Source organism: Salminus brasiliensis, chromosome 13, assembly GCF_030463535.1.
Source record: "Salminus brasiliensis chromosome 13, fSalBra1.hap2, whole genome shotgun sequence".
NCBI classification, from domain to species: domain Eukaryota; kingdom Metazoa; phylum Chordata; class Actinopteri; order Characiformes; family Bryconidae; genus Salminus; species Salminus brasiliensis.
In genome coordinates, this window is record NC_132890.1 from 18,555,299 (window position 1) to 18,699,477 (window position 144,179).

General features: G+C 39.1%; 3 protein-coding genes across 7 annotated transcripts; 1 reads left to right on the plus strand and 2 right to left on the minus strand.

Annotated features, from left to right (window-relative positions):
* The first annotated feature begins 9,452 nt into the window (after positions 1-9,452).
* Positions 9,453-11,173, plus strand: serf2a (small EDRK-rich factor 2a). The gene is made up of 3 exons (XM_072695395.1): positions 9,453-9,581; positions 10,179-10,287; positions 10,745-11,173. Exons 1-3 carry the CDS (start codon positions 9,575-9,577, stop codon positions 10,809-10,811), a joined length of 183 nt encoding a protein of 60 aa, XP_072551496.1. The 5' UTR covers positions 9,453-9,574; the 3' UTR covers positions 10,812-11,173.
* Positions 11,174-12,080: 907 nt separating this feature from the next.
* On the minus strand, positions 12,081-19,897 carry rasef2 (RAS and EF-hand domain containing 2). 3 transcript variants are annotated; one of them, XM_072695393.1, is made up of 17 exons: positions 19,340-19,897; positions 18,840-18,992; positions 17,953-18,043; positions 17,627-17,722; positions 17,391-17,468; positions 16,746-16,801; positions 15,969-16,037; positions 15,763-15,841; positions 14,619-14,689; positions 14,334-14,544; positions 14,146-14,253; positions 13,747-13,891; positions 13,562-13,643; positions 13,154-13,268; positions 12,962-13,075; positions 12,665-12,741; positions 12,081-12,540 (listed from the first exon to the last, which is right to left on the minus strand). In XM_072695393.1, the coding sequence occupies exons 1-17, from the start codon at positions 19,648-19,650 to the stop codon at positions 12,438-12,440; spliced, it is 1,959 nt and encodes a 652-aa protein (XP_072551494.1). In that variant the 5' UTR covers positions 19,651-19,897; the 3' UTR covers positions 12,081-12,437. The 3 variants fall into 3 exon arrangements, with proteins under 3 accessions (XP_072551494.1, XP_072551493.1, XP_072551495.1); XM_072695392.1 differs by having other exon boundaries at positions 16,746-16,861; XM_072695394.1 differs by having other exon boundaries at positions 16,746-16,861; positions 18,840-18,987; positions 19,340-19,414.
* Positions 19,898-26,485: 6,588 nt separating this feature from the next.
* On the minus strand, positions 26,486-101,140 carry sema4ba (sema domain, immunoglobulin domain (Ig), transmembrane domain (TM) and short cytoplasmic domain, (semaphorin) 4Ba). Of its 3 annotated transcripts, none has more exons than XM_072694609.1 (15): positions 100,985-101,140; positions 66,646-67,089; positions 50,980-51,134; positions 48,352-48,414; positions 46,646-46,744; positions 45,430-45,541; positions 43,101-43,217; positions 42,113-42,270; positions 37,624-37,805; positions 36,831-36,981; positions 32,722-32,932; positions 31,549-31,664; positions 31,129-31,286; positions 30,532-30,620; positions 26,486-30,144 (listed from the first exon to the last, which is right to left on the minus strand). In XM_072694609.1, the coding sequence occupies exons 2-15, from the start codon at positions 66,776-66,778 to the stop codon at positions 29,369-29,371; spliced, it is 2,520 nt and encodes an 839-aa protein (XP_072550710.1). In that variant the 5' UTR covers positions 66,779-67,089; positions 100,985-101,140; the 3' UTR covers positions 26,486-29,368. The 3 variants fall into 3 exon arrangements, with proteins under 3 accessions (XP_072550710.1, XP_072550712.1, XP_072550711.1); XM_072694611.1 differs by lacking the exon at positions 100,985-101,140 and adding an exon at positions 100,558-100,644; XM_072694610.1 differs by lacking the exon at positions 100,985-101,140 and adding an exon at positions 90,268-90,496.
* Positions 101,141-144,179: the final 43,039 nt, after the last annotated feature.

Genomic DNA, 144,179 nt, shown 5'->3' on the forward strand with positions numbered 1-144,179 from the left:
CAATTTTGACAAAATTCACATTGGCTGTCAAGTTTTCATTAAACAAGATGTTTAAAAATGTTATATTGTTGTCTCCAAATGAACACACTGTTTTATAATGAAGAAATATCATGCTTAAGAAGCCCAATGACTATTGTATTTATAAGTGTGTTTAAAGGATTATGAAATGTTGATTATATAAACTAGGGAAAAGTTTATATAGGGAAACTAGGGATCTGTTTTATTGTGAATATTGATTAAACAGGTATCTTTTAAAAAATGTATACATTGAAAAGTTTTCATTATGTCATGGTCAAGTCAAGTCAAGTCTTGTAATGGGCTTCAACACTTCAAGAGCATTTGAAGGATTGTGCATGATTTGGTTATCAACTGACAATATTAAACTACATACTAAAATCTTAAACATACATATTTACACTTAAAAGGTAAATGAATAATAAACACAGAACACTGACCTCACCACTGGTTAACTGAAAAAAAAATTGCAATAACACACAAATAAAACAAGACACACAAGCAAGCCAATTTAGTCAAAAGAAAAAAAGATAGAAGTAGAAGTAGAATAATGGTCAAATAAAGTGAAACAATAGAGACCTAGAGAATAGAACAGCAATTTATGAGAATGGGAGTTTGTAAAATTGGTTTAAAGTCCATGCAAGCTAAACAGTCACAGCCACAATAATGCAAAGAGGGCAGCAGAGAAGGGGAGAGCCGGGTCGGCACAGAGGAAAACAACTGGAACAGGTCATCTTAAAACATGGGGAGAGAGACAGAATTAAAAACAGAAAGGAAGAACAAAAAAGAGGGTTATGGCAAACACAGGTGAAATTACACAGAAACTGATTCAGGGGACAGGCAGTTGCAACCAGTCACAAACAGACTCGAACCAGCATCGAGCAGACAGCTCATGACATGGGAGAAGTGGAAAACAATTTGGGTTCGAGAGTATATAGAGTCTGGTTGACAAGCAGTCAAAAAGAGGCTACTACTGTTGTAAACGGTAATGTAGCCGCAGCAGAAAGAAGGCAGGATAAAGTGCACAACAGCGAAGCAAAATTATGTGCACATAAGGGGAAAAGTACTAACAAAGTAAAATACAGAATAGATACACATTCCCTTACACTATACCATACACAATGTACAATGATTATTGAACTGTATAAAATGTACAGGTTTAACATATAATCTGTGAGTTGTTTACATTACTATTTACATATAGACATTGGATAAAATGTGAATTCAAATATAGTGTGAGTGAGAAGAAAAGTATTTGGTGGGTGCAGTGAGTAAGTGCAGGGTGCACATTGTGGGTGTATGGGGTAGAGGTTTGATATCTTTTGATATCTTGTGCAAGCTAGCTTTGTGACGGATTGGACTAATACTCTGTACTACTGATTTTTGTCCTAGCACCAGTGTGTCAGGAAACAAAGCCCTGAGGGGCTTCGGTGTTGAGGGTCAGTAAGGAGGACGTGATGCTGCCCATCTATACCACCTGCCAACCAAGACTCAAGAGACAAGGGGGACACATCCTCCTCTGATCAGAACTATTTATAAATTATTGATAAAAGTCAGCAAACCACCAAGACTGTTGTACTGCTCAGGTGTGCAACATATTCTTAGTCATAGTAAAATATTAATGGTGTAGTATAACTTAATATAGTCAACGCAGTGATACTAAGAGTAACGAGAGTAATAATAGTTAATAGTGGTAATATTAATAGTTAGAGATAGAGTCCATTTAACATGGTCATTTGGCAGGTAGAAGTGGTAGGAGTGTGTGCAGCTGGTCTGGCATGGGTGGTGGGGAAGCCTGGTGGTCAGACTGGTGGGTGGCAGCTGGTCTGACGCAGGTACAGGGGACCCCAGTGGTCAGTCTTCCAGGAGGTTGGGCTGGATGAGTGGGCGACCTTTAACTCAGAGAAGGTAAAGAGACAGAGTTAGTTCTGAATGGATTTATAAAGAGCAGTGAATGTTGAGCAGTATCGAAATGTGTCTGATGACACCCGCAGGTCTGACTAACAGCCTAATTAAAAGGAGAGCCAGACACGGGAGCACCCTAAAACACTGGCGTCAATCTGCTCCCCCATCTGCAAACCTGAGTTATTGTGTGCAAGCAGCAAGACGACAGCTCAAGCATCTCAGTATGCCCTGTGTCTGTGAACCCCTGAATCTGCAACCTTTATGTAAGCTAAACTAAATGGAGTTTTCAGAGTTGGAGGCTATCAAGAAAATGATATTCCCCCTGCTGAGGCATTCTAAATTTTGGGAACAAGTAAGAACCAGCACCCTGTGATCCCTGTAAAGTAATCTTGATTCATAATATTTAAAAAGATCTCGCAGGTACTAAGGAGTGAGGTCATATAGGGCTTTGTATGTTAATTGAAGAATTTTATAGTCAATGCTAAATTTAACTGGAAGCCAACACAGTGCTGATAGAACTGGACTGCTTTGGTCAAATTTTCTAGTTTTAGTAAGGACCCTGGCTGCAGCATTTTGAACTATTTGAAGTTTATTGAGGTTCCTGCTGGAACAACCTGACAATAACACATTGCAATAATCTAGCCTTAATATAGGTAATAAAATCATGTACTAGCTTTTCTGCATCCTGTAGAGATAAGGGATTTCTTAGTTGAATTTCTAAGATGTAGAAAGGCTGTCCTAGTAATATTACCTATATGTTGCTCAAATGATAGATCTGAATATGACACCATAATTTTTAGCTGCTGGACCAGGAATAATGGAAAAATCTAAGTCTAACATTAAGTCTGATTTTTATTTCTAGTGTCTTTTGGACCTAAAAGGAGGACCTCTGTTTTGTTATTGTAAAGAAAAAGGAAGGCATATAGGTTCCTGGTGGTAAGGATGGGCAGCATCACATCAGTGCCTCTTTTACCTCAGGTGGCTGCACATGCACTGTGGAGAGTATTCTGATGGGCTGTATCACCACCTGATACGGGAACTACACCGCTCAAGAGCAGAAAGCCCTGCAGAGAGTAGTGCGCACAGCCCAGCGCATCATCAGAGACAGCTTTTATCCTCAAGTATTTAGACTGGTGAATGGCTTATGGACTGTGGACCTCATCTGTATCATCACACCTCCTCCCCATACAAACACACTCTGCACACAACACCTGAATTCACACCGATCCAGTGTCTTTTGTAAATAATGTAAACATGTGTAAATATTTAGAATTTCTATTTTGTAAATATGTGTTTGTTTTTTATATTACTGTGATTACTTGCACCCATGTTTTTCACTCACCTTTACACCTGTGTAATGTGTGACAATAAAAGTGATTTGATTTCATTTGTTATGTGACCTTCAAAGTTTTACATCCTTTACACACTCCTCAATTTTCTTTAATCTAGATTTATCATCAAGCTTGGCTGATATAGAGCTGTGTGTCATCTGCATAACAATGGAAGTTAACATCATGTCTGCTTATAACTGAGCCCAGTGGTAACATGTATAATGCAAATAATAGTGACCCTATAATAGAGCCTTGTGGAACATATCTTACTTTTGTGTAATTTGTGTACTCTTTTACCTTTACGAACTGATAGCATTCGGTTAGATATTATTTGAACCACGATAGGGCTTTTCCTGTGATTCCAACCATGTTTTCTAACCTTTCTAAGAGAATAGTTTGATCCATTGTATCAAAGGCTGCACTGAGGTCGAGTAGGGCTAATAAAAATACATTGCCTTGATCAGAGGCAAGAAGGAAATTGTTTGTAATCTTCATTAGGGCCCTCTCAGTGCTATGATGGGGTCTGAATCCAAATCATACATGCCATTCTAACTCAGGTATGAGCAGAGCTGTTTCTAATATCTTGGATATAAATGTTAAGTTGAAGATGGGTCTGTAATTAGAAAATACACTAGGATCAAGATTTGGTTTCATTTACATAAAAATGGTTCAGTCTGCTCATGTATGAATTGTAATTGCAAATCATGCACTGTGAGTTTGGAGTTAAGCACTATGTTTCACATGAAAGGAAAACACAGGCAGGAGAGAAAGAAATAAGTATTGTGGGAAACGTGGGTGTAGTGTGTGAGTGGTGGAAATAAACAAGTTAGTTTAGTCAATATTGAGTGTGACAAGATAAAGCACACAAAAGAGGTGTAGTAGGAACAGAGGCAGAATGAAGCATATGGAATGGCAGTAATAGAGAGAAAAAAAAAAAAATCACACATTAGTAACAAGGAGAAGCACACATCATAGTCCCAGGAACATGCAGGATGCACACAGCAGTAAGATAGGCAGTATGAAACAGCAAAGGAGCAGCAGTAACAGAGGCAGGATTAAGCACATAACAGAAAAACAGCAGAGGATGAAGCCCAATGGGGGAACAGTACTGACAGGGAGGCACACAGCAGAGGTGCAGCAGTAACAGAGGCAGAATAAAAAACAGAGAAACAGTAACAGGTAAGATAAAGTACAACCAAGGAACAGTACTAGGATGAAGCACGGAGCAAGAGTAAGACAAGCAGAGGCAGGATAAAGCATAGAACAGAGAAGCAGAATTAGGAAGGCCAGATGAGGCACATGAAAACAATAACAGAGAGTTTAAAAAACACACACCATAGGAGCAGCAGTAACAGAGAGTCATGATTAAGCGCACAACAGCAGCAGCAATAGAGGCAAGATGAACACAGCAGAGGAACAGCAGTAGAGAGATGGGACAAAGCCTAAAAAAATAACTGAAGTAACAGAGAATCAGGATTAATGTAAATACACAATGAAGCAAACAGATGAATTAACTATAGCAGAGAGGCAGAATGAAACACAGTGGAAAAGCAGCAGTATAACAGAGAGGCAGGATAAAGCACACAGCTCTGGAGCAGCAGTAAGAGAGGCAGGATGAGGGGTGTAACAGTACACAAGTCATGTTTTACTTCATACCACAAGGTTTGGTACAGCAGGAAACCTCCTCCCCCTAAATGCATGGTCTTTTTCGTATGAGGCAGATGTTGGTCTCTCATACAAAAAAATATTACACCAGAATGTAGCTGTTGCATCATTTAAGGTGGAACATAAAAGTAAAATTTTAGATTGATTTACCAACCAGTATACACTAATAGATTCTGCTCAATTAACATTTGAAATACTCTGACTGGTCTGAAATGTGACTGGGAGGCCAAAAAAGTTTGAATTCATGAATTACTCCAACTGACAAGAATCTGCACACTCGATGCAATTTCCTCAAAAATACATACAGTACTACCAGGTATAATTGACACTCTTACAGTAGTACACTTACTCACTAGCCTAGGTCATTTAGACAATGCTAGCACTAACTTTTAAACTTCTACAAAACAGGCTTGCTACTGAGTACCTGCAAACCATATTTCCAATTACAAACCATCATACTTTTTGCACAACTTGCTGTTCTCTAACATGGAGCTAAATTCACAACATGTGATTGATCCATGAATTGACCAATCAATTAGATTTGATATTTAAACAGTACTCTTCATCATGCTGTATACATATTGACATCATGAGACCAATACAACACCTACCAATTGATCAACAATACCACGCCATAGCAAGGCTTTATAGACAGAAATGAGCTTAGAGTGTCAGTGTCATCAGCAGGTTGCAACCAAGGTCAAAACCTTTAACATCTGTGTGGGCTGCATGCTAGACGACCTGCAAGGGTACCTGACCACACCTTGGAGATGGGAGCATTTACAATGGACCAATCTCCAACTTAACATTCGTATCTAAGATATTAGAAAAAGCTGTGGCCCAACAACTCTGCTTATACCAGAGTAAGAAAATGGTTGGAATCACAGGAACAGCCCTATCATGGTTCAAATCATATCTAACAGGATGCTATCAGTTCGTAAAGATAAAAGATTTATCTTCAAATTACACAGAAGTAAGATATGGAGTTCCACAAAGCTCAATTTTAGGACCGCTATTATTTACATTATACATGTTACCACTGGGCTCAGTTATAAGCAGACATGGGGTTAAATTCCATTTTTATGCAGATGACACAGCTCTATATATACAACCAGATTTATCATTTGTGCAACATATAGCCAATATTAGTAGGGCAGCCTTTATGCAGCTTAAGAACATTGCCAAACTAAGAAACTCCTTATCTCTACAAGATGCAGAAAAGCTAGTACACGCTTTTATTACCTCAAGGCTAGATTACTGTAATGCACTTTTGTCAGGTTGTTCCAGCAGGAACCTCAATAAACTTCAGCTGGTTCACAATGCTGCAGCCAGGGTCCTTACTAAAACTAGAAAATTTGACCATATCAGTCCAGTTCTACCAGCACTTCATTGGCTCCCAGTTAAATTCCGTATTGAATACAAAATTCTTCCATTAACATATAAAGCCCTACATGGCTTCACTCCTGAGTACTTGCGGGATCTTATTACATATTACGAACCATCAAGACTACTTAGATCTCAGGGTGCTGGCCTCTTACTCATTCCCAAAATTCAGAAAACCTCAGCAGGGGGAAGAGCCTTTTCTTATAAAGCCCCCCAACTCTGGAATAACCTTCCAGATAATGTTAGAGACTCAGGCAGAGTCTCAATCTTTAAATATAAGCTGAAAACTCATGTTTAGTTTAGCTTTTGGTAAATAATGTTTCTTAGATAAAGGCTGCAGGTCCAGGGGTTTACGGACCCAGGGAATTGTAGTACACTGAGATGCTGGAGCTGTCGTCTCGCTGCTTACACGCGATCACTCAGGTTTGTTGACGGTTTCTTCCTCCAGCTCTGAGGGAGTTTTTCCTTGCCACTGTCGCCGTTGGCTTGCTTACTGGGGGTCTTTGATCCTTCATGTCTTACGTTATTTCTTCTTTCTACTTTGTCTTTTAGTAATTACTAATTATGTAAAGCTGCTTTGTGACGACAACAGTTGTAAAAAGCGCTATACAAATAAATCTGACTTGACAAGGGACCAATGGGTCTTAGGTGTAATGTGGTGCTCACTTACAGCGGGGTTTGAACCCACCCCGCCGTGTTGGCGGGCCGGCGCGCTACTGAGTGAGCTACCACGATCACGTGACCAACGGGCCCAAGTGCAGTGTCTTAGAGCAGGCAAAACGGAAATGATAAATAAACCACTCCGGACTCGAACCCAGGCCGCCGCGTCGCGAGAACGACGCTCTGCCGCTTCACCAAGGGGAATGCGAAATAAAGGCGGGAAAACAATCAAAAAAAGACGCCAGGGGAGAGCTGGCTACCTCTTTAATACTACAGGGAAATACAACTAAGGGCAAAAAGGATCTCCCAAAAGAAACGAGAAAACTGGAAAGTTACAGGGAAGGCAGACACTCCTGCCTTCCTCTGTAAAACAAGTGTATGTGTGCAAACACGCACACACAGGCACACGCACCAGGGAAGACAGACACTCCTGCCTTCCTCTGCTACACGAGTGTATGTGTGCCACACACACACACACACACACACACACACACACACACACACACACAGTACAGACACAGGGGACAGACTCGGGAGAAACACATACTCAGCCTTCAACTCGAGAACTACACAGACACACACGACCAGAGTCAAAAGATCCAGCAGTGGGGCAACCGGATCTGTGTGCCTATATAGCCTACTGCCCAGGTGTAGGGAATTAGGCTCAATTACTGGCTGGGGTGACTCGGGGCCTCCCCCTGGTGGCGATACAGAACTGCCCTACACTTTGTACACCTTGTGGTACAGTGGCAAGCCCATACTACTTGAATAACATCATCAATCCAGTCATTATGCCTCTGCATGAACAACACTAATTTCATCTTCATGGACGACAATGCTCCAGCTCATCAAGAGTTCAAGATGTTCAAGAAACTCACTTGTTTAGTTTAGCTTTTGGCAATAAATGTGTCCCCACTTTTAGTGTGGCTGGTATAATCAGAATAGTTTCTGCTGATGCTAAGAACATTGTCAGAGGTGTAGATTGAGGCAGGCTTTAATGTTCCCTGCGGGACAAATGATCTCAAATGTCCTAACAATCCTAATATGACATGATCTAATAAATTGGTTACCATATTACCATACTAATTAAGTAGTTACCATACTCATAGTCAGGGCAGGCATAGGTCAAAACACAGGTAGGCATAGTGAAAACAAATGCTTATTCCCAAGAAACACTACAAATATTAAAAATGTATTGATAAAGTGCTGTAGTACAAACAGAGACATTGCCATGTGAGAACCAAACCAAACAGGAACGAGTTGCAGCTGAGTCAGTGATACTGTATGGTCTAGCAGTACCCACTGGAGCCAGAAGGATTCATTACACATAAAAGATTAAGGCTGCGTCCCAATTGCTTTCTACACACTAGTATACTAGCAATAGGGTATAGACTATACAGCTACTAATCTTAATAGAGCAAGTTGGTCAGGTTAGTACCCAAAATATTAACATAGTAACCCGTTTTATACTGTCAGGCAGTGATGAAGTGTTGCTATGCCCACAAGAGGCCCACAAGTTCTCAGCTGTATATAGTGCACTACTTTGTGGTTTCACCATTTTATAGTGGTGTTCAAAAACTATGTGTACACTAAATGGACATGGAATACCCATGATTCATTGCATTGTTTGTTTTGAAGATTTGCACACAGCTTCTCTGACTGCCTGTCAGATTGTTTGTGCAAAACACTCTGCTGTCGCACAGCAGTGAACATACTTGCATAATAACTTTTCAAAAGTTGTTCACTACCTTGTCAAATTCTGCTCCCTATAATAGTGCTCTATATAGTGATTCTGAATTTTCACATGTAGGGGATAGTGACAGCTTTCCTAACTGTCATTTTTTCTCATTTTTCCAGATATGAGTAGCTCCTCCTTTTCCATTTCACATTGCATTGTGAGACAACAGTGTCCGTTGTAACCACACTCAAAAACCAAACGATTTTAACACTGTCTGAAATGTAAGAAATGCAGCCCACTCAGACAGGATTCTGAGGCCTGAAGGCACTCAGTCATGTCTGAATTGATATGTAGTAATCTAGTCTTTTATTTCATTGGCTGATAAAATATAGACCTTCTATATGCAAGGCATCAAGTTTAGCAACCTCCAGTTTCAGACAAAACCTAAGTTGTATTGTGGATATTTGTGTATATTCAAATTTGACACTTTTTATCTATTACTAGTACAATTAATACCAGAATAATTTTGATTAAGTAATAATAACAGACAAAATCGCTGAACCAAATCAAATCGTACATGGAGGAAAGACATACTGTTAACTTGATTGCGAATCAATGAATTAGAGTCCAGCGGTTCACTGAAGCGAATTTAACTTCGCATTAGTAGTTGATTCAGTTGTGCCAGAAGAGCAACCTAACGGACCAATGATATTGTTTTCCAGCACATATAACGTCTAATGAGAGCAAAGGCTGTATATGACGTCAACATGCCATCCAATCACATTTCTCATTTCTTGCATATTTCTTGCTAGGGGATGTATCGTTGTCAGTCCGTAGAAGAGCTCACCAACATCAAAGCGAACGGTTCTCGGTGGGGCAAAAAGGAAAGCGGCCCTTTGGGTGAGCTTATCTAGAAACGAGAAGAAGCTTGTTGAAAATGACGAGTGAGTATGTGTGTAATCATCTAAAAAAAAGTATGGTTTTCTTTCGCTTTATTAGAGCGCTTGCGTCGATTTGTCTGCGGCCTGTTGTTTATGGGCTACGTGCTCGTCAGCTAGCTAGCTAGCTTCTGTCTGGTTGAACGTGATCCGTGATTCAAGCGAAACAAGGAATTCGAGTAATCCGAGCAGATTGAGTAAAGCGACAAGCAGCCGATCTGTAAAGGTCTTAATCTTCCATGTCTTGACATTAGTAGCTAGCACTAGCTAGCTATCTATATGATTCCAGTTTATGCAATACAAAGTACCTGATGACGTGTTCACCATGTCGCTAGCTAGCTAGCTGCTGCACGGAGACGCCCAGAGTTCACTTTAAACTGGCTGTCTGCCAGACGAGACTGTGTTAAATTTCGGGGTTTGTACCTATGAATACGTGCGATTATGTCTGAGGTGGGGTTTAAGAGCAGTGAAACCCGTTTGGACTTCAACCGTTCTGTCTTATGTAGGACTTTCTTTTGGTCTCTGTTATTAAACCACTAGCCAAATCACTTCGTATCCTAATTACATTCTCATATTTACGTTTCTTTTTTATTTTCATTTTAGGGGGAAACCAGCGTGAGCTTGCCCGCCAAAAAAATGCCAAAAAGCAAAACGACATGACCAAGGGCAAAAGAAATGAAGATGGTTTGTCTGCTGCTGCTAGGAAGCAGAGGTAACTCGCAGTAACACTAGGACGCATAGTTTACGTAACCTAAACCTACTTCAGCTACTGCTCAGCTCCGGGAACACACGAAACGAATTTCCGAACGGGTAACTTTCAATGTTGTGACTAGAAAGAGTTAAAGTGTTTCTTTCTTACCGGGTTATCTCGAAGGTCCTCGATTTTTAGGTTGGGAGCACAGTTCACTGAAATGTTAACATTACCCCCGCTTTTCAGAACTTTTGTAAAGATGTGTTCTTGGATGGAATGCATTAGACTGTCTGCTCAGGTACTGAGCTTGAGTTAAATACCATGAATGTAAACCGGTGGCTGAACAGAAAGGCTGTTCAGTGGTTCACACTGAAGTCAGCCAAGCAGAATAACACTGACATGCTGGCATCTTAAATTAATGTTTCTTTTACGTTCCTCTTACTGATTCCTTTTTTTCTTTTCCTCTTTCATTTTCTAGGGATGCAGAGATAATGCAACAGAAACAAAAAAAAGCCAATGAAAAATCAGACACAAAATCCAAGTAGCTTCAGAAGAGCCGGAAGGAACCCCTTTACACTAATATGATCCTCCAGTAAATGTTATCATTGGTGTTATTAGACTCCATTTGGATTTTTTTTTGTGCTCTAGTTTCCAGCGCACACGTTCTTGTATGCTTTGTCAGGACATTTTATATTGTATAGCTCTGGGAAGATGAATCATTTTGAATGAGAATTCGGTTCTTTGCTTCACTGCAGTGCGCAGGTCTCACTTTTCTTGATCAGTATTTACAATGTAAAAAGCAAGAATTACAGACTGCTCAGAACCACAATCTTGTATTTTTTTATACCCCATCCTCCTTCCTCACCTTAACTCAAAGTTACTGAATAAATTTTAGCTGTCAAGCTTGGATGGCTTTGTTTTTTGGTATTTCTACATACTGTAAAGTTGTCAGCTTGTGTGAGATTTGGGTCCCAGTTAATCTTCTAAAGACAAGAACTTAAAGTAGAATATGGTGCATTTCTGTTCTATATAGAGATATGAATTAAGTATTGGTATTAAGCAACATGTTTGTTAATTCAAATCCAGAGTTCAGGGTTGTTTTATATAAATAGTATAGATACATACACACATTGTCCCACCAATTGTCTGACAGGCCTCATGCAGATGAAAAATCCATTCAATACAGAATTGACAGATTAAATTAATTACATTATAAACATGAGTCAGTACTGTATAAAACACTACAAACATGTCCCATAGTTATGAAACTCAACTGACTACCACCAGCTTGCCTCCACTGTGCTGTGGCATCAGAATGCACTGGACTGTAGTGTGCACACATCTTACCCCATGTAACAAACTAGGAATGCAACATGGGATGAAAATACACACTTCTAAGCATTGATTTTACAATGTTAAAATGTAAAAAAAAAAAAAAAAAAAAAAAAAATATATTTTTTTGTTACTGAAAGTGTGATATTTACTGAATAGAAACTTCTAAACAATAATTCATTGGAGTGGAATTCTATAAATGCCATTGTTGAGACCCTGTGTTTGTATTACAGAATTAATAACTACAGATTTGGTTGACAGACAAGAATTAGTTTACGATTTGCCCTGTAATACATTTTGGCTTAATATGCAAAGGTGGACTGAGGCACAGTAAACACTCCAGGACCAGCAATTTGATCCATCTGCCTAAAGGTATTATAAGCATACCCAGTGATTTGAAATTGCAGTTGTGAAATGTTTAAGTCAAGTATGATCAAAATAGTTTATTTAAGAATCAAAATTGACAAAAAAAAAAACCCTGCTATATTTAAAATGACATAAAAACAAAACTACAATAAATACTGACCCCATCCAAAAGTGAATATGAAAGTTGATCTTTTAACATACACATCATTGAAAAAATACCTGTGTGAATTAAACCATCTAAGTGCTTAGTACGCATTAAACTTTTTTTTTTAAAGCACATCTTAATAGGTGATCAGTAAATAGCATTTAAAAAAATATATATATATATATATCTATCTTCTCCACAGGGGCCATCAATATTGTGATGAAACATCAGACAATGACATGCATTACAAAAACAGCTAATGTATATCACATACTCATGTCAATTCAGTAAATGTTCATGTACATGGCTGTGAGATGAGCAGTCACAGTTAGACTCCACAGCAGTTACTCAGCGCCTTCTTCCCACTGTTTAGACTCAGCTTAACCTGGGAGTCAGACTGCCGTCTCAGTTTGGCATTTTTCTTGACCTCCCTGTGCAAATGAAGCCAATAAAAACAGTGAAATGAGTGTGGTACAATCCAATTTTACAGACTAATTTGTTACTAGTCAATATTAGCATGCTTTTAGCATCCATTGCTTTAAGCAGAAACATTACCTTGCTAAATGCAGAACTGCCTCCACTATGTTGGTACCTTCTTTAGCACTTGTCTCACAGAACAAAGCATTGTAAGCCTGTAGTTGAAGAGAGTGATCATTAAAATTGCAGGGATTAAAAACAAAGACACAGAGAAATGTGTTTGAGAACGCATTAAAATGATGTTCAAACTGCACACATTGATGGGATGTGATCTTGTTGAACACTAGACCAGTGTTTGCATTGTTCGATATGTTGCATCAGTACCAGAAACAAACGTGAGGTTTTCAAGTATGTAGTACATGCAACTATACTCACCATTGCAAGTTTTTCTCCCTGTGCAAAACTCACACAACTTTCATCTGGCCTCTCCGATCTCAAGTCCACTTTGTTCCCAATCACACACATGGGGATATTTCGGTCTGTCGACTCCTGAGAGATACAGGACCAGGGAAATAAGGCATTAACATCAGAAGTCTAACAGACAGAAGTGTTCATGCCAAGAAATACCTGAATCTGCTCCATCCACTCTCGAACATTTAAGAAGCTGCTTTCTGAAGTGACATCATAAAGAAGTAGCACACCGTGGGCTTTGCGGAAGTAAGATCTGGCAATACTGCGAAACCTGTGCACATCACGTAAAGAAAATAAGCCACTTACTATATACTTAATATAAAATATCAAATACCATGATGCTATTAGGCAGTGGAGAAACTTACGCTCAACATCAAATACCTGGATGTTAAATTTTTATGCTTTGTACATATCAAATAGTGATGGGATGTTCAATGGACCAATGTTTGCATTGTTTAGGTAAACTGCATCAGAACCAGCAACACTAAACATATCATATAGTACATTCAGCAGCACTTTAAAACATATCTAGATAGATGGTGGAATATACAGACAAATACACACCTTTCCTGCCCAGCAGTGTCCCATATCTGAAGGTTGGTCTTTTCACCATCCACAAGCATCTTCTTCATTTGAAAATCGACCCCTAGATCAATATTTATTCCCTAGTAATTTAATCTACATGCTGATTTGGCAATTAAACACGTGCATATAATATAAATATCATGCAACACTGATTGCATACTTACCAAGTGTGGTCTGCATGTCTCCTCTGAACTCATTTAGACTAAGACGCAGTAAAAAGCTGGATTTGCCTGACCCTGCGTCTCCTGCCAGGACCAAGCGATACATTGGAAGGGACCCATCAGAGTCAAACAAATCTTCTTCAGTTTGCTAAAAAGCAGTAGGGGGAAATCATCATTCTTTTTCAAGTTGCCAGTTTATTAGGTGTCTACGCTCACTAACCAGATATATCAACTATACTGTGACTGATTCACTCATACCACTTGCCAGGTCATTACTGCAGTAGACAAGAACAAGAACAAAACAACTAGGCATAAACTGTGTGCGTGTGTAATATATATATATATATATATATATCTCCTTTATTACAAAATTTCCAAAAGACCAAATGTTACTTGTAGTACCTTTACAGGAAAAGCTGAGAGTCGACGTCTCAAAGAGGATGCTAACGAGCTTACTCTGCTGGGAGCTATAGATTCATCTCCGTTCATCTCCGATTTCAAATCTGACATCTGGAACAGAACCAGGGAATTCAATCACAATGAAAACCAACTTTATTACAAGTTAAGGAATGTTTTCAGGCAAAGTTTACCTCCATTTCAGAATGAACATAGGAATCGCTGTGATGCACAGTCTCCACAGAGTTGTGACTCTCATCGCTGTCATAATTGCTGGCCGACATCTGGTCAGTGTCGGTCTGTAAGGAAACACCACTGTCCAGATACTTATCCGCCCAGCGGGCCACCAGTGAAAACTTGTCTTTGGAGGCATCTACAGCCATTTCATCATCCTCATTAGCAAAGCTGGGAGAAACAAATGCCAGTTTAGGTACCCAGAGTAAATCTAGTATGAGAAGAAATTGTATAGCAGTAAGTACCTGCTCTGATTCATAGTACTCTGCCGAAGTGGTTTCAGTTTCCTAGAAGATTTTTCATTTTTTGGGGAAAGCTACAGAAAAGAGAGAACATAGGTGAGAGAGTACCACAGGATTAGTGTCTTAGGGTCAATCACAGGTAAATGAACACATCACAATCATAAAACCTTATTTACAAAAACATGGAGGAAGGGGGAAAAGGTGGGGGTGAACTTTAATGCATGTTAAATGTCCCAAGATTCATTATGAGTAATTATAGATTGTTTGTTGGTCCATTCACCATTAAGTGCACACAATATAGCTTTAAGGAACAAATGTCTGACACCTTCGTTGAGGAATAAACAGTACATTTACAAGCTAAAACACTAAACTACTTACAGACTAAGTCAATAACATTCACTAAATCTTGTAATAACTCATGTTAAAGTCTGGAATATTAGACAGTAAGCTGTCTGTTCTCAATGTTAACATGTAGGAGGCAAGAGAAACGGCCAGGCCTGACTGTGAAGACAGACTTTAAAGGCAGAATCATTATGGTGACAAAACTGGGTCGTGCTTGCTTTTTTTTTTTTTTTTTTTTTTTTTTTTTAACGGCAAGGCTTAAGTGATGCTCCTAATCAACAGGATGTTGGGCACCAATTGCTAATCAATGTGCAAAGACAACAATGCATTACCATGTCTGAAGGAGCTTGTTTTCTTTTAGATCATGCAGATTATTTGCAGTATAGTGTTGTGGTCAATGTTCTACTGGTAAACCCTGCGTCCAGGCATTCAATTTGTTACATGCCACCGACCTAAACATCGTTGCATACTTGTTATTCCCCTTCATGGCAATGACATTCTCAGATGGGAGTGGCCTCTCTCATCAAGATAATAGTTTGAGGAACATAAGGAGTTTAAATCTTTGCTTGGCTTCCAAATCCCCAGCTGTAATTTCATCTTTCTGTGGGATGTGCAGTAACAAGCTCAAATCCATACAAATTACAGAATGCATGTGATCTACTGTTATTACATTTGGGCCAGATATTACCTTCAGAGATCCTGAGAGTTTTTTTGTGGAATGTGGTGGACCGACAGCATATTAGACAGGTGGTCATAATGTTTTAACTCATGAATGTACTTGTAGGTCTGCAGGTCTGACTCTTACCTGCCTCTTGGAAGAACAATCCTTGGCCAAAGCAGATCGTAGCCCATCATTGCTGTCATACAACTTTCTATTCATTTCCCTGTAGTCAAGAGAGGAGATAAGTAAGCAAAACATGAAAATGCAGATATTTGATTAATAACAGCCTCATAAGCAATCATCTAAAATTACAGCACATAATTTTAAAAGAAGAAAAATAGATTACTTACTGGAGTAGTTCAATATGACCAGAGTAGGACTGATACTCAACTACCATTTTTTTAAGTTCATTACTTTCTCTAGAGGGGAGGAGAAAAAATATATATAAAAAGTAAGTCACACCAGAAGGTACTAAACATTACTGACAGTACACAACAGCCCTAGAATTAAAAGCCTGGAATTACTCTGGCATAGTAAAATAGGTTCTGTACATGAAAGTGGCTTATCACTTCCAAAGACTACACTGTAGTTTATTCTTTTCAGAAGAGGGCTGGTAAATGGGCCATTTCCAAAAGCCTAAACAGTTTTAGCATAACAGTAATACATTCTAGAACTAGTCCAAGATGGTGGCACATTTAACGCGCAGTGGGACAAAGTGGGATATTCATTTCCTGGATGGGCATCTATAACACTGGCAAACATGTATATCACCGCCAGACTGCTAGATATCAAAAAATGTGACCTTGAGTTGCTAAGTAAACCAGTCCTTATGACTTTGGCTTTGCCTGATGACACGTTAGCTTCTTTCTAGACATATGATTTTATTACTTTAAAATAAGAATTAAATAGGTTACTATTTTGGAAGATTATTAGCAAAAAATTATTAGTTCACTCAAATATTTACAGTACAGAATTCTGTTATTACCCAAATTTTGCCTTGGCTATGTCCTAAAGAAGGAAGATGATCTTAGGAGTATTAAATTGTTTCAATAAACCAGCACAGATCAGAAAACTGAAGGTTAAATACAATAAATAGATAAACACTTAATAAAATTTTTTATTCTCACCTCTCATGCTGAAGTTTCTCATCAGTATATGCATTCTTCAGTTTGTCCAATTCTACCTGCAGAACAGAGATGTTCATTTGGGCCTTCAGAAGAGAACTTCTAAGCTCATCATTCTCCTAGAGAGAGACAGAAAGACATGCCTAAATTGCATTTATTTTCAGAAATTCCATATAGCACCTCCAGTATTAGCCACATGTTGTGTGACGACAAACACACCACAGAAATGTCTTAGTCCAAGATGGCAACTACTAAATATTCTACAGACTACATTTGTGATGAAAAGCAATGTATAGGACTCATTCAAATTAAAGAACTTTCACTAGACAGAGAATCCTATTTCAAATGGTTAAAGAAAAAGAAACCTTGAGTTCAGAGGCTATATTTATTATGCATCGTTGATTATAAAGATTATTATTTAATTATAATTAAACTCTGGCAGACAGCACTTTATTAGTTTAATGTCAATTTGACTGTGCATTATGTTAACTTACTGCAACCTATTAAGCAGAGACGCTACAACAGCTAAACTAGAAGGAGGATTAAACTCCAATTATAGTCTTGATGTATAACTCAATCTGGATGAGGGGATGTGTTAAATGTCAGCTAGGTGAAGTTTCACTTTTCAGATCACTAAACTTTCCATACCTGCGACACCTCTCGAATTTGCTTTCTTAATTTGATGAGGTCTTCTCTAGGGCTGTTCAATTCTGCTTCCTCGTGATACTGAACAAAATGTGAAATCAATTTAGCTACAGAGTAAAATGTGAATATTTCAATTCAATAACTTAGTATGTTCTTGAGCAGTACTGTGCATAATGGATCCACTATACAAGAAACCCTGAAAACAAATTTCTTTATTATATTGAAGCTGTTCCAATTACCACAGTAAGCCTCTCTACTGCTGCTTGTAGGTCTGCAAGTTCATTCCCGTGTTTGATCTGGAGGATGGAAATGGTCCCCTCCATTTTCTTCTGCTCCTATATAAATAAAACCAGAGAAGATCTAATAAGTCTAATAAGAGGCCTTTACAAAACTCCAAAGTCGAACAAGCTACCAGTACTGTGAAAATCTTTTGAGCAGGGATGCAGGTAAACCATCAAGTAAAAATCAGAACACAGCCTACATTCATTTTAGTACTTTAATTTCTTGAGAAAATTAAAATTAATTCTAATTTCAAATTCAACTTAAATAAGCACTTCAGCCTCACCTCCTCACGAACCCTTTGCTCTGTGCAAGTCAGCTGCTGCTGCAAATCCTCTTCCAGCTCAGCTATCTGAGTGCTTGCTGTTTCCATAGTCCTGTTGGCGTCAGCAAGACAAACCACTGCTCATCAAATAACTCCATTACATTCCTTCTTCCTTGTGTTCTGTCTATTAGAATGCATGCTCTGAAGCATAAAAAGTATTTTTGGGGGTGGGCAGGATGCTAGTCACGTGTTTAAATTTCAAATACACAAACATAACAGAATACAAAAACCTATTATTTGTATAATTGCAGTGTAACTGGAAGACTAATTCACACACAAACCTTCCCAGATCTGCTGACTACTGAGGAATCCTGACTGTGTATTCATTAATAAAGGAACAACTTAAAAGGATTAAAATAACTTTAGGACAGGAACTACAACTGAAAAGTGTTCCCTAGTTCTGATTTTTGTTCTCCATATACTGGACCAAAAAACAAAAACAAACAAACATTAAAAACCCACAACAACGCAGAACTACACAGCCAGGCAGTATGGTATACAGTTAACCAATCACCTCCCATAGAAGCACAAACTTAGTCTCAAAAGTAGGGTAACAAAAAGCGAGACTATTCAGGCAACAACAACAAAACACAACACCAGCAAAGGTGTTCAAGTATTTCATTCATTTTCTATATCAAAATGTATTTACATTTGGAGCAAACGGATTAAATATAGTGGTTCTATAAGGTTAGGAGCAGCCACCATGTGGGACTGTATGATTACTCCATATAAAATGTCCAAGTAATATGAAACCACTTTACAACACTAGGTACACCCTATGGTGTATGATTTTCTCTCATCTTTCTCTCACATTGCATTTGACCCATCATGGCATAGCACTCTCTCACCGTCTAAGACTAGTTTCCAGTTGGTCACTCTCCATTTGATGCTCTCTGTTCTCCACCACCAGAGCTTTGATCAGATCTTCATACTGCTGCAGTAAGAGCATGTCCGATGTGGCATGGATCTGCTGATACAGTTCACTTAGAGGGTACCCTAATCTAGCAACATAAGAGAAACACAAAAAGTACCAATGAGTTACTTAAAGCAAACTTCATCATCAAGAGCTGCCCTTACAGAAAACACATTTCACATGTCAAGAACCTACAACATGATCACAAACCTGGTTACCATCATTTGAAATGTGATTAAAAGTCTAAGCTTTCAGCCAACTGAACACATTCAGTATTATTATTATTTTTGTGTGTGTGTGTGTGGGGGGGGGGGGGGAGGGGGGGGGGTACACTTAATCATATATTAAGACTATTTTGTTGTTAAGTCAGAAGAAAACTATATCCCGATGTTTAGTGATGAAGCTACCGGTGTTTGAAGGTGTTGGCGGACATACCTCCCCAAATAGTAGGCCACATCTCCGTCCATGGTATTTTCAAACTCCTCCCAGGCGCTCGCCTGACACTGACCGCTGTTCCCCAGCGAGGCCAGGTTGAGTATTTCAGACACTTCATGGAAACTCGAACAGAAATCGTTATAATTTATACACCCATCTCCATCTACGTCGAACTTGCTAAATAAAGTTCGTACGTCGCCGGCCGGAACGTTAAGCTCTCGGCAAACACTGACAAAGTCCTCATACTCGATTCTCCCCGACTTATTTCCATCACAGGCGAAAAACAACCTCCGTAGATCGGACGTGTCCATTTTTCAGAAACAAGTCGGTAAACAAGGACCTCCGAAGACGCAGGTAAACTCCTCAGAGACGTAAAACAAATGTGAGCGCACAACGCTAGTTTTTCCTTTCTTTAAAGGCTGCCTTCGACCACAAGACTAAATAAAACACCAACCTGCATTAGCTAGTTGTCATCATCAACACGTAAAAGCGCACCCATCACCAAACCTTTACAATTTGTGAGCAGGAAAAAGTGAGATTAAGTGGATGTGAAAGACTTGACTGGTCATTATTACCTCACATTAAAGTGGTTGTCGTTTACTGTGATTGGCTGCTGATGGGAGTAGGCGTATAAAGGGGCGCGGCCAACAGCAGGTAGAGCTCGTTAAAGACCGCTGAAAACAGTGGGTGCGTCAGATAAACGCAGCCTGACTACATGCAGCGATTTGCAAATCGTGCTCACACCATTTTGTCTGGAGAATAAGTTGGATATCTGATAACTGCATTACCCAACGCACTTGCTATGTTGTAGTCGGCCACCACTACCAACATATATATCTAGTCAAATAAAAACAAAATGTATGAAACCTTACTCTGTGTCCTTTAAAAAATAACAATTATTGTGTTTTTCTGCTGATATTCGCCCAATATCTAGATCTGATAAGCCATATCTGATTGTAGTAAGCTTTAATTTTGGCCAAATGTGTTTCAAAATGATTTCAAAATGATGAAAAGATTATAATAACATGCCCGAAAGCTCTCACAAGTTCAGTGCAATTCATGTTTCTTTGTTGTGTAGGCCGGTCCTTATCTATAACTACCTCTACTTTGTTGTGGAGTTGTATGTGCAGCTCCACCCTTCAAGTTACAGAAGTCTTATTCCTGATCCATTTACTCCTATATTGCTCCCAATATTGCCAACCTGCTGGAGGCCAGGTTTATGTTTTTCCTTCCCTAAAACACCTCAATCAACTTAATTAGGGCTTGATAATTACCTAATAATGTAACACATACATAGAGAACACACAAAATAAGAGTGCAGTCACTTTAAGTTATTGTAGCTGTATGAAGTTTTTTTCTCTCTCCCTGACTTAACTTTTCCAGTCATTGTGCAAATAGAGTGCTCCACCCAAGCCTTCATGGAATCGAAGTATTTACAAAAGATGCAGTCATAGTTAACTTTTTACTCTCTGAGATAACCATGCACAGGCAAACAGTAATTAGGTCAAGGAAGCTGTAACGTGCGGTTCAATGTTGGATTCAATTAGTATATCTCAGATCTCTAACTGTATCTTTGGTAGGTGAACATGAGTTTGACGAGTCTCTGGTCGGACATGGGGCACTATATGCTGTTTTTTTTTTTATTTTGTGTATTTCCTTTCTGAATAATATTTTTGTTGTATTTGTTCAATTTACGAGGACAATTGCACCCATCATTAGAAATGTTGTGGTTTAAAACCACAATGAATTTAACATACTTTTTGTTAGGACTTTTCTTAAGAACATTCACTGAATATTCATAGAATACAACATACCATAATTAAAGTTTATTGTCTAAGCAAGACTGGAATTTGAATAAATTGTGCTCTAGGACAAAGGAGGTAGGCACAAATTTCCTGTGCATATATTTTGTCATGCAGTTCAGACAACCTTTGCTGTCTGCCAGGTATCAATCTAGCTAACTTCTTCCTGTATTATGTGCTAAGATTTCCAAACATACAGTAAAAAAACAAAAATGCTCCATAGACTCTTTGTAAGGTGTACATGCTGACCCCAAACCCATTCAGCTTCTTGAGGAAATGTAACTGTTGGTTATCTTTTGCAAAAATGTCAGTATTGCCTGTAAAACTACAAAGTACATTACTTTTAATCAATTAATGCTGTAATAAAAGTCTTTAAAATAACAATGGTCATTTAGCAACTCCAATACTTGTATAATTACTTCTTCAGTTAATTGAGGTTTATGTTACATGACTTGGGGCTGTATTACAGAAACATATAATTCAGGCCAAGTTTCAATATCTCAATTTCAAACTCTACATGTTGTGCTTTTTTATTCTTATAAACAGTTCTGGTTGGTCTTTTTATTATTTTCCACCATTACTGCAGTATTTGGCAAGTTTCTATTGACATATACACACAATGATATACACAAAACACATTACTCTCACTGTAGACACTACAATTTCAGTATAAATAACTATGACTGTGAGTTAATAGTACTGATACCCGTCAGTAACTTTAAAACCTTTACCTTTACCTTTAACTGTAAAATATTTTTGTAGAATGGACTAAACATAAAAAAATAAAAATAAATTAATAATAATAATAATAATAATAATAATAATAAAAACAGTTTTTGTTTGAGCTATATCAATTTCTACCTTGATCACTTCATGTACAGGCTCTTCACAAATACACATTTTCAGCAGGAAGTGTGCATAATTCAATTATTGCAAAGTAAACAGTAATTCAATGTGTTGATGCAAAATAGTTCATTGTATTTCTTTACAGTTGTGTTGACAGGAACCAGAGGTCACAAGGTCTACCACACAAAAACATACTTGCTATAATGATAAAATGGTGGTAAATGAAATTATATGAGGAACTTACAGTGTACTGCATGTTACATAAGTGTAAAACGCTTTAGCCCACATCTTTTTAAAACTATTACAAAACAATGTATTGAGTATTCAACATGAAATGCTACAGATGTCTGGTTCCCAACACCACCACTGTTAACTTTTCTCAATCCACTGTTTTTTTTAAAATGTTACAAATTTTACATTTTACACAGATACCACAAGATGGCAGCCTTGTTTCAATGTTCAAAGGAACTCTTAACAGTCACCAGCTTGTGTCACTGTGTGGTAAAACAGACAAAATACAAAACGCAGGCACTAGGCCTGAAGCAGATGGGTCTTTTGATTCAGCCTTTGTTGAGCTTTGAATAGTAATTCTTTAAGAAAACAGAATCAGTATCTCTGGGGCACCTTAATTCGATGGGAAATTCTAAGGTATATACTCATAACGTACATTAGAAGGAACAAAAATAACATTAAGAAAAAACAACTTCACAATAAAGGAGAGGTACTAACAGTAGGTAAGACCCACCTTTGCTCTCAAAAACAGCTGATATTCTTCATGGCATGTGTAGCACCTTTTTGCAGTTTTAGAGCAGCAACATGGCTGAATACCCTAAAACCATAACACTGCTGACTGGATGCAAATGCTGGAGCTGTAATAAGACTATGGACCAGTATAACCAGGTTCATTGAGGAGGTGAAAGATGTGTAATGACATACACAGGAAACAAAGGTAAGATTGTAAATGAAACAACCAGCTTTACTGAATGACAACTATATGTATAGGTACACTGCAAAAGAAAAAACAACTAAAGCTTTTCTTAAATTGTTTCTTAATTTAGGGTGACCCTCTAAAAGGATTCAGCTGAAAGATTAATTCCTTTTTAAGTTTTCATTTGACAGTTCTTAAAGTTTAGCCATCTTTGGTTAGTGTTAGATATTTAGTTTAGATGGATTAATATTGTTTTGGGTTTATAAAATGTATAATTTCTTTTTTATTTAGTTATTTTATTTTAGTCCATTTGGCTCAAATAGAATTAGGTTTTATTTATCTTATTTTATCTGGTTTAGATATATTTCAACCATTTGTTTTACCTTAATTCAAACAAAACAGTAAAAAAAAAAAAGAAAAGAAAATAACAAGTCTTGTATTTTGTTACTTCACCGGGACTTTGAGAAGAAACAAATAAACAGTTCAACTCATGGATGGCTCGTCATCTGAACTTGGCACAAAAAGTAAGGAATTTTGTGTTTGTTAGATTATTTCTTTGTTATAACAATGCTTCTTGGAAAGCATGTTAATTCCCTTAATGCCACATTTGTAAGGAACCTGTATTTGTGGGTTGTGTCCATGAAAAATTAGCCAAAACCTCTCTGCCAATGCCAAACAGCTTTTTTTGACTTTGGTGTTTCGTGGACTGGAGACATATTGACGATTTAACAATTTATTAATTTAACAAACAGGAGACTCAGTAGCGTGTTTTGACTTTGGTGTTTCGTGGACTGGAGACATATTGACGATTTAACAATTTATTAATTTAACAAACAGGAGACTCAGTAGCGTGTGGAAGAATCATACACAGCCACAACAGCCTGGCACCTTCTCCTCATGCTGGTCACCTGCCTGGTCACACACTGCTGAGGGATGTCATCCCATTCTGCAACCAGTATTTGTCGCAAGTCAGCCAACATGGTCACTCTGGCATGAACAGCACGCCCAAGCTGATCCTACAATGGGGTTGAGGTCCGGATTGCTGGCAGGCCATTCCATCCTCTCCACTCCCAAATTCTAGAGGTAGTCTCTGTCACTAGATGCAGAATTTCAGTCTCTCTGCATTGAAATTGCCTCCAATGTTGACAAGCCTTTTTTTTTCAGTGAGAGTGATGCCACTCCACACAATCACACTGCTTCCACCAAAAGATGCTAAACATAGAAATTAACAGGCTTTTCAACAGTATACAATTTATTGCCAAGAACATTGTTACAACAAAGACATAATTTACAAAACACAATTTCCTTACATTTTGTGCTAAGTTTATTTTGCAGAAGATCTACCAGGCTCTGTCTTTTTGGTTCTGATGATCCCCACAAAAAATGACCTGTATGGTACCATTGTCTCTAGATGTCTAGTCTAGTCTAGTCTAAATGACTATAATGCTTTTCATTGTATTATTTCTCACAAGCACACTCTTTACTTAAACACAATTTACTCAACGGACTCCATGTTTTTGCTTAAAACCTAACTAAAAACAACAACATTGTAAGTATGTTTAGCATCACTGTATTCACTGAATTATCTCACTAACTTATATTATTCCATAAGTTTACATAAACATGTGTTTGACTGGCTACTTAGCAAACATGCTTAAAGTAAATCAATGATTTACTCGATCAAAATCCGATAACAAGATATTGTAACATTTCTTTATATGGTTCATGATATTATTGAGTCATGTTATTCCTGCAGATATTTCAGTAACACTTTAATGCTGCAATCCTCTCTTTCTACTACATGCCAAAGGTGTTCTATTGGATTCAGATCCAGAGACTGGAGGCTGCTAAAGGCTATGTTCATGAGAGCACTTGCAGGCTATATTTGCTTTGTGACTTGGCTCATTATCATGCTAGGTAGTCATTAAAAGATGCGTAAACTGTGGCCATGAAGTGATGCATATGCATGACCCCCCTCTCAGGAACAAGGCTTTTCTTTTTCATTTGCATTCTTTTTCATTTCTATTTTTCCAACTGCTGCTTACTAGATGTTTTTGGCTTTGTTACACCATTCTGAGTAAACTCAGAGAAATCTACAGTACTTTTCACTCAGTTAAATTGTGTTTTGTTAAATTTTTTATCATTTAGTTTTTCATTTCTGGCCCACACTAGTTTTTTTTTTTATTTGTAATCGTTTTCAACAGGTTTCACAGATTTTCTGTCCTTGAGTGTTGTTATTAAAGTCCCCATACTACACTAAATGATACACCACACATTTAGAGTCCCGACCTTCAACCCTCACTGGATTTTCATTGCAGAGAAAAACTCAATAGGAAGAAATCAGAAGAAATTATGTAAGCACCTCGTTTATCTAAGTATTTTAAAGCTGTTTATCTGGGCAGACACTTATGTTAGAAACAGTTCAAGTAGTAATTAATAAAGCCAAAAGTGTTTGTTGCAGTATGAGCCCTGCTCACTGTATCTGAAAAGTTCGGTTCCAGCATTTTACACTAGAGAATGTGTCCACCCAAAATAATGAGCAATAACTAGCATTGATAATGAGTAGTAAATATTAAACGTTTCATATTTACAGTTCACGATCGGGTGGCCCCAACTGAACTGAGGGGGATCTGAGGACTAAATACTGGGATATACTACAGGATACTCATTGTTTACAATCACCCTAAAATCTGGAGACTTTTTGTGATTGTCGGGAAGAGCAGCCTGATTATGCAGTAGTGGGGGCCACGCATAATTTGTTTGTTACTTAATTTTATTATGTTACTTTGGTAACTGTATGGACACTGCTTTTCTACTACTCCCTTCTCTCATTTTAGCTTTGAGCTTTAGCATTTTATCTTAGACCAAAACGATAAAAAAAGAAGAGTGAACCATGGGATGTGAATATTTCTGCAAAAATCATAGTCTACAAGAAACTGATGGACAGGGGCCACTGGTGGGTTTCAATGCCTTGTGAATGAAAATTCAAAGTGTTCTTTCAGAAATTGGTTGTAAAGGACCTGCGTTAACTTCTAGAAGCAATTCTTGTCTGGCAACAAAGACATTTTTTATTCACATTGCTGGTAGACCCGTATAACCCTACGTTTCAAAACACCTGCAAATTCAGCTACTTTCTTTACACCATGGCATGCCCAAATGCAATCACTCCTTTTTGCCAATCATTAACATCTGCTTTGCTATCCATTTTCCACACATCAAATCCTGTCACACACCCCGCAGGTATTTATAACCCGATCATCCTTGTACAATCAAGAGCCTGCAGATACCACCACCTTTTTGTATGGGGAGCTCTGTTTTTCAGTCCTAGTTCTAATTTATCTTTAAAAAAATAATAATGTGGGTACCTGAAAAAAACGTCCACTCAAATGTTGTTTCTTTACACTCTTTATATACTGTAACATACACACCTTATTCTCTGTCATTTACATATGAAAACAAGCTTGTTTAGTTACCATAAAGGGTCAATGAAAGATCAGTAGTTAAGTCACCCTAAACGTTGCTAATCTTGAAAGATAACTTGATGACCTTTGATTCAAGACATTAACGCGGTTCAGTGTTTTTTCTTTTATTTAAAAAATTAAAATAAAGTGCGCTTTTATGTACATTATAATAAAAACAACAGAAACAGTAGATGTACAATACAAAAAGTACAATTCACAACAGTTCTCTTCTTACATTGGCAGCAAAATTTACAAATACACCTTTACAACAAAGTTTACAAGACGTTAACTTACAAGAAGTCTGAGTGACTTGGTGCACTGTTATAAAGAAGGGAATTTGGATTAAGCATTTAAAGATTAAAGTTGTCTGTAGGTCCCGCACTGAGACAAAATAAAACATGTGGTTTTACATTGGTCTACTGCAAAAGCACTAGTCCATAATGACTATTATTGTCCCCTGTATGTCTGAAGATGATTTCTAGAAGAAACTCTGAATTTATGTAATACATATATATATATATATATATATATATATATATATATATATTAAATATAAATACATTAAAACTGTGTTGTGCTTAAAACATTACATTGATGACACAGGGAAAGAGAGAGACTGAGAGAGTGAGTGAGTGAGTGAGTGAGTGAGCAAGAAAGAGAGAGAGAGATTATTGGCTGTCCTTTAAGGACCTGGGTAGATACACTATCTACATATATATAGACATTGTCCAGTGGTGGGCTGTTGTACAGATAACCATTCATAATACAGTGTTTTTTGACATATCTGGGTGCTGCATACAAAATGCCGCAATGTGCCTTTTTAAATTAAGATGGTTTGCAATTACTGGCCAAAATAAGGCATTTGCTCCTTTTTTCTTACATGAAATTGTGACTGGTGTTGTCCATCAGAGGAGGCATGCGCATGAGGTCTGCAATACATTAATGTGACTGTGTGAATACACCAAAAAAGCCAACATTGATGAATCTCCACAACAGAACTGATGGAAACATCAAAATTAAACTTAAACTAAGGCCTGTTTTAACATTTTGTGAGAGTAAAGCAATTGCCCTTTGTTTTGCCTCCTGAACAGAAAACCCATTAAATCAACCCAAACACAAATATCGAAGAAATATACATATGTACACGTGATGAACATAATGGCTGTCCGTCAGTAGCACAGTAGCATACTTAATGCATGGCTACTTTGTCAAAACATGTTTCAAATTAGATCTCTCACTTAGAAACATCTAGACTAAAACTTAAATAAGACACTTTTTTTCTTACTCAAAAAAGAGTTTTGGAATACTTTTAAAAAATGTGTCACTACATTCCACAAAACAAATGTTTACACGCTCCTACAAGAGCAATGCCATTGAGTTTGCACATTAAAATACGCTCAAAGTGGTGCAATATAACAGCCATCTTTGGAAAAATATTAGTTCACAATGATCGTTACTGATAATGACAATCACTAAAATGACAATTTTTAAGAGATTTAGCATTAACTATACATATATTTTGCACAACATATGACGTTAATATTTTATTAATACAATATGCTGTTAATAGGCAGTTCGCTTATTATTCTCTAGCAGCCAATCTCTGGTCCAGGTTTTAAGACACACACTGCTCTAAGTTATTAGGAATACATTTATCAATATGCCCATCCAAAATAATGGTTAGACTATCCTTGGCTCATGGATGGCAAACGTGGCACTTTGTAATGAGCAAGAAAAAAAACTAAAGCACAAATGACATGTACATCTGAAGAGTGAGTACAGGATGATTCTCATGTAGCCTAAGGCAAATACATTTCCAGCAAATTAGCTGTGTGGAATAAAATGAAAGTAATTATCTTTCGCATACAAGAAGAGTACACTTCACACTTTTTTGATTTTTTTTTCGACCACTTGTGCCATATTGCAAGCCAATGGAATAGATTAAATAATTTATTGTGTAAATATTTGGCATAATAGTGGACAATTTGGTTTGGTAAACACATAAGATTATTGGCATTGATCACTTTCATTATCTGCAACTTCTCCTGCGATCAGATTCTTCACCCTTTGGGCTGGACCTGGACCACTCACTCTTACAGCACTGTTTGTATTCTCTTTTATTCTCTTATCTCATTTGCCTTTTTGGGTCCTGTTTTGTGCAGAGTCCTGGCTTTGGACTAATCTCCCTGTGCTACAGCACCTCAATCTCTTGACAGTATGTTTATGTCTGTGGGAAGCAATAGTAAAAACTGGCTTCTTGCTTAATGCTGCATCAAAGACTATGCTATGTTTCCCAACGCTAGCTTTACTAGATAGAACTACTGCTCTTTCTGCTAAAATCCCAGTGCTTTGCATAGTACAACAGTCTTGTGCTGAGGTCACGATGATTTACAACTACAGGACACACACCCACACACACACACACACACACACACACACACGTGTAATATATATATCTTCTGATCATAGGCACCTTACTTGGCAGAGTTCTCCACTGCTTTGTGGTAACTCTGAACCCATCTTTCATGGAGATGTGGCCAATATAGGGGAGAAGATCATGATCCTCTAATGGCACAACCCAAAGCAGATGGTGAGGCTGACAGGTGAAAGTCATTGCATGACCAACAATGATGCCAAAAATACATGATTAGGACGGAATGGGCAGGAACATGGCTGGCCTACTATTGGCTCAATAGTCAATAATGTTTTTAAGCAAATTCCCATATTGCCTGTTTTCATTCTGGGTGTATCTATGCATAACTATAATTCTTGTGCATGTGATGCATCCCAGAACTACGAGTGACTGTGAGGTAAACACAGACAGACATCCAAGACTGAAACGAGAGGACAAAGTGCAGAAAGTAAATCAAAGATTTTATGAAATTGTTGATGGTGGTGAGTCCTTTTCAGTATGTCCCTTTCACGATGCTGTCCGTTCCCCAGCAGTCCTTCCATACCACATTAGTTGTCTTTGTCAGTTGAAAACAGAGTCTCAGACGATGGAGTCTTTAATCTCAGAGCCCAGGCGAACTCGAGGTCGGGGGCAGGTAGGCGATATCTCCACAAGGCTCTCCTTCAGGTTCAATGGTCGCTTCTCAGACTCAGAAAAGCTCTTGCTGTTCTCAGGCGAAGAGCACTCTTGGGTGGGTGTGCTACAGAAGTAGTTGTCATGGAGTGTTTGGTAGCCCTTGTGGTCTGAGACAGAGGGTGGGATGTTGTTGCCATTCAGTGGCAAGCTCTCAGTGGGCTTTCCATGTGGCATGCGGGCCTTCTTCTGCTGCATGTTTGGACACTCGCCCTCCTTAAGTATCGACTTCATCCGGTCCCGGTTTCGGTACACCGCAAACAAGGAGAAGACCACCAAAGAAAATCCCAGCAGAGCACACACCACAATCAACTCGTTCCAGTAGGTTTTGGTTTCAGTCTGTGGGGAACGAGCCTCACCTGGCAGGATCATAGGCTCCTCTTTGGGCACCATGGGTGTGCGGGAGCGGCCAATCAGGGTGGTGCTCTCATGTTGTGGCTCCGCCTTCACACAGTAATTGGCCAAAAGTTGCCAGAAGCCCTTCTCCACCGACCAGCATTCGTAAGATTCCTCCCTGTCCACCTGGGCCACCACCACAAGCCCGCCATCAGGGCTCGGGTAGAAAAAGCGCCCAGCACTCTCGCTGTACTCCCACCGCCTCTCGGCCAGGTTAGAGCGCAGCTTACAGGGCAACACTCGAAACGTATTTGATGGAATGATAACCACCTGACAGGATGAGGCACCTAAGGGTCATTGAAAGTGAGTAATTATTAATGATTTAAATATTTTATACACTTGTATCACAGTAACATAATTGAATAGATCCTTCTAAAATAACTGAATGCGCAACTATGATTTGTTTAATATTTAGGCCTGTACTATAACAAACCTAAAGTTAATTAAGCACTTTTGTGCTTCAGTTTGGTTCTGCTATAGCTCTTCCAGACTGGCCTAAGTGAAATAAATGCCTAAACTTCTCTGGAGCAGTTACTGTATCATAAAGACAATTCAGGATTTCCTAGACATGAAATAAAGCCTTGTATTAAATAAACTGGGGAAGCACTGAAAGCACTATGATGACAAGTGCTTGAATGAACCTGTCTGTGTTGTGGAGAAGATCTGGCACTCACGTGTGGACGGAAGTCGTGCAAAGCGAGAGCTGGGAAAGGCTTTATCACACGATGCGGTGTTTGCGTCTTGTATATCTTGCAGCAATTTACTACGAAAATTAGAACAAAAAAGACCATTAGACATGACTACCAGAATAACTTACACACACACTGTCCAGTTACCAAAAGAATCCTCTATTACAGTAGTCTGCAAGATTTTTCAACAACCTAAACTTTGTCCAGAGGCTTGCCCACAGACATGTTGCATTTACCTACCACTATCAATGATCAGTTACTATTTTCAGGTATGCTAAAACTTAGTATTTAGCCTCACAAAAAGCGGTGTGTTAGCTCGACACAGCAAATCAAGTCATGTTTTGAGTTCTATTCATTTATTTTATTAAGATATTAAATTGGATTTTTGTTCATTATAAAAAATAATATAATAAAATAAATAAATACACTTTCTGTTGACAAGACAAGCATATATAACCAAAACCTATGCACCTACTTGTACGACCAATGTTATATACTGCATGTATACAGCTCTTGTATAGTCACACTTAAACTAGCAAAGGGTGTTTTCACAGAATGCTCAGAATGATGAACTCTGATAACCTTTTAGAAGGAAACTGCCGGACATCTACACACTCTCTCCCTGTCCAGCCACAGTAAGGGTCTCTGGAGAGGATACACTCTCCACAGCTCTGGTAGTTGGAGCAGTTAGCCACAGGGATCTCTACCAGTCCAGAGTAGGAAGATACAAACAACAGACCCTGAGCCAGAAGAGATGAAAAGAGTGTTGTTTAAAGCAAGTTTCACATAAGAAAGCTAGAAATATAGATTTCCATGAAGTGCTACTACAATTGTAGACAAGCAGAACAACTGATTTAATGTAATGCAGTATTCGCTAGCTAAAAAAGGTTATAAAATGGGAATAGTAAATTCTAGGCTGCCTAATATGGTAAATGCTATGAGATGGAAGAAATGTAATTATAACAGAAAAAGCCCCCTCTGGCTTGCGAAGGTGCACTTTACCTTTTCAGCATCCAACTCAATGTGCTGTACAGGCTGAGGTTTTGGGAACAGCTCCAGCTCCTCGATGATGTGCATCTTGCCCTTGGAGTTAATGGCTTTATGAATCCTGCCGTCATCTGGAAAACAGGTGACACATCAGGGGCTACTGGCCCAAAAAGTTTCAGAATAAAAGAAGGCTGATCTTAAGTATAGTTTTATGCTATAGTGACCGCAGTTGGATGGGGCATTCAAGCAATGCAGCTGCTGTACATATTTTGTAATGTATATACCATACAGTACACATCAAAAGTTTGCAAACATCTGTTCAACTTTGGACCTTTTTGTTTTTAAACAAGGTCAACAGTGTCAACAAAACAATTTGTTTACACTTGGTTATCTCTGTATATATGTTTTAATACTAGAGATGGAATGTTCAATCGGCTATGATAATTTAGCCTATCCTAAAAACTGCTCAGATAATAAAAATTGTACAAGTTGCTTAAGGATTTCCCACAGGGCATTGCAGTTCCTCATTTAATCGCTACGTGACAACCCCATTGGGATCGCTAGGTGACCTCACCCATTGACTTTTTATACCTATAATTGGATACCACTCTCTCAGTCCAGTACAGTAAGTATCAGCAGAACTAGCAAAGCTATACCACACTTTGAGCTCCACAATGCAGTTCTGCAATAGAATTCATGGACCTCGAAAGGTTAATGTAGCATCCAGCCCCGCCCTTAATCGGGATCGGCCCCAAAAACACTGATTGATCCATCTCTAACTAATAATGAAACCAACCTAAAAGCTAATCTAAAACAGAACCATACAATAAAATGACAAAAATATTGTTTATCATAATTATTTCTGGGACAATAAATCCCCCAAGAATAGTTATCCAAGACATCTCCATCCAAGACTGTCTGGTAAAATGCCTAATCAGTTATTCTGAGGCAGGTACCTGTCTTTACCTGTCTGGCAACATCTATTTGATATTTTTTCAGTGCCACGTATTTGTTTGCAAAAACTGCTATACTAAGGAATAAACAGCAGTATTTGGGTAGTAGAACTGTTTAGTTTATTTCTTAGAAGTAGTGTCACAACAGTCAGCACCAGTTGTGGCATTTATTTTTTATTGGACTGTACCATGTTCACTATAACATGTTTACTTTGCTATGGACCTATGGCCTCACCTGTCCCGATGAAAAGCACACTGTAGGCCTTATGAACAGCCTGGACCTGGTGCACAGCAATCTGTGTGTAGCGTACACTGCGTTTGAGCAACAGAGGCTGGCTGCGGATCATGCTGTCCATCAGGAAATGATCCTTCACAAAGTTTAGCACTTTGTCAGGCATGTGCAGTGAGGAGGAGATGCCCTGAGCCCGTGCTGCATTAGTAATACACTGCAGAGAAAAAAAGAGGGCAAGAAAAGGTTAACATTGGCTGAGGTGGCAATTCCCTCACATGTATATAAACATAGGGATGTAACATAATGACATTATCTGTATGAGCATAAGCACAGTGCTCAAAACAAGACAACCATATACACCATTTGTGACATTTTTGTGACACAGATGGAATTTGCCGAGCCCAAGTATCGAACCCACAACCCTGTCATCAATAGCCCAGAACTCTAACCACTAAGCCATCACTGCCCATGTCTCTATTTAGCTTCGAACCACGTGACATATATACAAATGAAAAGTTTTTTTTTTGTTAGAACCCTAATAACAAGTTCCTTTTAGCAAGCAGAACATGTTAAGTAGCAGTGTCTTTTTAATTTAACATTGTTGAATTTAATTGAAATTTTATCCTACTACCTAATTTGGAAGGCTAATTACCTAATAGCAGTTTAGGTGTACTCCCCCTATTAACAGCAATGTCCACAACACTAGGGAGAGGGTAAAGACTAGCTCTCCACTGACACGTGTAGCCAGCCACCCCTTTTTAGAACTGCTGGTAATGCTAGGCAGCCAGCGTGTCCAAGAGAAAACTTCGATACAACAGCTAACAGACCGACATCACACAGGGAGTCATGTAGGAAGGACAAGCCCACATGACCCCTGAGAGAGCAAGGCCAATTGTGGACTCTGGCTGCAGATGGCTAGCAGCATGACCCAGGATATAATTGTTCTTCTAAAATCCAAAATACTTCAAAAATGCTTTAATTCAATGTGTGTGTGTGTGTGTGAGCACACTGCAATCAGAGTCTGCATCAGTGTAAATAGTTCCATACATATGCTGAATATCCACACACAATCTCTCTCTCTCTCTCTCTCTCTCTCTCTCTCTCACAAACAAACAAACAAACAAACAAACAAACATGCCCCAGTGTTCCAGCCTATTGCTTTTTAAGCAACATGTTTATCATAAATATATACACACATGCCATTAGTCTTAATTTTAAACACTGCCACAGATGCTCCTCTTCAGTGTGTAATAGAAAGCCAGGAAATGAGTGTGGAGGAGAACAGTGATAAGCATCAGAGCTAGTGCTTCGCAGGCTGACTGTGCCAGTACTGCCACATATATCAACCCCAGCACTGATGTCCTAAACACACTTAAGTAGAGACTAAAGAGCTGCCTGGTGTTCTGATGAGCTAAACATATGCTCAGTCTAGACAAAGTCTGAGGGCCAAGTTTAAGACTGGTGTTCAGAAGAGAACTTAACTTAGAATTTATTATTAGGGGTCCAAGCAACAGGGTGCCCTATTGCTTTTGTTAGGGTTTTCTTCTTTTCCGTTCAACAGCTAAAAGTCCCTCCCGCTATAAGGTCCATAAAACTTTGGTGGAACTGCATTGCTTGGTGGTGCTATAACAAACAGAAAACTGTTACGCAACCAAAGCTTGTCTGATTGACATGAAAATTTGCATTGCACTACAATGTGCTGTCCTGGATCAGTATCTAAAAGTCTAATCATATTCGGTCATATTCAGTCATAGTCTAAAAAACATGGCAGCCAATCAGATTTCAGCATTAAGCATTCAGCCTTTACAGATATCGACCACTGGGGTGCGCTGCTCATATTTAAACTAAAATATCTCACTTTGCTTAGATGACAGACAAACCTTTTGGCACCTACTAATGCACCAGTAAGCATGACAACTTTGTCAATGCAAGTTGTTTACTAATAATTCCTAATAATGCCAAATATGCCAAACTAATAATGCCAAATATGATGTATGATTCACCACTGCGATGCGCTACAGTTTAAATAGATACATAAATTAAGTAGTATAAACACCATATTTTTACTTTAAGTACTTTTGCCATTTCAAGATACATACATATGGCATTGCCAGTACATCTATTTTTCACACAATATCACATTTGAATTTATACAGTAAATATCAGCATTGCTAAATGTCCCTGCATAGTCAGCTACAAAACCCCTCCCAACGTTTTTGCAGCCAAGTCTATTCTATTCTATTGGCAATATTAACAGGGACTGAACAAGCCGTGGGTGGGCATTTGCACATCTGTGTAAGCAATGGGTGCAACTTACAGTACCTGAATAAATTTATTAGAAGGAGCTTCCACAAACATTTGGACATATAGCACTTCTGGGTCATCATCTATAGCTCCACACATCCCCCAACTTCACATTCCTGCAGACCTGAAGGTCCCCTAATGAAAATGTATCCCCCACACGGACTGCTTAAAAATACCAGAATAATTTAAATGCTGAATTTACACAAACTACTAATAATGTGGCTTCTGTCTTAACATGCTCCTTAACTAATGCAAATTGCCTTTTTCCTTTTTTTATTTTAGATTTTGTTTTATTATTTATTTCATTACTTTTAAAATTCTTAATGACTCATCACCTGGCCATGTACACTGATCAGCCATAACATTAATTCCACAGGTAAAGTGAAAAACATTGATTATCTACAATGGCATCTGTTGAGGTGACGTGTTAAATACAGGACACATGGGCATAAGAATCTCAGCCACTCTGACAAGCAAACGCAAACTGTGATAAATGACAGGGTCAGAGCATCTCCAAAACATCAGAAGGGTCTTGTGGGCTTCTGGTATGCAATAGGCAGTACCTACCAAAAAGCTTCAAAAAAGGAACCACCTGTGAACTGGTGACAGGGTCATGGGCACCAACGGGTATCTGACTGATGTGATACATGAAGGCCCCACCTCACAACTTGAAGGATCTGCTGCTAACATCTTGGACTAATGTTATAGCTGATAGGTGTATATGACTGTATATAACAGTATATGTTCTTGTGCATCATCTGTTTTTGTGCTCCAAAGCTCTGGAGCTGGAAAGCAGCTCAAGTAGCTCAGCTACTTTTTATTCTATTTATTGTAATTTTGGAGTGTTTCTATTGGTCCATTCATCATGACATTTTTACACAATGCAAAAAACAATTGCCAGATTATGAAATATATAATAAAAGATATATAAAAGAGAAAAACTAGAAATACAAGAATTTTTATGTGACAGCAGCAATATGATACAGTGCAAAGGTTGTAGGTACAAACACTTTAAATTAGAACCTTATCAGTATTTATTTGCCCAGTAAAACACTAATAGTAGAATAAATATCATGACTTTACTTTGCTGGTCCATTATAGATGCTCAATTAATATTCAACTGACATTGAGTAAATCTGCATTAAATACATATTTATAAGTCAAGTCAAAGTTGAATGTAGATGACTGCCTAGTGAATGTAACCTTGCACCTAACCCTAACCTTACACAAGGGTAATGCAATGTATGTATCAACCATAAAACCTAACTCTAACCTTAACCTAAACCTTAAATCTAACCCTAAACTTAACCCTAAGGGGTAAAGATGTAGGGTTATGAAAGACAATTATTTACATTTAGCGCTCAGCTGCATTTAAGAGACATTAGCTGAATGTTAGATGAATGGCAAGTGAGCATATACGAGGCATCTACAATCGACAAATATCCAAGTAAAGTCGTGTCTAAAATATAATAAATACAATACATAGTGCTTTTATGTAGATTACATGTGTTCATTTAAGCATTTCCTCACAAAAAGGCACAGTAATCATTAGTTCCCAATGATCCAACCAAGTGTACCTAATCAGTATTTCTTTTAGTTAAATCAGGTGTGCTGCTGCTGGTGGTGGACTTTAAGCTACTTATGAGTATGGAAGCTTTACTATAAATAAAGGTGTATTTTTATTGTTAATTATATTAATCATGAATTGTATTAAAAAGGTTCAGGATTGTATAGTTATTACACAACAGTAAGGAGATACAGGTAAATGAATTGAATGTCATTTTTGACAGATTGGGAGAAAAACGTACCGCTCCAGGTCTGGGCTCTGGTATAGGGTGGTTGTAAGTGTACCACTGCTGAGTCTCCCTGTTAATCTCCCGATAACGACCATTAAATGCTTCCTCGACCTGGTCCATGGTGAAGGCGCACACTGCCGAGCTGCCAGAAGCACTTTTGTACCTGTGAAAACACCCGCAATCACAGACAAAAGCAAAACACACATTATTATTGAGACTAATGTGACACCCCCTTTTCAGAAGTTATTCTTTGTGCTGAACACTCCTACTAAACACACAGCTTTACTCTTTCACACCTTGGAAACACTGGACAACACATTTGCTTCAGTCCTCAGCTGCAGAGGACATTAAACTAATTTTACAAATCATTATACTTAACACAGCCTATACATAACAGTGAACTATGCATTTCTGTTTCATTCTCTGTATGTTTGCTTTCATTTTGAGTCAGATCTGCTTTCTTAGACTGCTCTGCAACGTTTGTGACCTGTACGTCAAACACACTCAATCCATAACAACCACCAAACACAGACAAGCAGCTATAGGTCAACAACAGCTTGATAGAACAGTTCGATGAACTGAGGACTATGTTTTGAAAAGCTTTGTTTAAATAGGACCTTTTTTGTGTCCTACTACATTAACACAAAATTTACTGAAACAACATTAATGGCATATACTAAACATGACCATTCAAATAATGTGCACCAAAAATTACTTCTATGGTGCAAAAGAAACCTATAGAATGACTCTGGAAATCTCTGTTCAAATAGTAGATCTATTGTCTCGTATGCCACCAGTTTCCTACCATTGAGAAGTGAAAACCCCATAGAACACAGTGCTCTTCCAGTCCTCTTTGCTGGGGGTCAGGACAAACATGTCCTGAATGATATTAAAAGGGAAGCCATCATCAGGCAGAGAGCACAGGAGCTGGGCTTTCAGAAATGTGGTCCACTTCTTCTGCAAGACTCGCTCTCCTCCTTTATCACCCTGCAGTTACACACACAGAAACAGAAAAAAGAAGCCATTTAATGAGAACACCTCGATATACATACCTACTGTGTCCCTACTACTGGATAGGTAAACAAGGGCTGATAAAAAGATGAAGAAAGAATAATCCTTCAAAATGCACTTGTATGTGTAGTGTACTTTTATCAAATGATATAACCTGGCACTGGAATGCAAGAACAAAAAGGTCAAAATATTGGTTCCACTAGTGAAATTATTTGTTTTTGTTTTGCTTTCCAGCCCTGCTTCATTTTCCATCTGATTCCCTTAAATTTGATCTGTAGCTACTAAATATTTCAGCAGAGCTGTCTAGCATGTAGATCCACAAAGCTACAAGATATGCCAAAATTAAGGAAAGCAGATAGGACCAGAAGCCACTGTATATACAAAGACCTACTGTCCACCATTGATTCACTAAGGGGAGACAGGTTCACTAACAGAAGCGCTCCAATGCAGATCCAAACAGTCAGTAGTGTTTTTTATTTTCATGCTATTCTAAAATAATTTTTGCAGGTCTCCCCACCATGACCAGTTCTCCACAGTGACTGAGTGGCTGATGAGCTGCTTGCACCACTGTGTGCCATGCATTAGGATTGAGCTTGCTGGTACAGAGCATTCCTTCTATGAATTGTCTTGGACTTGCTATATGTAATCCCTGTTCTTGACCAAACCAGTATCAAATACAGTTTTAAAAGATGCACCGATACCAATGTGCACTGGCTTGTACTCAAGCAGCTCAAAGCTAGTCTTAGTCTTGAAGTTGTCTTAGACGCAACAAATATGGTTTAGACTACAGCCCTAGGGGACATAGAATGAGAAGAGAAGGCCTACAATCTACATAAATAGAATGAAATTACACCAGACCTTTGCATTTGAACACAGCTTTTTTTCGAGTCCATCCTGTTTTTATTATCGTCGGAGAAAATGTTGCTGAACTGAGCCAATGCAGTACTGATGCTCTAGTAACACACAAGTTTCTGAGGCAATTATTTGCTTTGCTAACTCGACCAGCGTCCCCCAGCCCACACTCCCTCAGCCTTAGCTTGTTATCGTTGAATACCTAAGCGTGGAGAACTCTAACTGTTCCCCCCTGAATGCCCCTTAAAAGTTAACTCTCCAAGATGCGCTTTTACTTTAAAAAAAAAACAAGGCCAAAAACTGTGTCGGCACAGTCTTCTGAGTCAAGGCAGAAATGAAAAATACTGCTATGCCTTGTCAAAAATATACATTTTCAAGACACTGCTTTTTTGTATGAGTGGAACAGAGAGTGAGAGAGAGAGAGAGAGAGAGAGAGAGAGAGAGAGAGAAAGAAAAAATAAGAAAAAAAAAAAAAAAAAATATATATATATATATATATATATATATATTATTATTATTATTATATAAAATATATAAATATACAAAATAAGAAAGGAAGAAAGGAAGCACAGGTAACAGAGCTGCACCACAAATTGAACAAATATATTTTTCGCTTTCGGGAGCAGCTGTGTATTATTCCAGAGTATGTCTGGTTCCAGCAGAACTTTTAAGCTAAACACCTGAACAAACAAGAATAAAACAGCTTATTAAAAATGGGAGGGAGAGAAAGAGGGAGAGAAAGCAAGAAGAAAAGAGACGAAATGGAAGACATACAAGTGACGCTCTGTTACATCAAATAGGAACAGGAGAAGAAAAAAATAGTATTGATCATTTTCTCTTATGCCACTTCCAAAATGAGCCACACTCTCATTATAGTTTTTTGTAATTCAGTATTGTGACTAATGCCCTGGCCTTAAAGAACAAAACATTCCATTAGAAGAGTACAGCGTTTTTTACAGAGAACAAACAAACTGCACTAACAATTTAAACTTGGACTGTTGCACAGCTCTGGCTTCCCAAATGCAGAGCTCTTGGCACCACCCACTGCAACACAGCAGTCATGCACTTCACCACCACACTAATATGGGATATAGAGATATGCCAACACAGAAGCTCGCTACATTTGCTAATTTCATTCATATTGATACAATCAGAAGTTGAAGTAGTCTGATCCTTAAGTTAAGATCCAAAATGCCTGGAAGGTAAATTAGGCAGTGGAAACGAGGACAATTAAATTACAAGCAATGGCCAGTTCAGTCATCCTATGATCACTTGGATTATTGTCAGCTCTACACATGAGCAGGACAGATCTGGTCAATTCAGCCGTGTGCTGCTGCACTCCTTTTGGACTGTGCAGAATAAATGGTCTGTAAAACATCCCCCTAAGGGTGGAATTGACTGTTGCCCTCCTTCTTGTGAAAAAGAGTACTATGAAAAAAAAAAGTACTGTGCGGTACAGTCTCAAACCAGAGTGCCCAGAGAACAGAGTCCTTGTCCGTTTGTACATGTCAGAAACAGTATCTAGGTTGCATATTGTACGAATTGGCACCATTAAATAACCTGACTGGAGACACTGTTTCAACTGCTCATCAACAAGATTGTCAACCTCTCAGTCAAGCTATGAATCTACAGCCTCTGCTTTCACCATTGAATACCTGTGTGTCGATAACACTCTAACAGTTCCCCTCTGAATTCCCTGTAAAAAAACCCACTTTAACATCCACTTGCATTTACCTGGATTTCTGACAGTGGTACACAAGTGAGACTGATTTGGCCCATTTGGCCATTTAAACATGTATTACTGTTCTCCATGTGGTCTGTGCAGAAAGATCGAAGGTGTCACAGATTGTATATATTGAAAGTTGGCTTATAGCACAAATTGGCATCAGGACACCTTGTATGAAACATCTGACTACAAACAGCGGTTTCCCTTGTAAGTAGTAGCTTTTCTTTCTTTCATCTGCCACCATCATCAACCAGGAACATCGACCTCTTGCTCAAGCAATGGATCTACTGCCCTGGTTTATTTATTGCTGCTCTGCTTCTCACAGCACGAATGAAAAGTGTGACAAAATATAACAGAAGGCAGTTGGCATAAAACAAATAGAATCACACTCAATGGCCTCTCTTCCACTGAAGGCCGAATGGTTCTGAGCACGCAGGGTAACCGTTCCAGTGGCTTTTCCACACACACACACACACACGGCATAGAGCGCTTACAAACCAAGCTGTGGCGGTAGATTCATGCAGGGCCTCGTCCAACATTGCATTAGCACGCCGGCTACCGGCCAACTTTACCATAGCATTAACACGCTGGTGACAAGTCTCTTCCAAAATCACTACCGTGGCGTTAGCATTTCTCACTTCTTACTGTTTTTGTTACTGTGACTGATATATGTTAATGAACTGGATAATGACTGTTCCACATACAGATTTAAATAACTGGTGTATTTCCATGCTGGAATCAAGCCGTGTTCATAAGCTTCCAATCCTTAAATCCATATAACAATCATCCCCACATTTATCTACAGAATGCTGACAGCATCCCTGCAGGACTACTCCTTACGTCTTGTCCCAGTGTGATCAGAAGCTTTCTGATTTAGTGCTGTGAAAACTGCAGCTGGAAGGCATGTTGGAAGAGACTGTCATAGCACAGGTATGCTTATTAGTTAAACAGGAATCTGCATTATGTCATATGTAGTGTGCATTTTCTTGGTTTACACATTCATAACTTTTTAATATTGCTGGTGATTTAAAGTGGATACTCACAGTCTGTGTGCACAAAGCTCAACCATGGCCCTTAACAAATGAGTCTGGACCAGAAATTTCATTTATTTCATAGTATGTGCAAACACACATTCTGTGCACCAATTAAGGATTTCTTTTATTTAAAAAATCTTTTGAAATCTTTTACATCTACAAAATGTTAATGTTACCTGTTACCATCACAGACTGCTACTGATCACTCTGATCCTCCTAGTACACAGCATATCCACTAGTTCAGGGACTGTATGCATTTACTCTGGAACTCCCTCTACTGTACATAAGCAGTACACTGTACTCTCTACCTGAATATTAAGCTACTAAATGAGATAATGTTTACAAACACCAGACCTAGGCTACCTTAACATACTTTACCTGAAAATACTACACTCTGACACAAGCACCCAGTGATCACTGGACTACATATTCATTAAATGTGATTCAGGCCCAGAAAGCAAAACTTAGTTTGCAACTTAAATCACACCTCTGCAAACATTACACATGCACATACTTGTATTTTTGTTAGCTGCATTTATTCGCTGTATTTTAACACTGTTGAGAGGGGTGGAACTCAGCAAGAGTGTCAGAGAGAGAGCGTGTGAGTGTGTGTAAACTCTCAGGCTGGAGGGGAAAAACACACACACTGTTTCCATCGAAGCATTCCTCACCTTACACACACGAGCAATACGTGATACAATGGTGTTATCGAAGAAATCAAACTCCTTCCCTGCTTCACTGAAGAAGAAGTAAATCTTATCATCGTCACCCACCACATTGCCTTTAGGCAGGCTCTCCTGGATGTAGGCAGAGCCCACAAATGCTGGATCTGCAGAGAAAACAAAGCCAACAAATCCATCCTATCAACAGGTGTTAAACTGTGCCATCATCAAATGCATGTCTGATGTTTACAATTTTGTTCATGTAGTCTCAAATAACTGTAAAGTATCTACAAGGGCAATATCATTCATGTAGATATCTGCAGATACTGATCCTTTACATAAACATTAACGAAAAAAACTACAAATTAAATCTACTCAGTCTATTATTGCAGAAAAATATGAAATACATACATTCTTAGAGGGGTAGAAGTGCAGTAAAACTAACCCATCAATGACATCAAACGTAAGTTCAAAACATAAGTCATTTGTCCAATTGTCAATAATTATTTTTAAGCATATAATTATTACATATAATTATTTTATATGTGCTCATATCAATATCTATATATATCCATCCTGCTTGATGGTATTTTAGCAGTGTATTATGTTTTTACAAACATGAATAGAGTACTGCTTATGCTGCCTACTCAATGTATTAGCCCAACCTCCACCCAGCACTACTGCAGAGGAAATGACATGATGTCATATTGTTAATGTGCTGTATGTAGGTGAACTTTAAAGGTGGGTACTATCTTTATTTAAATATATATGTTTAAAAAATGTATTCCTTATTATCGTTTACAGACTATGTGCCAGTGGTTAGGCATGTCATGTATTTTCCAATCAATATGCCTTGCCATAATTTAACTTAACATTCTTACTATAGTAGGCAGTGAAGCAAATTATTATATATCTTACTTATAGGAAGTGGTGCTCTAAAGAAGGGAATGGGGTGATATGAGGACGCTGAGCAGTACCAGAGACCTTTGACTCTTACCTTGAAGCCAGTTTAATGAGTTCTCTGTCTTTAAGGCAGTGCCCTGGCCAAGGCTTTTATAAATGATGGGTTCGTTCCCTTGGAAGTTACTAACGGTGCCAGTATACAGCTCCCCATCTGCAGACAAACCAGATGGATTTTCACAGTTTCAGATGGATGCACATACAATGGAAGGCACTGGCATCTATTACTGTGGGCCAATTTTTAGCACAGAGCATGACTACACACAAAAAAGTCACAAACATGTATTTTCAATGGACTAAAAGATTTTGACCAGTAATTGGTTAATGATATATCATCCACCAACAGTCAAATCATCACACACTTGCCTAAAACTGCAAAAAGTGTAACATACTATATGAACTATATGTACTATGTGAACTATATGTCCAAATTCAAAGAGATGACTTCAAGATGACTGCTGCTACTAGTACTATGGCATACAGTCTCAAACCCACATTTGCAACACTTTGTGAGATTATTTAATTAATTAAAGAAAGTATTTGAGTATTACCTGTTAGCTACATTACCCTTTGTATCTCCACTTAAAGCAATGTTTCTCAACCCTGGTCCTGGAGACACCCTGCCTCAGTGCTTAGTGCCTGTGATTCAACTTTCAACTTTTTCTCCCTTTCAGACATGCAGAGGGTGTGTTTAAGCAGGGAGTCCACTGAAATGTGCAGGGTGTCTCTAGGACCAGGGTTGAAAAAACACTCGAACTATGAGAAAACCTTATGTAGCATATCTACTTTAAAATGAAAGCTTCAAAATCATTGTGATGCTCCATTAATGTGTAATATGAGAAGAATAGCAACTAGAATAGAATAACAAGAATAACAATTTGTTACATACATAGTAATACACAGTACATCTAGCTGTGAAATGTAACTGTCCACTTACATAAAAAACAAGATGGAATATATAAAATAACATAAGCAAAGAAGATAAAGCTTTGTCAAATACAATAACCTAAATTAAGCACAAATGGGAAAAAATAGGAATAGCAATACATACACTAAATTTACACAAAATTGCTTCCCTGGCCACAACAGAGAGAACAGTTTGTTGCTTGCATGCCTCTACGATCTCCGAGGCCTTGGTCCAGCAACACTTGCTGGAGATGCTCTGCAGGACAGGAACCTCGGTCAGGACACAACCTTGGGGGCTCTAGTTCTGAGGGTGTGGGTGGGTAAGATATGTCTGCCTACCCACACTGCTTGTGGTCTGTCTGTCAGTAAGTCTGTCAACAAACTGCATTTTCATGTAATTTATGTGCCATTCCAGTGTCCATGTGAGTCAGTCTTGTGTGGAGCACATGTGTATCTGTAGAGTGGTTCTGACAGTGGTGATGAAGTCTCTGACCAGGTTTTCAAAGCATATCACCATAACTGATTTGAGGGCTACTGGGTAATAGTCATTTAGGCTGGCTGGCTTGGGTTTCTTTGGAACAGGGATGATGAGGGAAGCACATTGGAACGATTCCCAGCATTAAAGTATTAAAAATGTTTACAAATACCGGAGCAAGTTAAAAAGCACAGACTTTGAGGACACGACCACTGATGACGCCTGGTCCTTTCGCTCACTTAAAAGCTTTTCACACCGCTGTCTCTATGATGATGAACAGGCGCTGTCCTCTTACAAGCTCCGTGCATGCGCCGTCGGCCACGCTGTTAGTATTGCAAGCCCTGTTAGAGTCACCAGTACAGCCGTCTGTAACCTCAAAGTGTGCATAGAAGTTGTCTCATACGCCAAAGATGTGTCTGCACTTACTAGCAGGGAAGATGAGCTTTTTTAGTCTGTTATCGTCTGCAACCTTACACTGCCAGGGTTCTAGAGCAACTCTGCTGGAACAGTGATTTCATTCTTACATAGTAGTGAGCTATTGAAGCTCATACAGTCTGGTATCTTGTAGCAGGATATAGAGCCTGAAAATAATGGTTGGTGTAAACTGCTGAGAAAGGTAGAACGGGTGAAACTTGACACTCCACCTCCCTTCAACTTCCCTGACTCCTATTCATGTGGTAAACTGAGATGAACTGACTGGATGATGTGATCTGTTACCGTTGGACTAAGCCATGATTCAGAGAAACAGAGGAGGTTCATCAAGCTTGAGATCATCAAGCTTTATCCAGACACTGGATGTTGGCTAGCAGGATTACACTTCCTGACTGTAGGGGAGCCCAAGAGCAAGAAATACCAATTCATAATGCTGCTTTAAAACTAAGAACCAAAAGTGTCAGTTCTGGCTGACCAGTCTGTTGCTTTAATATGTTAAACGAGCCCTGCAAAAAGCATCAAAGTCTTCTATTTATTCTAATCGTGCACCTACCAGCCATGATGCCAGTAGACTTGTACTCTGGGTTAAAAGGGCAGCGGCTGCGTCCATCCTCTGTCACAATCTCCCCTGTTCCGCTGCGTACCAGAGAGAAATTCACTGTGTTCTGAGAAAACACAAACACAAACACAAACACACACACACACACACACTTCACTTAGAGAGAAAGTTTTGTGTATAGTGGCCACCTACACCAAAACACACAGTCCCGAGTGAGGTGTTTAAACAGGGCGTGATGTTACGGAGATAAATTGGGAGAGTCAGAAGGACAAAGAGGAGAACCAGCTCAAGGCTACAGAATGCTCCTATGAACGTTCCGCCTGTGTGGGCCAAGGATTCCGATAAGGGGTTTGGAGGAGGGATAGAGGATCCTAGTTTGGAATGCATAGCTGCGCCAGGACATCATGATGCTCTGCAGTCACGCTGGCTTTCTCTGGCTTAGCTGTGTTGAGGCAGCACAGATGCTGATGTCTTTATAGGGGCATGCAGAGACTGTCACAAAGCTTCTTCAAGCAGGAGTGTCGTTCCAGTAAATTATGCGATGGTAACTACAAAACTGACTGTCAGGAAAGGGAATCCTATCTGCTTGATCAGTCAAGACATTTTTTTGATCTGGAGTTATTACCCTAATGAAGCCAACATATACTGGATGTTTATATCTCACCAGTTAGCACTGTGCAAATTGAATGGCTAAATAATCAACACTTCCTTCCTTAAGTGTGTTAAGTAATCGTAAACTCAAACTCAAATTAGCAAATTCTAATACACAGTTACCCTGTCTATTATAACATACAAAAATGAATTAATTGGCCTGTGCAAATGTTTGGGTACCTTACAGAGCCAGGACTTTTTTAGAATGTCCAAAAGAATGCTTTTGTCCTGGTCTGTCTTTATAGTACCCATAAGCTGTTAAACTCTACCTAAACTATGTGCTTCATACACTTCATTACAGAAAACATTTTTTGAAGGCCTCATGAAATAATAAAAGCTCTTCTTTAGAATGTAGGCTGTGTTCAGCACTGCAGGTGCAGCGTTACAGAAGATTGTTGCTCAATTCGACATCATTCGCCCTACGAAGGAGGGAAGATTTTGATTGACTGAGTAAATTACATGAATAATTCATTGCTCCCCTGCTGCCTGCTAAAAGCACAGAGGAGCAGAGACGAAAGCCTGCTGTAGGCAGCTGAGAAAAAAATAAATGCACACTTACAATGTATGCGCAGATCGGGCTGAAGGCATACGTCCCACACACGTACAGATGAGTTGCATTCACACGCAGCAAAATCTTGATGTAATTGAAACAGTCTGTCTGATGGAGTGACATAAAGGGCATGGTTCAGCTTTCTATAAAAGTATATGAATAAATCAGTAATAAATCGGTTTAGAGGTTACTAAAGCTGTTCTTTAAAAATTCACCCACTCTAATAATCATCTGCTCTTATTGAAACAAACTAGAACAGCCTGGAAGAGCCTTTTCGCAGCACTGTGCCATCTGTCTAATGTGGCACCTATTACACTCATCAAGATCTAAATCTCTTTCCAAGCCTCGCTCTCCATGCAAATCAATCAGGCACCAAATTGAGCAAGCTGTTTATTAATCTAATAACAGCCTTCTCACAATGTCAAGCTTCTGGGGGACTTACAATGCAGAGGTGGCAGAGCAGTGAGACCAAATGAAAATGGAATAACCTGACCCTGTGCAACAAATTCTATTTTTAGCACTTACACACATGGACAAAATTGTTGGTACCCCTCAGTTAATGAAAGAAAAATCCACAATGTTCACAGAAATAACTTGATTCTGAAAAAAGTAATAATAAATAAAAATTCTACACAATTTTACAAATGAAAATCCAACATTGATTTTGAACCAAGCTTCGACAGAATTATTTTAAAAAATAAACCCAACAAACAGGCCTGGGCAGAAATGATGCTACCCTTAACTTAATATTTTGTTGCACAACCTTTTAAGGCAATCACTGCAATCAAACAAAGATGCTCAATAGGATTTAGGTCAGGGCTCATAGAAGGCCACTTCAGAATAGCCCAATGTTTTCCTCTTAGCCATTCTTGGGTGTTTTTAGCTGTGGGTTATCATCCTGTTGCAAGACCCATGACCTGAGACTGAGACCAAGCTTTTGACACAGGGTAGCACATTTCTCTCTTGAATCCCTTGATAGTCATGAGATTTCATTGTACCCTGCACAGATTCAAGACACCCTGTGTGTTCTTTTTTTGATATGCTTCATTTTTCCGTCTGTGAACATAGAGCTGACGTGCCTTGGCAAAAAGTTAAAATTTTGTCTCATCTGTCCATAGGACATTCTCCCAGAAGCTTTTGGGCTTGTCAACATGTAGTTTGGCAAATTCCAGTCTGGCTTTTTTATGATTTGTTTTTAACAATGGTGTCCTCCTTGGTTGTCTCCCATGAAGTCCACTTTAGCTCAAACAACGACAGATGGTGCGATCTGACACTGATGTTCCTTGAGCTTGAAGTTCATCTTTAATCTCTTTAGATGTTTTTCTGGGCTCTTTTGTTACCATTCGTATTATCTGTCTCTTTGATTTGTCACATTATTTTCAGGGGTACCATCATTTCTGTCCAGGCCTGTCATAAGTTTTTTTTTAAAAATTCTGTTGAAGCATGGTTCAAAATCAATGTCAGATTTTCATTTGTTCATTTTCATAGAATTACTTTTGTCAGATTTCACTTTTTGACTTTTTTGACTTCTGACTTGTTCTTTGACTTGTTATTTCTGTGACCATTGTGGGTTTTTCTTTCATTAACCGAGGGTACCAAGAATTTTGTCCACGTGTGTATGTGGCATTTTGGCCATGTTTAAAACAGCATGTACTTCTAAGAATGACATGAGCTATGAATGACTGTTGATTTAGTGTGTGAGGTCATTTACTCACTTGCAAGTTTTTGCCTTTGAAGCTGCACTCGCCACGTTTCTCTTCTGGCGTGCTCCATGTGAACTGCAAAATTGTTCAAAAAAAGTCAATTTAATTATTAAATGCATGTTTTCACAAGCCATTCCTATACATCTAGTCATACTGCACTTATACTACCATTCAAACATTTAAAATAAATGCTTTCAATAACATAAAACCAATGTAGTTCCAAATAAATACATTAAACAATTCAATAAAGCTGGTCTAGACCACATTTACAGTTTTTAAATAATTAAAAGCTGTTGTAAAAAGTAATTAAGAAATATAAAAAACTGTTTCGTTTGTACTTGTGATTTAATACATACATTATTTCACAGTTTATTACCTAGATGTTTAAAATGAATAGCAAACATGTGAGTGCATAGTCAATGACACATTTTTAATGTTATGTCTGTAAAGACTGAGCTCTGCACTTGATGTTTGCTAATGTTATATGTAAACCACTCTAGCTGAAGTCAGTTAATATTAGATGTTAAATACTGCAGCTTAAGTCCAGAAACAGTGCAAATATGTTTTTACCACATTGGCACTAAGGAGTCAAAAACCTTATGCAGAAGACAAGGAGTCCTCATCACTTACCAACACTGTACTTTTGGTGTATAGTTAGTATTTGTATCATTAGTGTTAGTGTATTACATTATTATTATTCTTTTAAAACAAACTCAAAGCCATTCTTTCAAAACATACCAATTTTCACACTAAATAGCATATAACAGCCATCAGAACTGCATTAGTTAATGTAAGTAAAGTATAGAAGTGTGTGATTTCTCTTTGAGCTGCTAATCTGTTGTGATACTAAATGTTTTTGTCTGAAAAGTAAGCAGTTACTTGAATATCAAAATGAATTGCTTTTCTTTTCAAAATAATCTACAACCTGCCATAATAGTATAAAACTATTAAATAATTTTAGACAAGCCAAGGACAAAATAATAAACAGTAGTTTCTACAGCAGTATCTTCATCTTTATCAGTATGGAGGAGGTGAGGTGGAGGGGGTTAGGCCATTTATGTAGGACTATGTTGTTATACAGTTGTTGTCATGCAAAAACCTTGTATCTCCAAACTTTACAGAAAACAAAAACATCAATGGAAGTCAAGATAGTAATTTCAGAACATTTCTACTGGTCTATTCATCATGGGATTTTGACAAAATATGAAAAATGCCAGATTCACATCATGTCACAAAGTGAAAGAAGGGCATAAAAGTATTTCTATGTGACAGCAACAATATGCATTTAGTGGTATAAAATACCACTTAAAAAATCTAGGAGGATGTAGGATCCTATTCTTCTCTTGCTTTAACAGCTTCTTAAACTATGTGAACTCAGTGCTCTCAGACAAAAAGTGAATATGCAGGCAGAAAAGGGCTTGACTGAATGACTAAAGGCACACACATTTCCAGATGCCCTCTGATGGAAATAGCAGATCTTTCCACGTCACACTAGCACACTGCCTATACGGTTAACGACACTGCTTTGGTAATACTGGCAGTTGTGTCAGTAAGTGAATATTAATGCCCTCATCATGGTGATCAAAAACAGAGACCTAAACCTAAGTTATACCCCACCAGCTAGCATTGTGCAAACAGCATTCTCATGGTGCATTCGCCTGAAACTACATTCACTACGAGTCCATTCATAGGATTTTTAGGGAAAGGTCTCACCAATTAAAAAGTTGTTCATGTAAGTATGGAAATTAAACTTATTTCTAATATTTTAATGAATGTTGACATAACACATTTTTCTGCTAATGTTGAATGCAAGTTGTCAATACCAAACACCTTGCAAAAAATGGCACAGGAAACATTTTTCTGGGAAAAATAGCACATTTACACATAAATTGTGTTGTGACTTCCCTCACATCTTTTAAAACAAACTCAAGGCCATTCTCTCATACCATACACATTTTCACACTAAATAGCATATAACAATCATCAGAACTGCATTTTTATGCATTTTGTTTTTATTGCTTGTAATTTGCAAAGAATGTCAATAGAAACAGCTAGAGATATGAATCTCGAATATACTTTTACAGGGACTATATCAGTTTTGGTAAAAATGAGAAGATAATAGTATGTCAATTATAATTGTAATTGTAAACTACACAAGTAAGTGCATATGAGTATACTTAACAGGTCAATGTGGATTGAGATGAGTGTGTGAAGATTCAAGCATATAATTAATAATAATACTATTAGTACAGCCTTCGTACAATTTGTATTATTTGTTTGCTACATTAGCCTCATGGCTTCATTGCAGGAGCCAGTTAATTACATTTAAACTTTTGGGAAAACTGTGTAAATATACAGTAGTATAGATATCTAAAACAAATAATTCATTACCAGCTATTTGTTTTAAATAGACCGTCTAATACTTATTATTGACTCAGGACACGCTGACACAGAAACACATATTCTAGGGCCTACTCTTTTCTGGAATGGCAAAGTAGAGGTGACTATTGGGCAAACAAACAATACATCTAAACACAGAAGTACATATACTGTATGTATACATACATGCATGTGCATATGCTCATACTAAACACTCTGCAAACAGGAATGCACACACAAACAACCGACAGGCACACTCACATTGCGCTGCAGTTGTGGTCTGCTGATATCACTGAGGTTAAGGGCAAAGAGAACCTCTCGGGCCCCAACGTAAAGTGTGCTGTCTTCCAGGAGCAGAGAGGTGTAATTGAAGACTCCTTCAGCTGAAAACCTCTTGGCCAACCTCTCCTTTGCATCTGAAATGGCAGATAGGGAGGGGGGGCAGACATTGTGAGGGGGAGGGAAGAAAGGTTCAAAAAGATGAGATGAGATTGCAATGGAGACATGGAACAATTACAATGTGCTAGATGCAAAGAAAGAGTAGCATTTTCAGCTGAATAAGAGGCAAGACCAAGATTGTAACACTTCCAGGACATGTCAAATCTTAACTTAAAGTCTCTGAGGTCCACTTACTAAGTTTGTGTTTTTATGTAACATAAACAGAATACATTTTTATATTCTAACCTTACTTTATGCCTTAGAATTGATTGGGTTGCTTTTGTTACTGTGTCTTTAATTCTGGTGTATATATTAACCTCTGTTCTAACTGGTTGTCCTTTATTGTGCTTCATTCAAAACGCAAAAAGAAATCCAGCCTGAAACACTTGTTACTAGAGCTGTTTGTTTCCAGAAACTGGAAGTTGACTCCATTTTAATGTAATGAAAATTAATTCAGTTGATTCCAAGAGTTGCCTCCACACCATTTTCTTGAATTCCAGGAATCAAGACAGAAAATAAGATCTGGCAAAAAGGAAAAGTGTAATATTATAGACTAATCGGGACCAATATTTTAATGGACTGACAGTTCTAGTCAAGATCCTTTGTTTATACCACTGTTCTAGTAGAGTGCCCTCTAAACCCCCTCTAGATGCAAGATTTGCCATTTTTATTATGGACAGTTAAAAATTACAAATGCATAATATTCCATTTTCTATATTTCTGTATTGCACTTCTTAATTATCTCTGTATATTGCATCACACACACACACACACACACACACAACACTAGATTCTCAGTACTTAACAACTTAAAAAAAGTGTTTCATCAAGTGCCTCACGTATTTGCCTGTTTTTTATCTGTCTTATATGTCTTTTATCTGCTGCTGCACTCAGCACTAATATAAGATGCTGAGTACAATGTAAGGTTTACAAGGTATGGTTGTTTGTGTGCGTGTAAGACCATGTGTACTATTTTACTACAGTTAATGCTGTCAGGTACTGTGCAGGGTGAGCGCCTATAACCAAAATCAATATATCAGCATATAAGTGCAATAAAGCTTGATTCTGATTCTGAATTAGTTCATTTATATAGGCAAATTATTATTATTTATAGGCAAATTATGAAGCTAAAAGTAAAAGGCTCGTCCTAGTTAAAGTATCACAGTCTAGCCAAACTCTACCTCTTTAGCCACACTACTTTTCATTTATACATTTTATTGTTTCCACTATGTCCAACATATAATCGAGCAAATTTTGTGATGTGTGTGATGTATAACACCACATTTTCCAGAAAGTTTTGGAGCTGACTCTCCATAATGCATTAAAGAACGCATATACAACCTGTTGTGAACTGTCTATGTCTGTTAAAATGAACAACTATGTGTGTAGTCGCACAAATCTCAGAGATAGAAGTATAGCTTTTAATCAAAGCCGCTATTGCTATATCATTAGACAGACACAGGGCTGTTTCTCTGTTTCCATGACAACCACATCTCCCACGTTCCACTAGGGGAGCTCCATCACCCAAGAAGCTGAAAGAAGACTTGCGGGTGAAGTGCTTTCTCCAGAAAACGTATTTTAGGTGCCATACTTTTTATAACCTCAGAAGCAGCTGCTTGGAAATTCTGTGGTATATCAGTCAGCGTACAGTACTTTATATGTTTATATTTCGCTTTGCACCCACTCTCTGTAAAATCTCATTGCCCTTCAAGCTGACAAAGATGACCAATTTTCTTATGCTGCACCAACAGTTTTTCAAAGCATTACTAGTCCTTGCCTGCATGGTTTTTGGCATGTTTCCCTCCCAATACTAACATTGCTAATAATGAATACAATGCCTGCTAGCATCATGGTAAATAGAGCTTTGTCTTCAAATAACACATAACTAACAACTTTCTCTCAACTGGTATAATTCTCCCTTATTCTCATTGTAAAAACTGTTAGCAATAACATACTTCTGTCTCCATGTCTCAAACCTTCTGGACACACTACAAACTGAGTTTCCAATCAAAAGCCAGTGCAGTTCACAGAAAGCTACACACATGGACAAAATTGCTGGTACCCCTCGGTTAATGAAAGAAAAACCCACAATTGTCACAGAAATAACTTGACAAAAGTAATAATAAATAAAAATTCTATGAAAATGAACAAATGGAAATCCGACATTGATTTTGAACCATGCTTCAACAGAATGTTTTTAAAAAGTAAACCCATTAAACAGGCCTGGACAAAAATGATGGTACCCCTGAAAATAATGTGACCAAAGGGACATGTTAAATCAAGGTGTGTCCACTAATTAGCATCACAGGTGTCTACAATCTTGTAATCAGTCAGTGGGCCTTTATATAGGGCTACAGGTAGTCACTGTGCTGTTTGGTGACGGCACTGTGCTGTTTGGTGAAATAAAAATTCTATGAAAATGAACAAATGGAAATCCGACATTGATTTTGAACCATGCTTCAACAGAATGTTTTTAAAAAGTAAACTCATTAAACAGGCCTGGACAAAAATGATGGTACCCCTGAAAATAATGTGACCAAAGGGACATGTTAAATCAAGGTGTGTCCACTAATTAGCATCACAGGTGTCTACAATCTTGTAATCAGTCAGTGGGCCTTTATATAGGGCTACAGGTAGTCACTGTGCTGTTTGGTGACACAGTGACTACCTGTAGTACCACACTCAACAAGGCCCAGAGGAAGCGAAGGAAAGAGTTGTTTCAGATTCCAGAAAGAAAATTATTGTAATGTGGTGCTCACTTACAGCAGGGTTTGAACCCAGGCCGCCGTGTTGGTGGGCCGGCGCACTACTGAGTGAGCTACCACGATCACGTGACCAATGGGCCCAAGTGCAGAGTCTTTAATCTTAGAGCAGGCAAAACGGAAATGATAAATAAACCACTTGGGACTCGAACCCAGGCCGCCGCGTCGCGAGAACGACGCTCTGCCGCTTCGCCAAAGCAACAGTTATCAAAGCGGCCAACAAATGAAATGTAAAGGGGTGGATTTAATAAACAAGGACACGTCGCGTCTAACGTGAAATAAAAGCGGGAAACAAACAAACAAAGGACGCCAGGGGAGAGCTGGCTACCTCTTTAACACTAGAGGGAAATACAACTAAGGGCAAAACTCCTGCCTTCCTCTGTAAAACAAGTGTATGTGTGCAAACATGCGCACACACACACACAGGCACACACAGGCACACACAGGCACACACAGGCACACACAGGCACACACACCAGGGAAGACAGACACTCCTGCCTTATTCTGCTACACAAGTGTATGTGTGCTACACGCACACACACACAGACACACACACTGCACAGACACAGGGAGACAGACTCGGGAGAAACACATGAAGGGGAGTGACACTCAGTCTTCAACTCGAGACTACTGACTGACACACAGACACACACACCACCAGAGTCAAAAGAACCAGCAGTGGGGCAACTGGATCTGTGTGCCTATATAGCCTACTGCCCAGGTGTAGGAAATTGGGCTCAATTACTGGCTGGGGTGACTCGGGGCCTCCCCCTGGTAGCAGGAGGAGGCCTTGCCCTAGAGCCACCCCTTACAATTACAGACAAGCATGTTAAAGGAAAAGTTTATAAGACCATCTCCAAGCAGCTTGATGTTATTGTGACTACAGTTGCACATTTTATTCAGAAATGTAAGATCCATGGGACTATAGCCAACCTCCCTGGACGTGGCTGCAGGAGGTAAATTGATGACAAATCAAAGAGACAGATAATACGAATGAGCCCAGAAAAACATCTAAAGAGATTAAAGGTGCTTCAAGCTCAAGGAACATCAGTGTCAGATCGCATCTGTTGTTGTTTGAGCCAAAGTGGACTTCATGGGAGACGACCAAGGAGGACACCACTGTTGAAAACAAATCATAAAAAAATTCTGCTTCTGTCCTATGGACAGATGAGACAAAAACTGAACTTTTGCCAAGGCACATCAGCTCTATGTTCACAGACGGAAAAATAAAGCATATCAAGAACAACACTGACCCTACTGTGAAACATGGAGGAGGCTCTGTTATGTTCTGGGCCTGCTTTGCTGCATCTGGCACAGGGTGTCAGGGCACAATGAAATCTCAAGACTCTCAAGGGATTTTAGAGAGAAATGCGCTGCCAAGTGTCAGAAAGCTTCTCAGAAAGCCAGTCACAGTCACAGGTCATGGGTCTTGCAACAGGATAATGACCCAACACATGCCCAAAAACACCCAAGAATAGCTAAGAGGAAAACATTGGACAATTCTGAAGTGGCCTTCTATGAGCCCTGACCTAAATCCTATTAAACATCTTTGGAAGGAGCTAAAACATGCTGTCTGGAAAAGGCACCCTTCAAACCTGAGACAACTGAAGCAGTTTGCTCATGGGGAGTGGGCCAAAATACCTGCTGAGAGGTGCAGAAGTCTCATTGACAGTTACAGGAATCATTTGATTGCAGTGTGATTGCCTCAAAAGGTTGTGCAACAAAATATTAAGTTAAGGGTCCCATCATTTCTGTCCAGGCCTGTTTCATGAGTTAATTTTTTTAAATAATTCTGTTGAAGCATGATTGAAAAGCAATGTCTGACTTTCATTGGTTAATTTTCATAACATTTTTATTTATTATTACTTTTGTCAGATTCAAGTTATTTCTGTGACCATTTGACCGTTGTTGTTTTTTTCATTAACCGAGGGGTACCATCAATCTTGTCCACGTGTGTATATGGACCCTGCAGCATTTGCTGTCAAAACATCTATCCCTGATCAATCAGTCTAATTGTTCTGAAGTGTATTATTCATGCAGCGCGGTTCATCAACTCAACAGACACAGGAGATGCCATCCGCTCAGTGTAATTCTGTTCTCCTAGCTCTGGCCTTATCATGCATATGTGTTAGGTACCTTCTGCTAAGCACCATAGAAATAAAGACAATTTCTATGGGTATGAATTTCACATGGGGCGGAAAAGTGATGTGCTTGGTGTAAACAGCTATGCACATTCTTCGCTTGTCCTCAGAGCAAGGATCGCCAAGGTGGGAAAAGGGTGGGGGAGAAGCAGAAGATCTGTGAGCGCTGACTTCAGAATACCTGGGAGAGATTGCAGTAATACTAGGGCATCATCCCTCTGCCAGGAGGCCTTTTTATTGCTAAACCCAGTATGCTTAACCACAGGAGGGTCTAGGCTACTGGGTTATTTCACTCTTTCACTTGCTCGCTCGCTCTCTCTCTTTCTCTCTCTCCTGAAGGAAATGGCAAACCCGCTCAGCGCTGGCAGCACTCTCCACTCTGAGCTTCAGGGAAATTTAACGGTGATTTAGCAAGGCAAAGACAAACAGCATGGCAGAAAGCAAAAACAGGGGCTTTGGACGGATTTGCACTGAAAGGAGCGGCGTGGCCAATTATTCTCCAGAGTCGCGTCACCGCGCTTCTCCTCTCCCCCTGCAGCTCTTACAATGAGGCGAGTAATTGGGCTCTATTAAGGGAAACTCACAGGCCCACGCAAGTGCAAAAGCTTTTCCTTTTTTATTTTTTCCTTTCTGCCTTCCTTACATTACACACACTATAATTGTTATTTCAGTATCAGGCTGGCACCAAAATCAAAGGATTGTACTAACAGGACATTTGCTAACTTAGAATATCACATAGCAGTGCTCCTGCAAATATACAGTTGTTGTCATAATAAAACCTTATACATCTCTGAAAAGGTAACAACAGGTAACAGGATACTTTTCTGTAACAGTAGTTTTAGACCACGTCTGCTGGCCCCTGCTTCACACTGCCCTTTGATATAATGTGAATAGCACCTGCTGTATTAAAATGGTGTAAAAAGAATATAGAGAAACTGTTTTTGATATGACATGGAAGATAAATAACATGTGCATGGTTAAACATGCATAAAGCTTTAATTACAAATCAATAAATAAATCACATGTATTAGCTAAAACCATGAATCATATGCCGTGAACACAACTGCTATAGATTAAGCTTCAAGGCATTTGGCTAATTAAAACATGCAGATGCAACACTGCATGTGAATGCCTGCTCCAAAACATCTGCCCAATTGCAGCACTATTAAACAAAGCCCAGCCACTTTTTTGTAAAAAAAACAAAAAAAGAATGAAAGAAATTAGGATTTAAAGCTATAGACAGAACGTGGTTAAACAGGCTGGTTAGTGTTTTGGGTCTGTAAATACAAAGAATTTAAAATTCTAGCAAAGTAACAAACCACAGCCACTAAAAAAAGAAGAATTTGTTTGTTTACTGTGCCATGTACAAACTATGCAGCCTTGTTGCAGTTTCAGCAGTCGAAAATCAGGGTTTTATATACTCTGTACAATACAATTGTGCAGCTAAAAGCATTAGGTGAAATTTAATACCAGATGTTCTGGAATAGATTGTAAAACTCCAGCAATCAAAACCAGTTCTGCAGAAACACAAGAATTTAAAAGCCTTTTGTGTGGTGAGGCTGGAGCAATATCATACTCGAGACACCCTCTGCCTCTGGCCTTAACTATTTCAAAAACTCTTCTCAAAGAATTACAGTATTTAAATTTACCATCCAAAACCCAGTTTACATAATCAGTCCTTTATTAAGTTATTAAGTAAATCAGGTGAGCTGTTGGCTGAACTGAACAAATCCACAGTTTCACAAAAAAAAGTCAGCAATCTTCTAATAGTATTCTAGCCTTTCAATATTTTTACTGATAAAAAAAAACACATTCTTGTTCTGAGATACAGTTTTAAACAACCTTCTTGCATGGCTGACACCCTAAGAACAAGCAACCAACAACAAAATCAGAACATTACCACTATAAACAGTGTAGCTGTCTATACCAGCTGCGAACAGCAGGGTGGTATGTGGTACATTGTTTTTGATGTTTCGATTTTTGAAGCTTTGCAGCTTGTTGATGTTCCACCACAACAAACACTGCCTTTCATTAACACTGTTAAACTAGTCACAAATGCATGAGGAATCATGAAAAGAAGATAAGAGAGGTGTTATTTCATATGCTAAAAGATTTGAAGTCAGGACATTTGTGTCCAGTGTTATTATTGTTAGAAGGATTGAGCTCGCCTCCCCAAGGGGGATTCAATGACGGCCGAACGTGGATTTCATGCCCTGTCTGAGGAAAAACCTTTTTGACCTGCTGGTAAGCGAAAGCACAGGAGATGGGGGATGTTGATTAGGAGGCAAGGGGGTATAGTTTCTATGCAGTAAAGAGGCACAACATGTCACTGGTTTGTTTCTTAAGCACAATTCCCTTTTTCTCTCCTTTTCTCTCCCTCCCTTTCCCTTTCTGTTTGTCCTGCTCTCTCTCTGTCCTGCTCTAGGGATTTCAAAGCCCCCTTCAGGATCGTCTTAATCAAGTCTTTGGCGATGAAGTGGGACTACTCAATACAAATCAGATTTACATCCAAACATTAATCCTGCCAGTTCCTAAATAAAGTGTAAACAATACATTCTGCTATCTTTAGAACATATTTACAGGACAAATGGTGTCACAAAGTTAGCAATTATCATTGATTATTTACAGAAATATTAGCATTTGTCACCTACATACACTGACATGAATGCTCAATGAAAACAATTCTAAAATGAAAACAATTCTAGACAACTTGGCATGGTGAGCACTGGACAATCATGTGTTTAGGTGGACCAGTGGGCCCAACCCATGCCATGAGACTACACCCCATACCAGTATGGAACCACCACCAGCCTGCAGAGTGTCTTGTTGACAACCAATGGTCCACGGCATCATGGGGTCTAAGCCATACACAAAGGATCAGCCCAAAATAATGGGTACTGTGACTCATCAGATCACGCCACATGTTGTTAGTCCTTAAGGGTTCAATTCTAGCCAGACACTGCTGGTCATGATCATTAAGCACCTATAGGCTGCCATTGCGCCATCTACTATGGTTGGTAATGCCTTCTATGACGTAGTTCTGGGATACACATGACAGTAGACTTAGGAATGTTAAATGTCTGCACAACTTAATTATATAATATCCCGTCTATCTGGCACCCACCACCATATCTTGCTCAAACTCAATAATTCACGCTGCCTTGCAATGACCATACTGGCCAGTGTTTAAACTCACTCTCAAAAGAATATCTAACAACTTATACAGGAGGGTGTTCCCAAGCCATCCCCTGTGGTAACACCTCATGATCAACTAACAAACTGTTATGTATCTACAAGTATCAAATTATTATATGTATACTTTATTGCCCACTCCTTGATTTTACATCTCTCTGTCATTCACCTTCTGCAATACCACTGTTAATTACTAGTTAGAAAACCCTGCCTTATGCAATAGCATAATTGAATAATCATAATCAATAATTTAATAATTAAAATCCTATGTTACCAAATCATAGATTAAAATGTCCTTTGTAACATTACATTTCCAAGCTGAAACAAATCTGTCAATAGTGAGCATAGAGGGCAGCAGCAGCACAAAAAGCAACCTTAGTTTCCTTCAGTTTTTCCTCTGATGCTGTTGTCTAGCCAAGCTCTGGCACCTGTCTGTTTCACAGTAAAGCTAAAAACAACATTTATTGGGCCAGTGTCAGTCAGTATTGACCGTAAACTAGACATCTTGATCAGCCATTCTCAGGGTTCTCACTTACATGACAATCTTCAGATTCACCAACAAACAGAGGCAGTTTTTGAGGGACAAAAAAGTAAACAAGCATTTCCTTTACTACACCACACCATCACAAACACACAAAGCATCAACCTCAAGGCACCTGGAAACTATATGAGATCATTATTGCCATTATGCAATTTTGGGCCCTAATCTTTTTTCCCCCAGTTAGAGCCACTGCAGAAATGGATTGCCATATCTTCCACCCTCCCCTCACAAATCCATTTAAAGAGAAATTAATTATGTGGGCTTTTAGGGAACCAAACTAGTTCTTTTTTTTTGCCAAAATAGTGTATCATTTAAAAGAACTATTTATATTATAACTACAAATTGCTCATTAAGCTCTTCTGATTTATCAGATAGCAAGCAACTTACAATCTCAAGTAGAATCTCACAGTTGCTATTACTGTGAGATTGTTGTAATAGCAACTGTGTTTACAATGCTATTACTGTCAATAAAAATATGAACCTAGTCAAAATATTACCTGACTTTAGATAGTCCTTTGGTCCAAATGTGTGTTTTCAGTAGTGCTGAGTGTCAGGTTTTTAGAAATCATCTGGACATATGCTGTACATGCGATGGAGGCATGAACAGTGCATGCAGGGGGTGTGGTCTCAATAGCCCTTCAGATTACTGTGGGTTATATGACAATTAATGACCAACCAGATTTTATTTTATGCAAAAAAAAAAAAAAAAAAAAAAAAAAAAAATATATATATATATATATATATATATATATATATATATATATATATATATATATATATATACACATATACGTATATTCAAATGTTCATCGCATTCGGAAATATAATGCACATTTGAACTGAAATATTATATATACGCTATTCAAAGCTACTTCTGTAGCTCTCTAGTCAAACAGTATGGCTACCCAATACACAGAAGAGCATGGTACTTGTCCATTTTAGTCCATCAATGTTCCCTCACTGCAATACCCAACATTCATTACAGCAATGCATTATACAAAGGTTCACTAAAGCTGATACTAATCCATTAAAATATGCCTAAATCAGTTCTGGTACCAATCTTTTCATACATTTTTTTGCTGTTATTGGCATACTCCACCCCATGTAATCACTAGTCATCAAAACCTATAGCAGAATAATAGAACAAAAGTTTAAGCTAGAAACTACATAAAAATGCAAGGATCCTTCTTTTCATCCACCTGCATGTCTCAGTGCTGCCACTCCTTGTCTCAAAAGAAGATAAAACTAATACGTTTTCATTTTGTCTGATCAAATAATCAATAATAATAGAAGCAAATAGTTAAAGTGCATGTATACTTCACCAAGGTTGGTAATGTAGGGTGGGCAACTAGTCCAGAGCAGATAGCAGTATCAGATTTAAATATTGACATTTAGGCTTTCTACAATTTTTACATGGTACCATTCCTTTTACTTAAGCACCTGTTTTCTCTTTTTATACCCTCTATTTACATATACCCAAAGACATGATGCCCATAAAACTGGCAAATAAACAAGATTGCAAAAATGAATGAAGACTGCTGTGCATAATTATATGTTCATCTTATAAAGAAATTGAAAAAAAACCCAATACTTTAAGTTTAAGCAATTGATGTGTGTATGTAATATCCTACTTAACGTAAACCTTAAACGTATTACTCATAACTGTTTCTGGGAAAAATAGCATTGGCAATACACTGTTTTCTCTGATCTCATAAGCTTAATGCAATTTATTTAAATTATCAGTCAATTATCAGGCTTTTCATGAGCTCTAGTAGACTGAATAACACTGGCTTAACTCATTGTGAGGATTAGGTGAGGCTGTTCTGGGATGAAATCATACATTTCTAGGTATGTCTATGGGCACATCCTTAGGCAAGGAGAGAAGTAATGGCTTGACACTATGGGAATGTACCCAAGGACATGCTAAAACACACACATGCAGACACACACACCACTTAGAGAGCTTGAGAAATGAGTATCAGGGTATTAGAGTCTTGGGGTGTTTCTTTTTCTTTTTTGGCAAAAGTGCCAGGTATGATTTGTGAACAACGCTCCATTTCATTCACCAATCCAACTCCGCTCATGTAGGGACCAGAGTGAACATTACAGCAACGGCACTGCACCAGCAAAATCTCAAAGTTATGACCTTTAGCTTTAATCGTCTAGCATATCAAATCTACTGCCGAACATTTATAAAACAGTCTGACACAGAATTCCAAAAACATGCTGTCGCTACCTCTGGTTAACAAAAAAGTGCTGCCAAATAGGTAAACAAGAGAGATTTCTTTCTCCTCATATTGCGATGTTGTATGTGATGCAGCTGTTCTAATTCATCCCTCTATTCAGGAATGGATTACTTTTCACTTTACTCTTTACACTGCTGGCTGCCTTCCAGAGTCTGCATGTACAGTATGCCTTTAAGCGGCTGCAGGCCTTGTCAGAGCATGCCTGCATACCTCAAGCCAAATCCCTCCAAGATACGCCCACTGCAAAGACCCGAACAACATGTCACGCACACCATTCTTAGAGTATTGTATGCTGTGCAGAGCGATTCATGTTCTAGTACTTTTTCCAAATCAACTCCGCTATTAATATTAGGAGTGTAAAACTGTTGTCAACCAAATAAGCTGAATAACATTCAATAAGTATGCAGTTAAACAAAAACAATATTGGCCGATTTTTTTCAAACATAAAAATCTTTAAAAATTAAGTATATTGTTTTGCCTTTTGCTGCTGGGTCAGCTGTCTTCGATTTTGATATACTGAAGACATTTTAACTTTAGTAAATATTGTATAAATATAGTAAATATTTCATAAAACAATCACAAAAATATATTTTAGTATATTTACAGAATAAGTCACATAAATGCAAGTAGTATAAAGTAATTTGTGTGATGAAGTGTATCCATTCTGGCAGCAATAAAATGAGGCAACAGTTAGCAGTGAACTGACAAAGAAATCTAAAGAATCTAAATCTAGTAGCCACCCCCATTTCAGTCACTTATGCTGAGATTTCTTATCCCATGCAAGCTGGTCATTGGTTTTACAGATTTCCTGTAGTAATATTCCATTACTCCGCCTCCCTATGTAAACAGCTCTATGGATACCTGGCTACAGTTACTACACAGACAGAAGTATTAACAAAGAGTATTATAAAACTTAAAAGTACACTAAAACACAACATCTGACACCACTGTCAATTGGATTTACCTTCACCATGCTAAATCAGGAGGCATCAAACAGGTCAAGGACAGAAAAGTATAAACAGGTTGTGTGTAGGCATCTCTACATAAATAGGAGTAGGTGCTTTTAACACATGTAAGGCATCTCCGCTGTCACCTCAGCCTTACTGAAGCTGTGTAGGGCACAAGCTGGTGTGTAACTTCATTGGCCTCTTTTAAAACAGACATCTAGTGAACTGAGCCATGTGGCAGTGCAAGTGTACAACAGAGGGAGGAACAAAAGGGAAGAGGCAGCACAGTAGTTTATCCTCAGTAAATCCCTGATCCCTTGTGATAGGCACATAATGAAAAACAGACTAGTGTTCACTCCTAGTGACACATTCACACATCTCCCCATTCATTATTCATGCAAGATTACTCTCTATGTTAAGGGGTTGGTGGTGGTCGATGGGGTGCTCAGAGAGAGGAAAAAGTGCTGGGTTAGAGGAGTAGTATATCCACAGCATACACAGCACAGCAGTGGTTCTCAAACCAACCATCAGGGCCTCAAGACTGACAATTGTTTTATCTGTAACTCCCAGGAACGGTCATGTATATGTACCAGTGTTCTTAATGGCTTGGATCAGGTGTGTTGAGAATCCCTGGTACATAGGCATAGCCAGTCAAGAGTATGTCTGTGGGCATGCTTGCATGCCATGGCCTGATGAATACGAATAATCCAACCACTAAAGGAGATTTGTGGACAGTATTGAAGAATATGGGCAGAGGGCAGAGAAAAGACACAGACTGACATAATATTGCAGAGCTGTCGATGTCGAGAGCATCAGGGCCACTCCAGAACCAGTAACCACACAGATAAACAAACAGGGGCTTAACTTCACAAACTACTTCAAGGAAGTAGAACTTTAAGGAACACTTTTATGAATAACCAAAGCCTATTATGTAGCAATTGAACCCACCCATTACAGTAAAGTTTTCAGGCAAACACCCAAACACCCGACTGAGAAAAAAGAAATGAATAAGGAGGATTCCTTGTGCAGGATTCATTTTACTTAGACAATGTGAAAAAACAGGAGGTGTGTTTGTATGTTTATGCAATATGCATTTATTGATGACAGAAGGAATTTGTTCAGGGTCAAGTATTGTAGAGCATATACTTTTAAGAGACTACACTATAAGAGATTACAACGAAAACATGTGCAGAAGTACAGAGAAGAGTATAGGAGAGTTGAGAAAATATTTATGATGCACGTGATTGTGAAATGCTCTATCAGAGCTGTTCTTTGTGTGAAAAATGGCAGGTAAGAAAATACATTTACATTTAGATTCATGGCTTAATTATTTAGCTGATGCTCTTATCCAGAGCGACTTACAAGGTTACTTTTATTACAGAGGAGGGCCAATGTAGTGTTAGGAGTCTTGCCCAGGGACTCTTATTGGTGTAGCGCAGTATAGTCACCCAGACTGGGAATTGAACCCTGGTCTCCAATGTGGAGTGGTAGCTCACTGGCAGGTAGAGGTGTAATCTGTTGTGCTACTATCTCCACCTCCTTCTGCTTTCTCTTTCCTATTTCAATCTGTGAGATGAATAGTATTTAATATAGTATGGAACCCACAGTATAGATTCACTGATAAAAACAAATCTGGGACAACAGGCCATGCTAAAACCAATTTTGGTGTTTGCCTTTTAGATACTCCTTTTAGTCCTGGGCTAGGCTTAGTCTGTATTCCAGAAGCCAGCTATAAATGTCTAACTTTGCTCTCATTGACAAAGGCATTTGCTTTTTTCAAAGAACACAAGTAACCTCACCCGCAAATGCCATTTACACTGCCTTCTTAATAAAAACCATTAGCACTCTGCTAACAGGACACTAACAGGACAAACATTGCTATAGCTGCATGTGTTTACAAGCACAATTTCTCATTGTTCTAAATGAGTCAGGTTACAATCCTCTAGCTCCACTAATAAATGTCTCTGACCAGCCAGGACCTGACTGAACCCACCCTTAAGAACTCTCATCAATGAGAAGGAATTAGACAGGCTTTACTGTGACTGTGGCCTGGAACTGGTGCAACACAGGGCTCAAAATTAATAGGCCAGGAGAAGTGAAAGGGGTAGGAATCTATACACAGCTAGGCAGTTCTTTATTTTTGCAACCTGTCTCATAAACCTGTTTGTAATTGAGAAAGAAAAGGAGGAGAAAACATGCTTTCCACCTCCACACAGGCCTCCTCCAAAAAGGAAAGGCTTCTTCTTTTTCATCATCATCTCAGTGTCACTGTTTATCAAAAAAGGCAGAAGTTTGAAAAAGTCTAGATAAGCATACATTACACCCCTCTCAAATCTGCTAGTAGTCCAACTAAGAGAGGTCAGCCTCACACCAGGCTTTATTTATAGCCCAACAACAGCCGGCGGAACAGGGAGCCAGAGCTTTTACAGGCTTTTCAGTAAATGAATCATCAACACATGCAGGTCAACAAGAAAGACACTGCCACTGAGTAAACATAGCTTCCCATCTATCTCTTCTGATATCCACTGTTGGTAGAAACACTCTTTACTGATCTAGGAACAGGTTTAATTAAAAATGTGAATTCTGTGAATGTCATAACCAGGTCTAGAAACAACGTTAGAAGAAAGACACAGTTGATTAATTAACTGTGTAGCCACAAATCTCTCTTTCCCTCATTGTTTGAAAAAAAAGAAACTAGCATCATATTCTTTAATCATATTTCCTGAATTAAAGATTTTGTGGCACTGCAAACCCTGTTTCAGCCTAAAAAAAGTGATGGGTGCAGTGGTCTATTAGTGCCCATCAGTGGCCCTTTAAAGGGATGGTCACTGCTCTCTTCCGTTTTTCTCTCATTGCATGTGCATTTGTTCCATGTGACAGCACAAAATACTGAGATTAGATTATTACCTTATAATATTATATATTATTATAAAGAACCTACTCTGATTTACGTAAGCTGATCATAAACACTGACAGTTTAACACTGAGAAAAAAAAAACTTTCATCACACATATTGCTGCCAATGTTGCCAATAAGACAGAGAAAAGAGAGTATTTTAGAGTTACAGTTTATTTATTTTGGTAAATTATGTAATTATGGACCAAATAGTTTTTTTAAAGAGATGTTTTAAACTACTATTTCTTGACTTTTTTGTATTTTGCAAACTATATATGAAGCACATATGTAGGTATGAAACTATTTTCTTGCATTAATAAAGCTACTCACTGTATTTTGCATGATGTTCGCTTCTGTTGCAGAAATGTCACAGCCATGCCTTCATGCACTATATGTAGCTAGGAGCTCCCTGGGTTCAAAAACACCCAGAATTTGCTTACAGTGATTTTTTACAATATCACATGCTTTTATGCTTTTTTCATAATTTTCCTACACAAAACCTGGTCTTATATCAGTTATGAAGTTGCATTTCGATTTATCTGCATAGACGTATTAGTAAATAATGTGATTTTTGCCAAAGCTGACGAATATGCTTAACTTAACATTCAAGCCAAATTACATATTAGTCAGGCTCTAGCTGTCAAAAATCTTAGCATAGATATCAAAAGACCTTTGCCTCACTGCTTTAAAAAGCATGCACATCTCACACAAATTGCAGACATCTGTGGTCATTCAATGTGCTTATGTGTGTAGAGTTATGCTTACCATATGGAAAGCTTAGTCGTGGCGTAACATCATCCTCCACTCTTTGTGCTGATGTGGCCAGGAGGAAGAGGAGGACGAGGAGTAAAAAGGAACAGGCTGGGAAAAAGAGCCACGCCATGCTAGTTGTCCGCATGCTGCTTTTTAGAGATCTCACTACCTTCGGTAACTCTCAGGAGCTTATGGAATGCATGAAGAATGTCTCTTCTTATTTTCCAATCCCCAGTTTAAATCTCCCAGTAAAACCTCACACTTTTCTGAGCGACAGAGAAGTGTGTGTTGTGATGATGGATGCTGTGTTGCTGTGTTGGATGGATTTCTGACTCTTAAGATGATCTGAATTTCACAACAGCATCCTTCCACAAACTGATGAGTCTCCCTGGATGGACAGTCCACTTCAATCAGCCTCCATGTGTTCAGAGCACCGCACCAGTATTCTCAGAAGCTCTGCAATGAGGACACAAGGCAGAAGTCAGGTTAGTCATGCCCTGAAGGCACGAAGGGGCTATTTATCATCCCTTAGGCCTGCCCCTCGAATCAAGTGCTCTTGGGCAACACAAAGAAAATGATCAACCCACAACACAAGATTTGGCAATAAGCATGTGCACTCTTGCTGCACTTTGTTTGGCATATGCAATACGATGCATGCAGTATTAGTTTCGCAAGCATCTGCTGGCTTCTAAATGGTGTGAATACCCCATGTGCAGCAAAACCACCACCACATCTGAGGTTTTTGAAATATCTGATCTAGATATATCTGATCTAGAAACACATCTGTTATTCACATTCACATCCTTTAGATAGTTCAGTGCAGGAAGACATCCAAGATCAGATGTTTTTTCTCTGAAAGTGATAGACACATTTGGACACTGAGATCTGAGGTTCACAGGAGTAAAGCATTTGGAGTCAAGTATCTACTACCTATGTGTCCAACTAAATGCGATTCAACTGTAAACTACCCCCATGTTATTTTAAATTCATGAATGAGCACCAACAGATAAGAGCCGCTCATCAGTGCATTTTCACTTTCTAGCTAGTAAGGATAGGTTACATGCGAGTGATTAGGCCTGTTTTGTTTGTGTTTGAGTGCATGTGTGCACATTTCTGACAGGATTTGTGGCAGGTAGTAAAGCCTGTTTCCTGAAACTGCCAGTTCCTAGCAAGTTTACACCTGAGTTAATATGAAATGTATGCCATTGTTCTTTTGCAGATCCTCTTGCAGCAAATACCACTGCCCGTATCACACTGCCATCTCCTTGACTGCCTAAAATAGAATTCTCTTATTTATTCTATAATTCCATAACATATTCAAGGGGTTTGACCACAAAGTAAATTCAATGGATTGCAAATAGTTCAAAGAGTGTAGCACTGGATATGTGTTATGCAGTTACAGGTTGGAACCCAATCCTGTCCTCATCCCATAACATCAGCAGTGTAATGCTTAAGTACTTTGCATTACAGTTTTGAGTCTATGAGTCTAGCTTTAAAAGTGTAACCATAAGACTAATCTAATTCCGCCCATTTGAGGTTAGAGATTTAATCTTCATCATTCAAAGGCTAATGGGGTGATTGCTTTTACGAACTGCCAACAATGAACTACTAATAAATAGTGTGGTCTTTAAGTCACTGTGCTGACGAATAGTTCTATGGTCGCCTTATTGTATTGTGTTTAGCAATGTCTAAGCTTGGAGGTATCTTTTGAATTATTAGTCTATTCTAACTAGCTAAGGCTTTTCTTGGGTAAATAGCAAAGCACTTTGTAAGTCGCTCTGGATAAGAGTGTCTGCTAAATGCCATAAATGTAATGTAATGTAATGTGCTGTCAACACTGCAGTTGGGGCACATTCTTAAATATACTTCCACTTTCTGAAAACAAATTTGTAATATGATAAAATGATCAAATAATGCAAGAAGTTAGACATTTTTGATGATAAAGTGAACCTTACATTTCCATACACTTGATACTGCTAGTCTACCTGTATAGATACCTAATAAGTAATAAGTAAGCTTTAGCTAGATAGCACAAAGCCATAAAATCATATTTATTTTTTCTTTTGGACTGCTCATGTGGACTGAGTGTCAAACTGAACTTTGTCGGTTTAATACAGACACCTCCAAAACACAGAACATTCTATTAGAGAGTATGCGTCCAAATAATGTGTTAAACAGGTTACTTGGTCTCCTGAAGCAGTTCAACAATGAAATTGTTAATTTACAAATTGTTTTAACTGGTTTCTTCCTCCAGTTCTGAGGGAGTTTTTTCTTGCCACTGTCGCCTTTCTCTTACTCACTGGGGATCTTAGGTTTTCATGTCTTCTTAGGTTGTTGATTTCTTGTCTTTTTACTAATTACTGTTTGTGTAAAGCTGTTGTAAAAAGCATGATACAAATTAATTTGATTTTATTTGATTTGATTCAACAGGCAAAGCAAGAGAAAATAACAGGTTTACCTTCTCATTATACCTGAATGTTTAATGTGCTCAGTGTTCCTGTCTTTCCTGTCTGTTTCCTGTCTCTTGTTTTCTTTGCCACAGACACCCAGGCTTTGTTTACAAAAGCTGAATTAGAGATGACAGATATATTAACATCAGAGAAGCCCTGTAGGTCAAATTGTTACATGAGTTATTATATATTTATGACATCCAAGTTTCTGTGAAAGTGTGAAAGAGCTCAAAGAGTGCCTAGTGGGGGTAGTTTTACCATCAAAGAAAGTGAAAGAACAGGAAAGCACATCTCCATAATACAATCTAATAAAGAACATAATCTGTTCGGTTTAGCTTCTGTATCCATACATATATAGACATATTGGTGTGACATCCCTGTTGACCAATGCTGATACATTACCATTAATTTAGTGAACAGAAGAATACAGTAGGTTTGTGACAGAACTACTGGAGATGGGGAGGAGGGAGGAAATGTTATACTGTATTTTAACTTATTTAGGAGATCAGAGAAAATGTTAAGACAACTGGACAAATACATTTACCAAGACTTGGACCATCAAGATGGATGGTGGTGGAAAAGCAAAAGCTTTGTCCTTGATTTGTGTTTACACATTCTACTCCATTTCATTGAAGCTTTAGGTGTTTTAGGTTGGGTTAATTTGGTGACTGGTGGAACAGGACAAGCCTTGCTTTAAGGAATCTGTATGGTAACTGCTAGACTTCAGAGCGGATGATGCGAGCCCCTATCACAAGCAGTCTGGCGGCACTTGCATGTAATCCATCTGACATGGTCTGCTCATGGTCTCAGATCAAGTTAGAGCAGTCAGAGAGTCATAAATCAACTATGCTTTTGAAAGTCATCCTCTGAACTGCTCAAACAATCTGTTTCAGTCATATAGAAACTCCTGGGTCACAAAGAGAAACTCACTCTCCAATGCTCACGTCTGTGAACCTTGGAGTAATCAAAGCCCACATCATGTGCACTTACACAACTGGCAAGTCTCAACCACATTTAAACATCACCCACAGCAAATGAAAACGTAAATCAAATGTTCCCATGTATGGCTATATTGCCCCACAATCAAAAGAGATAGCATCTGGGTGTAGTTCCACTGTGTATGGAAAATGACAGCGCTAAATGTACCTTCTAGTCTGCTGTAAATATAGCAGCAGCCTTACTCCAGCAACAGGTGTCCCGACTCTTAGATTTGGCATCAAGGATAATATTGGGCACAGCGAAAAAAGGGAATAGGGGGCAGTAGTAGGCAGTAGTGGGCAGTGGTGGCTCAGCGGTTAGAGCTCCGGGATATCGATAACAGGGTTGTGGGTTCGATTCCCGGGCTCGGCAAGCTGCCACTGTTGGGCCCTTGAGCAAGGCCCTTTACCCTCTCTGCTCCCCGGGCGCTGGAGTTGGCTGCCCACCGCTCTGGGTGTGTGTGTGTGTACTCACTGCCCCTAACACATGTGTGTGTGTGAGTGTGTGTTCACTACCAGATGGGTTAAATGCGGAGGACACATTTCGCTGTACAGTCCACAGTGTACAGTGACAAATACGTGCACCTTTTTACATCTCTTTCCTCAAGTCTGACACATTTTTAATAACGGATAACTAACAGTTTCCCAGCAAGCACATCATCCAGGGGCCAAGCAACTGTAAATACAGATAGTGGGACACCTGTGTTTTAACACCTAAGGGTATGCCTAGGAGTATGCCTAGCATGAGTATAAAAGGACAGTTTTTCATAAAAAGTAGACTCCAGTAAAGTAGTTTCAGATGTTTGTGTGTGTGTGTGAGAGAGAGTGTGTGTGTGTGTGTGAGAGAGAGAGAGAGAGAGAAAGAGAGAGAGAGAATGTGTCATCCATCAGGACATAGAGGACTGTGAAAGACCCAATTGTATACGTGGGGTGGATAAATGACTTATTGTGGTTTAAAAGTTCTGGTGATAAAAAGTATCTGCCAGAAAAGTTAGCACTCACTAAGATACCTGCATACCTGCGCATTGGAATTTCAACAGCTGAATGTTACTCATCAGGGATCTTTGACCATTTTAGCAGCTCATCAGTGATTCCACTTAGCACTGCAATTCCGCTTTTTGTGCTTTGCTTTATGAAAACTAGGATTCAGTTCAACCTGGTGCCTTCTTCCGTCCTCTTCTTCTCTACTCTGCTTCCCAGGCCCAGCTTAGAGTAATTAATGGCCCACTCCTTTCTGGGCGATCCAGCTAGTCCTAATTATATTCATATGCTTCTTCAAAGACCTTAATTGCCTAATTAAAATATTATTAAATAGCCCAATCAAAATGGAAAGACTTCATGTACCAAGGCATGAAAAAACAGCTTTGCAACTAGAAAAAAATCCATATGACCATGATGGACATTCAATGTAAGAGAACATTTAAAGATGAGTTATTAAATAAAATATAATTATAATGAAATTTACTGATGGAAAGCTGTAAAATATTACCGTGAAACAACATAAGATATTCACCACTATCTCCCTAGCCCAAAATGGCTTAAACAGGAGGAGACCTTAGATGTGTAAACACTTTAAATAGACTTGGCTTTATTCCCTTTTTCTTTGTTAGAAAAAACAATTCTATAGTAGGCATGGAAGCCAGCGGATAGAAGGTAGAGTAGACTCATAGGATTACAAAAAAAACAAACTGATACCTCTGTTTCAGGATCGGAGTGGCTTTTTAGCACACATTTAGGCCTGTTTTAGGTAGTTAACAGATTTACAAAAAAACAGATTCCGTAATTTAAAGTAATACTAGTTCTAATAATGTGGCCAACAGCAAATAAAAAAATTTCTGATGGGCTTAATGCTTTTAATTATGTCTGTAGCATTCCTTGTACCAAGAGTAAAACTGCTAACCTAATTTTAGGACTGAACCCTGACACTATGAGTGTGTATGTGAGCACAAGCCTTAGAGGCAGAACACAGCAGGTATATTTTATTGACATTATTTATCAGAACATAAATCAGTTTTCCTTTCGTTTCACAGGAAACGTGATTGGAAGGTCCCATTTGAAATACATCTAGCTAGGTCTGTCAATTTTTTCAAAGAGCACAAAACTAAATGCGTCTTAGACCGTGGGAAATCTGCATTTGCCATGAATATGTGAATAACATCCAACATACAATCAGTTGTTTAACTCTACAAATTCTGTATAAAAACACAAGCTACAATATACTTGACTATGAATATATACAGTATGTTACAGGCATTGATTGTTTGATAAACAATATACAAACACCTACACAAACCTGTAGTAGTTCAGAAGATGTTTTAAATGTTTCTTTGAAGAGAATGGGTCTAACAGGTCTCCAAGCTACCAGAAGTGTTATTATATGCAATTCTCTTTACAGATTCCTGCATCTTAATCCACAGAACTGTATGTTTATTCTCTGAACAATGAGTGCCCTTCCTCCCCTGGGATAACAGGCATAAAACGATTATGCAGAAGTAATAAAATAATGCAAACTAATGTTCTGATTTGTTATTCACACTGCAGAGGACTTAATTACAGTTTGCACCTGTGTGTGTGATGTTTGGACAACAGAATATAAAGGAATGAGTGATTGTAAAATGCAATAAAGCATGTATCTTTACCACTTGTGGAGGCTAATTATATATAATCCTACAATTGTTGAAACTGCAACTTCTGTTTTGTTTCTTCCCCATTTAATTTTAATTAAAATGTTCCCTTTCTCTTTTTCTCCTCTTCTCTTTTCTAAAAATTCTGCTGAAGTCAGTGTCAAATGACTATGTGAAGTAGCTTCATAATAGTGTCAGATCTTGGGGGTCTGTGCTTAAGAAACCGAACTATCATTAGTTCCTCAGTGACACTTTAATTTGGTAGATTTTTCTGTGGGACTGAATTAAGTTTCACCACAGACAAACAAAATTTCATCTCTTGATCTGTTTTTTTTATATCTCTGTTCTTCTACATGAAACCCAACAGCCCCTGTGCCTTCTGGAAGTATATCTTCTTTCTCTCTTCTCTCTCTTTCTTCAGAATCGCCTCAGCTTTCCACATTAGATCTCTCCTTGTAACTAATAGCACTATGAAAAGGTCAATGCCTCCCCTCTTCAAGAGACCCCCAAGATTCACCTCCCATTACTACTGTTACATGCCATGTGAAGCAACTAAAACGGCATGAGCAATTACCATTTCATCTGGATTTTAAAAGCAGTACTAATTTTTGAGATAAGTGATTGTGGGGCACCACTTTCCTTCCTTTATCGATGGGCCCTTGGTACTGCTCTTTTTCCTTTATCCCAATGGGACGAACTTGGAGTCTAAGATAAGATAAGATAAGATAAGATAAGATAGTCCTTTATTAGTCCCGCAGTGGGGAAATTCACAGTGTACAGCAGAAAGGGATAGCAGGACACTCAGTTACAAAAATTTAGATAAATAATTCATTTACACTATATACACACAATATAGATAAGAATTAAAAAAGCAATAAACAATATTATTTACAGTAAAAGACTCTTAATTGCACATGGGGGTGGGATATTGCACATAGTATTCCCTGAACATGAACATGTGTGTGTAGTTAAGTGTGTGTGTATATATTATAATTATCCATCTAATTATACATCTGCTATTAAAGTTCTGACAGAGGAAGTACAGAGCCAGTAGTCAATTCCAGTCCATTGCCTTGCTGTGTGTAGAGAAGCCATAGAGAGGTGACTTATTACAATGGCTACCAGTGGGCCACTTTCTGCTCAACATCCTGAAGGAAACATGAAATTGACAAGGACAAACATATCTGGAAGGATGCCAGTGGGCAGAGTCATTCTAAAGAAGTACCATTCTTGACAGGCTATGAAACAAACAATTAAATTATTTTAAAACACCTGCTTTAAAACAAGTGGACAAATGGATCTTTTCTTTCACAATTCCAGTCATTGTCATCTAATAAAACAATGAAAAATTAAGTTATAACCAAAGTTATTATGAAAGTCTGATTTTGAGCAGGTTCGACTGGAAATTGCTCACACTCTCTGTTTCTCATACATCAATGATGGATTCTACTTATAGTAGAACCATAGCTTTTCAAAATAACAAGCCTTGCAACAGATCTACTCCAACAAACGTACATACTTAAAATGCACAAAAAGAAGGAAGTTGTGCTGTGAATTCCACAATCCCACAATTCCAAAGTTGGCTTATCTTATCTAAAGAATAAGTCATGGCTCTATATCAAACAATTAGACAGGTGTGACACAGGTGAAGCGAGCTGGGCTGAAAGTAGGTCAGCTTTGCCACTTTGCTCCCATTTCTAAATGTTTTTAATTGTTTACTGTAATCTCGATATCGTGGCTTGGATGTATTTGTAGTGCAGGGCAATATTGACCTGATAGACATAATGCTGATAAAGCTTTACAATCAAGGCAGCCCCATGCTGTCTCCGGTTCCTGTTATGCCTGAGCCACTGACATGATTAAAATGAACATGCTCTTAGTGGCAAGCACCTTATTCCATCTAGTATTTCCATGACCTTGTCCTCTCTAATACCAAAAACGATACATTGAAAAGCCTTCTCTTGTTTGTTTGGGGTCTTTTTTGTTCCAGGTTTTCACACAATCAGAAGTTATCTCATTGGGTTCTAATTTCATGAATAGATTTAGAATAGAATAGAAGTGCCAACATCTCATGAAATTAGTTTATGCCAGTGGTCTCTTTCTATATCATTAGTCATGGCCCACATTCCTCAATTTCATAAAAAAAAAGAACAAAGATTTGTGTGCAACTGTTGTTTATTCATGCTGGGTTTTTATAATAACCATCAACCGTTAGGGTAAATGTACCTAATAAATGCATATACCCATTAAGTACACTACCATTTTTAAGCTCAAATTATTTAAAGAAAAAACAGTGTATTATCTTACTTGATATTTTAAATGCTGTGTTTGTCTACGTATTTCCTGTAATTTTAAGCCATAAATGTATAATACGATATGGCTATCCACGTGTTCACATATGCCTGGTGGACATTTTGAAAGCTGCGTGAAAACTTTTTACCCAAAGACAAATCCTATAAACTGATTTTTTTTTACTTTTAATTTGGGTATCACAACTATTTGTAAACTTTAGAGACTGGTGTTTCAAAGTGTGCATAGTATGGCTTGGATCTTGGATGTGGAAAATAGTTCAGAGTTAAATATATAGCACAGCTGCTACAGTACATAGTTAGAATACCAGTCAAAGATTCTGTGCTACACCAATATATACAGAATGATAGTGTACTCTTCTTAGAAATGCTGTTGGGATGAAATGCACGCAAACTCTTTAGACAGGCCAAATACAAATGGTGTAAAGAGATTGCACTTTTGAATCCTCTACCTTCCTATTCGAATGTGCCAGCGGTAGTTTGCTCATTCTTAGGCCCAGGGAGAATGGAGTAACCCAGGCAATGGCATCTCAGCCATTCCTGTGATCCTGGTAGTCCCTTTCTTGTTGGATGCTTTAAGTAAAACTGTGCTGATATTCATATCCAAGACAACAGGCTGGGACCTCAGAGGGCTGTCAACCCCAAAATTAATCAGGCCAACATGGGTCATGTCAGTCAATGTGACAGCCAGCCAACCTCTTCTGCTAAAAAATACCCAATTCAAGTCTTGTGTAAGGAAGCAAATCAATTAGCTATTACTTTGCCAAAAAGCATAAGCTGTACAAAGATGTTTCACAAAATATCAGACCATCCGCTTTCCAAGATGTTTGAAAATGTGAAATGGTCATATTGATCCTCAAGGCAAGATGAATTTGAAGGCTGGCTGCGTGCCTATTTCATCAGCCAGGCTCAAAGCAGGGATTTGCAGCATATCATATGGCATTTCTCTGCAAGACTGGCTGCGTAGGACTGATCTCAATTCAGTAGTGTTGCTTCAGACAACAGCGATCAGCTTAAGTTGAAACCTAAGAATTACACGTCCATTGAGTCTTTTGTGGAACAATAAGTTCCATGCTGATACCCTTCCACTCTGAAGAATAAAAACCCTTAAAGAGAACATTAATTTACAAACTGGATTCCAAAAAAGTTGGGGCACTAAACAAATTGTGAATAAAAACTGAATGCAATGATGTGGAGATGGCAAATGTCAATATTTTATTCGTAATAGAACATAGATGACAGATCAAAAGTTTAATCTGAGTAAATGTAACATTTTAAAGGAGAAATATGTTGATTTAAAATTTCATGGCATCAACAAATCCCAAAAAAGATGGTAGCAATAAGTGGCTGGAAAAAGGAAATTGAGCATATAACGAACAGCTGGAAGACCAATTAACACTAATTAGGTCAATTGACAACATGATTGGGTATAAAAAGAGCTTCTCAGAGTGTCAGTGTCTCTCTGAAGCCAAGATGGTAAGAGGATCACCAATTCCACCATTGTTGCGCAGAAAGATAATACCAGAATGGTGTTACCCAGCGTAAAATAGCAAAGACTTTAAAGTTATCACCATCAACCGTGCTTAACATCATCAAAAGATTCAGAGAATCTGGAACAATCGCTGTGTGTAAGGGTCAAGGCCGTAAAACTCTACTGGATGCTCGTGATCTCCGGGCCCTTAAACGTCACTGCACCTCAAACAGGAATGCCACTGTCAAGGAAATAACAGAATGGGCTCAGGAATACTTCCAGAAATCATTGTCAGTGAACACAATCCACTGTGCCATCCGCCGTTGCCAGCTGAAACTCTACAGTGCAAAGAGGAAGCCATTTCTAAGCAAGCTCCACAAGCTCAGACGTTTGCACTGGGGCAGGGGTCTTTTAAAATGGAGTGTGGCAAAATGGAAGACTGTTCTGTGGTCAAATGAGTCACGATTTGAAGTTCTTTATGGAACACTGGGACGCCATGTCATCCGGACCAGAGAGGACAAGGATAACCCAAGTTGTTATCAACGCTCTGTTCAGAAGCCTGCATCACTGATGGTATGGGGTTGCATGAGTGCTTGTGGCATGGGCAGCTTGCATGTCTGGAAAGGCACCATTAATGCAGAGAACTATGTTCAGGTTCTAGAACAACATATGCTCCCATCTAGACGTCATCTCTTTCAGGGAAGACCCTGCTTTTTTCAACAAGATAATGCCAGACCACATTCTGCAGCAATCACAACATCATGGCTACGTAGGAGAAGGATCCGGGTACTGAAATGGCCAGCCTGCAGTCCAGATCTTTCACCTATAGAGAACATTTGCCGCATCATAAAGAGGAAGGTGCGACAAAGAAGGCCCAAGACGATTGAACAGTTAGAGGCCTGTATTAGACATGAATGGGAAAGCATTCCTATTTCTAAACTTGAGAAACTGGTCTCCTCTGTACCCAGACGTCTGTTGAGTGTGTAAGAAGAAGGGGGGATGCCACACAGTGGTAAAAGATAAGATAAGATAGTCCTTTATTAGTCCCGCAGTGGGGAAATTCTCAGGCCTTGTCCCAACTTTTTTGGGATTTGTTGACGCCATGAAATTTTGAATTAACAAATTTCTCCTTTAAAATGTAATTTAAAAATTTACTCAGATTAAACTTTTGATCTGTCATGTATGTTCTATTACGAATAAAATATCGACATTTGCCATCTCCACATCATTGCATTCAGTTTTTATTCACAATTTGTTTAGTGTCCCAACTTTTTTGGAATCCGGTTTGTACATCTTTAAATGGAGGAGAGATTTCCACGTTAACCCTACCAGCATTTTGAGCTCTGGCCTTGAGTTTTGTCCATCAGCTACAGTGGTGTTTAAGAGACACCAACCCACCCACCCATCTTAAATCGTGTTTAGAGAAATGAAATAAGGCAGCCCAGTCTTGTCTACACAGCACCCTTAGGCTCAGTCCATGCAGGTGGGGACTGATGGCATGGAAAGATGGGCCTGAAATGATGTGTTAAAGGCAAGCCAAACCGTTGCCAGCATGCCATTAAGTACCTGAAGCAGACTTGTCCTTGGCTTTGACCTGATTTCTCCAGAATCAACAATGAGATCTTTGCAGGTAACAGGACCTAACAAGTTTGAAGTGGGATTGTGCAGAATTAAAGATAAGTCAGGAAAACCGGCAAGACCACTTTTTTGGTTTGTGTCCAGTCAAAGACTTCTCCTCTTTTAGTGAACACAGAACACAAAAGCAAAGTGAAAATCTCACAGCAATCCATACACAAAAGTGCTGTGTTTTTCAGCTGCCAAATGCAGAACAGCGTAAACACACTTCGATATGGTGCGTGTTAGACTTGAACATGCAGCACAAGGGGGACTGCGGTGGTTGATACACAGAAGGAGATGTTTTTAAGTTTAAAATGGAATACTATGGAAATTCTCAGTGTACAAAATGATGGTTAATGGGATTCAGAAAATATACCTGTTAATTAGAAAAAAAGCTGCCTTGAGAGAAATTCACTGCCTATTTACACACACATACTATTTAACTGAATGAAGAATGTGTAATGTCTGTAGTACCTTTCAGAGTAAACTACCAGGCATGATAATGGCGAATTTGTCCCTGGCCAGGATGTAGAACCATCCCATAGAAAAACTGAAAACGAAGCCAGCTGCACTACAAGGAAGCTGACAGGAAGAAAACAGGGGCAGATGCCCTGAGCCTTCAGGTCTAAAAACATCACAAAAATGATACATTTCAATATATAATTCAGTCTGTACTTTTACCCTCCCTGTCCACCCATTGGATGCAAATATTTGTGGCAACTATCTGTATTACATTTAGCACAAGATTCTAGAAGTCTGCTGCGAATTTCAGACGTATTGTTCTAGTTGGTTTCATCTGTCCTTTTTGCTGTTTTATGTATCTTATTTTTTTATACTATACTTTTTTTTATACTTTATTCAAGCTAGGCTACTATATGCTGAAATGTTGGGGATATTAGGACAGAGAGAGATATAGATAGCTTCCTCTTCATGGGGACAGTGGTGATCGTTAGAGCCCCAGGGTATTGGTGGGTCATGCCCCCACCATATCCATATGCCAAAGATGTTTACAAATTTTGCGATTTAATAAATAAAAGATGTTGGCATGGTTAGTGAAACTGTCAATGAAAGAGTGGAAGGGGCCAATTGGGTCATAAGAGGAACACACTCAATTGTTAGAAATGAGGCTAGGATGTCATTATAAAAAGGGAGAACTGGAGAGATTTGTAATACTTTCTGAAAAAAAGAAGAAAAGAAAAAAATATGGTTCAGAAAGATGAGAGATATAAGAGTCTTACTACAAGACAAAGTCAGAAAACTGACATTAAGCTAAATGAAGAGATCCAAAGAAGTGTATGCTCTTGTAAATGAGCAATAAAACTGATAAAAACAGATTTTTTCGGATTAGTAAAAAATAATAAAAGGCAAATATGAGAGTTATTTTTGCTTTTTAGTTAGAAATTATTTTGTGTTACTGTTTCATTTTTATTAGTGACTTTTATTTTGACAGTCTGTTAGTTTGTAATAGTGACTCTTATTTTGGTAGCGGTTAAGTGACGTTACCTTCTTTCTTGTCTGCTCCATTATTCTGAAGTTGAATTAATTTCTCCTTGTATTAAATGTGTCGCCTTAAATGTGTGGCTGTGCTGGATGTGTTGCCTTATGGCTCTTAAAAAATAAAGTATTATTTATTAACTGGGAAATGTCTGAAAGGTGTTTATGAAAAGCATTTTAACATTAATTTGCAAACTGGGTTTCAGAATATAGTTTTGGAATAAAGGAAGCAAACTGAATTTAACATTTTTAAACTGTGCTGATGGATTTGCTTCAGCTTGTTGTAGACCTTTCCAGCATATTTAGTTATTATTATCATTATTATTATTATTCAGTTGTCTCACAATCTGCTACTTATTGATAAATACTTTTACTGTTCTATTGTTCTACATACAGTATCAACAAATATTATGCCTGTAGCTCTCATAAAGCAGATACAGTGGGGAAAAAACGTATTTAGTCAGTCACCAATTGTGCAAGTTCTCCCACTTAAAAAAATGAGAGAGGCCTGTAATTGACATCATAGGTAGACCTCAACTATGAGAGACAAAATGAGAAAAAAATTCACATTCAAAAAAAAAAAAAATCACATTGTCTGATTTTTAAAGAATTTATTTGCAAATGATGGTGGAAAATAAGTATTTGGTGACCTACAAACAAGCAAGATTTCTGGCTGTCACAGACCTGTAACTTCTTCTTTAAGAGGCTTCTCTGTCCTCCACTCATTACCTGTATTAATGGCACATGTTTGAACTTGTTAACAGTATAAAAGACACCTGCCCACAACCTCAAACAGTCACACTCCAAACTCCACTATGGTGAAGACCAAAGAGCTATGGAAGGACACCAGAAACAAATTTGGAGACCTGCACCAGGCTGGGAAGATTGAATCTGCAATAGGCAAGCAGCTTGGTGTGAAGAAATCTACTGTGGGAGCAATAATCAGAAAATGGGAGACCTACAAGACCACTGCTAATCTCCCTCGATCAGGGGCTCCACACAAGATCTCAGATCTCTCTCATCTTTTTAAGTTGGAGAACTTGCACAATTGGTGACTAACTAAATACTTTTTCCCCACTGTATTTAGTGCAGAAATAGTGCAGAAGAAAGAAAGATAGACAGACAGACAATCCTGGATTCCTCCGCTACATAAATACAACTCCCAGTTTCAAACACGCACCTCCCCTGCCTTCCTCTCTGGCTTTCTTTTCCTCCCACTGCTATCAGCAGGCTTTCCTAAACACAGTCACAGGAATGAAGCACATTCTTCTTCTCACACACACTGTCATGGTTTGTATATGCTCTAAATCACAATCCTCTCAATACTAAACCTGGGCCTGTTTGCTTAGTTCAGGGGTAAGAGGAAAATAAAACGGCAAGAGTACGAAAGGCTGTGTGTTTTGAAAACAGCAGTTGTGTGCAAGATGTCAGAGCAGACTGAGCTAAATGCATCAGGGTCAGTGGATCCATGTAGTTAGTAAAGGGCACAACCTGAAATGCTCAGACATCTCAAATGTATGTGTGTGTGTGTCTGCTTGTGAGCATGTGTGTTTTAAACGGCTGTAGCTAAGCCACAAGCAATGTCCGATGAACGATGAACTAGCTGTGCTTCTGGATCCATGTGAATCCAGTATCAGACCATATCTCACAGCAACATTTGAACATTCAATATAATAAAAACTGTAATACTTCCTTGACATAAATCTCCATCATAAAATGCAAAACAAGTCTAAGTAATTGGTGGTTGAGGTGGGCATAATTCAGCAAAGCACTGACTCAGGGAAGTGCATAGCTCATGGCCCCTGTGAAGAGTTGTGTAGTGTAGTGGTGATTAGAATAAGGGAGAAGAGAATGCACTGGGCCCTACGTGTAACCCCAAGTATTAGGTACATGATTTGTGTTAACTTTTCCTGTAGTATTTCACAACTCTACAAGTTTAAAATAATCTAGAACTTGATGCTTATCATACATTTTGGAGGGGCTTCTAAAGAGCCCCTGATGCTGTGCAATGCAGTTCTCCTTCATCTGAATTTCAGTACAGTTTGTTGATTTTCCTGCTCAAACAAAACTGTAATTTGCTGGGGGTTTTGGTATGTTACAGAAGAAAGTTCTTAGCTCGAGTAGTTTCCTTTTTTGTACTAAAACATTAGATGCAGGCTTGACATGTAAGATGTATGTGGTTGGTGTAGAGAGTAACAACACCTGGCAGACTAGGGTATGATTCCCCGGTCAAGTCCTTGGAAAAGATTCGTAATGCTTCATAATCAAACCTGTGTAACATGATTTAAAGTTGTTCTGGATCAGAGCATCACACACCTGCAGTAAATGCAGTAATGCACACTGCTGAAATAAAGCCTTCAAATACTCCATGGTTCCTACAGGTTTAATATTAGATTGACCAACAATTCTGTTTTACTATTCATTTGTTGTTCCTCGTCATTTTCTATCCACTGTAATGAATTACAGAATCCCTTGTATAAGCTCAAATAAGAAACTGAGTGCGTCATGTATCAAAGCCGCAGGCCTCTTCTGATGTCAGCAGTCTTCAAGCACTCCTTCCCCCTCTTTCACAGGGTCCCACAAGCCCTCAAACACAACAGGCCAATCCTGGGCTTTGGCCAAATTCCAGCTGCAAAGCAAGTTCCCACATGACGCCACTGAGAGAGCTGAGCAGACTGGGAACACAGAGGAGGCCTCTGACGTCCCAAGAAAACGCATGTTTACCAAGTTCCCAGCACTGAGCACACACAGCCTGCCCCTACCCCACCCCCTCAGGCCTCTGAGGCTGACCCATGTACTCTGAAGGCCAAGGCAAGCGCTAAGACCCACCCAAAGTTTCCTTTTAAGACCCTTTATTCCCATCATTATGTCTCCTGAGCTGTGATCATGAGTTACGGTCTTATGCTGCATTCCAGTGTTTAGCAGAAGGTTGCTTATACCAGATGGTACACTAGTAAATACAGTTTTGCTTTGTCAGAAGATATGGCCACTAAGCTTGAAGATCTGTAGGACAAGCAAAACAATGAAATTTGTTGACATTGAATTATCTACAAAAACTGAAAAATGTCAAATAAAATTTGTAATGGTCAGCTAAACATTAAAATATATAACTAAAACATGACTAAAAACATTCAGAAAAGGTCAAATGTTGCGGTATTTGTCACATCTTGTTAACTTGTGTACTGTTTAGAATCCTTAGTTTCCTGCTTGTAAATACCATTTCATTGACCATTTGAAAGCAGTTTAAAGTGTTACAAATGGCATTTCACAGTTTCTGACACCACTCAAACGCTTCAATAATAGCAGATGCTACTTGTTATTTTATTTTGCAGTAATATTTATCAGAACATGGTCAGGGATTCAGGGTTTTTTTTTGGCAAATATCAGCCACAATGAGAATGCTAAAAAGAAGAATGAATTCAGATTATGAGTGTGATATTTTGCTAAAGACTAAATGCTCTTTACAGCACTGCACTGATTTTGTAAACTGATGTGATCTGCAGTGTAGTGTTACACTCTACAAAGAGTAAATCTAAGAGAAATTCAGGCTCGTGTCAGCATTTGCACTGTCCAGCCTAGAGTTTAGAGCAGTGCAATGTCACTCTGTGCAGTGAACTTACAAAGCAAACATGACTTGGGAGGTTGTGGTCACGTCAGCCTTATGTACGGGAGACAGATAGTAATCATAGCTGTCAGCAGTTAACGACGTGAGCTCTGTGTAGTGTGTTGATCCAATGAGAGGGTGTTGCAATACAGAGCAAAGTTAAAGCTCTTGCCTGAGGGAACAACGGAGCAGCAAATGGCCTTAGCTTATTTACATTCCTGGATCTTTATAACCAGCACTAATAGTGACTTAATTTTCTGATCCAATTTTCTCTCATTGTCAACACAAGGACCACATTAACAGAAGTGATGGGCTGGGAAAAAAAAAAACTCCAGGAAAATGGAGACTGGAAGGGGAAAACTAGGATCTAACAATCGGGGAGATTCATGCAGTGTAAAGATGGTAATCAGAAATAAACTAAGCCTGCTTTGTACCCCAATTAAGTCAATGAAGTGCAAAAGTTGGGAACATAAACACATAGGTTCCTGCTTCAATATGTGTATTCTGCCTTCTAAATATACACACCCAATACACCACTATTTATACACAAACTATTGTATACACAAACACTTTCTAGCATTATATTTTTATATACACACATGGACAAAATTGTTGGTACCCCTTAGTTAATGAAAGAAAAACCCACAATGGTCACAGAAATAACTTGAATCTGACAGAAGTAATAATAAATAAAAATGTTATGAAAATTAATTAAGTCAGACATCGCTTTTCAACCATGATTCAACAGAATTATTTAAAAAAATAAACAGGCCTGGACAGAAATGATGGTACCCTTAATATTTTGTTGCACAACCTTTTGAGGCAATCACTACAATCAAACGATTCCTGTAAACTGTCAATGAGACTTCTGCACCTCTCAGCAGGTATTTTAGCCCACTCCTCATGAGCAAACTCCTTAGGTTTGAAGTCTTTAGGTTTGAACATTAGATGCAGGCTTGACATGTAAGATGTATGTGGTTGGTGTAGAGAGTAACAACACCTGGCAGACTAGGGTATGATTCCCCGGTCAAGAAAAGTCCTTGGGAAAGATTCGTAATGCTTCATTATCAAACCTGTGTAACATGATTTAAATGTAAGTTTAGCCCACTCCTCATGAGCAAACTCCAGTTGTTTTAGGTTTGAAGGGTGTCTTTTCCAGACGGCATTCCAGACGGCATTCCTTCCAAAGATGTTCAATAGGATTTAGGTCAGTGCTCATAGAAGGCCACTTCAGAATTGTCCAATGTTTTCTTCTTAGCCATTCTTGGGTGCTTTTAGCTGTGTGTTTTGGGTCATTATCCTGTTGCAAGACCCATTACTTGCAACTGAGAATAAGCACATTTCTCTCTAGAATCCCTTGATAGTCTTGAGATTTCATTGTACCCTGCACAGATACAAGACACCCTGTGCCAGATGCAGCAAAGCAGCCCCAGAACATAACATAACTATAACTATTAAAAACAACAACAACAGCAACATCTCCAAAAAGTGAAGCCACCACAGGTCTAGTGTCTCTATGGGAAGGTTGCAGTGTGATGCGTAGCACCACTCATTCCTATATGTGTCAATGATGAAACAGACAATTTTTAATCTCAGCTAAGCTGTCTTCCATCTCCAACGTCTAATTCCAACAGTTAGTATTTGGTTCGTCTGAGCAGCAAACAGAGAAAACAGCAATGAGCTCCAGAGATGTAATTTGATAGAAATTTAAATACAATGTTTTTGAATTCACAATAAGATATAATGAGAATGTTTTTTTTTTCCTGCTGTACGTTTATCGTTGTGTTTGTCACGTTGTACAACCCAACCCTTGTAGCTTGCGGATTTAACTGGACCGTAGTAGCTTCGGTTTATCTCTGTGGCAAACAGAGCAGAGTTGTGGAATCGAATCATGTTTTCTAAATCGCTTTGTGATCAAATGTTCTCTCTTGTCTTGTTAGTCTCTTTGTAAGCCTGTAAGATCTGTCATCATCTGAAGCATAAATAAAATGTCTCCAGCTAAAACTATTTAAGCTCTGGACAGAAGTAATTTTCAAAATACATATCGCACACCTCTATGTCTAACCAAATAAGTAGGATTGTGGTTGCAAATTATACAAGATGACTGAGGATTTTGGCTTAGCTTTTATAGAATGGAAGGAAATGGAACCATGTTTTCCATGTTTTTAGTCATTTTTGCCCCACAGCAGTATATTTTGTGCAAAGTTCTACAGGGATTCTAAGGGAAAGCAGGAAAAATCCATGCTGCTTATTTGAATAGTTTCTTCTTGACAAAAAATAAGACAGCAAGACTGGCAAAGCAGAACATTTTTGTCACATACTGTTAATCAGAACAATCATAGAAATTATGAACATGTGCATCTCAGTTAAATAATGTATGAGGGCAGCACAAGTTAAAGCTGTAAAGTTTGAACACTGCCTGTAAGACTGTCCTAGTAATGTCCTGAGTGTAAAAAGATTTGAAAGTAAAAAGGGCTGGCTCTAAGATTATGTGGCCATGGTGGGAGAGTATTGTGCACAATAGGGATCAGCTGCAGCCAAAGCCATACACTATTGACAGAACAGGCACCATCTTTTACCAACCAGCCAAACCTTTTCTGACAGCCTCATGCAGGCCAAAGCATTGTTGGGGCTCCTGTACCAACAATGCTATTGCCAAATGTTGTTTTTGCGGATTAAGCCCAGGGAAAACACATGAGCAAAGCTGTGAGCACACTGAAACTGCACTCTCTATTTCAAACTCTCATCCTTCGGCCTCCTTCGATTCTCTGCTCTTCCATGCCACACTAACCTCTCCTTTTCTCACCCCAAGGGAAGACACCAGTAATCTCTATTCAGGTCTGTTTTCCTCATTCCCTCTTGGGAAACTCTGTTGCATCAATATTAGCATTTGGTACAGGTTCTAATAGCTCACTGACGTCTGACTTGAATGCTCATTGATATCAAGCTGTCTCAAGCTGTCTAAATACAAACTACCAGTAAAACATTAAGAGCATGTTTACACCTGGCATTAACATGCATTTTGTATATGGGCAGCAAATTTTTCTCTAGAATCCCTTGATAGTCTTGAGATTTTATCAGATTCAAGACACCCTGTGCCAGATGCAGCAAAGCAGAGACTCCTCCATGTTTCACAGTAGGGACAGTATAGTTCTTAATATACTTCTTTTTTCCGTCGGTGGACATAAAACTGATGTGCCTTGGCAAAAGGTTCCATTTTTGTCATCATCTGTGCATAGGACATTCTCCCAGAAACTTGGAACTTGTCAACATGTAGTTTGGCAAATTCCAGTCTGGCTTTTTTATGATTTGTTTTCAACAATGGTGTCCTCCTTGGTCATCTCCCATGAAGTCCACTTTGGCTCAAACAACAACACTGATGTTCCTTGAGCTTGAAGTTCACCTTTAATCTCTTTAGAAGTTTTTTGGGCTCTTTTGTTCCAATTCATATTATCCATCTCTTTGATTTGTCATTTTGTCAATTGTCCTCCTGCGGCCACGTCCAGGGAAGTTGGCTACAGTTAAGTTTCTGAATAGTATGAGCAACTGGAACATTAAGCTGCTTGGAGATGGTCTTATAACCTTTACCTTTAACATGCTTGTCTATAATTTTGTTTCTAATCTCTTGAAACAACTCTTTCCTTCGCTTCCTCTGGTCCTTGTTGAGTGTGGGACACGCCATGTCACCAAACAGCACAGTGACTACCTGTAGCTCTATATATAAAGCCCCACTGACTGATTACAAGACACCTGTGATGCTAAATAGTGAACACACCTTGATTTAACATGTCCCTTTGGTCACATTATTTTCAGGGGTACCATCATTTCTGTCCAGGCCTGTTTAATTAGTTTACTTTTTAAAATAAATCTGTTGACGCATAGTTGAAAAGCAATGTCAGATTTTCATTTGTTCATTTTCATAGAAATTTTTTTATTATTACTTTTGTCAGATTCAAGTTATTTCTGTGACCATTGGGGTTTTTTCTTTTATTGACCGAGGGGTACCAACAATTTTGTCCATGTGTGTATTTCAGCTTGCCAGGTGTAAACAGGCTATGTTCACACAGCAGGTAAAGTGGCCCAAAACCAATTTTCTTACAAAATCCAATGTTTTTTAGGTTATATTCTGTAACCTATATCTGACATATGTCTGAACATATGTGTGTCTGAAACTCCTAAACTGATGTGCATGTGCAAAAATAGCTGCATGATAGCTGGGCTTATCACCGAGAATGCGTTCGAGCTCGTCTTTAGAAATGTCTTTATGGAGCAGTATGGAGAGATTTGTGCCTTTTATTTTTGTTTAGGAGAGAGACAGAGACATTACATTCTGTTAGAAATATTTATGAGGTCTGTTACCTCACTGTCCTGCCACTGAAAACCTCCCTCACAGCTGTCATCCATTTTCCCTTTCCGTTCAGCGAATTGCGCTGCCATGTATCAGATATGTATCGGATTTCAATACTACAAATGAAAGTGGCCCAAATTGGACAGAAAATGTCAGATTCAATGTGTTTTTGCCATTCATACTGCCACACAGATAACATATCTGTGTGATGACACTTCTATTCTGTAACAGCACTATCTCACTCTTTTGTTTAATTTTCCTATCTTCTAAATATCTTTTAATTATTAATTTTATTATATTTGTAATGTGTCTTGAATAAATTTCTTTTTTTGCTTTTGCTGTTCTTATGTCTTTTCCCCTTGTTTATGTAAAGCATAAATTTGCCTTGAATTGTTACTCCTGAATTGCTGAATATGACAAAAAAGATCAGGGATCTTTTACCTGTGTGAATTTAGTCATGTGTCTTGAAATATATTTTCTTGGATATCATAATTAAAGTTGAAAAGGAAGGAAACAAGAAAATACTCTTCATACCAAAAAACTTCAAGTGTCCTGTTTACTGAAAAGGGGTGCCGATGAATCGCATGCATGCATATTCACAAGCCTGATATTATATACATGCAGATGTCTAAAGTAATTAAATACATTCTCATTTACATATACTTAATTAAAATCCTGGATTTGACTTCAGATTAAAGTGATAATTTGTTCTCTTCTATTGAGGTATACCGTCAGAAGTTCCAAAAGTTTGGACACCATGTTAAAATAAATACATACAGGAAACTTAAATATGCTACAAATGTCAAATACAGCATTTTTTTTTTATTTTGCTGTATTAAGCATATTGCAAAACAAAACACATACATGTGATATGTACAAACATGTTACATGTTAAATTCAGCAAATAAACAGCTTGAGAATTCTTTGTGGTAGTTTCATTTCATTTAGAAAATCAACATATTTGAATATGTAATTTGACCAGGGGTGCCTATCCTTCTGTAAAGTAACAAAGAAATCTTCCTCTAATTCAAGTATATTTTAGGTATTTGTGTAAGTAAGTCATATTTTTATGTTTAACTTCATTCTTTTCGGTTGGGTGTGACTCATTCAGTTATTCACTTATGTTCTTATCTTCCTGATCAGGGTCACAAAGTGTCCAGAGCCTACCTGCGCAAAGTAGTAATACGCCCTCAACAGGGTGCCAGTACATAGCAAGGTACTTCACAAATCCACTCACACCTATGAGCAATTTAGCATGGCCAAATCACATTCCAGGTGGAATAAAAAAGTGAAGCACCCAGAGAAAACTTACACAGACACTGGGAAAACATGCTAAACTCCTCACAGACAGTGACCGAAGTGATCAAACTCACAAGCCCAGACCCCTGGAGCTGTGCCGCCTTTGCCAACCCCTGAAATTTTATTTTAGACCAAAACTATTTAAATAAGAAAGTAACAGCACTTATCTCATATACTGAGGAATACTCAAAGTCCTAAAAAGTTTTACTATAGCCCTATAGGGACTTTTTTTAAATCTCAGACGTTTTATGACTCTTATGACTCTGCATTTTTTTCACTTTTTTTGGAATAACAATACTTTTATTTGTGTATGAGTTTAGGCTGCTTTCCCTCCTATATTCTGCCAACAGACACAAACACACATACTGTAGAGGCATCCTGCGGTGGCTTAACCCCCTGCACCCTGACACTAGTATGTCTGCAGACAACATGGCTGCTTGAAGAAAAGCAAGATCAACAGTGGTTTAAAAACAAAAAATTTCTGTCCCCGTTTTTTCCCCTCGTTTGCAAAGCCACACTGTCCCCCACGAGTTCATGGAAAGTTCCTCAGTGTTCAAAGTGATGTGAAGTGCACTGGCTGCCACATTAGCTCCTGTCTACTGGCTCAGGCCCCAGTCAGAGGGGGAGCTCTGTGTGTGTGTGTGTGTGTGTGAGAGAGAGAGAGAGAGAGAGAGAAATAGCTCAGGGAGCAAAAGGCAGCTCAGTCTTTGCAGTAAAACCACCTCTTTACCATCGACAAGCCAGCGTAAACTCCAACACACCCTGGTAAACTGCTACGTTCTCACATAAAACATTGAGCAATCGCAGTAGTCCCACAGGCCCCCTGACCCACATATGCATATTCCAAATGTATTACAAATATGCTACTACCTATATGTAATAAGAAGCATCTATGCCTAAATCTAAATCTAACCCTCAACATGACTCTCTACAGGCACTTTTACCGAGGATGAATTATTATTTAGGGGGAAAAGTATATAAAAAAACAAAGTCCAGATATTATAGGTTTCCCCCTGGTTTTCTTAGGTTTTTCTACAAAGTCGTGGCATTTTTGTTGTGAAAATGTACAAAAACAAACACAGACACAAGCGCACACACTCAAATAGGAGACATTCTTGCCTACTGCCCTGTGAATTCTATCACCTTGCAGATAAGATTTTGAGTTGGAGGGACTGTCTCCTATCAGAGCGACCCCCCTCCTCCCCCTCCTCCTCCCCCTCCTCCCTCCTCCAGTCTTAGAGAGAGATGTAATAACAAACCCCCGGAGCCGGAGCAATGCCACTTACCCGACACGTCGTAACAGGGGAGGGACATGATTGTAAGACCCTCCCTCGCCTTTTTACACACTAAGCAAACACTTCGGAGCACATGATCAACCATTAACAGCTTCCAGTTAATGAAGCACCAGAGTAGCAGGTCTGTAGCAATTCTGAGTACTTACTCTCTTCCAGGCAGCTTTCCAGCGCATTCGTCACAGCAGAAGAGGGAGAGGACAAAAAATGACCAAACAAAAATCCTTTTTTACGATGGAATCAATCTGGAAAAACCTTATGAATTCCGGCAAGACTTCAGTATTATCCAGGATTTACGAAGCCGTGTTCCAAAGTAGCGTACGCTCAAGTTGTACTCTCAAACGCAGTATGTGTAAGGGAGAGCGGAGTGTGTATCTGACACGCTGGTGTAGCATAGCCTGCCTCTGCCGTAACCCCAGCCCCTCCTCTCACCGCTGACAGAAAAGGGGGAGGGGTGGAAGAAATTGACGGAGGGCAGTAGAGTTACTAGAGGTTTGGTCTTAATACCGTGGTTCACTGCTAACTCCGCGGGCAGAAGGCCAAGAACAGTAATCAAGTAAAGAAGGTAAAAATAAGATTTCAAATTAAGTTTTTAAAACACAGTGTTTTGTTAAAATACCTTTAAAATACAGCAAAAAATATATATAATATAAAATATGTTCTGGCAGGTAGGGTCAAGGTAACTTTCTGGCAAGCCAAATGAAACATTCTTACAAACCAACTAATATAATATACTACTTTTAGTAATGATGTAATTATGCAATTGAATAATTAATTAGTTACATGAAGAATAACATTAGATTAGGTTTACAAACTGAGATCATAAAATTATGCATTTTCAGGAGCGGTCTTAGGTGGTTTCAGTGAGCTATGAGCGCAAATGAATAATGGTGCAGTGAACACACTATTAAGCAAACATGCCCAGAGCAGTGTGCAGTCATCACTATGGCGACCAGGGAGCAGAGAGGGTTAAAGGGTTTGCTCCCGGGCACAAGTGACAGTGTATCGAGCCTGGGTATCAAACTCACAACCCTGTCATCAATAGTCCTATTAATGCTACTACTGAGCCACAACTGCCCACACCACTCAATCGCCGCTCAATAAGGAGACACCACCACAGTGAGTCCCAGAGTCATGGCATATAAATATAAATCTGCCAAGCAAAAAGCTACTAAGAACTAGAGCTGGGTCTTTGATGCTGGGTCCTTCACGTTTGTGTCCTTGACGCTTTGCTGCTCTGTGGACGCCAACCACCCTTCATTGGTCCTTCTATAAGACCAATTCACCAATTGCTGAAAACACATAGTCCCAACTCTATGGTCACAGCTTGCACTTGGCTTATAATGAAGCAGCATAAATGAATGTTATCCCTGGGTGAGTGACAAGCGCCTTTCTGATGTATCACTTTCTGAGCTACAGGATCACTTTCAGTCAGAGCCTGGAGTGAGCTTGAATGCCCGAAACCCTGCTTGCCTTTTGTACAGGGTGATTAAAAGAAAAATAGCACCAAGGATGTTTTATCTTAATTGAATGGAGCCCACTTCAATAGTGCACACAGAGAGCATGTTCGCAGTTTGGAATCCCTTCTCTGAAAATAGTGTGGCTAATTATGAAGGGCAATGCTAAGCAGGCAGATGGAATGGGCTTCTTAGGGGTGTCAGGCTCTGGAATTCTACTCTAGCCATTGCTGAAAAACGAGGGCAAGTCGAAGATGCCACCAAGTCATGTAACTCGTAGGGCTGGGCGATATGGTAGTACTATACCACAATATCACAATATTTAAAAACATTTTCACAATACACAATATTTATAACAATAGATTTAACCACAGACGAAATATCTTAAGAAAAGAAAGCATATTGTGTATCATGATAATAGAATTCATCACAATGCAAATAAAGCATCGCCATATTGCTTAGCCTTATGACTCAGCAGAGACTCACACCAGCCCCAATTTACCTCAAAGAAAGTTACATAAAGTAACAGGCACACAATACATTCTCCATTAAAAAGAAACAGGACAAGAAAGTGTGAAAAAGAAAATGTGAAATCACAGCGGAGAACTAATATTTTAGACATTGAAAAAGAAACAGTCTAAAGCATTCATTATAATAACAGTATTTATGCAACTCCAGTCTATGTAATAATGCCAGTTACCACAAAGCTGGATGCTGTTCTTTGTGCTGCGGAGATATGCATAATCTTCCTGAAACAAGAGTAAAATGTAACTTGTAAATGATGTTTTACACAACCTCTTAATCTCATGCTAGGTGAAGCCAAAAGCTAGTTTAAATAAGTAAAATTTTAAAATTAAGGGCTACTGTAGTTCTACCACAAATATCAATGTCAATTTTATGATTGTGCTAATAGAAAATGCAGTAAACTGCCATTAACATACCCCTGCATTTCTCTAATATAACTTCTGCATTTACTTTTCTCTACAGCTCGTCAAATAAAAGCCATAAAACTGAACTATAAAGAATATCTGTAAATATTAAGAACTTAAGCAAAAATACTTAATACAAATGTGCTGCCAGCTGTTTTTTGTTCTCTATTTTCACTCTTCCGTATAGTCAGTCACTCAAAAATATTTCTGCATATAGAATACTAAAACAATAACATAAAATGAAGCTAATTTCAATTCAGTTTTCTCTGAGGGACTCCAAGAAGCTCTTAGTTTTTCACAAACCCTGCAGGAGCAACTGGTCAATTTATACAAATGAATTACCAGCACTGCTAAAAATGACAGCATGAAAGTGCCAAGACTGCTTATATCACACATTAGCCAAGGTCTCATTACAAATCTCAATACTCGCTGGCCAGACTGTGCAGAGCAATACCCCCCCCCCCAACCCCAACACACTCTGTTTTGATCTCCAAACTATTACTCTAGAATTACAACACAATGAAACACAACCCTCACACATCTACTGCTGTTCATTTCAACAACCACATTTTACCCCAGTACAATCTGAGTCTCTTAATGCTGAGTATTAGTTAATAATGAGCCGATCTTTGTGTTTATATAAATAGTACAGCCACACAGTTTGTGCTGCTAATTAAAACTGAAGAATATAATATAATATTAATATCTTATAATCCAGTCTGACAGACCTCCCTGAACATTCAGCTCCTAGTTCCTTTAAAACACAGTCAAGTCACTTCACATGTGTGTGTGTGGTTGTACACACTCTGGAGTGATATCTTGTGACTACTGACTCAAAAACAGCATGTATTAAGCTGACATAATTTTAGGTTTAGCGGGTATTTTCTTTTTTACTATATAATAAAACTCATATGTAGGTCCACTGGTCAATGGCTTTATTTGTGTTCTAGACCTTGTTCCATGAACAACATATTGAAAGTACGATCTTGCTGATGAATGTAATGAATGTATGTAAATTACTATATTACTAAGTGGCATAATCCAATTAAAAACAACAAATTACCATTACCCTTTTTTATAATGTGTCTGTATTCTTATTATGCAGTTACTTGTATTCCGGGCAGAGGTGGTAAGAAGAGGTAAGTAACAAAGTACAAATACTGTTACTGTACTAAAGTTGGTTTTTAAGGTATCTTTACATTACTGTTTTTTCCTGTTATGTAATATGTTTCACTTTTTACTCACTACATTTTCAAAACAAACTCATAACTTCAAATGTTTTATTTAATTGCGCTATTAAGAAGGTAGCTAATTAATCTCTAATCAGCTAATTAACTCAAAACATCTGTAAAGGCCTTTAAATGGTCTCTCAGTCTAGTTCTGTTGGCTACACAATCATGGGGAAGACTGCCGACTTGACAGTTGTCCAAAAGACAACCATTGACATCTTGCACAAGGAGGGCAAGACACAAAAGGTCATTGCTAAAGAGGCTGGCTGTTCACAGAGCTCTGTGTCCAAGCACATTAATAGAGAGGCGAAAGGAAGGAAAAGATGTGGTAGAAAAAAGTGTGCAAGCAATAGTGATAAACACACCCTGGAGAGGATTGTGAAACAAAACCCATTCAAAAATGTGGGGGAGATTCACAAAGAGTGGACTGCAGCTGGTGTCAGTGCTTCAAGAACCACCACGCACATGTATGCAAGACATTGTTTCAGCTGTCGCATTCCTTGTGTCAAGAGACAGAGTCAGAAGCGTCTCGCCTGGGCCAAAGACAAAAAGGACTGGACTGATGCTGAGTGGTCCAAAGTTATATTCTCTGATGAAATAAAATTAGTCAGTAAATTTTGCATTTCATTTGGAAATCAAGGTCCCAGAGTCTGTAGGAAGAGAGGAGATGCACAGAATCCATGTTGCTTGTTGTTCAGTGTAAAGTTTCCACAGTCAGCGATGGTTTGGGGTACCATGTCATCTGCTGGTGTTGGTCCACTGTGTTTTCTGAGGTCCAAGGTCAACGCAGCCGTCTACCAGGAAGTTTTAGAGCACTTCATGCTTCCTGCTGCTGACCAACTTAATGGAGATGCAGATTTCATTTTCCAATAGGACTTGGCACCTGCACACAGTGCCAAAGCCACCAGTACCTGGTTTAAGGACCATGTTATCCCTGTTCTTAATTGGCCAGCAAACTTGCCTGACCTTAACCTCATAGAAAATCTATGGGGTATTGTAAAGAAGAAGATGCAATACGCCCAACAATGCAGAAGAGCTGAGGGCCACTATCAGAGCAACCTGGGCTCTCATAACACCTGAGCAGTGCCACAGACTGATCGACTCCATGCCACGCCGCATTGCTGCAGTAATCCAGGCTATAGGAGCCCCATCTAAGTATTAAGTGCTGTACATGCTCATACTTTTCATGTTCATACTTTTCATTTGGCCAACATTTCTAAAAATCCTTTTTTTGTATTGGTCTTAAGTAATATTCTAATTTTCTGAGATACTAAATTTGGGGTTTTATTAGTCCGTTTTTTTTGTCAGTTATAACCATCAACATTAAAAGAAACAAACACTTGAAATATATCAATCTGTGCTTAATGAATGAATATAATATACAAACCGGATTCCAAAAAAGTTGGGACACTAAACAAATTGTGAATAAAAACTGAATGCAATGATGTGGAGATGGCATATGTCAATATTTTATTCGTAATAGAACATAGATGACAGATCAAAAGTTTAATCTGAGTAAATGTAACATTTTATAGGAGAAATATGTTGATTAAAAATTTCATGGCGTCAACAGATCCCAAAAAAGTTGGGACAAGGCCATTTTTACCACTGTGTGGCATCCCCCCTTCTTCTTACACACTCAACAGACGTCTGGGTACAGAGGAGACCAGTTTCTCAAGTTTAGAAATAGGAATGCTCTCCCATTCATGTCTAATACAGGCCTCTAACTGTTCAATCGTCTTGGGCCTTCTTTGTCGCACCTTCCTCTTTATGATGCGCCAAATGTTCTCTATAGGTGAAAGATCTGGACTGCAGGCTGGCCATTTCAGTACCCGGATCCTTCTCCTACGTAGCCATGATGTTGTGATTGCTGCAGAATGTGGTCTGTTGAAAAAAGCAGGGTCTTCCCTGAAAGAGATGACGTCTAGATGGGAGCATATGTTGTTCTAGAACCTGAACATAGTTCTCTGCATTAATGGTGCCTTTCCAGACATGCAAGCTGCCCATGCCACAAGCACTCATGCAACCCCATACCATCAGTGATGCAGGCTTCTGAACGGAGCGTTGATAACTTGGGTTATCCTTGTCCTCTCTGGTCCGGATGACATGGCGTCCCAGTGTTCCATAAAGAACTTCAAATCGTGACTCATCTGACCACAGAACAGTCTTCCATTTTGCCACACTCCATTTTAAAAGACCCCTGGCCCAGTGCAAACGTCTGAGCTTGTGGAGCTTGCTTAGAAATGGCTTCCTCTTTGCACTGTAGAGTTTCAGCTGGCAACGGTGGATGGCCTGTTATTTCCTTGCCAGTGGCATTCCTGTTTCAGGTGCAGTGACGTTTAAGGGCCCGGAGATCACGAGCATCCAGTAGAGTTTTACGGCCTTGACCCTTACGCACAGCGATTGTTCCAGATTCTCTGAATCTTTTGATGATGTCAAGCACGGTTGATGATGATAACTTAAAAGTCTTTGCTATTTTACGCTGGGTAACACCATTCTGGTATTGCTGCACTCTTTCTGCGCAACAATGGTGGAATTGGTGATCCTCTTACCATCCATCTTGGCTTCAGAGAGACACTGACACTCTGAGAAGCTCTTTTTATACCCAATCATGTTGTCAATTGACCTAATTAGTGTTAATTGGTCTTCCAGCTGTTTGTTATATGCACAATTTCCTTTTTCCAGCCACTTATTGCTACTTGTCCCAACTTTTTTGGGATTTGTTGACGCCATGAAATTTTGAATCAACATATTTCTCCTTTAAAATGTTACATTTACTCAGATTAAACTTTTGATCTGTCATCTATGTTCTATTACGAATAAAATATTGACATTTGCCATCTCCACATCATTGCATTCAGTTTTTATTCACAATTTGTTTAGTGTCCCAACTTTTTTGGAATCCGGTTTGTACAAGTTTCACTTTTTGAGCTTCTGCAAAGTCTTGCTAGTGGGCATGAGTAGTGATTTTGCTTGCAATGTAGCAAAGGGTAAGTCAATGTAATATGAACATTCGGTACAAATCAAGCAGGTTGTGGCAAAAGTAAAGACCTAATGTATTGTTTGACGTAACATGTATATTGATAATTCACCCAAGGACTTTTGAAATTATGTAGTAAGAGTTTAGTCCCCTATATTTTAGTCCCCTAAATGTACAAAACTGTCACTTGGATTTGTTTGGTGTAGTGGTGTAAATCAAGAGGCTACTTCCATCTCTGTCATTTATATTGAGATTTTTTGTCTATAATCAGTCATTAACATTACAAATGCCCTGTGCTAAAATTACATTACCTCACCTCCCCATGTAAAACCAATCCCATCTGAATAGGGCAACACTGTATTTAAGCACAAGGATATGAGAAGTGTAGGTGAAAAACTGTATTCAATTTTTTTTAGCTCAAATACACATTACTCTTACTAAAATATACATATTTTGTATGTTTATTATCTTTCATTTATTTTTAATATAAACATATACAAATACATATGAGCTAACCATTTCAGCTCTTTGACAGCACTTCTATGTATATTTACACCTGATTGATATGATTTTGCTGCATGTCCAGAATGATTGTTGAATCATTGATCATGTCATCTGTTCTCACATGCATTTTTCTGTTAAAGCATTACTATTGGTATTTTTTCATTTTATTATTTACATTGTTTTTTATTATTGCTAATTATACATTTTCATTGTTCTTTTCATTACTCTATTACCTTTTTACTTTTGATTAATATTAATTATTAGATTTTATGTCTTTTATTTTAATGTTGTTTAAGCATACTCTTGATTTTGTTTCTGTATAATTAACATTTTTAGATAATTTATATGATCATTTTTTGACTTCTTTGACTATCTGAGTATTTTGAAATTTGACATTTATTTTACATTACATTTATTTGTAAATACCAAAACCTAGAAGCAAGTTAGCATATTTATTGCATAAATATGTGGATTTACATGCATGAGACTTCTCCTTTGCATAGGACCTTCATTTGGCCTTGCTGTTTGCTGAGGGACACGGGATCCTACTGTAATTTCCCCTGTGACAGTGATGCCTTCCACCCTGATGCCCTGAACGACTTCTATGCACGGTTTGAGGCACAAAACAACACGTTGGTGAGAAAGATCACGCCCAAGCCGGACGAGCAGGTGTTGTGCCTGACTACAGTGGATGTGAGGAAAACTTTGCGCAGAGTCAACCCACGGAAAGCTGCAGGACCAGACAACATCCCCGGCAGAGTGCTCAGAGAGTGTGCAGACCAGTTGACAGATGTTCTCACGGACATCTTCAACGTCTCCCTGTGCAGCTCCACTTTCCCAACGTGCCTCAAGACCACCACCATCGTCCCCGTGCCGAAGAAGTCCACGGTGTCCTGCCTCAATGACTACCGTCCCGTTGCTCTCACGCCCATCATCATGAAGTGCTTCGAGAGGCTAGTCATGAGGAACATCATGACCCAACTGCCCTCTTCATAGGACCCCCTGCAATTTGCATATCTTCCCAACCACTCCACGGACGATGCCATCACCACCACCCACAACAGCATTCAACACCATCATCCCACAGAATCTCACCAGGAAGTTAAGCTTGCTGGGCCTCAACACCCTTCTCTGAAACTGGATCCTGGACTGTCTGACGGGGAGGCCCCAGGGACAGCATCTCCAGCACCATCACAATGAACACTGGGGCACCCCAGGGCAGTGTACTGAGTCCTCTGCTGTTCACCCTGCTGACTCATGACTGTGTTGCGAAACACAGTTCTAACAGCATCATAGTTCGCCGAAAACAAGACACGACCACTCTCCGCTCAACATCAACGGCTCCTCTGTGGAGATCGTTAAGAGCACCAAGTTCCTTGGTGTCCACTTAGCGGAGAACCTCATCTGGTCCCTGAACACCAGCTCTACAGCCAAGAAAGCCCAGCAGCGTCTCTCTTTCCTCCGGAAGCTGAGAAAGGCCCGTTTCCCTCCACCCATCCTCACCCTCTTCTATAGAGGGACCATAGAGAGCATCCTGAGCAGCTGCATCACTGCCTGTGATTGTGAGTGATTGTGTGTGTGTGTGTGTGTGTGTGTGTGTTAGCTTTGCCATTTCCAAAGTTCTCATTGTGGAAGTCCAGTATTTACAGTTACCATCCAATGCCTAGTTTTTTCGAATCTGAACAAATCGCTACTCAGAGAATTTGACAACCATGTGATCTTCCAAATTATTCTTTCATACAACACATCAATAACATTATTTAAAACATTTTTTAAACTAGATTTACATTTTGTTGTATCTATATTTTACAGACATGTCCCATGAAAGTATTTTTGTATTAATTAATGGCTCCATCAATAATGGCAAGTTTCACAGGTCTTGAGGCCTTTAATCAGCACACTATCACTGGTATGTTTAACTGTTGGTATGATGCTCTTTCTGCGGAATACTAGATGTAAACATAGAAGAAATGAACAAAAACTTTATTAGCACTGTATGTGAAATGCATATTTGTTTGCTTGCCCAAAATTGTAGTGGGACATGAAACAAATGAAACCTTATTCTTTTTATGTGAAATACTATTTGACATATAAATAATAACTATTTGTTAATATAAACAATGAAAAAAGTAGATCAAAGACAATGCTGCTTTTCTTCTTTTGCTTTGGTATTACTTGCTTAAATTCAACTCAAGTTAGACTAAGAGAGTCAGTGAGAATAGGAAAACATTGCACAAACTGCAAAGCGCATTACATGAGCGTATTCTTTGAGGCCCTCAAGTCCATGCCCATTTAATATCTTCCCTATTGTGTTGGTTCCCTGAAGGTCACATTGACAGGAGCTTGCTCTTTATCTTATTAGACAGACTAATTAGTTTGCCCCTTTAGAGTTCAGCTTTCTGCATATAAGATAATATGATATAATAAAACAGTGGTACCTACAAACATAGGGCACGGCACCTCCAGGAGTCAACCACTGATATCCAAGAAGGGTAAACATAACCTCCACCCACTGCAATACTATTCACTAACCTCTGAGAAGTTCACATGGTTTCACTCCACCAGTCACAGCAAGGAACTTTAGGTCCGCACATTCAAAATGTATCCCCACAACATGAGCCATTTCCATTTTCCTTTTCCATTATAATCTGATTATAAAATCTGGCATGAGCCATAGTAAATTTACATGTAACAATTCTAAAATTATTATCAAATAATAAGCTCACCTAGAGAATGCACACTACAGGGTGCTTATTTGAGGTGATCTATTTTACAAAAAAATTGCTACACTGGGTACAGGAATTCTCCTCCCATGCAAAAAGAGAGAAATCCTCTACATAAATTAGTAATGGCCACGTCCATGTATACAGCAGAGCAGACATTAAATATTTACACTGCAACAGACAAATTATGACAGACCTTACAGAGAACTACCACAGACAAAAAAGGAACTAGAATTAAACTGGATGCTGGGGACTGTAATGGTGTGAGCAATTACAGGCTGCAAAGTATGTACCTATTTAAAATGGGCCAATAAATGATCTGAAGCTCCAATATTGACCAGTACAAAGACAAAAAAAGCAGAAACGCATATTTTGGGGGTAAGGCATGTCCTTACCGAGGAGCATTGTCCATGCACACACAACAGCTGTACCCCCCCCCCCCCCCCCCCCCCCCCCCCCCCCCACACACACACACACCCAACAAGGGAAATCAATCTGCCACCTTCAGCAAACGACACAAACCACATTGCAAGCAAAAATCAGGATACGTCAGTAGCACACGTTTTACAAGTTTATTGATTAATAAAATCAGCAAAGACATAAAAGGAAGGTCTTACTAGTAAGCTGTTTTAACGATGGATTAATTTAGGGAATCACATTTTCTGAAGCATCATGTTTCTTGCTGACTTGCTGAACCAGCAATGAGCCAGCACAGGAATCCATCCTTTGCTAACCATGGTAACAAACACCCTGCTAAAGACAGCTCGCCGGCAAAATAAAAAGAGAGAGAGACAGCCACAGGCAACCCAAATTTCTCCTGCCACTGTGGTATTAGCAGTGCAGTAGCAGTTTTTTAGGCTTTGCACCGGGACCCCTAGACCTTAACTCCTGCCTTGTTCTTTTACCCACCCCACCCACTCCAAAACAATCCCTTTCTCTCTCTCTCTCTCTCTCTCTCTCTCTCTCTCTCTCTCTCTCTCTGTGTCTCTCTCTCTCTCTCTGGCTATCCGCAACATGTCTTTTGTTTCGTGCAGGAACAATTACCTTAACAGATCAGCAAATAACGAACAGCGGGGTCTCTCCTGCTCTGTCACGAAAGAGAGGAAGAAGAACAGCAAGCTCTGCAGGGATCCCCCAGAGACGCCCAGGGCTGCGGCTAACACAGCACAGCCCAGCGCTTGCACAGACGCCAGCCGCTACGAGCAGTAGCAGTAGCAGGAGATGGGAGGGGTAGGGACAGAGGGGAGAGAGAAAGAGAGAGACAGAGAGAGAGGAAGGTATAGCAAAAGATGTGTCTCGGGGGGGGGGGGGGGGGGGGGGGTCAGCCATGAACATTACATCATTGCTCTGCGCTCCTAAGAAGGTTGGGCTGGGGAGCGGGAGAAGGAGGCACTCCCCTTTTACACCTTCCATCTCATACAGCTCCAGCAGACCGTAAAGCCTGACAGAAAGCACCTTGGACCGTCAATCACGCAATGTTGAGATGCACAGTAATGCAAAATTACTGCAGATTACTGCAGATGTGGTGTCATCTTATTTACCTTTGCAGGTTCACATCCTTGATGATGATGCAGTCAGTAATCAGTGATGACAGATGTCAACAATGTGGCTCAAAAAAGCTGTAGTATTATGATATATATTCTGAATTTATACAATGTTTAGTGGAAAGAGATGGAGGGCAGTGCCTTGTTTTTTGTTTTGTTGGCCAATTTATCATTTTGGGTTCTGACTGAATTCTTAACCATGTTCTTTCTGAATGATTTTAAATGGGTTGTGTTTCATTTGTGAGAATCATTTAACAAAAATAAAGAGAAATACAATTGTCTCCAGCAGGCACACCTCACTACTGTATGTATTTCAGGAAAGCTCTAAAGCATTCACATTTCTCTATATCTTCTCCTTATAGCCTCACATTGATCCACAACAGGAGCATGGCCACCATAGAACTAAATCGATACATGTGCAAAACGGGGGTGGGGCTGAAATGAAAGATGCAGGTATGAGCTAAGAAATTATTCTCTTATTATCTCTCTGGTCTCTCTGTAGGCATGGATTGTTCTTATCATATTTACATTCTCCCTTTACTTTAAACAGGTGTCATAATGAGATACAAACATTGCCATTCTAGTGAGTAATCCTATTACATGCAGATGTCAAGAAAATAAAACACAAGTGTGTTTTTCTATGTTGTTATTAGCAGACCTAGCTCATGAGTTCGAGAGATTATGATTTATTTGTGCAAATTTAACACTTTGCAAGAAGCCACTGATTAATGGTTAGTAAAAATCTACAAAACAAATAGAGTATTTCTGTTTTGTATGATGCCAAAGACATGACTTTTCCCAGTAGTGACAACTCTTGGTCAATCAGAATCTGTAGAAGCGTTCACAGCCCTTTTGTTGCACAGCTCTTACAGTAGTATTTAGAAATCAATATACATTACTGCCAAGAATGAGACACTCTAAGTCCACTCTATTTTTTATACCCTCACTTGATGGAAAATCTCAAATGGTGGTCCTCTACAGTACATTCAAATAGAAGTATTAAGTTTGGTTTACAATACTTAATAAAAAATAAAAGTGAAAAAGAACTCACCTTTATTAGAATCTCATTTGGCATGCATGTAAGCGTAAACTGGTGTACAGTTAGAAAGATGCAATCTGTATTAGTCATTATCAGTTTTTGCCTGATGAACCACTTCCAACACAATGGTGACAATAATGTCATAACACTTATTACTGTGCTACTACCATGTCAGTGTCACAATTGTATGTTTACAAAGTGGCCAAAACTTCAGAAAATGGACCTTCCTATCACTTTAAGACAATGTTTTGATGACTTCAATCTTTAATTTCCCTGTTCAAATGTATAATGATTTTGTACTAAGCATTCACAAGCACAAACCAACTATGAGTACATAATCTTGTTTGTGTTTTTTTAACAGTCAACCATTATGTGACTGTTCACATAAATTGCACATCTGCCCTTCACCACACCAAACCAGCAAAGAACAGCATTGTGTGTGTACGCCGAAGTATTAGGATATAAAAGTGGCCTTGTCTTTTCCAAAGGGTTTTAATAAGTATGACCATGGCGGGACGGGTTTACTCTCTGCACCCTTGCTGTCTTTGGGTGCCAATGAATGACATTCCGAACATGTCTCGTAGGTTGGCTGGAATGCAGAGAAGTTGCCCTGTTGTCTGCTCTGTCCAAGAACTCCTGTCCAAAGCTCCAGGCAAGAGAGACGCTTCATGAACACAAACACCACTCCACAAGAGACTGACTCCCCTTCACATAGATTCATCATGCTAAAATGACTGTGTGGGGAAGTAGCCTATATATATATAGTATATATATATATATATATATATATATATATATATATATATATATATATATATATTTGGCTGCAGTGTAGAACTACTGAATTTCTTAGTGTGTTGTGCAATGCAGTGCACTAATGTTCTTGTGAAGTTTTATTTTAAGAAGAACTGCAATGCACTGAAATGTGTCCATAAACTCCAATACTGCTCAACATTCTCTGCTCTCTATAAACTGATACTGCTCAACATTCTCTGCTCTCCATTAATCCATTTTGAACTTACTCTGTCTCTTTACCTTCCTTGAGTAAATGGCCGTCCACTCATCCGCACCGACCTGTTAGAAGGCTGACCACTGGGATCCCCTCTACCTATATCAGACCAGCCGCCTTCCACCAGTGCTACCTGTCTAATGACCATGTTAAAATCTTAATGGACTCCTATATCAGCACACCTGAGCAGTAAAACAGTCTTGGTGGTTTGGAGGCTATATTCAATAATTTATAAGTTGTTCCGACCAGAAGAGGATGGGTCCCCCCTGTGAGTATTGGTCCGTCCCAAGGTTTCTTCCTCCAGCTCTGAGAGAGTTTTTCCCTACAGCTGTCACCTTTGGCTTAATCACTGGGGGTCTCAGGTTTTCATGTCTTAGGTTGTTGATTTCTTGTCTTTTTACTAATTACTGATTGTGTAAAGCTGCTTTGTGATACCAGTTGTAAAAAAGTGCTATACAAATAAATTTGATTTAATTTGACAAGTGTTTAAGCACGCTACACCAATTAAAAATGTAAATGCTGTTTGAGGTAAAACTGCACTTCAAATCACTTTAAGTGTAGAACGAACAGACTGAGGAACAGCTTCATTCCGGAAGCTGTAAGACTTTTAAACGCCACTTAGTGGAACCACTGCAACGACACTTTGACGACACTAGTCACTTTAAATACACTCTGCTGCTACCTTCTCCATTTACTGATGCTCTTCTCTCTGTATTTTATTTTCATTTTTACATATATTTTTATATATTTATGTATATTTTATTTATTTAAGTACTGCTGTCTGGGTAAAACTGGGTCCCTGGGTACCACAATTTCGTTCCACCCCATGTACCACATGTGATGCGAATGACAATAAAGTCTCCTTGAATCCTTGAATCCTTGAATCCTTCCTCAACTCCTAGATTTTGAGAAAGATTTTGGAAGCATGTCCTCCCCATATTCATTCCCAAAACCTAGGTGTCATTTTGCAGCAAGGATAGTTTACTATATACAGTTACATAATCAGGATAAACAGTAACTGTAATCCGTTACAGTTACAGTGAAGTGTTTCAGAGGCGGCCAGGACCTTCGGCGGGGGGACTGTCGGGGCTAGGGCAGAGGTGGATGGGGCCGCTGGGGCTAGGGCAGATAACCTGGGAGCCAGCACCGGGGCAGAAACAGGGCAGTGCAGGGGGGCTGGGTGCAGACCCTGGAGCCAGGCACGGAAGGAGGGGGCAGTCTAAGGGCACATCTGGCCCTGGGATTACCCGCTATGTCAGGTAATTCCAGACGGGTGTGACAAATATGAAATTTCAGTAATTAAAAACTAGATTACAGTATGTCTGTCCCAATGTTCTGGTCAACTCTGTTACCTCTGATATAAAACTGCATAAAAACTGAAAACAGTGTTAATAAAAAAAACATGTGATCTGTACCCAGTGAAGATGTCACACTCTTTGGCTGGAAACATATGGAAGGCAGTGTCAACCTTCTCTCAAATTTTATTATATAAAATATTGAGGAAAAATCAACAGTATATTGATTACTGGTCAAATCATTTACTGCAATATTGAATGAATATCCCATTCAGTTTTTATTCAACAGTAATGAATTCTGTTTTTAGACATGCTGTGTGGATTCAACACATCACAAGCAGCACGTGAAAAACACAGACTCTGGAACACTGCTACACCCCCTTTCAGGGAGTACAAAGCCCTATAGGCAGAAACTCAAATGGGAGCCGCCCACCATCAGTGTGGTTAATCGCTGGTCAGACCAATCAGACTTTATGCTCCAGGACTGTTTTAATTATGTAGACTGGGAGATGTTTCGTGATTTGTCAAACAACATTGTTGAGTATACAGACTCAGTCACCAGATTTATTTGGCAGTGCATAGAGAATGTTATGCCCACAATGACTATTCGCATTAACCCTAATCAGAAGCCATGGGTCAGCTGTGAAGTTCACACAGTCCTAAACACACTCAGTGCTGCTTTTAGATCCGGAAATGCGGAGCAGCATAAAACAGCCAGCCACACTCTCCCCAAGACCATAAAAGCAGCCAAACGTTAGTACAGAGCCAAAGTGGAAGCACAGTTTAGCTCCACCAACAGCACAAGCATGTGGCAGGGGTTAAACCCAATCACAGACTATAAGGGGAGCTCCATGGTAAACACCAGTACCACGCTTCCAGGCAAGCTGAACTCCTTTTGTGCAGGTTTCGAAGCAAACCATGCTGCGCCCTTGGAGAAAGTACAATACACCGCTGAGTCTTACCCACCCTCTGTCTCCGAAGCTGATGTGCACAGATCCTTTAAGCACATCAACACCCGTAATCTTGCTTACCCAGACAGCATACCTGGCAGAGCACTTAAAGATTGCACCAGTCAGCTAGCTGGAGTCTTTGCAGACATCTTCAACATATCTCTCTCTCTCTCTATTGTGCCAGTTTGCTTCAAACTGCCCACTATTGTCCCAGCATTGCTTAAATGACTGTTGCCCGGTTGCTTTAACCCCCATCATAAGCAAGTGCTTTGAGAGGCTGGTTAGAGACCTCATCTGCTCCTCACTACCTGCCACCCTGGATCCATTGCCACTTGCATACAGTGTATCACAAAAGTAAGTACACCCTTCACATTTCTGCAGATCTTTTCATGGGACAAAACTGACAAAATGACACTTTGACAAAATGAAAGTGTGCAGCTTATAAAACAGTGTAAATGTATTCTTCCCTCAAAATAACTCAACATACAGCCATTAATGTCTAAACCACCTGCAACAAAAGTGAGTACACCCCTAAGAAACTACAGCCTTAAATGTCCAAATTGAGCACTGCTTGTCATTTTCCCTCCAAAATGTCATGTCACTCATTAGTGTTACTAGGCCTCAGGTGTGCATAGGGAGCAGGTGAGTTCAATTTTGTAGTACAGCTCTCAAACTCTCTCATACTGGTCACTGAAAGTTCCAACATGGCACCTCATGGCAGAGAACTCTCTGAGGATCTTAAAAGACGAATTGTTGCACTACATGAAGATGGCCAAGGCTACAAGAAGATTGCCAACACCCTGAAACTGAGCTGCAGCACAGTGGCCAAGATCATCCAGCATTTTAAAATAGCAGGGTCCATTCAGAACAGACCTCACGTTGGTCATCCAATGAATCTGAGTGCACATGCTCAGCGTCACATCCAAATGCTGTCTTTGAAAGATAGGCGCAGAAGTGCTGTCAGCATTGCTGCAGAGATTGAAGAGGTGGGGGTCTGAGCCTGTCAGTGCTCAGACCATACGGCGCACACTACATCAAACTGGTCTGCATGGCTGTCACCTCAGAAGCAAGCCTCTTCTGAAATCTGTACACAAGAAAGCCCGCAGACATGTCAACAAAGACATGGATTACTGGAACCTATGGTCTGATGAGACCAAGATTAATTTGTTTGGTTCAGATGGTCTCAAGCATGTGTGGCGGCAATTAGGTGAGGAGTACAAAGATAAGTGTGTCATGCCTACATTCAAGCATGGTGGTGACATTGTCTGGGGCTGCATGAGTGCAGCAAGTGTTGGGGAGTTACATTTCATTGAGGGACACATGAACTCCAATACGTACTGTGAAATACTAAAGCAGAGCATGATCCCCTCCCTCCAGAAACTGGGTCTCAGGGCAGTGTTCCAGCATGATAATGACCCCAAACACACCTCTAAGATGACCACTGCTTTATTGATGAGGCTGAGGGTAAAGGTGATGGACTGGCCAAGCATGTCTCCAGACCTAAATCCAATAGAACATCTTTGGGGCATCCTCAAGCGGAAGGTGGAGGAGCGCAAAGTCTTGAATATCCGCCAGCCCTGTGATGTCATCATGGAGGAGTGGAAAAGCATTCCAGTGGCAACCTGTGAAGGTAAACTCCATGCCCAGGAGAGTTAAGGCAGTTCTGGAAAATAATGGTGGCCACACAAAATATTGACACTTCAGGAACTTTCACTAAGGGGTGTACTCACTTTTGTTGCCAGTGGTTTAGACATTAATGGCTGTATATTGAGTTATTTTGAGGGTAGAATAAATTTACACTGTTATATAAGCTGCACACAGACTACTTTTCATTGTGTCAAATTGTCATTTTGTCAGTGTTGTGACATGACAAACTTGATTTGATCTAGTTAGTTAGGTTAGTACATGGCACAAAAATTTAACTCTGTTAAGGGGTTAAAAGTTTGAATGATTTAACAATAACATATGTTGTTATGTAACATACGATGAGTGAAATTTTTGTACCCATAAGTTTAGATTGGGCCTTGAGTTGCTATCTGCACTTCCATACATCAAGTTCCAGACCAATGGTATAATTGCATAATATGCAAAAATGTTTAGCAAAGAAAATATAATTCCTATACAGGCTTGACATATGGTGCTGACCTATTACATTTAGCTGCACCAGCAGCCAGGCTGTCTTGACTAGAGACCACTTTATTAATTAGAGGGGGAGAAAGGTCATGTACTGACCTCTGTGCTCATTAAACAGGTTAAACCAGCTAATCTGTCAAGCAAAATGTGCGTGTGTAACCTCCACACTAGTCTTGAGGTTGAGCTCTGCTTGAAGGTGCTGTTATCTCTTCTCATTAAGCCAGATTCAACATCAGGACAAGCTGCAATGCCACACATGAAACACAGCCGGAGACATTTTGTTGTTCAGAACTGTTAAGCAAAACACAGACAAAATGTGTTGTCCCAGCAAGAAAAATAAAAAAAAGATCAGGTTCTTTAAACAATGATAAAGTTATTTAGCATGTTTTGACTTTGTATAATGCTCTTTCTGTTTACAAAGAAAGCAACCATATGTGCAGCCTACCAGCAGCCTCAAAAAGCAATGAAAGACAATTCCCATTTTCATGCTAGTAAATGAAAACAACCTTAATACATTTTACAAATCTCAACAGACAGAGCTACTTTGGATGCAACTACAGCATGTTGTCTTTACAGTTGAAATCACAGCCAGTGTATAAACATGGTCAAATTAAGGCACATCTTTCTCAGTTGGCCACATCTTCATGAACTCCAAATTATCCAACATCACAAAACTATTCCTCAAATACTGATACCGTCAGCATTTAATTTCCAACCCCACCAAATCACATTTCCTTAATATGGATAAAAGGACTTATGTGGCATTTTTCACAATAAACAGTTCCTCACAGAGCATTTGGAGGGATATAAAAGTTCTGCAGATAGGAGCTCACTGTTGGCCATTCTTTAGTCATAGATAACTCAGCCTAGAATTAAAGCTAAATTATGGCCGGCTTTCAACATGAAGTGTCTATCTATCTAAAGTCAACAGTTATGTTGGGTTCCCAGAATTGGACAAATCACAGAGCAAATTTCATGATGATCAAAAGGCAGAGGACTTATTACAGTCTTGTGCAAGTTAATGGAGGGGTTGATACTATTCCAAATCAATTTTTTTAGAACAACTGATTTTATGTAAACAACATTACTTTCCTCTTACCTCAGATGTAAATATGTTTGGTGTTCAATTTTTGCACCTTTAGTTTACCAGTGAAGCTATAAAATGAATGAAGCTCACAAATAGTAGAAGTCAATAGTATCCTAAATCGCCAAAAACTCACTTAAACCAAATCCAATTCATTAAGGGTGCTCCGTCACAGTGGTTTAAGGCACAGTGTAACTTCCTGTGAACAAGAAATTATCTATTTGGGTAAGTGAGAAATTGTAAGTGTAAATTTACCTTTTTCACCCAACTATTACTTTAATCTGAATCATATGAAACAAACGACAATATTGTACCAGCATTCAAACTAATCAAATCTTAGAATCAAATATAAAGAAATGTCACAGGTAATACCATCTGTAAACTGACCTCCAACCCTTTAACAAAATCAAGCTTCAGTGCCTGCTGAAAGATTTCTCTTCATCATTTACATGTACGGAAATGGCTGCCTCTAATGCCTCTATAGTGCTTAACAAAAAAGTAATCTCACCAAAAGCTTTGATAACTGTTTCATGGCGTGCAAAGCTCACACTAATTGGACATGTCAGAGCATTTCTCCAGTCAAGTCAGGGACCCATGCTATGCATTTTTCTGTAATGGACTAATACGAGTACTCCGTGCTGCTCTTAAGGTTAATCATAAATTTAAATTAAACATAAATTTACAGTAAAAATCTACTCATGTCTTTACTTGCAATGCCCACATTGTTATATCATTCTATTTGCCTTATCTGGAGTATTTAACAAGTTGTTTTTCTTGGGCACTGAGCCTAGCTTTGTACTGCACTGTAATTCTGCACTGTCCTGTGCACTAGTCAGATATGTGGGTAATTGGCCAAGACACCATTGGTGTTTTTGCTTAGGAGCTGTTGGTATTATGCAAATTCCATTCCTAAAACCATCAAATTCTGACACAGATGTGGGCAAATGTGTCACATTGCAAAACGCAGTAGAAGCAGCCACCTGAATCTTTGCACCCAGCTTGTTGGGCATTTAAAACATGGCACTAAGGTGCTTTACATGTTGGCTTGGGTCTCCACCTCATCTCAAGCACTGATGTGCTTATTACTTTTGAATATTTTAATATAAGGTTAACCATATATAAATCATATCTAAGTAGAAACCAATAAACAGATTCTCTGATATAAACAGATTATCTGATCTTGGACTTATGAAAGGTATTCCAAGAGAAACAGCAGGGTACAGCACCACCAGAATGCATCAACCTAAAGGAGTCTTATCGACGTTGCTCTCTTCAAAGTGACGGCTGCAGACATGAACACAGGATTATCTGGATATCCTAAATCACTGTATCAGAGGGAAAAGGTGAAGTAATAAAAGTTAAATATGTAATAAGAATTTGATTTGCAACTTATGTAACTTTTGTTACACTCAAGCAAATAACAGTAAGCTCAGGTATAATGCACTCAAGGAAAACTATCAAAAAGGAAAAGTAGCACATATACAATCAAATAAAATCACACTTATTCGTATAGCGATTTTTAGAACTGGTGTTGTCACAAAGCAGCTTTATAGAATCAGTAATCTGTAAGAGGACAAAAGATGAACAGCAAAAAGACAGACAAATCTAAGATCAGTAGTTCAGCAGCAGTAGTTCAACAAGCTATGGCTGCTGAGCTGCAGAGACTGACCACCATTTCACTCCTACCTGTCCTGCCACCTCTTCTCTCCTCCCCCACCTCCATCCCCTTGTTCCCCTTTATTTTCCTTTCACTGCAGTGTACTGTTCCATGTTACCATGGCAACATGCCGGTTATGTTCTGCTATCCATTCAGCTGGTGTTTTGGTGCCCCAGAGGGCGGACACACATGGCTTGTCATCCCGTTTGCCGCATGGAGAAGCATAAACACGCGCACACACAATTGAACTCTTCCACCAGAACAGGTACCAGCTCTTTTGGTGTTTGTTGATTCTTAGGAGCACCCATAATTAATCAAATATATCTTAAAGAAGACTTAAAAAACAACCATTGTTTCTATACACCTAGTTCCCTAACATGCCTAATAATCCTGCATTATAAACCTCAAGCTGTAATGCAAAGCAACAACCATGCTGCATGCTCTAATTGAGAATGCTGGTTGCCATGGGAACATATTAAAAAGCTAGAAAGGGGTGACAGGGAAAACACCTTGCTAAAGCTTGGATTCTCCCAGCTGACACAGACATGCCGCTGGTAATTGACACAGCCATCATACCTAAATTGCAATATCGTGCTGCTTCTCCTTCAGATGACTTGCTCACATTTTCTGCATTATTTAATTCAATTTAAATTGATTTGTATAGCAGCTTTACAAGAATCCAGTAATAGAACAATAGATTAACAAATCAACATAAAAAAGAAAAAATCATGGTAAACAAGCCAAATGCGATGGTGGCAAGGAAACACTCCCTCAGAGCTCAAGGTAGAAATCTTGGGAGGAACAAACACTCACAAGGGGAGCCCATCCTCCTCTGGCCAAAATTACTTGAGTACTTGTTACTAAATTATTGTAAGTCACCGTACCACTAAATAAGCCTGTTCTTCTGCTCAGGTATGCTAATATAATCATAATATAGTATAACTAATATAATCATAACAGGGAATGGTAATAATAATGAAAGTTAAGGCAGGTAGCAGTAGCTAGTTTTAATTGGATTAATGGAGTAGAAAGAATGTGAACATTATCAGAGTGTGGCTAACAACTCTCTTTGACTCTTTAGCAACCTAATTAAAAGGTAAGTAGTAAAGGGCAATACAGACATGGGTGCACCCTAAAACACTGGCATTCTTCCAGTCCATTGTCCACAAACCTGTGAACATTATATTCCAAAGTTGGTGAGCTTTTTCCCCTGCTAAAGACCTCTGAATTCTGGAAACTAGTAAGAAACCAGCACCCTGTGACCTCAGTAATCGTGGCGGTGCATAACAGAAAATGAGAACTTGCAAGTACTCAGGAGCAAGGCTCTGTAGGGTTTTTTCTACATCAATTTTATACATCAGTTATAATCAATACAAATGCAGAGCGGTTTGCTATGTTTGAAAAGGTGCATAATATAAACACATGACATAAGGCAACATAACATGTACCCTCTGCTAAACACATGTAAAAGAAACAAAGCAGTACAAAAATAACTAGAGCAAAATGTACTAGAGCTAAATACACAAAGTAAAATTGTTTAATAAACATATTAGGGAAATTCAAACATCAGACTTTTTGCCAAAGCAATAACAAATTCTGATGAAAAAGATCAAAAGTCTGATGTTTGAATTTCCCTAATATATTAGGGATATATACACACCTTTTTAAGTCTAGTCTAAGTCTAGTTGTAGTTATCCTTAGGAAGACTAACAAGACATTTACACTACTTATAAAACTGTTGCCATGCTAAGCAGACTAACTATATTTTCCTTTATATCAGAAAAATATTCAAAAAGTGCAAATAGGTGTTATATTTCCAATGATTATGGGAGAAAAGAAGTATACAAATCACATTTAATGATTATGGTATGGTGTTCAATTATAAACACTTAACAAGTAATAATAAATAACAAGTGATTTCTTCATTGAACAAATATGGCACTTAAAACATGTTGCAATTGCCTTCTTCAAATCTCTCCAAAGATTTTCTAAGGGCTTTAAATCAGGCGATTGTGGCAACCAGAATCCTTCAGGACTACTTCTAAAACCAACCCTTGGTAAACTCTGAGATATGCTTGGGATCATTGTCCTGTTGGAAAGTCCAGGTTTAGGCTAGGAATGGCATCCTAGGATTTCCTGATAATTGATTGAATCCATTTTGCCCTACACTGAAGGTTTCCAGTGCCAGAGGAAGCACATCAGCCCCGTAAAATCAAAAGGCCAACACCATTTTTCTATATAGGATGTTCATTTCAGTTTATGCTTCATTCTTTCTCCACCAGTTATATATTGCTGATCCATAAGCCTGAAAGGTTTCAGTTGTGCTTCATCAGACTGTCAAAACTTCTATGGCTTATGTGTATGTTTTTAAGCAAATTGGAGTCGACCTTTCTTCTGCTTTTGGATCAGTAGAGGTGTAAAGGTATGAAGACCTTCCGTGTCTAGTATGCATCTTACTATGCAAAATTAAACCTCAGTGCCTGCTGCCACCAAATCTTGCTGCAGGTCTTTTGTGGTCATTTAAGAGTTTTTGACCACCTGCCTTCTCAGGAATCTGGTGGGAGCCGGTGATAGCTTCCTCTTTCTGCCACATTCAGGTAGTGTTGCCAGCGTTCCTTTAACTTTAAACTTGCAAACTATGCTTCTAACTGTATCTCTAGGAATATTCACTGTCTTTGTTATCTTTTTGTATATTTTTCCTTGTTTGTTCAAGGCAACAAGCTCTTCTCTGAACTTATTGCACTCTTACCTTGTCATGTTTCTAACAAGCAATCAGACGTCACAGTCAACAAACTCCTAGCAAGTTCAGGTGTTCAATGTTTTTCTTCAAGCACACCTTTTGCAACTAATGAAGTCCATGCTACCTGATTTGCAAATGTGTGCTTTTCTGAAGGATTGTATTTGTAGGGGATTAAATAATTCTAAAACAGCAGTCATTAAAAGTGGCATTTTGTGTTAAATTTGGAGAAACCACTTGTTATATTAGTTGTGCTAAGCTATTTAAATTGATCTTGTTTGATCAGTCAGTTGCAAAGAGCTAAACGTTTGAAGGTGTGATTGGACTTTTACTGATTATTTACATTTACTACAACTATTATTATTATTATTATTATTATTATTATTAATGCTCTCCTGCTCAGTACTGTGAAGCTGGCGTTCGAGGCATCACTGTCTCCGTGTTTAGCTTACTTTTTCACTTTCTACCACATATTTACTGCGTCTTACGCATACTAACTGCGTTTAGATTGTGTTTACAGTCTATTCCCACAGGTATATCAAAAACAAACTACGTTTATTTTGGTGCCCAAATCAACTGCATGCGGTAAGTCCCTGCTTTATTATGGATGTTGCTGGGCTTTTTGAGTGTACGAAGTGTGGTATGTTTAGTCTAGACCCTTTTTTCACCACTAGTGATAATGATCGTGTTTGTACTAAATGTGAGCTAGTTAGCTCATTGGTGGTCAAAGTGGACCAGTTAGAGGTGTGCATCATAATTGGTTAAAGTTCGAAGGCAAGCCTGTTTTTTTTTTTTGTAGGAATGGCGTCCAACCCCACGCGGGAGGGTGCTTTCACGCAGCATAGCGCATAGTCTGCTAGTCGGCAGAGTAGTGTAAAAGGCTGCTAGCAATCCAGAGCGCATAGCACATAGTCTGCAGAGTAGTATAAAAGGCTCCTGACAATCCAGAGCCGGGACCAGACCGCAGACAGGCTAAACAGACCGTATGCGAGCAGCTTTAAGGCGTCACCCAGGTTTTACCGTATTAAGACTGTGTCTGTGCCCCGAATTAGACCCAAACATGGAATATCTAAATCAGCTCGTTTTAATAATTTAATTTGTGTTAAATTCTCTCCTTCAAATGATAAAAGCAGCCCCTCTTCCACTTTTGCTTTGCAACTACTTTTCTTCCATAGTGCTGCTTTCTGTTGAAAAAAAGAAGTGTTTAGGCAACTTCAAACACAAACAAAAGATTAACATAAACTTGATCTGAACATTTTCAATCAAATTTTGTTTTGTTTGCATTAGAAAAATATACTCAAAAGGTATGGTTGTAAAACATGTAATAACTGCAAGAAGAAATAACATCTATCCATCACTTCTTCCTAGTCAGGATCGCAGTGGGTTTGGAGCCTACTCTGAAATATTGGGTGCAAGGTACAAATACCCCTGAACAAGGCACCAGTCCATTGCAGGGTCAAATAATTAAATACTAACATATAATGCAAACAGTGCTTAATTTTGCAACTAACCTTGACTTAGGGTCAGTTTCTGGTGTGGCTGGGGGTTTTGGAGTTACTGTGGCTGGTGCTGCCCTTAACTGTGCTCTATGCCTTGCCTGTCTTTCTCGCCATCTTTTTCTTTCTTGACGTTTCCCCTGAGAGATCCCCTATTCGTTTTCTTTTATTCTGTTCAATGTCTCTCCTGTATTTCTCTTGCGTTTTTGCCAGGTAAGCAGCCCTATGTTCTGGATCTGCATCTCTGCACTGCCTATGCAGCCTCTGTCTCTCTGCTGCACTCTGTCTGGCCATACCTGTGAGCAGGCAGCATCTACCGCCAGCCGCCAGCAGGGGGCCCGGCTAGCAAAGTAGGAAAGCTGGTGGGGTTGGAGCAAAGAACTCCAAGCCCCAGAATTCCCAGCGGTAATCAACGCTGACCAGAAGAGAAGAGAAAAGCATTTGAGTTGTTGTCTTTAGTTTGTTTTCCCGCTGTTTTCTGTGTTTCTTATGATAAGTGTTTATACTGCCACCTCTCACAGCTGTGGTGGCACAGTCGAAATACACTGGGCTCCCATTACCAGGGTTGGTAGTTCAAGCCCAACAGTCACTAAGCACACGCCATAAGAGGTAGTTTCATTTCATCATAATAAAACAAATTCTGACTGCACTTGAGTCCAAACCCCACACCATACACATCTATGATAAAATATAACATAAGAGTCCTGATGACACCAATGACCAAAATCTTTGTGACAAATATTTTTAAAACCAAATACATATTTTTTTATGTAGTATGATGTTAATAATCTATATTGTAAATCGATCTGTTTTATGAAATCTCAAAAGTCAAACCTTTTAAAATATTTCTTTACACTAAAATGTGTTCAAAATTGGTTATGTGACAAGCTATTTTACATATCAAGCGACTTTGGATTTGGACATGATTTAAAAAAGGGAAATCAAAGAAATCATACAAAAAATGTGGTTTTAATCTTTGGATCACTGTGGAAATATATATATACTGACTCCTGGGGTTGTTGCCTAATGTTTTGAAATATTTTTTTTAAGCCCTCCAACCTTTGTGACATTGTTTCCCACCACAAATAGAGAATGATCTACATAGCCATAAATTATCAGGCAGAGGTGGAGTATGCATAATCTACCAGAATAAATTTTATATTGTTCAAAAACACATTGATATTCATTTTGAAAAAGCAAACAGTCATTAACAAAAGGCGTTTGCATCAATCTTAGATTCTGTCAGCATTATCCAAAACGTAACTGGACCCACACATTATTAGTTCTGATATTTATTATTACATTATTAGATTTAGTCCTGACCCTGGGTGTTAGCATTGATAATCTAAATTTTCTACCTCAAAGCTCAGTAATATAAGACCATTATCTAATCGCCTATGAGCTACATCCCCCGCCACTGTCTACAGCATGCAATGACAGTCTCTCAGCTCCACAGTTTACTAAAAAACCTCCCAGACCTATCGACCTTAGCTTACACTCCGTCAAACCAAACAGAGCTAGATAGTTTAACAAACGGTCTAGAAAACACCCTTAGATTAACAAAGGGTGGCACCGCTTAAATGTAAAATGACAAGGCAAGAAAGGCTTGCACCGTGGTACGGTGATCAAACGCGCACACTTAAAACAAACAGTGCATAGAACGTAAATGGCAGACGACAAAACTAGGTGTTCCACTCTGCCTGGAAGGACAGCCTTAGTCAATATAGAAAGGCCCTCGTTAAAGCTCACTCAGCATATTTGGCCTCACTGATCCAGAATAACATACAATCCCAGAGTACTTTTTAGTGAGATTTCTAAACATACTAAAAGCCAGGCAGATACTCAACCCCAGATTCCAACTTCTTTGACCAGTAATATTTATATGGTTTGTTTAAATTGACCAGTAATGTTTATGTTTATATTTGTTTCAGTCGTGTGTGTTGGTGTGGCCTTTTTGGTAGTTTAAGTGCTTGTTTGCTTTTCCAGTTCGGCCTGTTTAAGTTATTTGTTGTATTGTTTGTTTGGTTTGTTATGTTCCATTTTCTGGTATTAAATATAATCCTGCAAGTATGTCCGCCTCTTACTTGTGACAAACAGTGACATTTTCGAACATAACTTAGTTGTAGAACAAGGGCTGGAAGCCGTCTACCCACTTCTACACAATTCTCAGCAAATTGTACAACCTGTACACTTGACCCAATTCCCTCAAAAATACTAAAATAAATACTCCCAATTATCAGACCTCTTTTAACAATAGTAAATTCATTCCTTAGCTTAGGGCATGTACCCAAAGCCCTTAAATTAGCAGTCATAAAACCTTTAATCCAGAAACCAAATCCTGATCCTAGTCCAATGTCTAATCACAGAGCCATCTCCAACTTAACATTTATATCCAAGATATCCAACAACTCTGCTTATACCTGAGTAAGAATGACATATATGAGAAATTCCAATCTGGATTCAGACCCCATCATAGCACTGAGACAGCCCTAGTAAAGATTACAAACAATCTCCTTTTTGCCTCTGATCAAGGCTGTGTCTTTATTAGCCCTACTCGGGCTTAGTGCAGCCTTTTATACAATAGATCACACTATTCTACTAGATGATTAGAGAAAATGGTTGGAATCACAGGAACAGCCCTATCGTGGTTCAAATCATATCAAACAAAAGATAAAATAATTACCTTCAAATTATACAAAAGTAAGATATGTAGTTCTGCAAGACTCTTTTAGGACCGCTATTATTCACATTATACATGTAACCACTGGGCTCAGTTATAAGCAGACATGGTGTTAATTTCCATTGTGATGCAGATGACACACAGCTCTATATACCAGCCAAATATTTGATTAAAGAAAATCGAGGACTGTGTAAAGGATATAAAACTCTGGATGTCACATAACTTCTTAACAGTAACAAAACCAAGGTTCTTTTTTTAGGTCCAAAAGACACTAGAAATAAACTGAGACTTCATGTTAGACTTGACTGATTCTTCTATTATTCCTGGTCTAGAAGCTAAATATCTTGGTGTCTTTATGCATCTTAGGAACATCGCCAAACTAAAAATTCCTTCTCTACAGAATACAGAAAAGCTAGTACATACTTTTATTACCTCAAGACTAGATTACTGTAAAGCACTTTTGTCAGGTTGTTCCAGCAGGAACCTCAAACTTAAACTAGTTCAAAATGCTGCAGCCAGGGTCCTTAATCTAAATCTAGAACATTTATAAATTCCATATTGATTACAAAATTACTACATATGAACCATCAAGAATACTTAGATCTCAGGGTGTTGGCTTCTTAATAGTTCCCAAAATTCAGAAAACCTCAGCAGGGGGAAGAGCCTTTTCTTATAAAGCCCCCTAACTCTGGAATAACCTTCCAGACAATGTTCAGGACTCAGACAGTCTCGATCTTTAAATCTAGGCTGAAAACTCTTTCCTTCTATGAGTAAATGGTCTCCCAGCCCTGCCTGCTGGAAGACTGCCGCTGAGGCCCCCTCTACCTGCGTCAGACCAGCTGCCACCTACCAGCGTGACCAGCAGGCAAATAGGCATTTGCTTCAACATGCTGTTTCTGCAAAGAACAGAGCTTTGTTTGTTCCCCAACCATTAGCAAATGTGATGCACATGCAAGTACAAGATGCACACTGAAGTCCCCCAGTGTCTCACTCTCAGCTCCAAGTTCAGGCATGGGAGCAGGCACATGTGTTTGTAGCACTTCAAGAGAAACAGCAATTACACAGGGCTCACATATTAGACACCACCTCTCCCTTGCCATTAGTTGTGCAACCAGGACAACAAAAACAGGCCCAATGTGCACAGATTCATACTCTCAACCAGCTGCTGGCAAACCTACACAACATGGAAGTACCCCCACCCCTCTCAAACAGTGATTTTGACAAAATACCAGTGAATGAATTTCCATTTCCACTACTTTTGAAGTCTAGAGTTATTTAAAGTACTTTTGTAGTTTGACTTCACATAATTATTTAAATAGTTGATGTAAATGAATAAATAAGGTTGATGTTACACTACCTGTCAGTGTGTAGCTTAGAATCAGAGGCTGATGTAAACACAGGCTTTTATTTAAAAAAAAAAAAATCAAACAAAACAGAACAGAGATACAAACAAGAAAACAAACCAAACACTGGGACTAACAAAAGAAACCAACAGAAACTGAACAGAACAAAACAAAATCAGGCCACATTAAACCCACCATAAACTGCCATGAACACATACCAACATGATCACACAAGACCAGACAAAGGAAGGCTGAAACAAAGGGGTACTTATACTCTTCTATTAACATATAAGGCCCCACATGGCCTCGCTCCTGAGTACCTGCAGGATCTTATTGTATATTACGAACCATCAAGACTACTTAGATCTCAGGGTGCTGGCCTCTTACTCGTTCCCAAAATTCAGAAAACCTCAGCAGGGGGAAGAGCCTTTTCTTATAAAGCCCCCCAACTCTGGAATAACCTTCCAGATAATGTTCGGGACTGATAAGGGCTGCAGGTCCAGGGGTTCGCGGACCCAGGGAATTGTAGTACACTGAGATGCTGGAGCTGTCGTCTCGCTGCTTACACGCGATCACTCAGGTTTGTTGACGGTGGAGCAGATAGATGCTGGTGTTCTCAGGGTGCGCCTGTGTCCGTGTTACCTTCTGCCTCTCTCCTTTTAATTATGCTGTGATAATCAGACCTGCCAGAGTCGTCAGACATACCCTGATGGTGATGCTCAACATTCTCTGGCCTCCATAGAATTCCTTTTAGAAGTAACTTTTCTCTTTTTACCTTCTTCGAGTAAATGGCCACCCAGCCCAACCTGCTGGAAGATTGCCCGCTGAGGTCCCCTCTACCTGCGTCTAACCAGCTGCCACCTACCAGTCCGGCCAGCGGTTCCCCCCAACCTGCCACCACCCATGGCTCACCCGCCTGCCGCTGCTGCCTGTTTGGTGGCCGTGAAATAAACTGGTCTAGACGCTAAATATCTCGGTGTCTTTATGCATCGTAGGAACATCGCCAAACTAAAAATTCCTTCTCTACAGGATACAGAAAAGCTAGTACATACTTTTATTACCTCAAGACTAGATTACTGTAAAGCACTTTTGCCAGGTTGGTTTGTCAGGTTTGTCAGGGTCCCCCCCAACCCGCCACCACCCATGGCTCACCCGCCTGCCGCTGCTGCCTGTTTGGTGGCCGTGCTGAAACCTAGATGGACTCGTGGCTGTCTGACACTATTAATATCACCACTATTAACTTTCTGTTGTATCTGCTTTGGTAATTTTTATCATTAATGTTTAAATAGTCTGGCCAGAGGAGGATGGGTCCCCCTTGTGAGTCTTGGTTCCTCCCAAGGTTTCTTCCTCCAGCTCTGAGGGAGTTTTTTCTTGCCATTGTCGCCGTTGGCTTGCTCACGGGGGTCTTTGATCCTTTATGTTATTTCTTCTTTCTTCTCTGTCTCTGTCCTTTATTAAGTACTAATTATGTAAAGCTGCTTTGTGACGACAACAGTTGTGAAAAGCGCTATACAAATAAATTTTACTTGACTTATACAGAGACTAACAAGGGACACATAAGAAACACCTGGGACTAACAAGGGGGTGTGGCTAGAGAGGAGGCACAGGTGGGAACACTAATGAACAGGAGGGGCTTGAATTGACAAGACACAAACGGAGCCATGTGCCTGAAAGCGCATGGTGACACAAAACAGAGGCAGACATGACACTACCAATGGCCCTTTACGTTTCACAAACGTAACCATGTTCATGTTCAATTTTCCATGTTCATGTTAAAGTTTTGTAATCATTTTATAATCAAAATATTCTATGTTTTTATTCTGTAAAAAAAAAGCTTTACAAATAAATGTAGCCATTTTTACAAGGGATGAACAAAGATGTTGAGAGACACAGGTGCTACAATATTGTGTTAGACAGTCTGGCTGGATTTTTTCTTACCTAGACAGATGCAATAAAACAGCAATGATCTATCATCAGTTTACTGAACAAAAACCCAAGTTCATATTCCATTGCAAGTAATAAAAACATAACTCAGTGAAACAATTGAATTCAACGTTTTATACAAAATTTGTGTAGACATTTAGCTAGCCTGGCCCTCCAGCAACTGAAAACAGTATAGTATCAGCTGATTGTGAGGATTCTGTGGAAGCTCAAACGAAGCATCGGAATACTAAATCTAAAACAAATAGTAACATAATGTAAACATTATGTGGTAAATATTAAACATTAAGTAAAAATGTAAAAAGTTTTAGTTAAATGTCCTAAATGTCCAACATGGTAACTTAAAATGGAAAGGAAAAAAATGATTAATGTAACAATTTTAGTCCACTACTTTTGGACCACTCCTATTGATCCGTTCAACATGAAATGTTCAAACTATATAAAGGGCAGCTGGCTTTTAAATGGTGTTAATAATATAAACCAATAACATCTATCTATCTCTCTCTCTCTCTCTCTCTCTCTATATATATATATATATATATATATATATATATATATAGGTTTCCATGCATGTTACTGGCATGAAATGACTGATTGGGGACAGGCACAAATGTGTGTCCTGTCTGTTTGCTTTTGGCTAGAATTCTCTGACCAGTACCTAATAATACACTGACCAGAGCTCACAGCCACCAGCCTCCACCATGATACAGGCTTCTCTCTCACTAAACATAGCCTGGCATGCCATACAGAAGAAAGTGGGGAAGGCTTGCTCATGGACCTCTTTCAAAGACTCAAGGATTTAGGACAACTGCTTGCATTTCAGAAGTAAAAACATGGACAGAATGGCTGTGCAGCAACTGTTTTAATCCCTCAGTATATATTGGCCAACAACAGAGGGAAGCTATTGACTGGAGTACAAAAACACAAAAAAAACAAAATAACAAATCATGTCTGATTTACTGCTGGATATGGGAACATCATTAAAATATAATTCTGTACTTGTAATTGGGTATAGTTTTAATTACTTTTCTTACTTTAAACTTTACATTCATACAAATCTGCTAAATTGTACAAAACACACTAAAAAATTATACTAACTATTTTGTTAGTCTGTCAACGGATTATTGTCCAGATGAATATGAAAAAGTAAAAAATATAAGGAAGGGGGAAATATAATTAAAGAAACAGAAACAATAGAAAATAATCTCTCTAAAAGAAGCTATGTTTGTTAAGCAACAATATATATATTTAGCAATTCTACCTTAAAATAACAGCTTCAAGATTACTTTGACAGAATGTGGGCTACTGCACTATGTGACTTTGGTAAGGCATGTCATATTAGTCATATTTGTGTAAACTCTGGTAATATTCCAACCACATCAGTCCACATGCTTCTTTCACTTCTCATGCCGGATGCACCTTTATAGCCACTGATCAAAACATTCCCAAAAAGTTTTATTTCATCACCCCACAGAAGTTTGGGATTCTGTTTTATGGAGCAATGAAGCAAAACTGTAACTTGGCCTATGGATCAGCGTTATGTCTGAAGGAAGAATTTGGTGGGATTTAAAGAAGGTGGTTGCAGCATGCAAGCTCAAGAATATAAATAAACTGGAAGCCACTGCCCATGAGGAAAAGGATAAGATTCCTCAGGAAACGTTACCAGAAACTGGTGTCTGGCTATGCATCAGGTTTGCAGCAGGTCATAACAGCAAAGGATGTACTAAAGGATGTGCTACAGACACTTGCCATGAAGGGTTTGAATAATTTTGAGATTGCAGTAGTCACTGACAGTGGAATTTTGTGTTAAATCTGGAGAAAGCATTTAGATTACTTTTCATTAGTTGTTTGGAGCTATTCACATTGGTCTTGTTTGATTTTATTTTGGTTTAAATTTTGCTTGTAAATCTATCATTTAATATAGGGGCTGAATAATTTTGATTGCAATTGCATAAATAAAAAATAAAATAAACATAATTAGCAAGATTCACTATTTATTAGTCACTGAGATCTACTGAGACGTTTGCAGAAAATAAATGCAATGCTGTGTAAGAATCATACTTTCAGTTCATCATTCATCTGTTGACTGCAAAGCAGTAGCGTGATATTATAGTAGTAAACATAATAAAATAATCTTTATAATCGTCATAATTACAATCTGTTTTCTATGTTTTGTATTGCCTATCCATTTCATTCATTGGTGTACATGAGTTATCTGTTATCTGTTATAATCTGTTATGGTATGACTAACACACAACAATGGTCTGCCGTCCTTCTGTCCAAGGGTTCATGTAAAAAGTGTTGGGGAATGTTCTTAATAAATCCTGTTTGGTGTATCGTTACACACAGTACAGGGGATTATTTTACACTTTTTGAAGAGGCAATACCATAAGACACCGCCAAACTCATTATGAGTCAACTTCAGGTCATGGATACCTTAAAACAAGTCATAGAGATCAAGCATATCATTTTTCAAAGTACAGAGCGCTTTGTATGAAAGGTCAGAAAGACTTAGGAGACCCCCATAGCATTGAAGAACAAGAAAGAGAGTGAGAGAAAGAGAGGGAAGGGAAAAGGCTATATCACAACAAATAAGCTAGCTGCATTCCAATAGATCATAACCTAACCTAACTAAGGTTAGGTAAAAAAAAAGACACAGATAGGCAGATTTATAAAATACACTGCCAGAATATAACATTGTGTTAAGAGCCAACAACACTGCAGTAGCCCATTTACTTATTTACAAACAGGAATTACTATCATATCACTACCACACGTTTTCTCATTTGCATGAGACACTAGTAATTCGTAAGAATATCCCTCTGCAAAAAAATATCTCCAGAGACTGATAATACATTTCCCCATTGAAAGCAGTTGTGGATTAAATTATCTTTACTATATTGTTTTGAAACACATTTGGTGACACACGAAAGTCCTGATGCACATACAGACTCAGCTGATTAACCAAACTATTTAAAGGCTATTGTTCATCTGATTGGGTTTAGCATAAAAGCCAACATCGCAACTGTAGTTAAAAATCAAATCACAGGCCCATATAAGGACTTCCTGGTTGTTTGAGTTCATTCCGGTTCATTTATGTTCATTCATTGTTCATGTGTTGCGCATGGAACTGGGAGCTTTAAGAAGCTCCAAGTCTCCTTGACTTGCTGTGATTCCCCATGCGCTGGTGGTCAAGGGTTATCTTAGTCAGATTCTAGAGGCAAGCTGGTTACGTTTGCTTCCTGCTCATGCGCCTAGGCGACCCCGGTTTTAGGCAGTCGCTGTTTACTCAGGTTTGGCTTGCCTCATTGTCTAGTCAGGCAGCTGGCTCTCCGGCTACAGAGCGCAGGCTTGTGGCTTTAGGTTCAGACCCCTTTTCTGTTAGCACCTGCTTTGTGTTTGTTACGTTTAATAAACATTTTTGCCATGACACCAACAACATCTATTCTTTCCATTTTTATTATTAAATATGAAAACACAATCACATTTGTATTAATATTTGCCCTCAAATAAGTTAGATCCTCAATGTGTGCCAGCACTCAATATTAAAGGTTAATAAAAAGCCATAGTAGATGATATATGGCTGAAATTTAAACAGGCAAATGCTAAAGTTCTATTACCTCACCTAACTAAAGTAGCATAGTCCTTTTTTTTTTACCTTGAACACAGTGAGGTTCAGGAAGGGTAGTAAACTTCCAATACCCAGTGTGTGTGTGTGTCAGCTAAAACGTGGAGTATATCTGCACTATCATTCCTACACAGTCTGGGTAGTATAGGCCCGCTTAGCTCTATATCTGCTATTATGTTATGCTAAATGGCATTGTGTACTGTGTCTGCTACTCTGTGTACAGTAATGAAAAAAAGTTAAGCTGTTCAGCATGTTCCTTTGTACAACCTTAAACATGACTATTATTCAATGACTATAGAAGAAAGTTCAGTGTCTAATTCATGTTACCTCAACATTACTAACAGTATCAAGTATCATTATCTACATCAGTATCAAGTATCATTACTGAAAGTGTTTACTTGTATTATACTTTTACTCAATCACATTTCCAAGAGAATTTTTACTGCTTAAATTTTCATTGTTACCTACAAAAAAAGTCAGGTTTCTACATATTTTTACATTACATTACAGCTTTCATACCAATGGTTAATAAGGGCTGGTGCATGCCTACTATGGACGATAGACCAAGGTGGCAAAATGTAAACAACACAGCCAGTCTGTGTGGAGATGAAAACGCACATTGACTGTCCATTGGCTGCCTTTCAGGACCTAAAACATGGATAGACAACAGTTACGAGTCGTACTCTGCTACAGCCCCAATTAGTTTTTAAAACTGTAACTTTGTATGGAGTTGACTGGACTGGAGTCAGAAATTAATGACCTCATGAAGCAATTACATAATGGAAAAAAGGAAAAGCATTTTTTATTTGAACATCGGCTTAAAATATTTGCCATCTACTATGGTAGCTAATTGCGACAGCCCTAAATCTGATTTGGTATTGTGTTCTGTGGAGTAAAATATTCCAGGCTTATGAATTAATGGTATGTCTGGAAGAGGACGCATATGCAGAAAAGAGCACCTTGCACTGGAAACCTCCAGTGTGTAGAGGGCAAGAGAGATTTAATCAAAGGTTAGGAAATCATACGAGAAACAAAAACAACAAAAGCATGCTCTACTAAGTAGTAAAGACATTTGTCATGATGGGGTTAAATAATAATTCAAAAACTTTAGAAGTGTCATTTTGTGTTGAAATTCGACTCAGACGCCATCAAGGTGGAGGTAGGGTACTGGTATGGGCTGGTATCATCAAAGATGAACTTGGGGGACCTTTTCGATTTGAGGATGGAGTGAAGCTCAACTCCCAGACTTACTGCCAGTTTCTGGAATACACCTTCAAGCAGTGGTACAGAAAGAAGTCGGTATCGTTCAAGAAAAACATGATTTTCATGCAGGACAGTGCTCCATCACATGCATCTAAATACTCCACAGCGTGGCTGGCCAGTAAAAAATGACGTGGCCCCCTTGTTCACCTGATCTAAACCCCTTAGAGAACCTGTGGTCCCTCATGAAATGTGAGATCTACAGGGAGGGAAAACGGTACACCTCTCTGAACAGTGTCTGGGAGGCTGTGGTGTCTGCTGCACGCAATGTTGATCGTAAACAGATCAAGCAACTGACAGAATCTATGGATGAAAGGTTTTGAGCGTCATCATAAAGAAAGGTGTCTATATTGGTCACTGATTTGTTTTTGTTTTTGTTTTTGAATGTCAAATGTTTATTTCTACATTTTGTTATATTGGTTTACCTGGTGAAAATAAACAAGTGAGATGGGTATATATTTGTTTTTTATTAAGTTGCCTCTTTTGGGTGATTGAGTCTTTTGGGTGATTGAGAACATAGTTGTTCAATAATAAAAAGAATCCTCTCAAATACAACTTGCCTAATAATTCTGCACACACTGTACACACATGCACAAGTGTATGAAATTGTTACAACTTAGCACTTATCCAGAGAAAACTGTAGATAGGTCAACTGCATAGAAGGTAACAGAATGAGAAAGTCAACATCACTAACATGCTAGTAATGGTAATGCAATACTTGTGCATCTCAAAAAATGTGACTAGAATAATTAACATAAAAGACTAGACAGTTGTTAGTTGACAAGTCAATTTAAGAACTTTGACTGAGGCTGATGTCAGTGCATCAAGAGTCACCACACATAAACCTCCAGGTAAGGGGCTACAATTGCCACATTCCTAATATTAAGCCAGGCTGGTAACAGAGACAAATAAAAAAAAATACAGTCCACCTTTGAATTAAATTGTGCACAAAACTGGGCAAACCAGGCTTGGCACACTGCTAACGACACTATGTAACTCTGGTAAGATATGTATGTATTGTATTTTCCTTTCAGTTTGAAAGACAAGCATTATGCAAGTTATCACATTAGAAACAACAGCTGCAAAGACACAGAGTGACTGAGTAACTTGTAATGTGAAGTGCTTTTGATGGATAAGTGCATGTGTGAAAATTAAGCCTTCACACATGCTCTCTGATCCAGGCCTGCATCTGCGTCTAATGGTCAAAACCCACATAACACTCTCTTCAAGTTTCATCTTTACATTTCACAAGAAGAGTTTATTTGAATAGGTTTGCTTTGACAATTAAGGGCTCAACCTGGTTCGATTAAAGTGTGATATTCTGGAGGGAATCTATGACCTTCCACCCCTCTGTTAATTTAGCGTTTAAACTCTCTTCAAGCTCCCACCCAATCCATCTCTTGCTTACACAGCATAACTATCTTTTACTGGATTTTGAAGAGGCTCTATTCAAAGGGCCACATGCATATGTACTAACATTCTGTTTACATTGCTGTCTGTTATTACAGCTGGATGGCCAATTGGGACATTAAACAGGAACACATCCCGCAAGTGCAGGGTGTGTACCACCATTACTATTGCTTCAGCATCAGCATTCAGTTAATAAAAAAAAAAAAAATGGGTGAGCACACAGGAACTAGCTCATCTGGCTCAACTGAGCTTGACCCGCCCTGTCCGTCCAGCAGTAACATCGTTCATCATGAGTCAGTGGGAACCTTCTAGTGTGTTCAGGACATGCAGTGATCCAGTGCCTTGAAAAACACATGGCTCTCAATATAATCAGAGGGAAATTACAATAAATTCTATTCTAATAAAATCTATTTAGGACCACAGTAGTGTTTGAAACAGATGGTTCCCAAGGTATAAACAAAGATATAATAATGAAGAGGATACTCCAGCCTCCAAGTAAGTCAGGCAGAGTATTGGCAGATCATGCAGAAAATGCTAAATCAGATATTGGATGAAAATAACAGAATAACTTTAGTCTAATCCTGTAACAAATCTTGCTTTAAGTATCATGCACTCACTTTGTGTCACATTAGCTGTGTACTTTAAGCATGATAGCCCACTTATAGATGTCTATCTAATAGTCTGATGTCAAGAGGAATTTGTACATATGTGACTGAAAGACCATTTCAGGATTTACAAGTAAGAATTACTGACACAACACATGCAGAAATCAAATAATTTTGATTTAACAGATTGTTAGAAAGCAACCAGTGAAATGTTATTACCTGAACACACGCAACATAAACTTTTACTTAGAACACCTAAACCTAATTCTAGGTTAAACCTAAACCTTAAGGGTACTCTTACCTTAACCTTAACCATAACCCAAACTTAACCAAACCTTATCCTAACCCTAAACATAATAGTAATATTATATGGGGGCAGTGGTGGCTCAGCGGTTGGAGCGCCGGGCTATCGATAACAGGGTTGTGGGTTCTGCTCCCCGGGCACTGGAGTTGGCTGCCCACCGCTCTGGGTGTGTGTGTACTCACTGCCCCTAGTTCACTAGTGTGTGTGTGTGTGTGTGTGTGTGTGTGTGTGTGTGTGTGTGTGTGTGTTCACTACCACAGATGGGTTAAATGCGGAGGACACATTTTGCTGTACAGTGTACACTGTACAGTGACAAATACATGCACCTTTAATATAATGTAAAAAATCTTACAGTTTAAGCAGAAGTTTCCATTAGGATGTGATGGGTTTTGTGTAATTGGCAAAACAGCACCACCAGTGGAAAGGAGCTCCTTGTGAATCATAAAATATGTACAAAATATCAGACGGGAGATTCTTGTGAATTGTCTTTGTGCAAGTGTAATGAATTCCTTGGGGTGCACTTTAGTGGTATGCATAGGAATTTTAGAAGATCTTGTATCTAGTCGCTCTTTTTTAATGTTTAGTAATCTCAGATCACTACTGACAATCAGGATTTCAATATCAACTGATTAATAAGGTTACTGGAAGTTCATAAGGTTAATAAAAAATATTTAAATTATTTTAGAGTGAATAATAATAAGAGTAAAGTAGAGTCCAAGATAACTACATTGTGGTTAAAAATAAAAGCACAATATACAAATAGATGTTAGATTTCTAAAGGTAATGTTTCTTAGGTGGAAGGTTAATGTTTTGATTGACAACTAGGTATGGAAGAAAGCATTTTTAAGACGATAACCATTTTTAAACTGATATTAAAAATATTTTGTCAAGCTATTGATAATTTGCCTCTTAGATAAAAGGTGCAGATCTGGGGATTCATGGACAAAGATTTTTGGTTAATTGAGATGTTGGTGCTGTTATCCAGACACTCTCACGGTATCACTTTGTTTGTTGACAGTGGGGCAGAGGGGCTGGATGTCGCAGGAAATTCTCATATCTACTCTTCCTATCTTTCTGAGTCACTGTCTGCTCTATTTTATCTTACATAGCTCCATTCCAAAGCCTAGGCTGTAGAAGAGGTAGGCCACATTTCTTGGCCGCTACGTAATATAAGGTTTTGCTAAAGTGAAGGACCCTTCATATACTGCCCTTCATAACTGATATATCTCAGCCCTTGGTTACCCAGTTCTTTGTGCACATATGACATGTGAAAAAAAGTGTCTAATAGAGTTCAGGTGGACAGGTTGTACGCTTGCTTACCTGATGTTTACCTGACACTCTTTACTTATCTGCCAAACCAAATTAGGTCTTAAAGACATAAAGAACTGGATGAATCACAACTTTCTTTTGCTTTATCCAGAAAAAAACATACTTACTTGTCTTACTTTTTGATCCAAATACAGATAAATCCAAAAATGCAAACACTGCTGTAAATGGATTTTCAGTCATACCCAGTAGCACTGTAAAAAAACTAGGAGTTGTTTTTGACTCTGTTGACACTTGTGTTACATAGTTAAAACAGTCTTTTTCCTAATATTGCCAAACTGCGTAATGTACTCTCCTTACATGACTCAGAGAAGCTGGTGCATGCATTCATAACTTCAAGATTGGATTACTGTAATGCCCTTCTGGTTGGAAGTTCACGTACATAATTTAAAAAACTCCAACTAATTCAAATTGCAGCTGCTGGATAGGGCTGGACACAGATTTTCACAGATTTTCTGAATCAAAAACCTACATTTTTGTTCAAGCTTTTGAAAAAAATCCATCAATGCACTATACTTTTATCCTTACTTTTATACTAACACGTTTGGGCTGTACTGCTCTCTGTTCATCTGCTTACAGGTTCCTGATCAGTACTGCAGTTTCTCTAAACTGTCTTGCTCTGAGGCCTTGCATTGATCCATACACACCTCACTGCATGACTATTCTTCTGACTTATTATCTGCATTGATTTTATTAAATCACTCATCTTTTCATCTTGTATGGCTTAATTTTCTTTTATTAATTCAGGTTTGTTTTATTGGTTTTATTCCTGTTATTGTTATTATCCAATGTCAACCTTAGGAGGATGTTTTCCCTTTTTGAGTCTTGAGTCCTCTAAAGATTTCTTCCTCTTGACCCAAAACAGTTTTCCCTTGCCACTGTTGCCACTAGCTTGCTCAAAAGAGGCTTAAAGTGCATGTATTTGACCTGGATCTCTGTAAAGTGGGGCAGTGGTGGCTCAGCGGTTAGAGCGCCGGGATATCAATAACAGAGTTGTGGGTTCGATTCCCGGGCTCGGCAAGCTGCCACTGTTGGGCCCTTGAGCAAGGCCCTTTACCCTCTCTGCTCCCCGGGCGCTGGAGTTGGCTGCCCACCGCTCTGGGTGTGTGTCTGTACTCACTGCCCCTAACACGTGTGAGTGTGTGTTCACTACCAGATGGGTTAAATGCGGAGGACACATTTCGCTGTACAGTGTACAGTGACAAATACGTGCACCTTTACCTTTACCTTTAAAGTTTTGTGATAACATTTGTTGTGAAAATCTCTATATAGATACATTTAAATTGAATTGAACTGAAAGAGATTTGTCAGTGCGGTTCACCACATTTAACAGTTCACAGAAATAATTTAGAAAAAATTGGGAAATTTAAATCTGTTTATAGAACAAAAGCTAAATTTCACACAAACCAAAGCTCACAGATTCAGAATCACTAACAGAAATGTACAATTAGCTGCCCAATGAGAAACTGTGCGTTTAAAAAACATTACATTAGAATTTTGAAGCAATGAGAGTTTTTAAAATGTAAAGAGTAAAAAGTACTATTTTTTATGTGACATATAGGGAGTGTTAAGTGACAGAAATGCAATCTAATAGGAGTCAGTTGTGTTTTAAAATATGCATTGTGCAAGCTATTGGAGTGCATCAGAGTTTTAAAAGAAATTGCCTGAACAATGTATGGGAAAGCACTGCTTAAGAAACTTGTGTGAGGGATAAGAAAGCAGCTAAGTAATTAATAAAACTTTGATGACACCACATCAAGCACAGGGATCCGCCAATACACTCACACAACGTCAATCCATGCCTGAAGACCTTGCAGAAAATTCCACTAATCTATGTCTTTTCTATGTCTATCTGTAAACACTAACAGCAGCTGCTGTAAAACTGTTGGATTCTTGAATCTTATGGATGTACATGAGCTGTATTGCCTGTTTTACACTTTAACTAGGTACCAGAATTCAGCAGCAATAGTAAAAATATCTGAAAGAAACAAAATAGGCTTCTAGCCAAAGCTTGCGAAAAAAAGACATTTTAGAATGTATCAGATTACAATCAAAGTGAATCAACAATGGTGAGGGGACTACCACAATACTCTGGCAGGTAACTTTATAGGAGTCAAGTCAGGTTCTGCCTAAATGTAATGTGCCATTTTGCTTTATCAAACATCTCTGGTTGAGACATCAAAGACAATGCATGCTTTCCGGGCCCTAGCACCTCCAAAGATGAATCAGTGGGCTGATGTAAACCAATGTCAGTATGGAATAACTAAGAGCAAGAGACAGTGAATTTTGCTGTTAAATTGTGTTAAAGCAGCATATATAATTGATCAATTCCAGGCTTAACTGGTCCACTTATAAGTAAAATAATTTGTGTGATTGTGTGATTTGATGTGATTAACAGTACTCTGCTAACTAAGTTGCATACTTTATTGAATAGTATAATTCATTTTATTTTTCATCACTGGAACAGAAGAGCTGGTGTAGTCTACTGACACCAGAAAAAGGGAGGCAGAAAAGAATACTGTTAAATTGTAGCAAACAGTTCCTAGACATTGTGGTTTTAGTGTGGAGGTTGATAACCTAGGCACACTTGGTAGGGCATGAGGCCAGTGGTGGCACACCTCAGGGAGTTTTGGGCCATCTCTGCCCAGACTAAATACTCTAATACTGTACTCTAAATACTCTAATACTCTACTCTAATACAGACTAAATATTCAAAAGTGAGGCTCACACTCCCGCCCCAGATGCTCACAGAAGGCCCCCAGACCCCGCCAGACTGCCTCGGTCAGACACAATGTCTTCCGGGATTACGAAGAACACGGTCGACCAGGGCTTGGGCGGTTTGCATGGCAGTGGGCAAGGACAGGAATGGGAGAAAGTGTACGCCTCTGGAGAACCACTCCACATTCGTCATTATCACCGTCTGCCCTCCAGACGACAAAGTCCATTATGAGATGCAACCAGGGACGATCGGGCACAGGAAGGGCATGAGCTTTCTAGCAGGGAGTGCCTTGGGGGTCTTACATGGGGCACATACACTACGTGAGGCCACCATGGATATCTGCAAGCATGCTCTCCCACCAGTATTTCGGGGAGAGGAGGTGGAACGTGCAGGTCCCACCTGGGTGGCCAGAAGACGGGGAGGAATGGGCCCAGGCAATGAGACGTTTACGGAGGGACTCAGGGACGTACATACAGTTAGATGGGCACAGGAAAGGTATGGCGGTTTGAGCTATGGCTTGAGCTATCTCTGTGTCTATATCCCAAGGGATGGCGTGAACAGACACGGTTGAGGGAAGAATGGGCTCAGGTGAGGTCTCTCTGCTCTCCCCCTCTTGGTGGACACGAGACAAGGCATCCGCCTTGGTGTTTCGTGAATCAGGTCGGTACATTATGGCAAATCGAAAACAGGCAAAGAGGGACCACCTAGCCTGATGTGGGTTCAAGATCTTAGCGTGACATACGTGGCATGGTGTACCCTTGAGCTAAGGCTTCCGTGATGTAGTCCACCATCGACTGTTCTTTCTCACGGGTGAGGGTGTAGACCCGCAACTTAGGCAGGGTGTAATTGTCTACTAAGTCTATGGCACAATCATATGGGCGATGGGGAGGTAATCTAGTGGCCTGAGTCTTGCTAAAAACGTCCTGAAAATCACTATACTTCAGGGGCAATGACTCTAGAGACTCTGGTTCATGGCTTTGTACCGACGTGGACGCGAGCAGGACCTTGGCAACATAAAAAACGGAGGAGACCAGGAGACCAGGACATCTCCCTATCCGGCCAGGAGATATGGGGGTTATGCCTTGTGAGCCATGGGACACAGAGGATGATGGCATGGTTGGAGACTGGGAGGATCAGGAAGACTGCTCCTGCCAGCTGGTTGTGAGCCGTACAGGTCCCATGGGCTGGCCGTCCCTTGAGCGAACTTGACACCAACCCTTTGGTTGGTATACTCCCCACGCTCTCCTTAGACTTAAGCAGACAGTCTCCAAGGGCGAAGTCCGTAGTCACATCAGAAGTGTTCAGAGTGTCCGCAGTAGAAACACAAATTCTCCTCTGCCATTCGTCAGGTGAGATATGGGTGGTGCCCAAGTCTATGGGTTCCACGGAGGAAGGACACGATGATGGGGTGCTCGTGGCCGAGCAGGGGAGACAAGAGACAGAAGAATGACTTTGGTTAGAGGGAGAAGCTAGTGATCTGGACTGCTGTTTGGTCCTAGATAGGGTCTAGACCGGGCGACTGAGGAATTGGTCCAGTCGAATAGCTAGAGAGATGAGCTGATCTAAATTCAGCTTATCATCATGGCAAGCCAACTCCTTTTGCAGGCGGGGGCTCAATCCATTGCGGAATAAAGCAATCAGAGCTGCCTGATTCCACCCACTACCTGCAGCCAGAGTACGAAACTCCAGCTAGTAGTGGGCGACTGAATGAGGGCCCTGCTCCAGCCTGAGTAGGACGTCCCCCTTGGACAGCCCTTCCTTAGGGTGTTGGAAGACAGCGGAATTCCGTGAAGGATTTGCTTTGGAGCTCCTCCCAGGTAGCAGTGGCCCAAATCCAGAGCTTTACTTGTGAGACAGGATACCACAAAGACCATCTTGGCCTTGTCAGTGCCAGCAACCTGGTTACTAAAAACACTGAGCACTGAGGTAGGAATCTCCCTTTACAGAGATTGTAATCCTTTTCTGGATTGCCTAAATACGCATCCGGTTTACTCACCGAATACATGCCTAGGGGCATGGTGAAAGGGCTAGAGATGGTAGGGGGCCTAAATGAAGCCTCTACCAGCTTTGTGAGCTCCTGTATGCCCTGTATGCCACCCACTAGTTTGGCGACCTGATGCATGTTCACCTGCCTGTGGCTGTGCCAGGTGGCCAACAGTCTCTGACACGCTTTGCAGCATTTGCTGGTGCTGCCCCAAAAACTGGGTGCGCACAGCCTGGTTCAGGGCATCCATCATTGTTACTTCTAAAATCAAGGCTATTAAAAATGTGTCATGCTTTTATTGGAGTTTTATAACCCTCTAGCCCATGCCTGGCATTAGGCAAGTAGCCAATACGTTCATTTTTATGTGCTCCAGAGAGTCCTATTCTATTGACAACACTTCTTTACAGGGAATAGACAATATGCACATCTGTGTCAGCAATGTGGGCAAAGTAGCTAAATACATTCATTCAGAGGGACTGTGTACAAACATTTGCATATACATTCTCCTACTTTCTAAATATCTCAAGATCATTAGTTCAAACAATTGTACATAAGAGTAGACTTTGCCATGGTCTTGACTCAGGCACAAACAGCTGGGAGGAAACTGATTAAGTCAGTAACAATCCCATAACCATAGTACAAGCCTGCCATTAGCTAGAAGCAGTTAAACATGTATCTTAAATCATTGGTTAGACAGTTACATTTTGTATACAATTCTGTGTTACTACAGACCAATGACCCTAAACACACATCAAAGGTGGTTGTGGAATGGATAAAGCAGGTCAACAAGGTTTTTGAATAGCCTTTCGAATGTTCTGACATCAAACATGCAGACTGTGCTTAAAAGTCAGGTCCATGCCAAGAAACCAAAAAATGTAATTAACTTTACCAAAACTCTACTCAAGCGTTTTTACACAAGCGTGTACATTCCTCCGGCGCTAAAAGAAGCTCCTCATATCCTCACATCTGGATAGTGCTGAAAAAAAGGAAATTATGGTGGTGGTGATTTTCTCTTCCTTTTAGACTATGACAGGGTTCAGTGGGGCTCAAAAGAAAGCAGAGGGTGATGTGTGTGATTTTTGGTCGGTTAAGGATGTGTGCGGATCATTCGGCTCATCAAAGAGGCCTTTTCCGGTTAACAGGATTTGACACAGGGGACAGGGTTTCTTTGTCTCCATTTTTGCAGGACACAGCTTCATTGCCTTGCTTAAACACACCAATGAGAAAAATAAAAGTGTGCTATGAGCCTATAATGCAGGGTGTGAGCCTGGTGCACTGAACAACAACAAGAAAAGCCACAAGGGGAAAACACAACTGATTCAAGCTATTTTTCCAAAAGCCCCACCCAAGAGCTGAAGTGTTCATAACACAAAACACATGAACACAGTTACAACACAGACTTAGTAACTTCATGAAATGTCTGTTTGGAAATGTTTGGATTAAATAAATGTATAGCTAATTTTGTTCCACTGTCTTTTTACCTGTCACCCACAGTGTAGAAAAAAACAAAGGCCTCATGGTTTGAACTTCCTTTCCAGAAATCTCAGGTGTATCTACACTTTCATAACAGATGAGAGAGAGAGCCAAGTCATTTCTTCATTGGTGGAACTGAGAGTAGTTTGTTTAATAATGTATTAGAATGTATAAGTATTAGAAATAGCTCTCTCTTCCACTCTCCCCAAAACATTCACTGGAGTTTATTGATGAAGAGATCTATTCATGGTGTATATAATATGGCACATTTAGACAAAAGGAAAATGCACACAACGGCACAGTTTTCAGCCTGAACCATGACTACTTACCGTATTACAGAAACACTCTAACTCTGAGGAACAGACCCTGTACCACTGTTACGCCGATGACACTCAACTCATTCTTTCTTTCCCACCTTCTTGACACACTTTATTTCACAGATTATATATTGACCTTTACATTATAACAATGTATGTATAGTGCAAGTTTACATACATATATTATGTGTTTTTATTTTGTGTACAGTCATGTGTATAGTCAAGTTTGGACTCCCTATGAAAATATTTGTCTTTTTTATATATTTGAACATATGGACATTTGAACAATATTGAGAGATTGAGAACGAAAAATATACAACTGAAAAATTTAGAACGAAAAATATACAACTGAAGAAATGTCTTTTAAAAATATTAAGTAAAATGTAATGGATAGAAATGCATTTTCTTCAGAGGAAATAGCAAGGACACGCTATGCCCTAATAGCTGTTATATCCCCCTGGAAAATAGTATTGACAGAAATAACCTTATAAAGAATTCATAGTGAGTGCTAAAACGGACAGCTTGTCAAGACCTGTTGCCGCAAAGTGACCTCAAACCATGAATTATCCACCCCCATGCATCACAGTTGGTATGGGTTCATGCGCTTAAATGCTTGTTTGGTTTGTACCAAACATGCATTGTTTCTGTGCCCAAATAATTCAGCTTTGGATCCATCTGTCCAAAGCACACTGTTCCATTAGTTATGGTCTTTGGCAAAAAAAGTTTTTTGCTTCAAGTTTGCAGCAAGAGTTTCCTCTTTGCATACCTCCAACTGAGATCAAATTTGTGCAGTCTCCTTTTGATTGTAGCTGCTGTACTTTGATATTAATCAAAATCTCTTCCCATACATCTACAACTTTTTCTTCTGAAGAGCTTAGAGAGCTCTTTGGATCTGGTAATGGTGATACCACTCACTTCAACAAAAAGAGCAAACCAAACTAAAATTTAAATTTGAGGTTTAAATAAGACAGGCTTCTCTAAAATACTTTTTAAATGTGTTCTAATTATTTGCAGCTGATGTGCTGCACCTGATTCAAAATTTTAGGGTTTTTTAAGTAGCAATAAATGTTATTGTTGTCCTATCCTTTTCCTTACAAGAAAACTGCATTTTTATCATCATTATTATTATTATTATTATAAGCAAAATTTTACTAAGGATACTACTGTGAGGGACTATGCACATAAGTTTTTCACTCACCTTTACACCTGTGTTAGTGTGATGGGGCAATAAGCATGATTTCATTTCATTTCATGGTTGACCTTAATTCAGTAGTTTAGTTAAATAATTTGAAATGTAAAATTGATTTGGTTTTGTAATATGCATTGATCTTCACTTTGGACAATGAAACCACACTATTTACATGAGCTGGTGTAGTTAGACTATCAGTCAGACTAATATGCAATCATTAGTGTGTATGTAAGAAAAATTCAGTGCACGAGAAAATATACAGTCTGGGAATTGAATTGTATCCTCCAAGCCACAGGTTCCTTAACATGATAATCTCTTAATCGCAATCTCTTAAGTGCTGGAGAGTGTCATCATAATGATGAACAGCCTATTGAGAATGCTTTCACAAGATAACTATGAGCCACTTCTTTAAAAGGTCTTTCTAAGACAACATAGTTTCTACTGTCAACAGAAAGTCTTGAAGTTCAATGATGGACGACTCTTGTTTGCAGTGGCTGGAACGATTGCAGAGTAGATTTACTCAGCTATATTTAATTTTAACACTGATTATATCAATAAATTACATGTTGCCATTAAGACAAACCATTTTGCCATAATTACATTCTCGTATATAACCAGTTATACAGATGGTTCCATTCCAAGTATGCTTATGTCTAGTTTAAGTCACAATGTCCATTTGAGACACAAGGCATACACCTGTAAATGTCTCTCATTTACTTTCATTGATTGATTTCATTGTCAGTGCCCAAATGTGCAACATGTTGTACAGTTGAAAAGACTTTAAAGAAGCAGATTTCCATATACTAATGAACCATGTTATGTTCCTTTTAAAAGCCTGATGAAATTATAATGTAGATTATTAGGGAATCAGCTATTGACAACAGTTTTATTTAAAGGGGGTTGTAATGACAAATTAGTAGCAGTAGTCATCTGCCTGTCTCATTTGAAGAATATCGTGAGTCAATTTCCCTCAATGTATCATTAGTCTCTTTGCCCTCTTTCTGGCTCTCTTTCCCTTACCTTACTATGAGGACAAGCATTGACATTCTAGGGGGGTGTCTTGGCAGCTAACAGGATTTGTTGCAGATGGCAATTAATACAGTGTGCTATTATGTTATTCATTTAAAGTTGATCAATGATTCAGCATTCTCTTTTAGTTTCCCTGAACCAGTTGCAAAAAGTGTGACTGTTTTAATTCATTACATGTAAACTGACCATGTCAATATTTTCAGTAATGAAACATTGGAACATTACATCTGACTGAAATGTTAAATCTAAACATTATCCTACATAATTGTAAAAGAATGTAGTTTATTCTCAAGTTGTCTGTATTTAATATAATGCAATATGTGATGCAGAGGACAAAAGCACACTGCTCTGTGCATGCTATGCTCTCTCAGGCAGTCAGGTGGCTTTTTTTTTTAGAGATTATTTTGCCATTAGTCAAGTCAAGGCTTGTATATACTTGAAGTTTGAGCATAACTACAGCAGACTAAACAGTCTGTGAGGGGTTAAATAGTGTTTATTTGTGAAGCAGGTTTTTCTCATATTAGAGATAGTACTACCAGAAGTCTCAGGTTTTGTTGTTTCCTGCCCTGGAATTGTCAGAAGAATTAACTCCTGCACTGAAACTGGTTACAGTTGTGACAAATGCCAGGGTCCACATTTCATCCAGTCATCCACATCATAATAAAAATGAGTTAGTTTTCTGTATCTCTGTATTTCACAAATGAAGCATGCTCGAAAAGCAGGCCCTCAGGATTATCCATCTCCTCTACATGTATGCACACATTCTTATGCATTTACACACATGCTAAAAATACTTTCAGAACATGCATGAAGTCATGTTGTTACACCCCTGTGAATGACATGTTTGGTTGATACTGAATTATAGCCATATGCCTTCTTCATAATTTGGATTTTGGACAGAAGTGAGATACTGTAATGACATCAAAAGGAATCCATATTGTTTAAATAAAAAACAGGCTTAAGCACTTTTAAATTACAGACAGCGTACTAGCAAGGGGTCAGTATCAACATCGCATTAGAAAAAGAAAATGTGGTTTTGTTTTATCTGTACTTCAGCATTGCTCAATGATGAATTAACCAACTGTTTTGCCCCTGATGCAAGGAAGAAGCTAAAATAGATATGCCACAGGTGTGCAAGGAGAATCAAGAACCAACAGAAATCCGGCACAGGAGAATGCAGCCATCCAGGCGTAATGACAAACCCCCACTCTCACAGAGAGGTGCAGGTAGTGCTGCAGTCTTTGAGGCTCTTCTGTTTCCTTTGCTCAGCCACAAAGGGCCTTTTCACGGTGCACACTGCCCGACACACTGGCCAGCTGGCCTGCCGGAGACTGACCTTTAACGTGAAAAACCTGACAAGCTCACAGCTGCAGGGGGATGTTAGAGATGCCAAGACTTAATGAGCTAAGCCTTGATTTACTTGCCAAAGCTGCATGATGCTACTGTTTCAACAAAGCAACAACACATGAACCTCGGAGGATATCCACAGTCAGTCATGTTCTTGGGGAGAAGAGAGAAGTGCACAGTTAACTTCATTTTCAGTAAATGCCACATTATGAGAAAGTAGTCAAGTCAAGTCAAGTCAAGTGGGTTTTATTGTCATTTCAACTACATACAGAGTACACAGTGAAACGAAACAACATTCCTCCAGGACCATGGTGCAACATAGACAGTGCATACAAAACACAAGTGCAACACAAACAAGTGCGGACAGACAACACAACACAGTACAGACAGAGAATAATAAATAATTGCCGGTAGTGTGCAAATTCTGCAGTGTATAATAAATATTACACCAGTCCAGTGAGGAAGTAAAGTTATTAGTGCAAATGCTTTGTGCAAAAAAAAATGCTTCCCATTTTATCTGGGGTAAATGGTTGGAAAGAGAGAGAGAGAGAGTGTGCATGTAGCAGAAAAGACATCAGGTCAGAAGTTGAGTTGAGTTGAGAAGTCTGATGGCTTGGGGAAAGAAGCTATTGCAGAGTCTGGTCGTGTTGGACCGGATGCTGCGGTACCTTCTTCCTGATGGCAGGAGGGAGAACAGTCTGTGTGAAGGGTGGGTGGAGTCATCCACAATGCTGGTTGCTTTGCGGATGCAGCGGGCAGTGTCCATAACGGAGGGGAGAGAGACTCCGATGATCCTCTCAGCGGTCCTCACAATGCGTTGGAGGGTCTTGCGGTCAGAGGCTGTGCAGGTCCCAAACCAGGCAGTGATGCAGCTGCTTAGAATGCTCTCTATGGTCCCCCTATAGAAGAGGGTGAGGATGGGTGGAGGGAGACAGGCCTTTCTTAGCTTCCGGAGGAAGTAGAGACGCTGCTGGGCTTTCTTGGCTGTAGAGCTGGTGTTCAGGGACCAGGTGAGGTTCTCCGCTAGGTGAACACCAAGGAACTTGGTGCTCTTAACAATCTCCACAGAGGAGACGTTGATGTTGAGTGGAGAGTGGTCTTGTCTTGTTTTCCTGAAGTCAACAACCATTTCCTTGGTCTTCTCTACATTCCAGTGAAGGTTGTTGACTGTACACCAGTCTGTCAGCTGCTGCACCTCCTCTCTGTATGCTGACTCATCGCCTTTGCTGATGAGACCCAGCACAGTTGTATCATCGGCGAACTTTATGATGCTGTTGGAACTGTGTTTCGCAACACAGTCATGAGTCAGCAGGGTGAACAGCAGAGGACTCAGCACACTGCCCTGGGGTGCACCAGTGTTCATTGTGATGGTGCTGGAGCTGCTGTCCCCGAACCGGACTAACTGGGGCCTCCCTGTCAGGAAGTCCAGGATCCAGTTGCAGAGGGGGGTGTTAAGGCCTAGCAGGCTTAACTTCCTGGTGAAGTAAAATGAGGCTTGAGGAAACTAATCAATCAAAAGCATGAGGGTCTGCCTCTGCCAATTTTCTTTATTTTGGCAGGGAATTGGCAGTTGTAAATTCTCATTCTCAACACTTCCTTAGCTGACTTCAACTGGTGACAATATGCTTCAGGCTAGAGAGAACACCACTTTTATACCTAGTTTTAGTACTGGTCTGTTAGAAAAAGAAAATGATAGATTAGACATCAGAAAAAATAAAAACAAAAAGGATTCATTTTGGAAAAAAATCAAGCAAACAATCAAAATCTCAGAGCTGCTTGTAGTTGAAATGGCACTAATCTAATACCCAGCATCGGTATTGGGCCAACAAATAATTATCAAAACTAGTGTGGATTATTGCCTTCAATGCAAAACACGGAAAAGTTAGTTTCAGGAGCAGGGATTCCAGAAACTCACCGCGGACGCGCGCAGTGGTCGGCTTCCCTGAATACTGATTCGGTTCACCTGTGACTGCGTTTTTTTAAACCATGCACTCACATTGTGTCAATGCTGTGAATTGACTCTGCGTTCTTTGCATCAGCGGTTTCCATGGTCTGTTCTAGGGGAAAACACGTCTCGTGTTTCTGCTCTGTTTTCTGGTAATTAGTATCTTTGCTTGTTTCTTGTTCGAAGCTCAGCTTCGTGTTTTGTTTTGGTTTGTTTTCTCTTGTCTTCCTGAATTGCCAAAGCACTGCTTTGTAGCTTTTGTTATCTCCCCTCTCGGTTTCCAAAGCACGGCTTCATAGGTTTCCGTTTATCCCCTTTTTATTTCTGTCCTGCTCCTTCCTAGTTTTAGAAACCCAAGCACTAGTTGTGGTTTTCTGTTGTTTAATTTCCCTCTTGAGCACTGCTCAGTGGCTTTTGGTTTTCCCTGTTATATCTTCTCAGTTATTATTCCCCTATCATTGTACCAGCTCTCCTCCTCCCAGACCCTGTTTTGTTTTGCCAAGTCCAGGTTTGTTTGTCATCTTAGCTTTGTTTTGCTGTTTGTCCCTAGATTGCTGCTAACTCTGTTTAATAATTTAATTTTTGCTTATTTTTCCCTGTTTAAATTCCCTTTGTTGTTATTAAATCTTGCTTTGCTCCATATCTGCAAGTGTTTGGTATTTTACTGCCATGCCTGACCCGGCATGACAGAATTCAGGGCCGAAATCCCCCAAAAAAGGGATTGGATACCTTGAACCAGGCTGCTCATGCCCAGGTACAATTCTTGGGGCAACAGCAACAGACGCTGCAGAGTGTGTCTCAGACTGTTGGCCACCTGGCACAGCAACAGGCACCAGGTTTAGTGGGTAGCGTTCAAGAGCTCACAAAGCTAGTACAGGCTTCGTTGGAGACCCCTAGGTCACCTAACCAAGTCACTACTTCCCCTGGCACATATCCGGTGGGTAAACCGAAGGCCTATTCTGCCGATCCTGAGCTCTTCCAACTTCAGTGTTTCATATTCCATATATTCTTCAAGATGGCCTTTGTGGTCTCCTGTCTCACAGATAGAGTTCTGGATTAGGCCACTGCTATCTGTTCAACTGTTTGCCAGGAGTCTACACTCAGAAATGATCACCTTATTAGTATTGCCCGTATCGGACTATGCAATAATTCTCGGTATTCCCTGGCTAACTAGACATAACCCCCATATTTCCTGCCATGATGGGGAAATGGTGTCATGGTCCACCTATAGTTTCACACACTGCCTAAGCCCAATTAGGCTTGGTTCCACATCTATCGAGTCCTTTTCTCACCACCAGGGGTCATTACCAGTATCAGGTTATGCCATATGGCCTGGCGAATGCCCCCTCTGTCTTCCAAGCCTTCAATAATGATGTCCTTAAAGAACATTTTAGAGTGTTTTGTAGTGGCTTTCTTGGACGACATCTTGGTTTACTCTGTCTACCCATGTCTGACATGTCCGCCTAGTCAAATCCCCATCATTTGTATGCCAAGATGCGCCTTCCACCTACGCTAAGTCAGTTTTCTGAAGTACATTATTAGTGAAGACGGAGTTACCCTGGACCAGGCTAAGGTTCATGCCGTACAGGACTGGCCCACTCCTACATCAGTCAAAGATATCCAGAGGTTTATGGGCATTGCAAACTTTTATAGACGTTTTATCAGAGACTTTAGCATACTTGCTGTGCTAATTCTCTCATTAAGGGTGCAGCATTACAGCGTTACAGCATTAAGATTTTTTTGCCACTTTTTTCTGTTTATCCAAGTTTAGGAGTTTGAGCAATTGAGAACTAGTCCAACTATTTAGTAGATCACAGTTAAACATAAACTAGTGGAGTCTGTTTGTGTCTGGACCCTATGCATCTAAACTGAATAAATAATGAGCTCCTTAAAGGCTTTATCACAGGGTTTTAATATTAGACTAGTTTTTATGGGGTTGGGGATGCTACTCTTTTTTAAGTTCCACATGTACAAAAGGATATTAAACATTTATTAACAGTAAAAAACAATCATTATTGAGTCAGCAGTTATATGAAAGTATCACAACCAAGTATAAATTGTAAATTCATCCCTTAGCCTTGGGCATGTACCCCAAACCCTTAAAATAGCAGTTATAAAACCTTTAATCAAGAAACCAAATCTTGATCCTAGCGTATTATCTAATTATAGACCCATCTCAAACTTAACATTCGTATCTAAGATATTAGAAAAAGCTGTGGCCCAACAACTCTGCTTATACCTGAGTAAAAATTACATGTATGAGAAATTCCAGTCTGGATTTAGACTCAATCACAGCACAGAGACAGCCCTAGTGAAGATTACGAATGATCTCCTTCTTGCCTCTGATCAAGGCTACGTATCTTTATTAGTCCTACTAGACCTTAGTGCAGCCTTTGATACAATAGATCATTCTATATTACTAGAAAGATTAGAGAAAATGGTTGGAATCACAGGGACAGCCCTATCATGGTTCCAATCATATCTAACGGGACGCTTCCAATTTGTAAAAATAAAAGATTTATCTTCAAACTATGCAGAAGTAAGATATGGAGTTCCGCAAGGCTCAATTTTAGGACCACTATTATTTACATTATACATGTTACCACTGGGCTCAGTTATAAGCAGACATGGCGTTAATTTCCATTTCTATGCAGATGACACACAGCTCTATATTTCAGCCAAACCTGACGATAAATTTAGATTACAGAAAATGGAGGACTGTGTAAAGGATATAAAACTCTGGATGTCACATAACTTCCTTCTCCTCAACAGTGACAAAACCGAAGTTCTCCTTT

Excerpts from the sequence above, each read along its gene's own strand:
- serf2a (XM_072695395.1), top strand. Across the intron at positions 10,288-10,744 it reads GCTGCTGCTAGGAAGCAGAG|GGATGCAGAGATAATGCAAC; the intron begins GTAACTCGCAGT and ends TTCATTTTCTAG.
- rasef2 (XM_072695392.1), bottom strand. The coding sequence starts at position 19,650 with ATGGACACGTCCGATCTACGGAGGTTGTTTTTCGCCTGTGATGGAAAT. Across the intron at positions 17,723-17,952 it reads AGCAAAGGGTTCGTGAGGAG|GAGCAGAAGAAAATGGAGGG; the intron begins GTGAGGCTGAAG and ends TTATTTATATAG. Across the intron at positions 12,742-12,961 it reads AGGGAGAAAAACTTGCAATG|GCTTACAATGCTTTGTTCTG; the intron begins GTGAGTATAGTT and ends CTTCAACTACAG.
- sema4ba (XM_072694609.1), bottom strand. The coding sequence starts at position 66,778 with ATGCGGACAACTAGCATGGCGTGGCTCTTTTTCCCAGCCTGTTCCTTT. Across the intron at positions 36,982-37,623 it reads GGGGTTTTCACTTCTCAATG|GTACAAAAGTGCTTCTGGCA; the intron begins GTAGGAAACTGG and ends GTGTTTTCACAG. Across the intron at positions 32,933-36,830 it reads CAGAGCCCAGACCTGGAGCG|TGTATTACTAATGCAGCACG; the intron begins GTACGTTTTTCT and ends TTTTCTCTGCAG.